The sequence below is a fragment of the Macrotis lagotis genome, chromosome 4, assembly GCF_037893015.1.
Source record: "Macrotis lagotis isolate mMagLag1 chromosome 4, bilby.v1.9.chrom.fasta, whole genome shotgun sequence".
Taxonomy (NCBI): Eukaryota; Metazoa; Chordata; class Mammalia; order Peramelemorphia; family Peramelidae; genus Macrotis; species Macrotis lagotis.
This window is the reverse complement of record NC_133661.1, coordinates 173,040,616-173,184,794: the sequence shown is the minus strand read 5'-3', so window position 1 is coordinate 173,184,794 and position 144,179 is coordinate 173,040,616. Positions and strand designations below refer to the sequence as shown.

The window sequence follows — 144,179 nt, the reverse complement described above, 5'->3', positions numbered from 1 at the left end:
TCTGATATTTTCATCAGGAATACTTGGAAGTACTTTATTTCATTAAATTCCCATACTCCCTTCTCCCCACCCCCCCCAAGGTTATATTAAACTTTGCTGGCTAGGTTATTCTTGCATGTAAGCCTTTTGGAATAGTTCATATTCCAATTGCTCCTCTCTTTTATATTTGAAGCTGCCCAGGTGTTTATGAATCTGAATGGCTTCTTGGTACTTGAATTCTTTCTGTTTGTTTTCATTATGTTTTTCCTTTAATCTGAAAATCTAGGAAATCTAGATTTTAGTTATAACATTTTGGAAGTTTTCCTTCTGTGGTTTCTTTCAGGAAGTGACCAAAGAATTATTTCTATTTTTATTCTGGCCTCTGATTGTAATGTGTCTGGGATAGATTTTTAATAATTTTTTGAAGTATGTTATTTATCACCCTTTGAATATTTTTTAAAATTGTAGTTTTTCAGGTACTTCGATGATTCTTAAATTTTCTTTCCTCGATCTCTTTTTCAGGACAGTTGTTTTTGATAGTTGATATCTTAATTTTCTTTCTTTTTTTTTAAATCTTGATTTTATCATACTAATTTTTCTCTCATGGAGTTACTGATCTTTTCTGAGTCATTCTAATTTTCAGATAGTAAGCTAATTGAGTAAGGTTTTATACCACTTTTTCTAAGAATATTCTCCTATCAATTCTTTAAAGTTCTCATTTCATTTTTATTTCTTTCTTCATGAATTATTATTTCATTTATAATATTGACTCACTTCATTTCTTCTAGTAACTCTAGGAGATGGTGGTAAATCTGTGTTTTTGTCTAAAACTTTGCTTGTGGAGATTATGGGATTATTTTCTTCTTCTGGCTTTCTCTGTTGGGTGTCACTGAATCCATAATATTTCTTCATCATTTTGTTTGCTTATTTTCCCAATTTTACTTTCTGAATTGGTGATTTGTGTTCTAGGTTCTATATGCTTCTGGAAAGGAATGGTGAGACCTTGTATATAAGTGCTGACCTGTATTATCTGCGGTATTTCACTTCTTCTTCCTAGTCCTAAATACTGTGTTCTTCAAGGACCTCTGAAGTAGGATAGGTCAGTGAGCTGTCAAACTTTCAGGGCATTTTCTGATTTAGTACACCATCTGATCGTTCCCCTACTAGATAGAACCTTGATGTCTGCCAGTCATACTGGATGAGGATGACTCAGCTACAAGTTCCATCTTGATTCAAAGTCTAGTCTGCCCTGCCCCATGTACACAATTTCAGGTTCTAAATTTCCCTCCTCCTAAACTTAAATTTCATTCTTTTTGTGACTACAGACTCTCCCTTTTATCTCATCTATCAGGAGTTGTTACCTCTACTTCCTTACCCCCTACTCAGTTTTCATCATTTTACAACCCTACCCACTATCTCCTCTCCTTATCACTCAAAAGAAACAACTTACACTAGTTATGATCTCTTACTGTCTTATCTTGGTTCTCACTCTGCTTGGCCTCAGTATAGCTTTTGCTGTTATTTTTCTCTTCCATGGTTTACCCACTTCCTGGAAAATCTCTCTTCCCTTCATTTTCTTACTCTCTTAGTTCTCCTATTTATCTCTTTAATATATATACTCTGATCTTGTTTTCTGGATGATCAACCATTTTCCACTCTTCCATTGTAGATATCCTTAAGACTTTATCCTGGGTCTCCTCTCCTCTCTCAGTGTCTCATAAGATTACATGGCTTCAAATGTCATTTCTCCACAGATGATTATCAGTTTTCTCTAAATCTCTAATTCCAAATCCAGACTGAATCAATTAAATTTCTCTTTTGAGCTACCATCGTATTAACCCTCACATTTAACAGTTCCATCTGGATATTTTATTAACATCTCAAACTCAACATGGTTTAAATAAAACTCATTATCTTCTACCTAACCTTTCTTTAAATTTCTCTATTTATATTGAGGGCATTACCATACCTTTAGTAATCCAGGTTTGTAACCTTGGTGTCATCCTTGATATGTCCTTTCCCTCACCTTTTCTACACAATCGACTAGTCATTTTGATTCTACTTATGAAATGGCAAACTACAGCTCTGACTTATCTAAATCATTTATCCCTATCAATTTCTATAAACAGAAGGAGATAATTATAGGGTGACTTTGGGCAAGTCATTTAGCTTCTATCTCAGTTTCCTCATCTGTAAAATGAGGATAATAATAATAGCATCTACCTCCCAGAGTAGTTGGGAGGATTAAATGAGGTATTTATGAAGTGAAGAAATTAAACTAAATGACTTCCAAGATTTCTTCCAACTCCAAATCTATAATTCTGTGATCCTAAGTATGTCTTCATTGTTCTACTTTCTATTGAATAGTCAGTAGGAAATATCACTTGAGCTGAACCTTGAAGGAAGCTAGGGGATTCTGAAAGGTGGAGGGAAGGCAACTGTGTAAAGGATGGAATAGATGGAAAAGAAGCTGAAAGAAGAGAGACCAATCAAGAAGCTATTAAAATAGGACAAGTGAAGGGGGAAAGAGATGGAGGCCTGAACCTCCAACCTTTCCCCAACAATCAAATAAATATTCTAAACACATATATTAAACATTTCCTATGTGCCAAGCATTGAGATAAACACTTTATAAATATCTCATTTGATCCTGCCAACTACCTGGGGTGTAGATGCTGCTACTAGTATCCTCATTTTACAGTTGAGGAAACTTAGCTAGACAGAAGCTAAATGACTTGCCCAAAGTCACCCAGTAAGATAGTGTTTAAGGTCATGCTTGAACTCATCTTCCAGTACTCTAGTCATCTTCCACCTAGTGTCATCAAGAAAATATAACATTTCTAGGAGAATATAAACTCTGAAGCCAAGAACTTGACTTAATGAATGGAGACTTAGTCCTAGAGTCAGGAAGACATGGGTTCTGGTCCTCCCTCTGACACTCTAACCTTGTGCTCCAAGGCTCAGTCAACTCTAAGACTTATCTACTAAATTATAAAATATTTGGGCTAATTCATTTATCTCCAGAACCTAATCCTGCTCCTGCTCATAACATACCTCAGTGAATGTTTATGAAGTTAAATTAAAAGCAGATTTGAAAGAAGTATCCTTTAATTCTAGTATGATAAAAGCTGACATAACATTAAAATTCATCAATTCAACAAAACCATAGATACTACAAATAGTGTTATCCCCATTTTAGAGATGAGGATATTAAAGCTCAAAAAATTTATTTGTCTTTAGTCACACTTTTAATAAGTATCAAAAGCAAGAATTAGAATTACTTTCTGAGTCCACATCTAATGGATTATTATTTCCCTTCCCTCTCCCCCAATTTGATAAATATGTTATAAGTATATTTGGAGAATTTAGAGATTATTTAATCAGGTGCCTTCATTTTATAGAAGAGGGAGTTGAGGTCTAAAGAGGTTGACATTTGCCTAAAGTTGGATGGTGGCAAATTTGAAGCTAATCCATTCTAACCCTGTCCACATCTTATTTGGAGGACTTATTTGGGGTACAATGGAAAAAGCACTCTTGAGTCAGAGATTCAAATCCCACCTTTGATGCCAACTACTTGTGTGATATGTTGGACAACCTGGATATGGCTTTCCTCATTTGTAATTGAAGTTTGGATTAGTTGTCCACCAAGTTCCCTTTTTGCTTTTTATCTATGATCCTATTTATAAAGACTTGGAACATATCCTTTCTGAGCAAACTAGAGACCTTAAGAAATAAAAAAGAATATCTTTATCCCTTTGACCATTTTAGTTGCTTTCTCTAGACCTCTTCTACCCCAGTATGCCATTCTTGAGATACAAAGATCAGATTAGCATTCAGAATTCCAAGTGCAGATGTGCTGTGGTTTTGTATTTCTGTTTTGTTTCTAATTCAAATTGATTATTTTTTTTTTTTTTTAGTTTTCACCCAGATGTTTAGCATCATATAAACACAGCTTGGAAAAATTCCTGAGCTGCTTACAGATGGACAATCATGAATCTCTTACCAAATTATACATAATGATGCCATATTCCTTTTTATATGTCTTAGGAGCAAGCTTGAATTTTTGATATGGACTTAATTGGATGAAAACTGTGGGGGGGAGAGCCCCCACTCATTTGGATGCCAAACATCCAGATATTTGGAAACACTCAGATGGTTGACTAAATTTTTCAGTTTTCTATTAGCATACTGGCATAATAGAGAGAATCAGCCTCAGAGGCAGGAAGACATCAGTATAAGTCCTGTTTCTGATACATACTGCCTTTGTGACTGACAAATCATTCACCTTTAATGTTCTAGGTGAATCTCTGAGACTATTAATGGAAAAGAAAGCCCTGATTATATTGGTAGAGGTGGTTTCTTCACCAGGGACTCCATACACCAATAAAATCACTGATCTGATCTCTATTTATATGACATTAGTTGTCATGTTGATACAGACATCACTGAGTCATAATTAACTTGAGGTTACTCTGACCCTTAAATCTCTTTATTTCTTTTTTTTAAAAAAATTATTTTTGCTTTTTAGAAACAAGTTGTTTTTTTAAAAAAATTAATGTCTCTCAGAGAGAACAAGTTAAAACAAACAAGCAAAACCCTTAAATCCTTTAATATATAGATGTACTTTGACCAAATAAATTCCTGTATTAGCCATGTCTAAAAACTGTTTTTCATTGCACATTTTAAATTTATCACCTCTGTCAGTGAATGGTATGTTCATTTTTATTTTTTGACATGAGTTTATCATTTCATTGACCAGAATTCTAAATTCTTTTGGAATTGCCTTTTCTCTAAAATATCATCATTGTATATATTGTTCCCTTGATTCTACTCATTTTGCTCTGCATAAATTTTTAAATGCCTTCTTAGTTTTTTTGAAGCTATTTCATTCTTTCTTATTGGATCCATGTACCACAATTTGCTTAGCCATTCTCCAACAGGAGAGCATTCCCTTAGTTTATCATTTTTAGCTACCGTGAAAAAACTGACATAATATTTTTGTACATAAAGATCCTTTCCCTCTTTAATTGATTTCTTTGGGAATATAAACCTAGTTATGGTAATGTTTCAACAAAGTGGTAACTTTCCATGAATAGTTTCAAATTACTTTCTAGAATGATCGAACTTTTTTCACAACTCTACCAACTTTAATATAGGTATTTTCCTACAGTCCCTCCAATATTGTAATTTTTTTTTCTTTGTTAGTCTGAAAGGTGAGGGGTTGGAACCTCAAACTTGTTTTAATGTGCATTTCTCTTATTATTAGCGATTTAGAGCATTTTTCATATTATGATAGCTTGGATTTCTTCCTTTGAAAATTGAGTAATCATGTCCTTTGATAATTTATTTATTGGATATTGATCTTATAAATTTGAATTAGTTTGTTATATGTTTTGGATATGAGACTTTCATTAGAGAAATTTTTTTTGGGGGGTTTTACAAGGCAAATGGGGTTAAGTGGCTTGCCCAAGGACACACAGCTAGGTAATTATTAAGTGTCTGAGGTCGGATTTGAACCCAGGTACTCCTGACTCCAAGGCCCATGCTCTATCCATTGCACCACCTAGCTGCCCCTGATTAGAGAAATTTATTGCAAAAAAAATTTTATAACAATTACCTTCAAATTCCTTCTAATTTTTATTACATTAGATTTATTTGTACAAAATTTTTTTAATTTCATATAATCAAAATCCATTTTATCTTGGGTGATCCTCTCTAACCTTTTATTTAGTCATGAATACTTCCTCTATTCATAGATTCCAAAGATAATTTCTTCCTTGCTTCTCTAATTTGTTTATGATGTGATCTTTTGTATTTATATTATGAATCCATCTGTAACTTATCTTGGTTTATGGTGTGAAGTGTTGGTCTAGACTTGATTTCTGCCAGTATACTATCTAGTTATTTCAAGTGTTTTTGTTGTTGTTCTTGCAAGGCAATGGGGTTAAGTGACTTGACCAAGGTCACACAGCAAGGTAATTGTTAAGTGTCTGAGGTCATATTTGAACTCAGGTCCTCTTAGCTCCAGGTTTGGGCTCTATCCACTGTGCCACCTAGCTGCTCCTATTTCAACTATTTTTTAAATCAAATAGTGACTAATTCATTTTTTGGAAATTTGGTACAGTCTTGAATAAAATAAGTTAATTCAGATTGTTTTGGCATATTTATTATATTGGTTAGACTTGTCCATAAACAATTAAGTTGCTCCAGTTATTTAGGTGTATCTTTATTTCTGAGAAGTTTTTTTTTTTAGGTTTTTTTTTGCAAGGCAGTGGGGTTAAGTGGCTTACCCAAGGCCACACAGCTAGGTAATTATTAAGTGTCTGAGGCCAGATTTAAACCTACTCCTGACTCCAGGGCTGGTGCTCTATACACTGCACCACCTAGCCGCCTCTTCAAAGAGTTTCTTATAGATTCATTTAGTTCCTAGGTGAATCTTGATAGATACATTCTTGAATATTTTATGGTTTCAGTAGTTATTTTGAATGGAATTTATCTTTCTAGTTCTTCTTCTGGGTTTTGTTATATATAATAATGCATAATATTTAGGTAAATTTATTCTATATCTTGACCTTTACTGTAGTTACTAATTATTTCAATTACTTTTTTTGTTGAGTCTACAGTTTAAGAATTACATCATATGATCTACAAAAGTGATCTTTGTTATTTTCTGTCTATGTTTATTTTCTCAAATTCCTTTTCTTGATTTATTGAAAAAGCTGGGATTTCTAGTACTATATTAAATACTAGTGGTGATAATGGGAATCTTTGTTTACTCCAAATCTGAACTAATCACTAAACATTTATTAAGAATTACAATGCTCCAGGGCAGCTAGGTGGTGCAGTGGATAGAGCACCAGCCCTGGAGTCAGGAGTACCTGAGTTCAAATTTGACCTCAAACACTTAATAATTACCTAGCTGTGTGGCTTTGGCCAAGCCCCTTAACCCCATTTGCCTTGCAACCCCCCCCCCCCACCAAAACAACTAAAAAAAAAACCCTAAAAAAATAAGAATTACAATGTTCCAGTCCTTGTAAGTGCTAGAGATACAAAAAGAAACAAAAGACAGTCCCTGCCTTCAAGGAGTTTACACTCTACTGGGGCATACAATATATTAAAAACAAGCTTTAGACAAAATAAATAGGAAATAATTAATAAGGGAAGGTACTAGAATTAAGAGAAATTGGGAAAGGCTTCCTATAAAAGATGCAATTTTAGTTGACACATTAAAGAAGAGAGGAAAGTCAATAGATGATGCTGAGGAAGGAGATCATTCCAGGCATTGCCTGGAGCTAAGAAATGATCTACTTCATCTGAAGAACAGTCAGGAAGCCAGTGTCACTAAACTGAAGAGTATTTTTAGTGATTTAAGGTATAATAAGCCTGAAAAGGTAAGAGGGGGTCTATTTTGTGAAGGGCTCTGAATGCCAAACAGAACATTTTATGGTTGTTCAGTTGTGTCCCGCTCTGTGAACTCATTTGGGATTTCCCTGGCTGAGATATTGGAGTGTTTTACCATTTCCTTCACCAGCTTAATTTACAGAGGAGGAAACTGAAGCAAACAGGGTTAAGTGATTTGCCCAGGGTCATACAGCTAGTTAGTGTCCGAGACCAGATTTAAACTCAGGAAGAGAAGTCTTTCTGCCTAACACTCTATACACTGTGCCATCTAGCTGTCCAGTGCCAAAAAGAGGATTTTATATTTGATCCTTAAGATGACTGGGAGAAGGGATGACATGATTGAACATGTGTTTGAAAAATCATTTTGGTGACTGAATGAAGGATGGATTGTAATGAGAAATCCTATTGGAAAGGCTTCTAACTTTTCACTTAACTATATAATATTTGCTCTTGGATTTAGATTTTCTGTTATCCTTATGAAAGATCCATTTATTTTTAGGTTTTGTAGAATTTTTAATTGAAATGAGTATTTAATTTTACCAAAAAGCCTTTTCAGCATCTATTGAAATAGTCATGGGGCTTTTACATTACTTATATTTTTAACATGGTTTATTATATTTTTAGTCTTCCTTACATTGAATCAACATTATTTTCCTGGTATAAAACCAACCTAGTCAAATTGTGTATAAACTTTCTTTTATGTTGTTCTAGCGTACTTGCTAATATTTAATTTAAAATTTTTGTATCAACATTCATTAGGGTTATTAGTCGCTATTTTTCCTCTCCTCTGTCTTTCCCTGGTTTAAATATCAAAGCCATATTTGTATTGGAGAAAGAGATTCTTAGAAGGGAATTTTCTTTTCTTATTATTGAAAACAGCTATTGGAATTGTCTTTGGAATTTATAGCTATTTCTTATGAGTTTGTATCAAATCAGTTTTTCCTTATCTTCTTTGCATTTGAAGACCCTGTCTTAAGCACTTTCAGGTGGAAATTCAAGCTCTGAGGGAGTCAACTATGATACTATGGCATGTACTACAGCATCAGGTAAATTACCACTCTTATGGGCTGAAAAAAACAAAGTTCTTTTTGCTTCAGATCAAATCCTTTTCAAATGAACTTCTTGGGAAATCAAAGCACTTTGTAGGAATGAAATTTTAATTAAAGGATCATTTGAGGAAGTAGCATTTGGTGCCCTATAATGAGAAATCCATTCTTTATCTCTTTCTGACATACTTTCCCTCCAAAAAATTTGGTCTAAAAGAAAAGGGATTACTAATTAAAATAATTAAAATCAAGAAACTTTCCTTATCCCAAAAGATAAGTTCTTATTTTATTAGCTCTTCATTAATTTTCTATGTCTAGGGGCAACTAGGTGGGGCAGTGGATAGAACAGCAGCCCTGGAGTCAGGAGGACCTAAGTTCAAATCCAGCCTCAGACACTTAATAATTATCTTGCTGTGTGACCTTGGGTAAGTCACTTAACCCATGGTCTTGCAAAAGAAAAAAGAAAAAAATTTCCTTTGTCTGAAATGCTTTCCCTCCTTATCTACAACTCTTGTAATTCTTAATTTTCTTCAAAGCACATTTCATTCAAAGCCACTATCAGGATGCCTTTTCTGATTCCCTGAATAGTTAGGTGGTATAGCACTTAGAATCCTTGACTTGGAATCAGGAAAACCTGAGGTCAACTCCTACCTCAGAGACTTACTGGATAAATCACTTAACCTTTGTTCCTCAGTTTCCTCATCTGTAAAATAGAGATAATAAAAACATCTATCTCCCAGGGTTGTTGTAAGGATCATATAAGATAACTTTGTAAATCTTTGAACTATCATTTAGCTATCATTATTTCCCCCTGCTCCCTCTTCAAGAATTGCACTGTATTTATTTTGCATTCATTTTATATTACTCATTGTGCATGTTGTATTCCCCTAGTAAAATACAAACCCCTTGAGGAAAGAGACCAATTGTTTTTAATTTTAGGGGAGAGGGAGAAACAGAGGGATGAGGTCTCTGTCACAATTTTCCAGAATGCTTAAAATCCTACTTGTTCTTGTTCTATGTCAGGCATTTTAGTTTTTGACATTTCCCCTATTCCAAAGACTATAATTTGAACAGACAGGAGAAAGTATTTTTTCTGCTAAACGATTCCTTTTTGGAAATTTAGTTTTAACCAGATCAACAAAACATCATTATGATGAGCTTTTGTCTGGAGCTTAGAAATTCTTCCATCAGACAGTAGTGAATTGTTCTCACTAATGATACACTACTCATTGCGACCTATACCACAAAGTAATTTTAAGCACAGGAGAGAAGAAACCCCAATATGTGGGTAGTAATTCCATCCAAGGCTTAACCACAATCTGTCATGTTTTGTTGGAATGACAATGAAGCAGATTTAAATTCTTATGTTTCCTCCAACTAAGTCTGCATTTATGACTTTAGGGAGGGTGAATTATGATTGATTAATACTGAGACATTGATTGGAGGACTCTGTTCTTCAGGGGGAGATGGACATATGTTCAATCTCCTCCTGACTATCTAGTGCAGGACCTGAAATTCCACCATTAGAGATTAATCCCTTTGTTCCTAGAAAAGTTTTCTGTTTTATATACTCTATTAAAATGCAAATAGCATTGGGGATAGATAACACTGAATGGAGGAGAAAGAAGACTAAAGAAAAGCTTCACTTACTTCAAAATTTTACTTAGTGGTGGTCCCACTTGACACTAAATTGTCATGTAAAAAATTTGCACTTGAAAAGTCACTTGTGAAAAAATAAATATGAATTGAGTATTGGAAAATTGCGTTATCGGAATTGTGAAAGCATTCTAGGATACGTTCTCAGATCTTAGAAATTGATCTATGGAATACTTAATTTTTTTTTCCTGTTAGAAAGATACTAAGATTATCTATTCTTCCCTTTCTCCCTGCTCTTCCTCACTCTCTATACTCTCCTTTCACCCTTTACTGTTCATCCTTTAGCTAGATTCTGTAAATATCTGAGACCAAAATGGTACTTCTAGTCTGAGCCAGAGTATTATTTGTGTTAGTTGTTTATTGAAATAAGTTCCTGGAAGAAAAATAAACGCACTCCATTGTCACAAGTTAAAGTTCCTTGAGATGTCTCTGTAATTAGCTGAATTTTTAGAAAGTACAGGATACTTCAGTCTTCTCTCATTCAATTAGGAGTCACATCTCCCTCCATGAATGTAGCATTCTGCACAGGGGTATTCTTCCCCCTCCTTGTATGGATGAGAGTGGCTATTACATAGGATAGTAATAATATGTATTCTTAAAAATCTTATCTTTAGACTCTCTAAATGTATAAATATTAGTTTTGTTGGTCCACCAGGAATTTGTAATGGATCCAAAGGCAGGAAGATCAATTGACCTCTTGAATTCTTCCAGAATTCTATTTGCTAAGGAGAAAATCTGCTGTGATTTTCTTTTGACTTGAGTCATGAATAAGTTCTCCTGCTAAGCACCTTTACATAGTTTTTCACTGGATAAAACAAAAGGATATTTTAACAATGTGCGACTGTAATGAGAAAAGATGGTGCATGAAGGGGATAAAGATCAATTTCAATAATAACAATCAGTGCAAAATTACTTTTCATGGAACACTCTGGCTCAGTTTTCTATAAAGGGATTTGTTTTTTAAAAAAGAAAGCAAAACCCTACCTAGCCTTGTCTAGACATCTTAATTTTCCAAGATGTTGGCAAGAGGAAGATGTCAAAGAGCTCCCATGGATTGTCTCCATCTGTTCTCTATCTGGCTTCCAGATGTAAAATACATAGGGAAAGCTAATACCCCTTTTTTTCTGGGGTGATGAAAAAAGTAGAGAAGTATCAAAACCAAATTTTCCATAGCCATTTAAAAAGTTATGAAATTTAAAATTTGTTTTCTGCTACTTCTGCCTTTTTTTGGGTCTTCTCACTTTATTTCCTCAGTGTCTACTACTGCTGTATGTGGTTTAGATCCTAAATGAAGGGTTGGAACCAACAAGTAACTTAATAGTTATATGCTGTAGGCTTGTATGCTGAGAGCCTGTTGCCTCAAATACCATTGACAGCCTGTAGACTTGCTTTCTTAATGTGGGGGAGGAACTGGAAGGAGGGGAAAAAATTTGAAACTAAGTAAATTAAGTATACACACACACACACACACACACACACACACATACACACACACACACATACACACACACAAACACACACACACACACACACACACACACACACACACACACACACACACACACAAATATGTTCTCCAGGTTAAGAAGATCAGATATCACAAAGAATCCCTAGAGTGCCAGACCAAGTATCCCAAACCAGTCAATCAGCATAATTTGTGAAGCATCTTTGGTCCTTATGTTTGCATATTAAATTGTCTAATATTCTGGAAGTTCACATTTCAGATGAGGAAATCATACTATGAATTACTAAATAAGGAAGAGCTGTCCAGCTGTCTAGGCACCTCATTTAACTTCCTACTTCTCTTTGTTAGAGAGAATTGCTTCCTCTCTCAGATTGCTTTTGAGGTTCCTTTTTAATAACAAACCAGGATCCAGGGGATTAGCTGTGGCAGAGAATAGAGGAACCCAATAATAGGAAAGAGAACTTCCCTGGTTTTCTTTCTTCCAGGGAAACCAAGCTGGGAGGAGAAGGGTTTTTTTGGTGACCTGGAAAAAAAATATTCCTATTCAAGGATGCCTATTGAAGGAAGTACTTTGGTTGTGAGAATCTTATTATGTGAAGTGGAGAGGACTCTTGGGTAGTGGCAGGAACTTGGTGGCATCAAATTCTACTAATGTTCTTCATTTTCGAAGTAGACCACATCAGGGAGGTGATGCCATGACAAACACAGGTGAATTGGATTTGAGTGAGGGGGTGCTGTGCTAAATTATCAGACTCACTTTCTTCTCCCGAGTCCTCTGGATCCAGTGGCCAGATATAAATCATGAGGACTGGAGATGGCCCTGAAGGTGAGACAATTGGGGTTAAATGACTTGCCCAAGGTCACACAGCTAGGAAGAGTCAAGTGTCTGAGGCCAGATTCAAACTCCTATCCTCCTGATTCCAGTTTCACTCCCTGTCTCTTCTGGAAATGGAGGAAAGCATTCCTGTCTTCCCACCAAGGTGGGATCACTGTCCTCCACCCATTCTCTACATCCAAGCAATCCTTTCCCTAGCATTTTATAAGGTTGAATGCATTGGAGTGATACTCCTCAAAATAGGCAAGGCTAAAAATTCTTGTGTCCCTGGATCTCATGGACTGGATCTTTTTTGGAACATTGAGGCAATTTTCTATTATTATCTAAGACTGTTGGGGAATCCTTTACCTGGCTACCAATGTTTAAAGGAGCCTGACAAAAGCAGGGGTTTAGATTCATTAATGTATTTTGTTGAGCAAACTGATATTTTTGAGGACTTTCAGAAACTCTTTCAAGTTCTCTTACAAAAGATTTATCTCTCACCAAAATTATGAGGAATAAAGTCTTTCCATTTCAAAAACTATTGGTGGAGGGGTCACTCTAGAGCAAAGGTTTTTAGCTTGGGGTCTGTGAACTTTAAAAAAAATCATTTTGGTCCCTTCACCACCTGGAGCCAACATGGATCATGTGAGAACCAAGACCGTGAAGAAAGCAGCACGAGTCATCATCGAAAAGTACTACAGTGGCCTGGGCAATGATTTCCACACCAACAGACGCCTGTGCGAGGAAATCGCCATCAAACCCAGCAAGAAACTCCACAACAAGATTGCGGGATATATTGCTCATCTGATGAAGCGGATCCAGAGAAACCCTATGAGAGGTATATCCATCAAATTGTAGGAAGAAGAAAGAGAAAGAAGAGATAAATATGTGCTTGAGGTCTCTGCTTTGGATCAGGAGATAATTGAAGTGGACCCTGATAGCAAAGAAATTTGGAAACTCCTGGACTTCGGCAGTTTGTTTAACCAGCCCACAGTTGGGATGAACTTCAAAACACCAAAAGGAGCTGTTTAATATTTACTTTGCCTTTCCAATAAACTTGGGAACCCCCTAGAAAAAATAATTTTGATAGCTATTTTTCAATAAAATTGGTTTCCTTTGTAATCTTAGGGTTTTATTTTATATATATTTAAAAGCATTATTTAAGTCCTCACAGATTGTCAAAGAAGTCTATGACATAATGAAGGTAAAAAATTCCTGCTCTAGAGAAAACATTGAATTCTAGATCGTGTAGGATTACCATTGGGCATTTTCCTCCTTAGAAATGCTCATCAAAGGGCCGCTAGGTGGCAGTGGATAAGAGCACCGACCCTGAAATCAGGAGTACTTGAGTTCAAATGTGACCTCAGACACTTAATAATTACCTAGCTGTGTGGCCTTGGGCAAGCCACTTTAACCCCATTGCCTTGCAAAAAAAAAAAAAAAAAAGAAATGCTCATCAAAGATCAAGATGTCATAGCTGGTGGATAAAAATGATAAAGATAGAAAGGTGTAAAGGATCTAAGGAAGAGTTCAGTGGTCCTGCTGATTTCACCTGGTCCTTTTGCTCTTTTTTCTAGCTATACTTGCAGACGATAAGCAGCATTAAAGAAGACTGGGAAGAGCCTAGTCCCTCTGACCCCACGGAATTCCTTGCTGGTTTTCTTGTTCTCTTGGAACTCTGTTTTATATAGACTCTTTGAATTCTGGAAATCCCTACTTTACAATCACCCCCTCAATTCCACCCCCCCACTACCAGGAGTTTTGTAAAGAAAATTTACTCCTTTTACAACTTTGATGAAAGATAAGCTCTTTCCAAGAGAATTTATTATTGGGTGTTGCCCCCAAATGAAAATATAGACTAACCACCAGGATTTTACAAATATGCAAATAAATTTTCTAACCGCGTCATATAGTTGCTTGGAGTCAGGGACTATGATCTACAACAGAAGAGCTAATTAACAGATTTAGACTTAATCCTGCTCAGAGTTTAAGACTATGTTTTTTTTTTTTTTTAGGTTTTTGCAAGGCAAATGGGGTTAAGTGGCTTGCCCAAGGCCACACAGCTAGGTAATTATTAAGTGTCTGAGACTGGATTTGAACCCAGGTACTCCTGACTCCAGGGCCGGTGCTTTATCCACTAAGCCACCTAGCCACCCCAAGACTATGTTTTTAAATAAGAGAAGCTTTAAATTTTCTTGTTAATAAAAAGACTTAATAATCACTGTACCAAAGTCATTCCCCAATCGATAAACAGTCAAAAGATATGAACAGGCATTTTTAGACAATTAAAGCTATATGTGAAAAAAATGCTCCAAAGTGATAAAAAAAATTATTGATTAGGGAAATGCAAATTAAAACAACTATGGGGTACCATCTCATACCTATCATATTTATTAAGATGATAAAAAAGGAAAATGATAAATATTGGAGAGGTTGTGGGAGGATTAGGACATTCATACCTTGTTGGTAGAGTTGTGAACTAATCCAACCTGCATGGAACTATGCCCAAAGAGCAATAAAACTGATCATACTCTTTGACCCAGAGATACAAATACTAGACTTATATCCAGAAGAAATCATAAAAAATGGAAAAGTCCCACATATTCCAAAATATTCTTAGCAGCACTTTTTGTAATGGCAAAGAATGGAAAATTGAGGGGATGCCAATCAATTGAGCAATGACTGAACAGGTTATGGGATATGATTATTATGGAGTACTATTGTTTTATAAGAAACCATGAATGGTTAGATTCTAGAGAAGCAGGGGAAGAATTACACAAGCTGTTGCTGAGTGAAGGGATCAGAACCAAGAGATATACACATTAATGTATGCATCAATAACAATATTCTGAGTTGATCATCTATGATGGATACAACTTCTCTCCAAAGTTCAGAGAGCTAGGACAATCCTGGAAGACCTGTTATGGACAACACCATCCATACCCAGTAAAAAAACCCCTCCAAACCCCAAAATTTCTCTTATGTTTTTCCTCCCTATCCCATGATTTTTTAAAATTTATTTTTATTAAAGATATTATTTGAGTTTTACAATCCCCCCCCCCAATCTTACTCCCCACCATGGAAAGCAATCTGTCAGTCTTTATTTTGTTTCCATGTTGTACATTGATCCAAATTGAGTGTGATGAGAGAGAAATCATATCCTTAAAGAAGAGACAAGAAGTCTAAGAGGTAACAAGATCAGACATTAAGATTTTTTTTTTTTCTGAATTAAAGGGAATAGTCCTTGAACTTTGTTCAAACTCCACATCTCCTTATCTGGATATAGATGGCACTCTCCTTTGCAGACAGCCCAAAATTGTTCCTGACTGTTGCACTGGTGGAATGAGCAAGTCCTTCAGGGTTGATCATCACTCCCATGTTGCTGTTAGGGTGTACAGTGTTTTTCTGGATCTGCTCATCTCACTCAGCATCAGTTCATGCAAATCCCTCCAGGCTTCCCTGAAATCCAGTCCCTCCTAGTTTCTAATAGAACATTAGTGTTCCATGACATACATATACCACAGTTTATTAAGCTATTCCCCCAATTGAAGGACATTCACTTAATTTCCAGTTCTTTGCCTCCACAAACAGGGCTGCTATGAATATTTTTGTACAAGTGATGTTTTTACCCTTTTTCATCATAGACCCAGTAGTTGTATTGCTGGGTCAAAGGGTATGCGCATTTTTGTTGCCCTTTGGGCATAGTTCCAAATAGCTCTCCAGGAAGGTTTATCCCATGATTTTCTTTCTTTTCCTTTAATCCTAATTCCTCATACACAAAATGACTAATATGTAAACATGCTAAACACAAATGTACATGTACAATGTTCACTAGACTGTTTGCCCCTGAGGGAAGGAAGAATGGAAGAAAAATTCTGTAACATAAATATACAAGTGGATAAATGTTGAAAAATTTTCATAACATGTAATTGGAAAAATAAAATAAAATATCATTAAAAAATAATCATTGTACTAAGTGTATGCCAGCAAATATTTAAAAATCAACTCTCTGGAAGAAAAAAATACACCATGTACCAATGACACACTTTTAAGTTTAATTGACATTATTCATGTTTTTTCTATCACTTTCTTGAGTCTAGACAATCAACAACAAAATCACATCAAACTAGGATCCAGTATGAGCCAGTTCGAGCATACCACTGTACTATACACTAGCAGATGATAGTATAGACTAGCAGATGTCCTGAAGAAGTTAAAGAACAGCAGATGCTAGCAGAGTGAACAATGCATCAAAAGACCAGCAGAAACATCCAGTGGAGTGACACAGTGTCCAGAAGATTGCAGCATGATAAAATGACCTATCATCTTGGGGACTCTATCATCTTGGAAGTATGAGTCACCCTGGCTGAATAGTTGTGCTACACAAGATCCTGTGTGTGTGTCCTTCCATACAATGTCAGACAGGTAGTGAGAGACAAAGGAAGTATTTGACCTCAGGTCTTCTGTCTTTAAAAAAAAACAACCCAAGGTTCTTTTCCAAGCTGCCTCATATATTCTCTTCTTAATGTACATTGTTTATGGCGGGGAAAGGAAATCTATGTCACATAATTTTCTGTTCCATTTAATTAAATACTTTTTCTTTGAACTAGTATGTTATTTCTGATTATTTTAATCAAAAGGCTCTTGAGCTAAGGATTTAGGGATTCTAGCCTTTGCTTACAATGTGCCTTGAACCAGAGTCAGCATTCAGGGGCTCATGTGAGAGGGGTCTGTCTATGTGTGCTACTCTCAAACATTTGCCTTGGAGGCAGAGAGGGTTCAAAGGATCAAGAAGTCAAATAGAAATATAGTTAGTTCTTGGTCTTAATAAATGGTTAGGAATATTTTTTGGTGGCCCTTCTTTCTTTCTGCCTCACATTTCTGCTGGGATCTACTACTTCCTATGTCCAATTCTCTGGTGGTTATAACAGCAGCATAGCATATATAAGGAACATTGGCCTTGAAGAATCTTAGTTCCAAAGGTGATTCTACTATTTACCACCTATGTGACCTTGAACAAGTCACTTTCTCTGAGTCTTCTTATGTTGAATGAGAGGACTGTGAGTCTCTTATGACTCTAAATTTACGGTCATATAATTTGGTTTAAAGGGTCTTGCCCCTTTGGTTTTTAATGGCTTGTATACTTTATGCTAGAGGAGGAAAAGAGAAGTGGTATCATTAGCAAAGAATTTAAGTAATAGGTAGAATTGATGATATATTCCAACAAGAAATTGAAAGCAAGATTTCCAAATGAAAATATTTGTTGTGGATAACACAGAGGTAGATAATTGAGAATTGTTGCTACATTGATTACAAAGTCATCCCTTTAAAAACCTTTTTCTTGCCATGATTTAAATAGTAAATGTGACAATTACCAAGAGATCCAAAGAAATTATGTTGCTAGGAAACCAAAAAGGGTTTATACTTTTTTGAGACAAGTTTCCCTTTGCCTTTACATATTTTTCCCCAGGCTTCTATCACCTGTCATCCATAACTTCTTAATTCCAGCTGTAAACATTTCACAAATTTGCAAAATTTTTCTTTCATAAAAAAACCCAAATTGGAATTATGACCACCAAATCCGTTTAGCAATATCACTGTTTTTGCTTCTTTGAAGCAATGAAGCATAAAAGAAGATTCTTGCAATAGTTTGGTTCTATTTTGAATGTTTTGGGGGTAAAACATCTGGACAAAGAGTAGCTTATGTCAGTTTTTGGGTATACCTGAGTAAGCCACTGGATGACTGAATTTTATCTTTTTTTATCCAGATATCTTGGCTTTGTATTGAGAGACTTTGTGACAATCTCAAGTGTTCCAGGCTGAAAAGGGAGATTGGATTATGAATTCCTTTTTTAAATAGCATAAGAATTTGAAAATGTTCCTAAATTACTTTAGTGCATTTAGATTCTGAAACTAGCTCTTCATCTTTTGATTAAAAACAGGTATAATATCTGTTTGATAAAATCTTATATCCTCTAAAATCTTAATATCCTACCCTGAAAACTCATGACAGCCTGGGGGGAGTGATGATTCTTGAAGGCATATTGATAGTTGCACCAAACCTGAAAGGAGAGAATTATAGAATCATCCATCTCAGTATTAGAAGGGGTCATCTGACCTGACATATACCTGAATCTCCTCCACAAGGAACCTAACAAGAAGACATCATCTGACTTTAACACAAAGACCTTTAATATGAACCTCTGACTCCTGAGCCAACCCAATTTCACTTTTGATAGTTCTAATTTTTACAAAGCTTTTCTTTTTTTGCAGATATAAATCCACCTCTCTACAAATTTCACCCAGCAAAATTCACCAAATTTCTCTTCTCTAGAATAAAGGAAGAAAAATTCTTGAAAATATAATTTCCTTTCCCCTAACCCTTTAAAATAGGTATTCTTTAAACTTTCTTTTCTCCAGGTTAAATGTCTACACTTCATGCAATTAATTCTCATATGTCACAATCTCAAGGCCCTCCACTGTTCTTGTCACCCTATTCTGGAAGTTTACTAGTTAACAATGCCCTACTTAAGATGTGGTATTCTAGGAGTGGTCTGACCAGGGTATACTATAATGAGGCTGTCATCTTCCTTAGTTGCGACATCCTGCCTGTCTTAATGGCACCTACGATCACATTAACTTTTTTGATTTCTATATAATGCTCTTTATCTTGAGTTTGCAATTCATTCTTCTTTCCCTCTCCATATTTTTCAGATGGCAGTTGTTTGGCCATATCTCCTCTGTCTTGTGCTTATGAAGTTCATTTTTTGAATGTAATTGTAAGATTTTTGCATAAATCACTGTGATAGGACAAATATATCCCTGATAGAACTTTCTTTATCCCACTCACAGCATAGAGAGATTTTACTTAAAAGAAGCTGTTGGACTCCCTTGGCCTTTGTGACTGATTCCAGCTTCCCTGTTGAAATTTCCTTTCCACTTTTAACGCCACCAAGGCAACTTACCCAATTTGGAGTAGACCTATGTTGAAACTGCTTCTGGAAATTGATAGACCCTACTTCTCTAACACAGCTTTTTGTCTTCTAAGGGCAAAAAAAGTCTTAGCTTTGCAGAGTCTAACCCTATTAGACTTGGTGGATTGATTTCTGAAGCCTACTTAAGTAAAATTGTCCTGCTCTACTGAGTAGATAGATGTTTTTCCATATGGGGATGAGGAAGGCAACTTCCAGAGAAGCTAAGTACCACTGTATCCTTGTTGCATATCCTTTCTGTATTAGGGCAAACCTCCTTGGGTTAAATATTCAATGACTTCTGAGTGCCTCATTGTGTCCCAGCATCTGAACTAAGAGATTGCTGGCATTTGAATTAAATTTTATCTTTCAGAAATATTGGTCCCAATGTTCAATCCTATAGAAATCCTTATGGTATTCAATAAGCTTCCTATTTATTTCAACTCAGTGAACATTTATTAGGCATTTGTTATATAACAGGTTCTACATTAGGTATGGACCTCACAAAGACAAAAACCGTCACCCCCGAATTCACAGATCAATAGATCCTACTGGATCTGATACCTCCTAGCTCTGTTATATGAAAATTTGATAACATATCATCTGAAAATGTCCTAGTTTTTGTTAAATAGCAGAATAGATCAGCTAATTGGTGCTTAGGTTCAAGTTATAAGGTGCTAAAAATGACTTAATGAGAGGAATTTATGGTACTAGAGATGCTAATTGAAGGATCTATCATGAAGATCCATTTACCACCAGCTCTGAAAATGGCAGACTCAATAGTCAGGATTGTTGTACCAAAGCTTAAGCTTCCCTCCATCTGAGAAATTGTAGATATTTAGCATGAAAATATAATCAGCTTCACTGATATCAGATATGCTCAGTAACAGGCAGGACATTGCCCTGATGCCAACCAGGCTGGCATCTCCTTTTTTGTCCATTAATGCCCTAGTAGGACATCAAGTCCCTAAAGGCAACAACTAGTCCAGGCTACTTGGTGCAACAGTATTTGATCAGTTCCCTAAGGGGCCCCAATTTTGACCTGTGTGTGCTGACTTCATACAAGTCTGGTCATTTAGCAGAGATCCCCAGAAATGGGGATTTCTTTTTTTCAGTTAGCTGTTTGGGTACATAAAGCGATTCATTTTACTATTGGTAATTAATAAGATGTGAATTCTATCTATAAAAGAAAAACAATATATATCACGTCCTTTCTTCTTCCAAATAGGAATTGACTAAACATAAATTCTAATAAATCTACCCCTAGACTGATGGTACTCTTTATTTCTCCTGAGATGCTCTTGGGCAGCACATCTTCAGGATTCAGTTAGGGACTGGAGCAAATGATATATAAAAAATCTAATTTTGGGGAAGTGGAGAGAGAAGGAAGGAGATCGAGTAAGATGGTTTCTGAGGAGGAACTAAAGTAAATAAGTAACTTGAAGCATGACTAATTGACCATATACAGATAGTCCATGGATTTAGAATTAACTACTATAATTATTATTATTAAACAACATGGGGGAGGTGCAGGCCCCTGGGTTACTCCACCAAAGATCCCATACCATATTGACATCAATATAATATTATCAACAACATAATTCTTTGGGTTCAATCTTTAAATCAATTAGAAATCCACTAATTTTTTTCATCAACCAAGCTACAGCTTTCCATTTTGTCTTCAAAAAGAATATAAGAGACTTTATTACTTTTCTAAAAATCTACAAATGTAGAAAATGGTGTCTACAATATAACTCTGATCTATCATTATGGTAATTTTATTAAAAATCAATTGAGGTCAGTTTGGCATGCTCTGTTCTTGATCAATTTATAATTCTCTTTGTAAACCCTGTTTTCTTTTCTAGATGTTTAATAATAGTCTCTTTGATAAGATGTTCTAAAAATTTGCCAGGAATTTAAGTCAGGATTATTGGCAGATGCACATTAACAATATTTGTAAAGTACTTATCACACTTAGTGTCTATCATTTAATAAATTTAATTATTTATTTAATAAATATTTTCCCCTTCTTCCCTGCTTAGTAAATATTTTTATTCAATTCATATATTGTTTAAATTCCATTCTTTTTTCTCTTTTGAAAATCAGGGCAACCGTTTTTTCTCTTGTCCCTCAGAATTTCACCTAACTCTATTATTATTCAAGGATCAATGAAAGTGACTCAGAAATCACATTGTCCAGTTCTTTTACAACCTAAGGATGTTGTTTATTTGGGCCAATATTTCACCAAGTGCCACTGACTTCTTTCTAATTATCTTTTTTTTTTAGGTTTTTGCAAGGCAAATGGGGTTAAGTGGGCTGCCCAAGGTCACACAGCTCGATAATTATTAAGTGTCTGAGCCTGGATTTGAACCCAGGTACTCCTGACTCCAGGGCTGGTGCTTTATCCATTACTCCACCTATCCGCCCTCTAATTATCTTCTTCCTTATTTTTAGTTTAAACTCTCAGTCATTTTTTGCTGTCCTTTCTAGTCCACAAATAATTCTTAGCAGAGACAAACAGAAAAATAATAATTGTGTAGTTTTACCTTTTACTCTTCATCATCTCACCTGCCCTTAGTTATTGCAATACTGTACTTTCTTGATCTTCCTTCCCCCCCATTATAACTTCCTTCCAATCTCATTTGATTTGTTTCTCTTTGTGTTTAGAATTTAATTTTTGAAGAGCTTCCCCTACCTCCTGTAAATTTTTAGTAAATGATATATTAATTATCCTTTTTCCCTAAACACTTTGAAATATACTCTTTCTAGATCTAGTGTGCATGTCATATTATACCTGACTTTCCTCCCTTCTAATAAGAATTCTAAGATGAAGTGGTCCTTCCTTCCAAGGGATCCCTTTTTCTCACTTTAACAACCAGTTTTTCCTTGTTGACCAGAATCAAATCCACAAAAGCAACTTTACTCATCTTACATACCACCATATAAAAGATAAAATTACTATTATAATTAAGGAAAGCTAAGAATTCATTAGTTGTCCTGTTTTTGGTTGATAGCTATTGGAGAGGTTTGGATAATTGAAGCCTTGTCTCTTATCACTATCATGTAATGCTTCTATTTCCTGAATTCCCATTCTATATACTTCTGTTCAGGTAGTCTGAGGTATACTGTCAAGATTAAATAATTTCTATTTCTTTCTTCTCTTAAATAGTTTTCTTGACCAGGGTGCTTCACTCTGGTTCCTGGATTTTTCTTATGTGAGATTATCTTTCTAATATATAATACTTCTCTGCTTCCCCCCCAACCCCCAATCTATTCTATTTATTTTGAATAAAGTATGTTTTCCCAAGGTCATGTTATAGCTGCCTGCCAAGTCTTGGTAACACCAATGAGGTCAAATTTACTTCCTTGCTTTAAGAACTCTTTTTTAGTTAGTCATATGTTCTGCATTTTTGTATGAATATCTCAAGTGGTGGGTTTTACTGTATTTCCCTTTTTTGTATTTTATCTTATCAGAATTACTAGAAATACCTATTGATATCTTTGAATTATTGGGGGATAACCTCTTCATGCTATATAACCAGGAAAATTTCAGTCAGTTTTAGGATGAGTAATGGATCCCCTACCTTGTAGATCTCAACTGGAATAGAATCAGCACCAGGTGCTTTGCCACTTGAAAGGAGTCTAATGGCATTCAAAACCTCTTCTTCAGTTGGAACTTCAGCTGAGTACTGATTGATTTCAACTTCAGGTAAATGGTCAATGACTTCTACATTGATTGATGATGATCTGTTAAAAACAGTATGGAAATGTTCAATCCATCTCTCTAGGATCATGTCCCTATCATTAAAAATGTGGGTCCATCAGCATTGAGTAGTTGAGATGCTCAGTATGTCTTTGGCCCATAAATAGCCTTTGGGTCATCATAAAAGCATCTCTCTCTCTCTCTAAGCTTCGCTTGTACTTTACTTTTGATAGAATTAAATACCTTCTTAGAAAGGAATCAACCATCCTGCTGGGAAACCCTGTGGAGTTCTTGTTTTTCATTTAGCAGCTTCTGTATTTCCCCATCATTTTCATCAAACAGTCTTGGTGTTTCCAAGAATTCTGACCCAGATGAGCAAATGCAGTATATCAGATCTTTGAAAGCTGTCTATTCCTTTTCTGCTCCATTGATGCTAATTGTGTTTTGGCTCAGTTTTCCCTCCAAATTAGCAACAAACTGTTCCCATTCAGAAAGACAATCTAATCTCTTGATCTTAATTCTTCTAGTATTCATTTTGCCTTGGGGCCACTGCTTTGGTTGAATATGAATATTTAGTTTAGAGAGGATGAGCCTGTGATCAATCTAGCACTCTGCATCACACATTGCCTTTGTCACTCTCACATCCTAACTGTCTCTTCTCCTTACAATCACATAGTCTAATAGATGCTAATGTTTGCTAGGAGAGTACAGCCAAGAAGTTTTATTGTATTTAGGTAAATGGAAGACAGTATTTGTGATGAGGTCATGAGATACTCTTTGCTGAGGCTTTTTCTAGCTTCATTCCTCCCAAGGACTAATAGTCTGAACCTACTCTAGCATTAAAGTCATACAGAATTATATATAAGCTTGTCCTCTTTTGGTACGTTGATGATGAAGGTCTCTAAGTCTTGATAAAATTTTTCTTCATCAATGTTTGTCATGGTGGGAGCATGGGCACTGATGATGGTGGCATGGCATTTTTTCTGGAAGTGGCACTCTAATTATTATGAGTCATTTACTCCTTTTGGTAGGCATTCAAGAATGTTGACTAGATTAGTTTTGATTGCAAAACCTACCCCAGCTTCACAGCATTCCCTTTCACTGGAGTCACTCCAGAAAAATGTGATTCCAGCTCCGACTTCAGGAAGCTGACCTTTATTTCCCAGACTTGTTTCACTCAGGGCTGCTATTTGGATACCATACCTGCTGAGTTCTCTTGCAACAAGAGCTGTTTGTCTTTCAGGTCTTTTAGATCTGGTGTTGTCAGTGAGTATGTCCATTTCTATAAAAATAAAGGAAATAGGTAGCCTTGTGGCAGTCACAGGGAGGTCTCTTTCTTAATGCTAGGCAAGATTCTTGCCAGAGTCTTTAATAGGCTAATCCTTCACCTATACCAAATGGGGCTTGGTCTGGTATCTATTGATGGGAAATCAATGAGAGTCAGAGTGATTTGGGGCCAGGAAACTCCAAGATATCTTCCCAGATTTCAACAATCAAAATTTACATTCCTTTGGGCAGGCCACCCTGCAGGGAAGTGTGTAATACCCTATGTGAACAGAAGGAAGGGAAAGTGAAAAAGTAGGAGAGAGAGAAATAAAGGAAGGAAGGAAGGAGGGAGGGAATAAAGGAAGAGAAAAAAGAAAAAAGATTAAAAAGAGACAGAAAGGAAGGAAGGAGGGAGAGAAGGAAAGAAGGTAGTAAGAAAGAAAGGAAGAAAGAAAGAAAAAGAAAGAGGTTGTGTTGCCCAACTGACTAGCAGTGGAGTGGGACAGTTCCTACTACTCATATAGGTTGTTGTTTGTCCTTCATTCTCAAAGAGGATCCTGATATAAGAGAGGGAATGCCATAATATGCAAGTGAATTGTTTTTAAGTGAGGGTGGACTGGTGCAAAGTTATCATCTTGTCCTCCAGAGCCATCTGGGTCCAGGGGACAGATATTTTCAGGACCATGCCTGATTTCAGAGGGAAAATAAATAGCAATTATTTCTATTGGTCAGAATTGGCCAGAAACTCTGAGGGTCTTCCCCCTCAGATTGATTTTTTTTGAATAGGTAAAAGAGGCCATTCTTTGCTTCATATTTTCTTACTTAGACTTGATCCCTGAATGGGCATTATCTCAGGCAAACTGAGACTTTTAAAGTTCATAACTTTTTAAAATTTATTTAATTTTTACTTATTTAAGGCAATGGGGTTAAGTGACTTGCCCAAGGTCACACAGCTAGGCAATTATTATGTGTCTGAAGTTAGATTTGAACTCAAGTCCTCCTGACTCCAGGGCTGGTGCTCTATCTACTGTGCCACCTAGCTGCCCTAAAGATCTTAACTTAAAAAGACCAAGGTCTCCCACTGCATCTAGAACCATTGCCAGTCATCCTGATCCATATCAAGCCACTGGACCCAGATGGCTTTGGAGAAGAAAATGAGGCTGGTGACTTTGCACAACCCTCTCTCATTTAAATCCAATTTACTTGAATGTCATGATATCATCTCTCTGATGTCATGGTCCTCTTCAAGAAGGAAGGACAAATGACTTCACTTGGAAGTTGGTCACCTACCTGAGAGCCAGTGAAGCTTCAGAAAGTGTCAAGGAATGGTCATTGTTGGGTTTGTTGCCCAACAAATCCAGGACATATGCCAGGAGAAGAACAACATTCATTGATCTGACCAAGGTTTTTGATACTGTCAGTTGTGAGGACTTACAGAAAATTAAGTAAAAAATGTGAGTGTTTAGATAAGTCCATCAGTCTTGTACATCAATTTCATGATGGCAAGTTTACCTAGGTTCTGGATAATGGATGAGGCATTCATGCTTCCCCAGTCACCAATGAAGTGAAGCAAGGTTGTATGCTTTCTCCCTTGCTTTTTAGCATGAAGTTTTCAATGATGTTGTCCATTACCTTCAAAGAAGACTGACGTAGCATCAAGGTCAGCTATTGCACTGATGGTGAATTATTTAACTTGAAAAGGCTACAAGACGAGACTAAAGTAGAGGGAGAGTTGGTACATTATTTTTTTGTTCACAGATGATTGTGCACTCAAATAGCCTCTGACATTGCAACAAAAAATGTATTAATTCTCTGCTGCTTGTGCTAATTTTGACCTAACAGTCATCACCAAGGTTCTCCAACACTCAGCATCATACCATATGTCCATATGTGGAACCATCAGTTATTGTAAATAGAGAAGCTTTGAATATTATGGATTTAATAAAATAGCATAGAAAGAAAAGAAAGAATAAAATGTAAACTTGAGGCACACTATCCCACAAATATATAACATCAGTAGGAAGAGTGAACATACATTGGGAGCATATCAATAGAGAGGTACATATATAGGTAATATGTGTGACTAGGATACACACAGGGAAGGTACAGTTCATGCTTTCCTCCTACAGGCTATTCTGCAAACACTAAACACTATGTCCTATGTTCCTTGTTGGGAATGCTATCTCTGTTTCTGCTTTTTAGCATCTCTGGGGTCCATCAAAACTCTGCTCAAGGGTCATCTTTTGCAGAAGGCCTTTTCTGTCCTCCCCCAGGTTACACTAAATCTACTTTGCATTTTTTACATATATATGTACACCTATGTGTACACATGTTTGTATGTTATACATGTAAAATCATACATTCATGTGAATCTCTCTCTCTCTCTCTCTCTCTCTCTCTCTCTGATATTTCCTCATTAGAATGAAAGCTCTTTGAGGGCAAAAAATGTTTTATTTTGGTCCTGTATCCCCAGTGCTTAGCACATAGTAGGTGCTTCTAAAGGAAGCCTCTAGCCTCTCTTAATTCCAGTTTCTCCCCTCTGTTAATCATTTCCTATTTATCATGTTCATAGCTTGCTTTGTATATATTTGGTTGTATGTTGTCTCCTCCAATTAAATTGTGAGCTCCTTGAAGGCAAACTTCTTTTTATATCCTTAGTGCTTAACACTAGTGCCTGAACATTTTATAAGTGCTAAATAAATGTTTATAGATTGATTGGTAACAGGACCACCAACAACTCAGGGTTATGTTATGTTTGTTCCCACCAGACCTGTTGGCCATTCATCTCTCTTGGCAAATGGTTTCTACTGTCATCATTGTTTCATACTCTGAGGTCATTGCTGGTAGAAGCTAGGCATGGTTCCAAAGGGCATAAGTTGGTAGAATACTTCTCCACTCCTGGCGGTTAGCTCTAGCATGCTGCTTCTTATCAAAAGGAGGCTGAATGGGTCCCACCAAAGCTCTTTTAATTTAGAGCCTGATGACCTTGCTTTGAAATAACTTTCTTAGAAAAAAAGACAGAACCATAAATAGACTCAAGACTTAAATTAGGAAACTCAACAAAATAAACAATAACCTTTTCTGGGGATGGGAACAGGGAATCTTTCCTGTTTTTTCATTTTCTTTCTGAACATGAGCACAGATCTGCTTTTTTTTCTGAGCTTTGTCTTGAAGGTTCTCTCTTCTTCACAAAGATTTTTTTTTGTCTCAGGTGACAAGCTCTTCAAAACATAGAGCACAGTCATTCCCACTTCCCTGGAATTCACTTTTTGTTCTGTCTGCAAGGTTCTCTCTCCAGCTTAGGGCTAGAACTCTGAGCTCTATTTTTTGGACTTTACTGGTGCAGGAATTTGTTTTACTTGACTATGAATATATGTGTTATAAGAGTTTTGCTTTTTTTCCAATATGGGTATCATATGAATTAATGAATTAAAATACAAAAAATGTTCAGCAAAACAAATTAAAAACTAAATTTAATATATATATATGCATTATTCCATATTCATAGTCTTCCACCTATGCAAAGAAGAGAAAGAAGTACATTTTCACACTCCTTCTTTCAGGTCAAGAGTGATTAATATACTGTTCAGTTTCCATTTCTTCACTGGTTATTTTTTTCCCTTTTCATTTAAATTAAATTAAATAACTGTAATGTAAATTAAATGTAAATATTCATAATCAATAAATTATGACAATGAATTTATGTCATATCCATGAATTGTAGGGGGGGCCCTCAGGTCTAAAGGATTTGGTCAATGGATGAGAGGTTTCCAGGAGAATATCCTGGTGAACCTACCAAAAACTTAGAAGGAAGTGATTTCTCTAAACAGCCATAGGTTCTCTGAACCCTGTCTAGTCTTAGAGCTCTTTGTTGGTCCCCCAAATTCTCAGAGTCAAGAGCAGGGAGACCTATAGCAGTCCTATGGCAGTGAAGGGCTCAGGAGCTGACCTTTCATTGTAATGCGAGAAAGGAATCTATGTATTTTATGCTTAATAGTCAATCTTCAGCCCACTGTAAGAAATTCCATTTGTTGCATGAGATTTTTAACATGTAATGCCTATGCAATAACCTTCATTTGGAAACTACCTACAAATAGCCATCTTAGTTTTATGCCGAACTATTTTTTTAAGTTTGTTTTTTATACCTATATACTTTTCCCATTCATACATTCTGCCCTCCTTTATAACAAAATATTTAAGAAAAAGCCACACAAGTATCTTACCTTCAGGTTAATTTATATAACATTCCATATCTGTAGTTCAAGAGGGAGAAATATCTTTCATTTTTTGTTCTCTAGAACTTAAATTAGTCTTGGTTTAGTTGCCTTTTGAAGTGTTTTTATATTTTATTGTCATTACAAATACTTTTCTCATGGTTCTACATCAAACTTTCTGATTATTAATTGGAGGCAAGGAATAGATTTAAGAAGATTAGAAATCTTGCAAATTTTTATAAGAGTAGGTTGACAGGGGTGTCAGAAGAAAGATCACATTGAACTTGAAGACATAGATCTTTGGGTTTCAGATCTCCGCTCTGATCCTCAATTTCTTCCTTTGTAAAGAACTTCATTCATATTCTGGCACTCAATCCACTATGCAACCTAGTTATTCTTTATTAACACCAAACTATTTTAAAAAATTGTTTTTTTTTATTTATTCATGACAATGGGGTTAAGGGACTTGCCCAAGGTCACACAGCTAGGCAATTATTAAGTGTCTGAGGTCAAATTTGAACTCAGGTCCACCTGACTCCAGGCTTTATCCACTGCACCATCTAGCTGCCCCCAATACCAAACTCTTTAAGACTAATGTATATGCCAGAAAAAAATCATCAAACCTATTAGAAAGTATTTGTATGACATTCAGACTTTGGAGACACAAGAACTAGTTCCCCCATGGGCAGAGGCTTGTATAGTGTACTTAGCTCAAGTCAGAGCTAATAGCCCTAATGCTTTTAAATGGTTCTAAGTAGTTTTGGTAAGACCTATTTGGATCCTTCCTCTCAAGAACAGAAGGGAAAACAGAGTTGATGTTCAAACAAGAAGTGCTCTGAACTCAATTAGGGAATATTAGAAGTGCTGTGCCTCTCTTTTCATCCTTTCAAACTTTTGGGTTTTCTTGAGAGCCATGTTTTTCCTCCATGAGGAAAGTTAGATGTAATTGACTGAGGAAAGGGAAGAAAGGAGAGGTAATTGATCTGTTTGGAAAGGAAGAGACAAGGTTAATTAAAACTTCATATAAAATAGGTAGAGTTTTGAAGGCCTTGAGCTCTGTCCAGGGTACAAACAATATACAAATAGGCATTTTATTTAGAAATAGATGCTGATACATTTGCAGGTTCCAGGAAAAGTCTTTGTTTTATAAGATAATGATATAGAGAATTATCATCTGATCAAGAGAATATTAGACCTGACCCTACAATTAAGTATGAGATACCTTCCATAAATCTTTCATTGTGATAAGATTTTCTTAAACATTCAGCAAGTATTTAGAGATCTAAAATGTACTCTAGTGAATGCAAAAAAGGGAGTAAAACCCATAGCGTGTTTCTATAGTAAACATTCTATGCATCAACAAATGAGAGGCATAGTTTGAGAAAATATATATTTTTCATTTTTGTGTTCCCTCAAAGCTAGCTTCTATATTTATGCATGCGATGTGGCCTCTTAGGTTATATGACTTGAAAAGCCCTTGACAATTTTTGCCTTTGCTGCATGTACCAGATGCATATGTAATCATTGTGTTGATGCTCCCTCTTCTCATGAAGGGTTTTGGACACTTTGAGGACTTCTCACTTTCTGGTCAGATGCCCCTCATTCAGGTAATCTGTGAATTCTGTTTCTGTTATTACCTTCTCTCCCCACTCTCCCCCCATGTAATTGTCTGCTCTCCTTACAAGCTCATAGACTCACAATCAAGTTCAGTTTTATCTATAAATTACTGGAAATAGTCAGTATTTACATACAAGACCACCAGTGATCAACCTAATCATCTTTTTTTTAGGTTTTTGCAAGGCAAATGGGGTTAAGTGGCTTGCCCAAGGCCACACAGCTAAGTAATTATTAAGTGTCTGAGACCGGATTTGAACCCAGGTACTCCTGACTCCAAGGCCAGTGCTTTATCCACTATGCCACCTGGCCACCCCAATCTAATCATCTTAACATTCTTTCCAACTTGTCATATATCCAGTTCTCATTTCCTGTGCTATGTTGGGTCCTAAGAGATCACAGATTATAGGTAAAGCAGTAAGGGATCTTAAAGGCTATTTAATCCAATCCTTTTTTTTCTGCATTAGATGAGGAATACATGGTTCTGTTATATTCAATTCAATAAATATTTATTTAAAAAATTATTAATATACTTTGTTTTTACATCACCTTTACTTAATATTTTCTTCCCTTATTCTACTTATCTTTTTTAACAAAAGAATAAAAAAAGAAAATAAGAGTAAAGCAAAACTAATCAATCTATCTTCAGAGCTGAGAGTCTATGCATTGATCTATACTCTTAGTTCTTCATCTATGCAAAGAATGGAGATAATTACTTTTTCTCATTTTTTTCTCCTTGGCTAAACTTTTTTTTTTTAGGTTTTTGCAAGGCAAAGAGGGTTAAGTGGCTTGCCCAAGGCCACACAGCTAGGTAATTATTAAGTGTCTGAGACCGGATTTGAACCCAGGTACTTCTGACTCCAGGGCTGGTGCTTTATCCACTACACCACCTAGCTGCCCCTTCTCCTTGGCTAAACTTTGACAAGCAATTATTAAATACCTACTATCTTTCAGTAACTGTGTTGAGGATACAAATGTATAAACAAAACCATTCCAGCCCTTAAAGAACTTACATTATGATGAGGGGAATCAAAATGTCCATAAATATTAACAGCAACATTTTTATTTAAGAAATACAAAGCAATTTCAGGGAAGCATTAAAAGGAAGAATCAAGAAAAGTCTCTTATAAGAGGTAGCACCTGAACTGAACTTCCTGGAGAGCTAGACATTTCAAAAAGTAAAGGGAAGGAAAGAGTTCATAGAGGCAAGAAGGAGAGTGTAAGGAAAGATATAGAGGTGGGAAATAGTATTTTGTATAATAGAAGAACAAATATATCACTTTGGCTGGATCATAGAAGAAGATGAATATGTTTAGCCTGGAGAGACAGGTTTGTGCTAGATCATGAAAGATTTTAGGTGCCACACAGCGGAATTTGTAATTTTATTGATTTGAATTTTATTCTAGAAATAATAAAGAGCTATTGAACCTACTTGAGCAAGACAGTAACAGATCAAACTTACATTTTGACAATGTTAGTTTGGCAGCTGTGTGATAAGGAGAGATTATAGTAATGGTTAGGAGACCAATGAAGATATTATTTTGTGGACCAGAGATGATGAGAATCAGAATTAATAGTGGTTATATCTCTAGAGAGGAAGGGACAGAGGAGAGATAGAGTTTGGAGGCAGACTTAACAAGACTTGCCAGTTGATTGGATATGAGGGATAAGTTGGAGTGAAAAAATCAAGTATGAAACCTAAGGTAGAAAGCTAGGTGACTGGAAAGATGGTAGCGCTCTTGACAAAAATAGAAAAGTTAGGGGAAAGAGCAAGTTTAGGAACAATGAAAATGAATGATGCTTTAGCTGTGTTTAGTTTGACATTCTTTTGGAACTGGAGTGCAGGAAAGAAGTGAGTATTAGATACTTACATTTATATGTTATCTGTATAGAAATTATAGTTTAGTAAACAGGAAGTGACAAGGTAAACAAAGGAGAGAGTAGAGAATAAAGGGTTCATGAGTAAAGAATTCTTGATAGATTCCTGAAGATACCCATACATAAAAGGGAAGACATGGATGATGATCCTGAAAAGAATGAAAAAGGTTGAATAGAGAGAATCAGGTGAGAGCAGTATCCAGAAAACTCAGGGAGGAAAGAGTATTCAGGAAGAATGGATAATCAAACACCACATAAAGATTATGAAGTGATGAAGATTGAGAAATAAGATGTTTTCAGTTATAAAGAAAGATTTTCTGCAGAAGGTCTAAACATAAGAAGAATTTCCTATTGTGTCAAGGTCTTCCTAATGATCCTATTTGCTGTGAACATGATATCATTTACATCAAATCCTGAACTCTAAAATATTTATCTCAGTGAAATCTATAGCAAAAGGCAGTTTTGTTTAAGTTTCCATCATGAAAAAATAAAATTAAAAACATCAATTGTCCAGACAGGTATCTTGGTGAATAGAATTACTGAGCCTGGAGTAAGGATAGACCAGAGCTCAGATATGATTTTAGGCACTTACTAGCTATGTGACCTTGGGCAAATCACTTAAAGTCTGTCTACTTCAGTTTCTTCTTCCATAAAATGGGGAAAATAATAGCATCTACTTCCCAGGGATGTTGTAAGGATCAATTAATAAGATAATCTTTTTTAAAGTACTTTGCAAATCTTAAAGTGCCATATAAATGTTAATTATTATTATGGCATATATATGAATGGGCAGCCCATTGTATTAGTCCCTATGAAAGTTTGTCCCAACTCCTATGCTTTGGGAACCGGCAGAGCTCTTAGGAGAATATATACAGACACATGATTTAGAAATACCATTTTAGGTTGGTCATCTAAAAGGAGTATTGGGGAAACCAGAAAGAAGAACAAAGTAGAGGAAGGAATCTGTGGGAAGATGCCTCTCTGACTCATCCCACCATGGTGGATAGATACTACGTACTGGGGTTTCCTCTTCCCCTTCTCCCAGACTTTAGATTCTGTGCAGTCACGTATCTCCAAACCAATGAAACCATAGAGCTACTGAAAATATTGAAGTATAAATCAGTTTGCTTGGTGGCATTTCTTCCAAAGTCCTTGACTTTGAACCATCAAATGGTTTAATATCAGGAGCAATAGACATGACAAGAAAGATATGTTACCTTGCATCCTTACACTAAGGACTTCTGAGCTGCACTCAGAGATCAACTGACTCTGAAAAAAAAAAAGTATTCACAGCACACTTTTAAGCCTAATCTGCCTTATTAAAATATTCTCTATTATTTTCTTAAGTCTAAACAATCAACAAAAACAATGAATCAACCCTATTTTCAGTGTTGTCAGTTTTCACATGGAAAATTTAATAATAAATAGGAATTTCCTTCTTCTAATAAAATATGAACCCTTTGAGATCAGGGACTATTGTGCTTTTCCCCTGGTGCTTAGCACAGTTCATTGCACAAAGTAAGCACTTAATTAAAGATGTTAAAATGATCGGTTCATTCATTCAACCAAGTTTCTATCCCTACTCTATAAACTTGGTGCCTCACTCCTCTATAACTCTTTATAAACTGACCCCCTCCCCCCTATTTTTCTAATTTTTATACCTTTTACTTCTCTCACATGAGTACTGTACTATCCAGTTACACGAGTCTTCTTCCTTGTATGAGGACATATAAGATTTCTTTTCCTGAACTCTGAGTGTTTTCATTGGTTCTCCCATATGTCTGGAATTCACTCTCTCTGTTTCTGTTTCCTGGATTCCCTGGCATCATTTAAGTCCCAGATAAAATCATACCTTCTACAATAAGCCTTTCCTGATCTGTCTGCCTAAATAAAGTTTTCCCTTGGATGGTAAAAAAAAAATGTGGAACACATAAACCTGCAAATGGATGAATGTTGAAGACTACTTTTGAATGTATTTGAAAAAAATTAAAATATAAAAATGTCTTCCCTTTGTTATCTCTAATTTATTTTGTACTTATTTTATTTGTACATAGTTACAATCATGTTGTCTCCTGCATTAAACTGAGAGTCAGGGACCCATGCCTTTTTTGTATCCTGAGCAGTCGGCACAGTGCCTGCAACTTAGTACTTCATACATTTTTATTAATTTTCATTCTTTCACTTGTAGTTCCCTTTTTTTTGTCTTCAAGCTACTGGAAGAGCTGATCTCTACTCTACTGATTGCTCTCTTGTGCATTTATACACTCTGGACTCTGACAACTAAGGTTCTTTGCCCACTTCTGAAATTCATTTCCTCATTTAGCTTCCCAAATCAAAGATGGGAACTAAATTTAGAGTTCTCTTTAGTGATGGGTAATAAAAGGCTCTTGCTTAGTCCAACTCTTTAAAAGTAAGCTGATGAAATCTAGCCAATAGATTAGATAGTAGGATTAAAGTGGTTAAAAATGACTTCAAATTTTCTAGCTTGGAGTTATAAGAAAAGTCAGATAATTGAATATCAACAGAAATGGGAGAGTTGAGAAGGGGTGGTGATTAATAGAGGAAGATAATTATTTCATTTTTGAATATGTTGAGTTTAAAGTAATGCTAGAATACTTAAGTGTCCCATAGTCAGTTGGATGCTGAGGAGGTCCTTGCTAGTGATATATGTATAACAGATACAAATATGTGTATGAATGTACATATATCTATATCTATATATATATTTATAAATGGGAGAGAGAAACACATATGAAAATCAAAGCCAGGGGAATGGGTAAGCTTACTAAAAAATTGAATAAAAAGAGAGATGGTTAGAAGGCTAGGGACAAGTACCCTCATGTAGATTGAGTGTCTTGATATAAATTTTTAAGATTCAGGATACCAGGAATATAGGACAAAGAGATGAGAAAAACATGATATAAAGCAATCCAGCATTGTTGAGAAGACATAGAATCTGAAATGTAGTTGGGGAATATAAAAGCAAATCTGGCTCCGGTCTTGGGTCCCAGAGGAACTGGGAATAGGACACTAGAACTCAAATGGAAGGGGGTACCCAGTCACTAAAGTCTTTTAGGTTTTTAAGCGTATTCTTATCTGAACTGAACAGGAGCAGGAACTGGGGTGAGGAAGTGAGGAACCTGGAAATGAGATCTAGGTCAAGGTTCTGAACTAGTCCTGATTCATGCTGGGAAGAACACCTGGGGAATTGGCTGCTAGTTGATATTTCAACTTTCTAGCAGGTGGGAAAGGGGCTTTGAGCCATTCCTGCTGAGGTTACTCTGACAGAGTGACTCATGCTTTGAGCTTCTCTGGGAATTCTTTCTCTTAGTAAGAAATGGAGATTACTGAGGTCATTACAATGGCAGAGAAGGAGAAATAATAATTAAAAAAAAGAAACAAAAGAATCTTTTTAAATCTGAAAGGCACTTTGGAATCCATCTAGTCCAAACTTCATTTCTCTGAAGAGGATCCTGAGATCTAGATTGCTATGACTTGTCCATGTTCTCAAAGGGAGCAAATTGCAGAGCCAAGATTTGAATTAAGTTCCAAATCCAATACTCTTTCCAATATAACATGGATTGATCAGAGAATCAGGAGAGAAGTCATTATCAAAGAAATCATATAAAGGAGGATATAATGGCTAAAAGTTGATAATTAAGAGCTCTGAATAGTAAAGAGAGCTTGAGAATGAAGATTGAGGAAAGACGGGATTTTATCTTCAATGAAGGCATCATAGGAATAATACCAATGAATATTATTTATATTTACATGGTACTTTAAGTTTTGCAAAGCATTTCAAAATATTATCTTGTTTGATTCTTGAAACAATTCTTTTTTTTTTTTTAAGGTTTTTGCAAGGCAAATGGGGTTAAGTGGCTTGCCCAAGACCACACAGCCAGGTAATTATTAAGTGTCTGAGACTGGATTTGAACCCAGGTACTACTGACTCCAAGGCCGGTGCTTTATCCACTACGCCACCTAGCTGCCCCGATTCTTGAAACAATTCAGAAAGATAAGGACTATTTTTATCCTCATTTAAAAAAATGGAGAAACTGAGACTGATATTATAAGACTTAGCCAGGGTCACAGTGTCTGAGGCCAGATTCAAACTTATCTCTAACCTGATTCCATAGTGCTCTAACCACTGTACCACCTAACTGTCTCTGGCAGACTGATCCCCAAGAGAAGACATCTATTTCTTTTTTTTCCTTCCAAAAAGCATATTGCTTGGCAGAAAACACCAAGGAAGACTCCCTGGAGCTTCTGAGTGCTCAATTTGAGAATACTTTCTGAATTTTGTGGTTCAGTTAAAAGAAATGTCAACAATCTTGGCTCCAAATACTAATTTACATGTTTGTTTTTTTTCCTCAAAAGACTGGAAATAGTATCAGGTTCAAACTATACAAATTCTAGTTTTATATAATGTAACCTAGTTAGTGAAATAGATTTGAACAATCTGAAATGCATGCATTTTAATTAAATTACAAGAGCAACTAGGTTATGTAATTGTTTGTGTGTGTGTGTGTGTGTGTGTTGTTAAGTTATATCTGACTCTCAGTAACCCTGAGGTCACATTTGAACTCAGGTCCTCCAGGGTTGGTACTCTATCCACTGTGTCACCTAGCTACCCACAATGTGCTTAGCACATTAGGTGCTATATAAATATTAGTTATTGTTATTGGCTACTCAGAGGCAGCTTGATATAGTGGCTAAAAGAGCTGGTTTTGAAGTTAAGAAAGACCTGAGTTCAAATCCCGTCTTTGACATAACTTCTCAGTGTCCCCTGGCAGGTATTTTTAGTTATAGTTTAGTTGTTGCTACAACATGACCAAAAGTATAATGACTAACCACCATAAGTGAAGAAATCATTTAAGAACCATTTAGCAGAGTTTATTAACCTGGGATCCACTTGGCTCTGTGTGTGTGTGTGTGTGTGTGTGTGTGTGTGTGTGTGTGTGTGTGTGTAAACTTGGATAAGGAAATAAATTACATCTTTATTTTCACTAACCTCTTACTGAAAATTAGCATTTCCTTCAATGGAGAGCATAAGCAACAATGACTCTGAGAAAGGGGGTCAGTAGGCTTCAGCAAAGAGAACCATGATACAACATGAAGACTGATCTAGGAATATGAAGATTATATATATATATATATATATATATATATATATATATATATATATATATATATATATATATATCACAGTCCCCGCTATGTAGGAGCCGCTATGTAGGAGCTTATATTTCTCTGAGGGTCTATCTGGCTTCAGATCTATGTTACCAAAGATTCTCCTGGGGTTGGGCATATGATGGGGTATACAGATAAGTATGATATAAGGTAGAATGTGGAGATCCAAGCAAAGTGCTCTAGAGAAATTGGAGGAGGGAGAGATCACTTTCATGGGGGAGGGGAGATTTCAGGGAAGGTTTCAAAGAGGACGTGCTGCCTCTGAGCTAAGTCTTGGAAAAAGACAAGAATTCTGAAAGGAAAGGTGTTGTGGGAGTTAGTTTTAGGAATGGGAAGTAACTTGTGCAAATATATGGAGGTAGGAGGTAGCTGGTCAGGTTGGAGACAAAGTAATCCAATTTGGCTGAGAAACAATGCATGAAGGGGAAATGATGTGAAATAAGTCTGGAAAGGGAAAGTAGGTCCTACCTTCATTGTAAGATTGAGAGGTTCTATTTTACCCTAAAACCCTAATGCCCAGCTCTCTCTCTCTTCAGGTCCAACATTTACTTTTTGTATTCCAACAGATGGAATCTGGGGCAGAATATTTTCCTCTTTATTGTCACACTTGCTGAGGTTAGCTTACTCTAGATTTTTCAAACTTAAATAAGCTCAAGAACTTTTCTTCACCATAGAAAACTTTATAGTTAAAGTATAGCTCTTTGGGAACCAGTTACAAAGTATATGTTTGAGCTGAGCCTCTCTTTACAACATGGAAACTTCTAGTCTTTAATTATCAACAATATAGCTATTAAAACAGCTAGAAATAAACACTCTATAAAACTAAATTTAAACACTAAGTATACAACTCAAAAGCCATATTTTTAGGGCAACTGTTAAAGGAATACATGGTTAAGGTATGAGTTGGTGATTTTGACTAATCCTTAAAATTTTCTTCATTAAATCACTCTTAATCACAGCTTGGAGTCTTATTCCTGTTTTTTTCCCCCCTGACCTTTAGCCTGTGTGGCCACAAAATAGGCTGGATTGCCTGTGAATGGGACTATAACTGAGTGAAGCCTCCCTCGTGGCTTAAGTGAGTCTTCCTTTTTCCCAAAGCCTTGTCAGCAAGAGATACAAAGTTTCCACTTCCTCAAGGTCAGGTGGTAACAAAGATTATACAGCACTATGCTAATTGACCCCATATATGGAAGGATACAGAATTATCTCTCTGATGGGGTAAAACTGGATCTGAATAATTATGCAAATAGGGTTTGAAATGCTTTGCTCCGATTAGCTGGATGCTCGCAGAAAGGTCATGAGCCCAGCTATCTAGCCAATAGGTGGTGGGCCAGGGGGATGGGAACTGCATTCCTCCTAGAGCTGTAACTCATATTATGGAGGTTGTGCCCTCTTCCTGAAGAGCAAATAAACTCCTTTTTGTTCTCTGGTCTGGGTCTTCTGATTATTTTGTTTAAGGAGAAACAATGCTGTAACATGTGGTTCTGATCCCATACATCTGTACTTCTGGTCTTTATTCCTTTAACCACCCAACTGAAAATCCTATGACTGTCTCGAATAAAAAGAATGACCTGAATTTTTAAATGTTGCCCTCAGTTCCAAGTCAGAAGGAAAAGTAAACTCCTTTAGACTCCTCTCTTTCATGAAGAAGAGGAAAGAGAAGAAAGAGGATGCAGAGTAGGAGAAAGAAGGAATGGAAGAGGACATGAGGAAAAGGAGGAGGAGGAAGAGGAAAAAGGACTTTGTTCCATCCAATTTGGGAAGGTTTCTTGATCTTTTTTATCCAATTTTTCCTCATTGAGAAATACTTTAATTTTCTGTTCTCTCTTCTGTCTGCAACTTTTTGGCAAATAATGACTTTTTACTACTTAACTGGGGTTGACTCTAACAATAATCTGAGTTTACACTTGCTTTTACATAGGAAAATTCCCAAAAACAATTTTCTAAAAAGTTTGTACACTATGACCCTTATAAAACGTATCAAAGTATAATAGAAGGTATGACTTATACAGTTCCCAGATGACAGAATTGTCATGTATGATAATTCAAATTTCTGGTGTGTGGGTTTTCCCAAGGGAAATTAATGGAAGGGAAAAAATATAGTATAAGAATACCCAACTGTTCAGTGGTTCTCCTTATGCTACCTGTGTTTGATTTAGGTCATTGACTCCAAACATTTCATCTTAACATTGACTAGCCTGAATCAGAGTGATAATAAGTGCCCTTAGCAAGGCTTTGAACATACTGAGGTCCTCTGACTTGAAATCTTGTTCTTTATATGGCATCTATCATCATACTCTAGGTAACAATGAGAGGAAAGAATATCGCCAGATGAGGGATTTCATATAGCTCAGGAGGGAGAATAGAATACCAAATCAAACCTGTTGCCTCACCATTCACCCTGGTCCATTTAGCTTTTGGGAGAAACACTAGGGACCCTGTAATTGCCTTGCATGAATCAATGTAACTCTGTTTTTAAAAGTTCTTAAATTTTATTTCCCAATTACATATAAAAATAATTTTTAGTATTCCTTAATTTTTTTAATATCACATTTTCTCCCACCCTTTCTCCTCATTGAGAAAGCAATCAATTTGATACATTTGCAGTTATGTAAAACATACTTCCGTATTAGTTGTATTGTAAAAAAATATAGCCCTCCCAAAAAACACCCACCAAGAAAAATGGAATGAAAATAGAAGTAGTCTTCGATCTGCATTCAGACTTCATCATTTCTTTCTTATCTGTTCATCATGAGTCCTTTGCAATTGTCTTAGAGAATTTTATTGCTTGAGGTGAGCTAAGTCATTCATAGTTGATCATCATACAATGTTGTTGTTACTGTGAACTATGTTCTCCAGGTTCTGTTTGTATCACTTTGCATCAGATTATGTAAACCTTTCCAGATTTTTCTGAAAGTTTTCTTATCATCACTTTTAATAGCACAATAGTGTTCCACCACAATCATATGCTGTAACTTGTTTAGTCATTTGCAGTGAAAGGCTGCCTTTCAATCACAATACCTTGCAATTACAAAAAAAAAGAGTTACTATGAAATGTTTTTGTAGTTTAGATCCTTTTACTTTAAAAAAAAGTCTCTGTGCCCTCAATTGGGGAATGGTTAAACAAGTTATGTTACATGAATACTATAGAATATTGTTGTTCTATAAGAAACCATAAATGGCTGGACTCTAGAGAAGCATCAAATGACTTACAGGATCTGATGCTGAGTGAAGGGAACACTACCAAGAGAACAATGTATATGTTAACAACATTTTGAGATGATCAACCTTTATGGAAGCAGTTCCTCTCAGTATTTCAGAGGGCTAGGACAACTGTATTAGACTGGCTATGGACAATGTTATCTCCATTCAGAGGAAGAAAGACAGAACAAAATAAAAAACAACCCTTCAGAAGCTGATGAATACTTTATAAGAATTATCTCTTATGTATCTCTCTTAATCCTAATTCAACATACTGAATATGACTAATTTGTAAACATGTTTATCAAAAATATGTATATACAATGCCAGCCTGACTATTCACCACCAAGGGGAGGGGGACTGGGAAGGGAGGGTGGAAGGAAATTTTTTAACTTAAAAATATACATGTGCATATGGATGCAAACTAAATAAATAAATAAATGATTTTCTAAAATAAATATCTCAAGGATATAGATGTAGAAGTGATATTTTGGGTCAAAGGGTATGCACAGTTTCATAGCTCTTTGGGCATAGTTACAAATTGCTCTCCAGAATGCTTGGTTCAGTTCACAACTACACCAATGGTACATTAGTATCCTAATTTTCCAACATCCCTCCCAATATTTGTCATTTTTCTTTCTGTCATATTAGCCTATCTGATAGATGATACCTCAGAGTTGTTTTAATTGGCATTTATCTATCTAATCAATAGTGATTTAGTACATTTTGTCATATATATGACTTTGGTCAGCTTTTTTCATCTGAAAACTGTTTGTTCTTATCCTTTGACCATTTATCAATTAAGGAATGACTCTGATTTCTATAAATTTGACTCAATTCTGTGGAGTTTAAAATTGTCCACCCTACAATAAAAGAAACTAAGGCAGAACTCTGAGCCAATGGTACTTTATTAAAGGGTCCATGGTCTCCTCTAATGAAGTGAATATCAGAACTCCCTCCTGGTTTCCAGGACTTTGTTTACATAGGGTCTGATACAAAAATATACAAAAGAGGCAAGGTAAAATACAGAATTTCATTGATTTATAGACATTTTTCTTGAGAGCCAAAAATTAAGATGGACACAGAAAGTAATCTTTGAGGACCTAGTGGTTATAAGATGGTCACCTGCTCATGTTGGGTAAGAGAGGGTGTTCTGGAGTACAAAAATAAATTGGAGGACTTTCCAAATAAATCAAGGCATTCCACCCATGCTGGATTTGGAGTTGGAATTTTAGTAAGACAAGATGAAGATATCTTTGTCAGCATCCTTGTGATTGTGCAAATAAGCTTCATAATTAGTAAGCAAGTAGTTAACATCATAAAATTTAAGGTCCATTTTAAAGGCCTTCATAAGAACTGATCTTATCTAATTATCCATTTATGATTCATGTAAATTATCTAAATGATTAATAATGATTGGAACAGGGTGGTGGTTCTAATGGATTTCTCACTATATATTTGAGTTCTCTTTATATTTGAGAAATGGGGCCTTTACCAGAGAAATTTGCTGTAAATTTCCCCTCCCTGTTTTCTGTTTTCCTTTTAATTTTTGTTGCATTGGTTGTTTGAATGCAATTCTTTTGGTGAGTGAATTGTTTTTGCTTACATACCAGAGTGCTTTGGGATAAAGGCATATAGTAAGGTGGTACTGAGCAAGGGGCTGAGGAGGAAAAGGAGAAAGATGAAATTAAGGTATGCTGGAGCCAGGTGTCAAATGTAGGTCAATGAGGTAATCAAGTTGAAGAGAAAGTTTCATCATTGTTAAACGTTTGAGAATGATTTTCAAAGGAGGATTGATGCCAACTGACAATATCTAAACAGAGACACTGAGGCCATCTTCCCTAAACTTCTCTCCCCTATTCCCCCAAGAAAAGACTTTGCCTAGAGTTCCACTGCTGCTATCATTAGTGTTTGTTTGGAGAGGATCCAGATTCGGACCACTCTAGGGGAGGGGGAGGGTTATAAAATTGTACTGTGATTTCTTTCTGTTTGATTATTCAGTTTGGTTATGAATAAATGTTTATGTTTCAGTGCTACCCGGAACCATCTTTTTCTAACACAGAGGGCAGTTAAATACTTCAGAAGTGAGCTAACTAAAGAAGTTTATCAGAACTTTAAACTCTGGAATGGAATCTTGGTAGAAATATATTTCTGTCCTCTGGGTAAGAAGTGAGAAATGAGGGAGATTTACAAAAACTGAATGTTGAATGCACTGTCAGATGTAGTTCCTGTATCAATTGGTTTTAGTTAGCTATTTCTCTTTGTTTTGAAGATGTGCTAAAGGACAAATATGATTAGGATGTAAAAATCAAAAAGGACATCAATAAACTTTTAAAAAATAATATTTTATTTTCCCTCAGTTATATGTAAAGGCAGTTTTTATCATTTAATCAAAAATTTTTTTGAATTCCAAATTTTCTTTCTCCCTTCCTCATCTTCATATTCTCTGTTAACAGTAAGCAATTTGATATAGATTATACATGTTCAATCATGAAAAACATATTATTCTACTAGTCCTGTTGGGAAAGGAGACACAGATCCAAAGGAGAAAAAAGAATCATGAAAAAAATAAATGAAAAATAGTGTACTTCAGTTTATATTTACTCCATCAGTTATTCCTCTGGAGGTAGAGAGCATTTTCCATTCTGATTTTCTTGAAATCATCAATATACTTTGAAACATGTTAGGGCAAGATGAGTCAGATATTAATTATTGATAAACTTTGATAAGAATATATTTTGGTTTATAGTAGCTAATATCTGTTTGGTTTAAACACTGGAAAACTTCCATTTTTTGCTTTTTGTTTTTGGGACCATATAGTATTTCAGGAGGTGACCATAGATTCTTTCTGTTTCTATCTTGTACTCTTGTTCTAAGGCATATTTTGAAATATGATGCCTAGATTCTATTTTTGTTCATGGTTTTCAAATTTCCAAAGATGCTTAAATTATTTTTCCTCAATCTATTTTCCAAATCAGTTGTTTTTGATATGATACCTTATACTTTTTTATTTAGTTTTTCTAAATTTTATTTTAATATTACTTGTTGTCTCATGGAATTGTTAATTCTATTTGTTCCATCCTAATCCTCAACGAGTCTTCAGTTTCTCTGTTATAATAATAGATCATTGTGGTGGAATTCTTTTTCTTTTTGTTTGCTTACTCATACTTCCAGTCTTACTTCCTAATCTCTTTCTTTATTTTCAGGTCAAACCTATGTGATGAAGATGTTTATCCTTCATTCTCAAAGAAGACCATGGCCTCTAAGAGGTGATGCCATGACAAGCACATGAATTGGATTTGAATGTGTATGTGTGTGTCTGTGGGGGGGGGGGGGGGCTGTACTAAGTCACCAGTCTCACTTTCTTCTCCAGACTCTTCTGAGTCAGTGGTCAGATATGAATCAGGATGACAGGAGATGACCCTGGATGCGAAACAGTCAAGGTTAAGTGACTTGCCCAAGGTCACACAGTAAATGTCAAGTGTCTGAGGCCAGTGCTTAACTACTGCACCACAGCTTATATAGAGAGATGAACATGTACATTTAGAAGGAATGACAACACCATCTTTTGTGTCCTCTTGAAACCTGTTATTGTTTTCAAGGGGTACTGAATGATTTCAGTGTACCTTTGCAGTGTTACAGCAACCTGCAAACTTTCAGTGAACTCACATCAGTCTGATCCAAGTTCTTCTGTCCTGGTCTCAGTCCTGGAAGTTCCTGGTCTAGGTTTGGGTCTGATCAAACCAGTTGTGGGTTTTGTTCAATAATATAGATAATACGGATGATTTTTGGCAGATTATTTTATATCCTGCTACTTTGTTGAAGTTATCTTTTTCTTTTTAAAATATTTATTGTAATTTTTTTACCTTTGAATTCCAAGTTGTTTCCCTATCTCCGTTCCTCTCAACCCCACAATAGAGAAGACCAACAGTGACAAAGATATATATGTGTGAAACTATACAATACATAGTTTCATATAGCAGTTCTTTCACCAGAGTTGGATGGTGTCTTACCTTCATAAGTCCTTTATAGCTGATTTGAATGCTCATATAATTTAGAATAGCTTAGTCATTCATGTTTACTTTTTGAACAATATTGTTGTTACTATAATGTTCTCTTGATTCTGCTCATTTCTCTCTACATTATTTACTCTGCTCGTTCTATTGTTTTTTAAAGAATTAAAAAAACCCAAAACTTCTTCACTTTGACCAAATAAGAGTATAGTTTGGAAACTGACTTTCTCTACTTATTCATCATTTAGCTTGATTGACTTTTTACCTGTGGCATCTCTCTTCAAGAAATAATAATTGTAATTCCTTCCTCTCTTTCCTCCCTTATCTGGTCATTTACCTTCTCTGGAATTTATTCTCTTTCTAAGGGATTTTCACCTTAAGTTCCTAATTTTTGTGCTCTCAATGACTTTCATACTAGGTGGGACTTTGGAATTTCATTATTTTCTGTAGGCATGCCATTTCCTTACTTCTTAAAAACATTGATAAATAACTTACTCCTTTCTTGCTTTTAATTTTAAATCTTGTTTACCTTTTAAAATTTCAAAGGCTTGGTCAATTTGCAATTCTGCCTAACTCTAGCTTCTTCAGAAAGGAGACTGTGTAGGAAAGGGAATTAGAGAGAGAGACAGTTACTAGATCAGTGATTTCATTGGCATAGAGAGCTTCTTGTCATTATTCTAATACCAAAGCAAGTCAATCCCTTACCTGCAATTTATAGGATTAGACAGTTAGTTGCCCAGGCCAGAAAGTGGTTAAGTGACTTGCTCAGGGTTATACAGTTAGTAAGTGTCTAGGTTCTTTAGTAGGTAAATTATTTCCCTTAGAACAGCAATTGAAATGAGGACTCCTTTTCCCAAAATATCCCTCTCCCAAACCTACCTGGAATAAACCTAAATCAGAGTAAAAAATAAAGAGAAAAGCCTTCATTCAACAGAAGCACAAAATAGTGGAATCTAATAGTATATGTGGTGTTTCCCCACCTCTGAAAAGAAGGGAGAGAGAAACATATCTTCTTCAAATTCACAAATTAATCATGTCTGAAAATGTATGTCTTATTTTATACCTGCGGTCCATCATCTCTCTGCCTAGAGACAAGAACTGTGCTTCAAGGTTTATTTTTTTCCAAAACAATAATATTCTTTCATTAATTTTGTATGACTGGAAGCCATGGAATATCGCAGTCTCTGAAGTATTATAGCTGCAGATCAATCAAAGGATGTGTAGGGGGCATGAATAAACTATTCCATATTATGAATGAAAAATTGTGCAGGAGAAGCTATGCAAAAGAGGGTTGCATGACCAGGAAAAAAAAGACCTCCTGATGAGAATTTTGGGGAAACTTAATGGTTGGTCTGTGAAGGTTGGATTACCTGGGTAATTCTCTCTGGTGGAATTACAGGCGGGGGGGGGGGGGACAAGACAAATGTCTCAGAAAGGTGGCAAGAGGGGTGGCTAGGTGGCTCAGTGGATAGAGCACTGGCCCTGGAGTCAGGAGTTCCAATCCGGCCTCAGACACTTAATAATTATCTAGCTGTGTGGCCTTGGGCAAGCCACTTAACTCCATTTGCCTTTCAAAAACCTTAAAAAAAAAAGAAAAGAAAAGAAAGGTGGCAAGAATGGAGCTCTGTATTCGTGGGTGATAGAGATCCACTGAAGTTAAAAGTGGGTAATAAAACATCAGCCTGAAGGTTTCTAGGCGGAGGGTGACAACAAAATTATGGGTATGGTGATAGTTGTGAAATTTAGAGTAGACTGTTAACAAATTTTCTAGTATGAATTTTGGAGTCTGGGACCTTGGTTTTGAATCTGTAGACTGAAAGAACTGGTAAGACTGAGAAATCTTGACAATTTGGGTCCCCAGTTTCCAAAAGTTCCTAGGAGAGGCCTGGTGAGGTTCTTATCACCCCTAGGGTGGAAGGGTGGGAAGGGTGAGGTTGAAGGACTGGCAGGCCCAGAAAACCCAGGAAATTAGTAGTGGGGAAAGAATACCTCTTGGGAGGTATTAAGTCACTGAGTAAATTCAACAAATAATAAAGAACTGAGTTATGGCAAGAGTAGATTTATGGAGGAGAGTCATTGCCTCTGCAGGCCTCAAGTAGGGGAGGAGTTTGGATAAAGGAAGTCTCAAGAAAAGAATTCTATCCAGAACCCTCCAGACCCTCTTAGGCTCTCAGATTTCCAAACCATGCTGAATCATCTGGAACTTCCCTTCTTCCCTTGACCCCTAGACCCTCCTGACCTGGAAATATCCTCCCACTCCATGACCTTTTCAATGGAAACATCTCTTTTTAAGGCTTGTCCCCTTCTCCCATTGGTGACCTCTTTGCCACTTTTCATTACCTTCTTGACCAGGATCTGGCTTCTTGACTTCAAATCCTCCGGCAGCCTGGAAATTTTTCCTCCTTTCCTTTTTTGCTCTACTTTGTTGTTTTTCACCCATTTGAATGGAAACTTAGCAAGGTGCCTGGCACATTATGACTTAATAAATCCTTTGGTCCTTCCTTCTTCCCTCTCTCACTCCCTTCTTCCTTTCTCCTTTCTTTTTCTTTCTTCCTTCCCTCCTTTCTTTCCTTCCTCTTTCCTTCCTTTCCTTGTCCCTCCTTCCTTTCTTCATTCCCTCCCTCCTTTTTTTTTTCCTTCCTTCCTTCTCCTGCTCCCTTATTGGTTTAAAAAAAATAGAGAAGTAGGCTCTAAATTAAAAGTGAAGGCCTCCTTATATGAACTGAGTTCAAATACTGACTCTGAAACTTGCTCCCTGTATAATCCTGGGAAAATGACTTAACTTATGTAAAACTACAGAATATCTATAAAATAACCTCTAAGGTCCCCTACAGTTGTTATAGTTCAATAATCATTCCTTTTTAGTAAACTCCTTCTCTGGTTTAGGATTTGGGGTAGCTGTTTGTTCAGACACTTGCAAGGGATCACTTAAACTTGATTGCCTCCAAAAAAAGAAGTAATGATATCAGAGTCTGCATTAATAATGCAATAATATTCCTAGAAAGACAGAGGGGAGAGAGATCTGGTTATACCACACTGGGAATGTTATCTTCTGGACTGGGTACCACATTTTTGAAAGGTGATTGACAATCTGGAGTGCATCCAGATTAATGGGGACCAGAATGGTGGTGGGGGAAATTCTAAATTATATCAAAGGAGGACTTGCTAAAAGAATTGGAGCTGTTTAACCTGAAGAAGAAGTGTAAAAGGATATATGGTAGTTGTCTTAATGATTATAGATCTAGAGCCATAAAGAATATCAGAGATCCTTTAACCCAACTCCCTCATTTTACAGTCTTGTGTGCAAGGAAATTACATGATTTTTGTCCAAGTCTGCAGAGGCAGAATAAAAGACAGGATTTGAAGCCATATTCTCTTACCCTAGACCCAGAGTTCTTTCCACTGTACCTTCACCTAGTTTTTATGCACAGATATTGTCAACAGTGACAGCTAAAAGGGAGTTGTGTTTCATGGAAGAGACTTCAGAAGACAGAACTATAAGCAACGATTGGAAATTTCATAAAAACAAATTTAGACTCAACCTTAGGAGATATATAACTAGGGTTTGTTAGAGTTAGCACTGCCTGGTTTATGAGTTGGTTGCTAAATTTTCAGTGTGAGCATTTACACCTAAGAAATAGGCAAATATTAAAGATCTGAACTTTGTTTTATTGTTTTGTTGATTTTTAGACAGTGTAGAAAATGTTAAGAATAACAGATTAAATTTCAAAATGAGTTTTGTGCACAATTTTTTCTAGAATCAGTTAATAAAAATTTACCAGCATATCACACCCCTTACTTTGCTTTTATTTTAAAATTTTATTTAATTTTAGCCTCACAATCCTGTGAAGTAGGTGCTATTATTATCCCCACTTCAAAGATGAGGAAACTGAGGAAGACAAATGGGCCTAGATCTGAAAAACTGATAAGCATCTGAGCCTGGATTTGAACTTGGGTGTTCTTGACTTCAGGTTCAATGTTCTATCTATTGAATCACCTAGTTGCTAGGTATTTAAATAAATGAGAGGTGTTTTTGTTAGCTGAAAACTGGAAAGAATTACTACCAAGTAGTTAATATTTGCTTGGAGTTTTTCTCCTCACTGTCAGAGAAATTACCCAAAGTAAAAAGCCTGGAAAGTGTTAATCACGTATTTCGACTTCAAGCCCACAAGCACAGATGTCCACTGGCAAAGTTGAAATAAAATTGGAAGAAATTAAAGCTTATTCTGTTTTTTTTTTCAGACCCTAGTAATAAAAAATTCTGGCTGCAGATGAGGACTCAGGCATATCCTCCTCCCCCTTATTATTAAACAATAGCAGAGCACAATAAAAATAGAAGTGAATATGAAATGAGCTGGTTGTTTTCTGTATGTACCAGTGTTTTTGTGGGTCAAATTACTCTGAGGATATGAAGAATCCATGGCCCTGGCTTATCTTTTTAGTTTCAGTTTTAACTGTTAGGTGAATGAAGGAATTGCCTGTTAGAAAGTGACATGGGATCTCTGCCATTTTACATCTTGACCACCCCTAAACTAGAGAAGAATTAGAGTGATTGGATTTAAAAATATTTTAAAAACATGACTAGAGTAGTCAGTTCTGAGAATTGGGGAAATATATAAAGAAAGTTTTGTTGGGATGGAGAACAGGATGAACTAGGAGGACTTTACTAAATGAGAGGGATTGGAGACCTAAAGCAGATATTCTTAATCTAGGTTGCATGAATATATATTTATATATATAAAACATATACACATGTATATGAATGCATAATTGTATGTTTATATATTACATATACAATAACACTCATGTTTAGAATGTATATATGTGTATATGTATATAAAATGTTTTATAATGCATAACAAAAACACAAATACAAAGAAAACCAATTACACTGAAATGCAGTGTCATAGTCCTGTGTATTTTATTCTATGCATTTTAAGTCATTATTTTGAGAAGAGGTCTAGAGGATTCACTAGAGTATCAAAGGGATCCATGACACATATGCACAAAGGGACTTAATATATAAGACACTAAGCAGAGTTTATGAGGTGGGGAACTCGGGATAGAAGAGGCTACCAATGATTTGTTTGGCCAGATGGGTTGGAAATGAAGACTTTGGCAGAAGTGAGAAAATTAGGAGAGAGGTGGAAGTCATTACTGCAATCAAAGATGGATTTTTTTCTGAATCTTTGAGAATCAAGAGTACTTTATTGGGATTGGATATCTGGTAGAATCAAGATTATTTTCTGGGATATTAAAAATCATGGAGGAATTAGAGGGCTGAGAATGTTTTGGGGGGTCAAAGTTGGAGAGTAAGACTGAAGATTTTGGACTAAGGGGAACTGGTAAAGGTTAACTCCATTTTGACCTACTGTCACCAGAATGGCCATGATATTTTGTCTTTTCCTTGCTCTCTTGCTCAGTCTGGGATGCCCAAACCAGATTGCTTGACTGTTCACATGGCCTGGATGAGATGGTAGCCACCAACTCTGTTCCTACAGGCAATATGGAGGATCACTAGACTTTATCATATACTTTGCTTCAGTCCTCCTGAACCGTGACATCTGACTTATCTGACTTATCAAGTTAACCTAAGGAGCCCAGGGTCTTGCCATCTGCCCATCCACAATATTTCAGGACTCATGGGTTTTCCATCTGCTCTTTAGCTAAATTTCCTTTCGTATATTGCCTCTTCTGATTAGGATTTGAGCTCATTAAGAACTAGGACTTTCCTTCTTTTAGGACAACCAGACTTTATCATATGCCTTGCCTCTGTCCTCCAGAATCCTGACACTGTCATCTGATTTAATTAGCCTAAGGAGCCCTGGGTCTTGCCATCCACCCAACCACAATATTTCAGGAGTCAGGGGTTTTTCTATTTGCCCTTAAGAGAAGGGACTTTTCTTCTTTTTCTATTTGTATCCCCACGATTTATTACAATGCTTATGCTTTTTTTCATTTATTAGAAGAGGTAAGTGAAGGTTGGGGAGTGAGTAGATCCACATGACTAAATTAGAGAACAGGGGGTGGGGGGATTGTTAAGAGACAGAATTAGACTTGATGGAAGGAAAACTTTTCCAGAATCTAAAATTCTCAAGAATGGAATAGGATACCACTGTAGGTACTAAGTCTGCAAGCAAAGTTTAGGTGTTGCAAATTGAAATGATAATTTTTTTTCAAGTATAGGCTGAGTTGAAATGTATATTTTTTTTCAGATATGGGCTGAAAAAGTTGGCCTCTGAGGTCCCTTCCAAGTCTGAAATTCTGTGATTTCCATGTTCCAAGATAAGTGATGAATATAGTCATGCTGAACTCATATTCAATGTGTTTCTGTCTGTGTCATGTGTGGGTGTTCATTTCTGTGGTTTTCCATTGTAAGTGTTTATGAGATCTATTCTGCTATGTTTTCTTTTTGTATCCTCCTTTTATTCACTTATTCACATTATTAAGAATAAGTGAATAGGATGCTCATTACTAGGATGCTCAATCTGAAGTGATATCCTTAGTTCAATCTTCAATTCCCCCCCCTCCTACTCCTCCATCCTCCCCTCTCCCCACTAACAGGAGAAGCTTTCACAAATCATCCTTCTAAAGGACTTTTGGCACAACTTTTTGATCAGGGAATTCTAACCCTAGAAGGGACTTTGAATACCATTTAATAATAGAACCATATATTTCAAGCTATAAAATATTTTATAGGGCATCCAGTCTAATTCTGTCATTTCAAAATTGAGGAAACTAAAAATTCAGAGAGGTAAGTGATTTGTGTAAGGTCAAGATTTGAAACCAGGCCCCCATGGCTCCAAATCCAGTATGGTTTCTCGAATTTCCCCAGTATCTTCTAGTCTAACTTCTTTATTTGATATGTAATACTGGTAGCTGTTCCAGATTCAGATTGGACTGTTTTCACATGTTATCACAGTTATTGTTGTTGTTATTTGGGGGGGCAGTTAGGGGTAAGTGATTTGTCCAGGGTCACAAAACTAGTAAGTATCTGAGGTTGGAGTTGAACTCAGGTCCTACCTACTACAGGTTACCACTCTATTCACTGTGCTATCTACCTGCCCCTCTGATGTACACAGAGTTTGTTTATTACCAACTGACCACGAACTATAAATATAAACAAAGATTTTTTTAAAAAATAAGGCAAAGTAACAAAGCAAAAAACAATGCAAATCCCACCATATGCATAAAGATCTCAGTTCAGGTCAGTTGGATCAGTCCCTTCAGAGGAAGAGAGGAGAAGCAACTAGAATGATGAACTTGCATACCCTGATTCCAAAGAAATTCCAGAATTTAACTTATTACCTGTGGAACTTGTGGGTCTCTATGGGCCTCAGGTAATGAAATGGCAGTGATAGACTAGAAGTCCTCTGAGGTCCCTTCTAGTTCAAAAACTGTGATCTTACATTTCTCTTATTTAGAATGATCTATCCAAACATGACTGTAGTATTAAAAAGCAGTTAAGATTTCTTTGTTTTAGACTGGCCCATTCAGCTCCTTTTGTCTACCTCAATAAGAAACCTTACAGTTTCCTAACATCTACAGGTTGTCTAGGATGAGTCAATTGCCTAGACAGAGCTGGTTGCCTAGGATTTAGCTATGTATAACTGTGACTTCATTTCTTTCAATCTCAACTTCTTTCAATCAGACCAAATCCTGGGAAAGAACACAGATGTCTTAGATCCTTTTTTCCTATGAAATAACACAGAGAAAGTATACTTCCAGTCATGAAGTACTAGTCAATGGTGAGTTGTCATTTTGTTTTCATGTTTATGATAGAGTTTAGACAGAAACAGTCCTGGGATAAGTTGCTGAATTAAAATTATTCATTTGTATTTCACATTTTTGTACAGGTGGGGGAAATATCCCTGTTTCTTGTGTTTGAATCAAAGTATTAGGATATGAACTCATCTCAGTAGGCTCACTGAAAGCATTCTCAGTATAACTCCAGTAATAAGCAGAATGACAGGAATGATATGTACTGAACTCTATTCTCACATGATATTTATTCCTTCTGTTGGGTCCGCATATTTTGAAAGCTTTTTTACCTGTGGAATTTGAGTATTATGAGTATTTGATATTTTGACTTGTATTAAAAATGTTGTCAAATGATTATGGGCCAATTTTTGTCTGAATGATTTTAGGCAACAGTTTGGTCTTTGATAATGCTCTGCGTCCAGTACAGTTTGTTGGATGAGTTTTCTAGACTATTTAGAAGTCTGTCTTTATAGCATAGGTATTTGTCATTTGTCAGATTATGAAAAATAATGAGTTTCCAATGTCGGTCAGTTTATAAATCACCTACTATATTCTAGGTACTTTGCTAAATTGTAGGTGATCCAAAGAAAGGTAAAGGGCAATACCTACTTTCAAGAAGCCCATGCTTTAATGAGGGAGATAAAAGGTAAACAGCTATGTTCAAGCAAGGTATATACAGGATATTAATAAGTTTTGTATACAGGGCATATTAATAAAGAATATGGAGGAGTTCATAAATGAGGGAAGACATTAATTGGATTCAGGAATGTTTTTCTCATAGAAGATGGAATTTTAGATGGCTCTTGAAGGAAGGTAGAGAAGTTAGGGGGTAGAGATGAGGAGGGAGAGTATTCCAGGCATGGGAGATAGTCAATGAAAATGCCTATAGATGAGAGATGGCAATTTGTTTTGCCAAAAGTAATAAGGAGGGGCAGCTAAGTGGCATAGTGGATAAAGCACTGGCCCTGGAGTCAGGAGTACCTGGGTTCAAATCCAGCCTCAAACACTTAATAATTACCTAGCTGTGTGGCCTTGGGCAAGCCACTTAACCCCATTTGCCTTGCAAAAACCTAAAAAACAAAACAAAACAAAACAAAAGTAATAAGGAGTCCAGTATCTCTGGTTTGTAGAACATGAGGATGTGCATAAAGTGTAAGAATACTGGAAAGATAGGAAGGTGTCAGATTATAAATAGTTTAAAAATCAAACAAATGGATTAAAAGCTAAACTGAGGATTATAGTTGATCTTGATGGTAATAGGGAACCACTGGAGTTCATTGAATAGGAATAATGACATGGTCAAGACCTACATTTTAGGAAACTTTTCCCCACTCCAGTCCATTTCCAGGGAAAAACTTGAGATAGGGAGATCAATAAGCAGACTATTGCAATAGTACAGGAGTAGAAGTCTGAATATAGGCAGTGACTGTGTCAGAGGAGAGAAGAGATGTTTATAAGGAGAGAGGGTATGTTTATAAGAGATGTTGTAAAGGTAGAATTGGATTTAATGGGTTAGATAGAATGAGAAACTGAGAATAATACACAGTTTACAAGCCTGGATGACTAAGAGGATGGTGATGCTCCTAAAAGAGATAGGAAAGATAGAGTGAAGGGAAGATCTTCAGAGAAAGATAATAAGTTCAGTTTTGGACATGTTTAGTGTAAGATATCCATGGGATATCAAATTCTCACTTTATTTTTCCAATAGACACTTGGAGGATATAAAACTGGAGATTGGGAAAGAAGCTAGTATTAAGATAAATAGATCTAAGAATCTTCTGCAAAGAAATGATAATTGAATCTATGGCAGCAGTTGAGATCACCAAGCAAAATAATATAGAGGGTGGAAGGAAGGGAGGCTGGAACAAACCAGTGATATACATCTATCATTAGTAGACCTGCCTTGTTGATTAAGAAAAGGGAGACTAAGAAGGAACTATTAAACAGATAGGAGAAGAATCACAAAAATCTAGAAAGAAAAGAATATCCAGAAGAGAATTATCAGCAGCAAAGGCTACAGAGAGCTCTGAAAGATGAGGATTGAGGGGGAAAAAGTCATTAAATTTAACAATTAAGAGTTAATTTATAATTTTGGACAGCTATGTAGTACAATGATTGAGTGCTGATCTGAAGTCAGGAAGATGAGTTTTTCTGAGTTCAAATCTGGACTTTAAACACTTAGCTCTGTGTGACCCTGGGCAAATTAATTAACTCTGTTAGCCTTAGTTTCCTTGTCTGTAAAATGAACTAGAGAAGGAAATAGTAAACCACTCCATTATCTTTGCCAGGAAAACTATAAATGGATAGTCAGACATGACTGAAAAAAATAACTGAACAACAACGCATAATTTTGGAAAGAGTAGTTTCAGTTGAATGGGTTCAGATGTCAGACTATAGAGAATTAAGAATAGAGTAAGAGGAAAGAAAATAGAGGCACTAATTACATTTAGCAACAAAAGGATGGAAAAAATATAGGTCAATATAGGATGGTGAGATCAAATGAGGATTTTTTGACAATATGAGAATTGTACCTCTATGTATAAGAAATTTTGCCGTAATTTTTGATTGATATAAATTTGCACAAGAGAAGATCTTTAAAGAGTTTAAACAAGATATTGGAAAGAGAGCTAGATTTGGAGACAAAGGATCAAGTTCATACATTTATCATATGACAATAAGAAAGTCACTTTACCTCTGGGATTCAGTTTTTTCATGTGTAAAACTAGACAACTTCTTAAGATCTCTCCTATAAGTCCATTTACAATGTAGTAGCAGTTGCACCTGGTGGTTCCACTAAACTCTTCATTTCTTTTCTCATTATTTTCTTTTCCCTTGCCTCCAATCCCTCATTTCTCAATGATGTCTTTCCTTCAGTATTCCATATACCCAGAATCTCAAAATACATATCATTGAACCCCTCCATTCTTTTTTTTCAAATATTTATTTATTTACACATTACTAAAATAGTCTTGTAGTAAGAGTAAACATAGCTCCCCGAAATAAAAAAAATCCTTGTGAAAAATAAAGTGAGAGAAAAAGAAAAAAAAATGTACTTCAGTCTGTGTTTCCATTAGCCCTGTCTCTAGAATGGATTTCGTTCTTTATCATAAGTCCATCAGAAAAGTTGCTTCCATATTTTTTCCCCACTATTGATATTGCTAATTGTACTTCCCTCCATCCATTCCTCCCCACTCCCAATTAATCTATTCTCTCTCTCCTTTCATTTTGTCCCTCCTCAAAAGTGTGTTATGGGGCAGCCAAGTGACAGAGAGGACAGAGCACTGGCCCTGGGGTCAGGAGAACTCAACCTCAAGTCCCATCCCAGACACCCAACAACCAATCAGCTGTGTTGTCTGGGGCAGGCCACCCAACCCCAACACCTTGCAAAACAAACAAACAAAAAAAGTGTGTTGTATCTGACTACCCTCTCCCAGGATCTTTCCTCTCCTTTATTACATATTCTCCCCCTCCCTCCCCCATCCCCTTTCTTCCATCCCCTTCCTTGCCTTTTTCCTCTAGGGTAAGATAGATTTCTACATCCTATTAAATGTGCGTGTTATTTCCTCTCTGAGTCATTTTTGATGAGGATGAAGGCTCACTCATTCTCCTCACCTTCTTCTCTTCCACTCCATTGCCAAAACTTTTTCTTGACTCTTACATAAAATATCTTAGCTCATTCTACCTCTCCTTTCCCTTTCACCCAGGACATCCTTTTTTTCACCCATTGGCTCCATCTTTATAATATATTACACCTTCATATTTAGATCTCTCTTATGCCTTGTCTAAATATGTTCCTTTTGACCACTCTATTAATTGAGATAGTTCATATGAGTTATCAGCATCATTTTCCCATGAAGGAATACAAGCAATTCAACATCATTAAATCTTTCATAATTTGCCCTTCCCATCCACCCTCTCTCTGCTTTGCCTGGGTCCTGTACTTGGAGATCAATCTTTCTGTTCAGCTCAGGTAGTTTCATCAGGAAAGTTTGAAAGTCCCCTATTTCATTGAATATACATCTTTTCCCCAGGAAGAGGATGTTCAGTTTTGTTGGGTAGTTGATTTTTGATTGTAAACCAAGCTCTTTTGCCTTTTTGAATATCATATTCCAATCCCTATGAGCCCTTAATGTAGTTGCTGCTAAGTCATGTGTAATCCTGACTGTAGGGCCATGATATTTGAATTGTTTCTTTCTGGCTGCTTGACTTATTTTCTTTTTGTTTTAGGAGTTCTGAAATTTGGCTATAATATTCCTAGGAGTTATTTTTTTGGGATCACTTTCAAGAGTAGATCAGTGGATTACCTCAATTTTTATTTTACCCTCTGCTTCTTAGATATTAGGGGAATTTCCTGTAGAAATTCTTTAAAAATGAAATCAAGATTTTTCCTGGTCATAACTTTCAGGTAGCCCAATTATTTTTAAATTGTCTTTTCTGCATCTCTTTTCCAGATCAGTTGCTTTTCCAATGAGACATTTCATGTTTTCTTCTAGTTTTTCATTCTTTTGGTTTTGTTTTATTTGTTTCTTGATTTCTCAGAAAGTCATCAGCTTCCCTTAGATCCATTCTACATTTGAAGAAGTTTTATTCAGAGAGCTTTCTTATCTCCTTTTTCCATCTGGCCAATTTCACTTTTTAAGGCATTCTTCTCCTCATTAACTTTTTGGACTGCTTTTTTCCATTTGTCTTAACACATGTTATTTTCTTCTGTATTTTTTGTATCTCCCTGACCAAGTTGCTGACTTGGTTATCATGTTTTTTCTTCATTGCTCTCATTTCTCTTCCCAATTTTTCCTCTACCTCCCTTATTTGATTTTCAAAATCTTTTTTGAGTTCTATAGCCTGAAACCAATTCCTATTTTTCTCAGAGGCTTTGGATACAGAAGCTTGGACTTTGTCATCTTCTGAGTGTATGTTTTGCCAAAGTAATTATCTATGGTCAGGTTCTTTTTTGTCTATTTACTCATTTCCCCAGTTTGTGCCCTGATTTTGAGGTGATTCCCAAGCTTTTGAGTGTTATTGGGACACCCTGACAAGGACCTCAGTACCTTCAATGTCTTATGAGAGGCTCTGGCTGCTCTCCTGGCCTGTGCTCTGGTCTGGATGACCACAAGCTGTCTCCTCTGCTCTGGAGCTGTGAGAAGGATCCTTGCTCTGTGGCAATGAGATAGGGCTAGGGCAGACTGCAACAAGGGTCTGAATGTGGACAAAACATCAGAGTCCTAACCCAGGGATAGCAGAGAGACCTTGACAGTCTCCCCCCACTCCCTCACCTTCCATGGATGAGCACTCTGGAAGTAGCTGCTGGGTAGCTACCTGCTGGGTGGCTCTGCAGGCCTCCTTCTGTTTCCCAGGGTGGGACTGTGCTGTGTTAGCCTGGGCTCCAAGCTCACTCTGGTAGAGTTTTCCCTGTTGATAATCCAAGTTGGTGATCCCTTGTTGGGAGGTCTGGATACTGCTTCTGCTGCCTTGAGCCCAAGTGCCCCCAGAGATCCAGGCAACCCTTGGGCTGTTCCTGGAAGATTGGAATTCTTTTCTCAAGTGCAGCATGATCCTGACTGTGCTGTGGTCCCCTCCAACCCTAGTGGAACAGAGCATTCCCATGGATCTTCCAAGTTACCTTGGGCTAGAGAATTGCCTCACTGCATCTTTCTGTGTTTCTGCCTCTCCAAAATTTAGTTACAGTCATAATTTTAAAATTTTTGGAGTTTCTTGGAAGTGAACCTCTGGGAAATCCTGTCTTCACCCTGCCATCTTGACTCCCAAACCCCTCCATTCTTTTGAGTCCCTGCTTAGCTCACTCTCCTACTCCTGGAGTTCATCACTCATCCCCATAGCCTGATTCAGTTCCTTACTGTGCTATTTCTCTCTCTCTTGGACTTTCTCCTATATCTGTCTTCTGCCCAAACGTATTAAATAAATTGTTCAAGATTATGTAGGAAACTTTTTATGAATTCAGTTCTTTTGATTCAAAGACTCTAACATTAATTATCACCAGAGAGAGAGAGAGACAGAGAGAGAGAGAGAGACAGAGAGACAGAGAGAGAGAGAGATCACAGAGGACTGTCATTTTTTAAAATGACCAAAAATAACATCCGTCACTATATTATATAATATACAATTAATTTCTTTTAAATATACAAACATACATTTTTTTGCTGTTGTTTTCTTCTGTCCTGCTTTTTCTATTGAAGGCTTTCAACTAACATTTGTCTAGGTTTTAAAAATTGCAAAACAATTTACATAGTTTTTTTTATTTGATCCCATAACAACTCTGTAAGAGAAGTTCTTTTATTATCCCCATTTCACCAATGAAGAAACTGAAGCTGAAGGTCTTGCCTAGATATAGATGAGATTGCACAGTAGAAAGAATCCTGGATTTAGACTAAGGAAAATAAAAATTCAAATACTACTTCAGATGCTTACTAACTATGTAATCCTGGAAAAGTCACTTAACCTCTCTTAGGCTCAATTTCTTAATATGGAAAGTAGGGAAAATAATAGCAATTATCTTTAGAATTATTGTGAGGATCATAAGATATAATATTTATAAAAAGCTTTGCAAACCTTAAAAGTTATGTAAATGCTGGCTGTTTTGTTATTACTTTTTTTCTACACAACTACCAAAAAGTCTGAGGTAGGATTTGAATTTGTGTGCCTTGTCCCAATATAGCCAGCTAGGCAGCACAGTGGATAGAGCATGGGGCCTAAAATCAAGAAGATCTGAGTTCAAATGTGACCTCAGATAGTGACCTGGGCAAATCTCTTAAACCTATTTGCTTCAGTTACCTCCCCTATAAACTGAGCTAGAGAAGGCAATGGCAAACTTCTCTAGTATCTTTGCTGAGAAATTACCAAATGGGGCTCTGAAGAGTCGAACACAACTGAAATGACTAAACAGTGATTTCTTGTTCCAAAGTCCATTCCACCACCCCACTATTTCAATTTTTTCACATCTGTATAGTTAAACTCTCTATTCCTATTATCCAATACTATCCCAATAAAAAATAAATAAAATTTAAAAATCTCAATAAAAAGTTTTACTTGACAAATTTAGAAAATAATCCCTATTTATTAAATACTGGGTCTTTATATTTCATTGCAGCCACTTAGCATAGCAAAGTGAATTGAAATTTTTTAAATGGCTCCAACCCCTTTGCAATTGCAAAATTATTTCATAATTTTTGTTTGCAGGTGGTGGCTTAGTTCATAAAACAGTGGGGAGTCTCTCACTGCTCTCCTCTGAACACTGAATTGAAATTTGAACTCAGGTACTCTTGACTCTAGGGCCGGTGCTCTATCTACTGTGCCACCTAGCTGCCCCTCCTTCAGCCTTTATTGAGCATCTTATACATGCAATGCATACTGCTAGCTCTCCTGGGGTATACAGAGATAAGATATGACTTCTATCCCCAAAGAACTCTTTAACAAAAAAACAGAAACCAAGGAAAATATTTACAAATGAAAAACCAGTAAGCATGGAGGAGGCATGGAGTCTCTAGAGAAAAAAGGAATAAGTTTTTGAGAGATAAGGGTGGGAAAAAAGTTTCCCCAGGGAACACTAAGGTGTCTCTGGGGTCCAAAGTTCACACAATGTTTTCAGTGTCATTTTTTGTAGGAAGTGCTCAAGAGATACACAAAAACTGCTCTGAGGACAGCTGAGGGAAGCATCACTTCTTACTGGAAGATCAGACAAGTTTCATGGAGGGTTGTCATTTGATCTAAGTTTTGAAAAATGGATTGAATTTTTAATAGGTAGAGCTAGTATAGGAACTGGACCTGTGAGTTCATAAACAAAACTCTCAGATGAGAATTCCTTCTACCATTACAGGTCAGTCCCTTCTCTGAAACAGTTCTAGAAAATTGTCTGGCATACTCAGAATTTAAGTAATTTGTTCTAAGTCACACATAGCAGGACATGAATCTGGGTCTTCTAGGCATTAGGGATAATTTTCTAAAATGATGCTTACCTGGTAAAATGAAGGGATATGGATGGAGATGAGATCCAAATGAGGAGGATAGCCTACTGTTGTCTATCAAAAATATAGGAATGGGACCTAGAGGGGTGACATTGAAGGCAAAAGACCCGGTGTTAATAGGTTCATAGTGTTGGATACACTTTTTAAAATGACTTTTAAAAAGACTTTCTATCCAATATCTTCATTTTCACAAATGAGGGAACTGAGGTCCAGAAAGGTAAAGTAATTTTTTCACCATCCTAGGATAAATTTTTGTGCTGAGATTTGAACTGAGGTCTTGCACACTTCCCACTGCAATTAATGAACTAATGGTTCATTAGACCAATTTTAATAAATGTTTTCCTCTTCCCTCTCTTCCCATAAGTCTAACTGAGAGTATCCCACTCTTGTAAGACAGTGGTTCTTAAAGTATAGTCTGAAGAACTTTGGGTGTTCCCAGGATACTTTCAAGGAGTACATGAAGACAAAACTATTTCCCATAATAATATAAAGATGGTTTAATTTCTGATATATAAATACTGATATAGTCTACATAAAAGTTCTTTGGGGAAATTCTCAATAATTTAAATTTTTTAAAATTTATTTAAGGCAATGGGGTTAAGTGAATTGCCCAAGGTCACACAGTCAGGCAATTATTAAGTGTCTGAGGCTGAATTTGAACTCAGGTACTCCTGACTCCAGGGCTGGTGCTCTATCCACTGCACCACCTAGCTTCCCTTCAATAATTTTTAAGAGTATAAAAGAGCCCCAGAATAAAAAAAAATCTGAGAACTACTATTGTAGGATATTTAAGAAAGGGAACTGCTGTGAAGTTTGGAGTTGAGAGGATTAATTGACTAGCTTGGGTTTGTGAGAAGAAGGTAATTAACTGGCTGGTTGGAACTTGGGTTTAGTCTAAGAAGCCCAACGGACTTTCGACACCCAGAGATTCCCCAGTATTAAGGGAGGAATATGGAGGACCCTGAACTGGACTACCAGTGGATATGGTTAATGGTGTTCACCATTACAGGTTCACCTATACAGGATACCAGCAGCCAGAGGGCTGAGACCACAGCTGTACCTGGGAAGTCACATGGTGTAGGAGCAGAAGAGAAGAAAGTCCAGAATTAGTGCAAAATAGATTCTCCATGCCAGCGTTGAAAGTTGTTCTCTAACTAACTGAATAGCTTCTATTTTTATGTGAGCTCTAAGGGTGTGAGATTACTTTTTTGCTCTCCCCTCCTCCAAAAAAATCCCAATGCTTTTAACCTTAGGTTAGAGATATGGTTAGCTCTTGGGGACTTAGTATTCTGTTTATTCAGGCTATTGAGACATTTGTGAAAATGCAAGTAAAATTTTGCTAAAAATGATGTAATTTGAATCATCCCTGGACTCAGCTTTCAGTGAATATGATGCTATTTTTGTCACTTTGGAAACATGAGTCTATGGGTAATTGGGGTTTTGCCTATCATTACTCAGCATGAACTCTCAAACACCCAAATCACTTGATTGCTCCTTTTCCAAGCCTCTGGAGAAGGCAGATCACAATTTAACACATCAGGACTCTGGAACCTGGGTGATATGAGCAGTGGAATAGAGGTTTTCACTTCTAGTTTATATAACTTTCACTGACTGCAGAAATGCTCTTTACATTCAATGTAACCTCCAAGAGGTAATGTGATATAGGGGAAACTGGACAGAAGTTGGAAACAGAAGGTCTAGGTTCACTATTTACTAGCTGATGACTTTGGTATCTCTGGTCACAACTTCTGTGATTCCAAATTTCATCTGGAACATGGTGCTTATTATATATGCCCTACTTTCTGCATAGGGCTATTTGAAAGGATGAATGAATGAATGAAAATGTCCTTTCCAACTGTTAGACCCAGTGACAAGGGCTAGAGATACAAGAACAGGAAGTAAGACAGTCTGCCCTCAAAAAGCTTATATTCTAATGAGGGAAGACCCACACATGAAGAAGGGCAGGAAGAAGTTGGACTGGCACTTATCCAAACTTAAAGTCAGGAAATGGTGTGAGTGATGAGGAGGTCTGGTCAGGGGCAAGATAAGTCAAAAAGCTGATCTTTCAGAACCCAGTATCCCAGGGGAGGAGTGCAGGGTCTAGAGGCAGGGAGCTAGAGAGGAGCCAGGTTTAGAAATGACCAGGAAATAACCAAAGGAGAGACTTTGAATTCAGAGCTAACTAGTTAATATCCCATACTATAGTTTTGCACACTATAAAGATTATTCAAATGTGATACTATAATGAGGTTATTTTAGTCCCAAGGTAAAGATAATAAAATCCAGGATGACTTCTAGGTAGTGAGCCTGAGGAACTAGGAAGATAGTATTGCCCTCTATAGTAATGGGGCTGAGCTGGATGGGCTTAAGGGAAGATAGTGAATTCGGTTTTGGACATGTTTAGCCAAAATAGATGTCTATTTTTTTTGTCTATTTTTGAGATGTCTAAAAGGCATTGGGAGATTGGAAGTTAGGAGAAAGGCTGGAGCAGGGTAGGTAGATTTGAGAGGTGTCAGCAGAGATGGTAGTTAAATCCATGGGAGCTTCACCAAGTGAAGTAGGTTAGAAGGAGAAAAGAAGTCCCAAGTCAAAACCCTGTGGAACAGCATTAGAGTGCATGATCGGTAAGGAAGGCCGGCTGAGAAGGACTGGTCAGATAGATAAGAGGAGAACTAGGAGAGAGACAGGAGTATCAGGGAGGATACAGTAATCAATATTTTCAAAGGGAAGCTGGGAAGAATGAGGACTGAGAAAGCAATTGAGAGATCACTGGAGATGGTTTTTGGGGGAATGATGAAATCTTAAGAGATTAAGAAGAGGATGAGAGAAAAGTGAAAGCTTATCCCTTACATACCCCCCCATTCATCCCATTTAGAGTTTAATTCCTCTTTCCTTCCTTCCTTCCTTCCTTCCTTCCTTCCTTCCTTCCTTCCTTCCTTCCTTCCTTCCTTCCTTCCTTCCTTCCTTTCTGCAGAAAGAATGAGAAAGTTCTAAGTTCTGCCTCTGACATTAGTAGTGTGATACCTGGTAAGTCACTTAATCTTTCTGAGCCTCTGGCAATTCTCAAAGGTTATAAATTATGGTTGGTAATATAATACATGCAAGGCCCTCTTTTGATCCCTGTTAAAATGCAAGTGCCCCATGGAGGATTACACTTTAAGCTCATATATCTAGAGTTAGAAGGGAAAGTATGGGTCTTCTAATCCAACTTCTTCCTTCTAGATGAGGAAATAGTGACCCTAAGGGCCTAAATGACTTGTCCCAATTCATTTATGTGATAATAAGTGGGAGAACTGAGATTTGAACTGGGGTCCTCTGACTCCAAACATCAGCTATTTTAAGTCATTTAAATCTTGGTGTAATGGAGTTCCAGATCTTTCCTAAAGAATACTTTTTTTTAAATAAAGAAAGGAAAATATTTTCCTAGACAACTGAATAGATAGAGAGAAAATTCTTCTCTAGGAGTGTGTTGACAGAAGGGACCTCAAAGAGAGAAGCTGGGTCACTAGAAAACTGGGAGTCATGATTAAAAGTGGGTTGTAGGAAGTGGGGAAAAATCTCTATTCTATGAACTTTCTATCTAGTTCATAGAATGGAAAATCTCTGTAACCTGGCATCCCTTTTAGTATGGCTTAGACTGGTGGATCACTTAAACTCAAGAACTCTGAGCTTTAGTGGGTCATGCCAAACAATATCTACACTGTTTGGCATAAATATGGCAAGTTACTTGGGGGGGCACCAAGTTGCTTGATGTGGACTGAAACAACTCAGGTTAGAAAAAATGGAGCAGGTCAAATTTTCCATGCCAGTTAGAATGATATTGAGCCATGAATAACTCCCATACTTTTAGCCTAGGCAAGATAGGGAGATTGATATGAAAGAGAGAGGGAGAAGAGAGAGGAGAGAGGAGAGAAGAAAGAAGAGAGAGAGAGAGAGAGAGAGAGAGAGGTGTGAAAGGAGTGAGGGATGAAGGAAGGAATAAAGTTAGAAATAAAGAAAAAATGAAAGAGAAAGAAAGAAAACTTTGAAGCAGGATTGCCCAAGCAGTGTTCTGTAAAAACTTAGTATTGTTTCCAATATGAAATAGAGCTTCCATGAGAAAATATTAATGCTAGTGATGTTTTCTCCTCTAAATTATTAGAAAATGAGGCCTTGGCAGAGGCCCAGATTGCCTAAAATGAAGGAGGTTGCTCCTAATGATGTGATAGGCACATCTCTTTCCAGAAGTAGAACCTTGTCATCTCCCACATGGGTACCTCCATCTTAGATGATTCAGGCATGCACCAAACCCCCATTACACTTAAATATAAAAATAAAAATGTTAAATCCCCAAATTCTACATATGGCAATGTTGGCATCAAATAGGGTCTATTTCCAGCAATTTTTTCCAGAATTCTCTTGACCTCTTTCCTTAAACTCCAGTGAATTATGGATTCCACCAATTTATTTCAAGTGCAGTAAATATTTTGTGGCCAAATTAATTTGGGAAATCCACGTTTGGTATATACTTGGCGTGTGTGTGTTTGTGTGTGTGTGTGTGTGTGTGTGTGTGTGTGTGTGCGCGCCCACACAAAGATATGTACAAGAACAAACCCAAATTCAGAGAGGATTTCCATTAGCTTCTCAAGGACAGAAAGAAAAAAATTGTTAATTTTAGTTCTGCACCATTCAATATGAAGGAAACAGTAGGCCAATATTGACAAGTGTGGGCTACAAGATGAGCTTAATATAGCAAAGTTTGCTTTAAGTCATCATGTGCAGGATGTATGATTAAGTCATGCTTGAACTTCTAGATGATGAGGCCATACTATTTTGGGTCCACCTTGTGCTGGGTTTAATATTTCTTGTCTGGCTAGATCTTCTCTAAGGGAATGCCCAGGATTTAGATTCTTATCATCTTGTCGTTTTCCCTTGGGAGAAGATCATGTAAGTGGACTTTCCTTCTCTTGTTCCCTTGACTTCTTTAGTAAGTGTGCTCATGTATGCTGTCTTTACCTTGGGCCACATAATTAAGTGCTCAATTAATAAAAAAATTATTGATTCCCTACTATTCACAAAGTAATGTGCTATAGACCAGGGGCAGGAAACATCAGGCCTTAGGACAAAAATGGTCTGCAAAATCATTTGGACTGATGCTACCTTAATAACCACAGATGGGACTTGAAATTCAATAATCTAGGAACTTTTTAGGGGTGAGTTAATTAAATGTTTGATCAAATATAATAGGTTAAATTTGAAGTTGATGATTTTGTATATCCAAATGGCTCTTGGAAGAAAAAAGATTTCCCACCCCTGCTATAGACTCTATAGATAGATGAATAGAGTTCTTTCCTTCAAGGAATCTATATTGTAGAAATGGAGATGACCCATACACAAATATCCTCTATTTGGAGAGATGACAAGAACATAAATAACTCCAACATGAATTAGAATATGATCAGAGCATAGTATAGAGAGTCCCAAAGGAAATTCTCCTGACAGTTCTTAGGAGATGGGAGAAATCCTGTCTAGCTGGAGACAGTCAAGGAAGACTAGATGAAGTACATGGAAACTCATCTGGGATTTGAAGATTTGGTGATGACTTGAGGAAAGGTGCGAAAGGGGAGAGGAACTTGTCAAAGTAAAAAGTCCTCCAGGCTTATAAAGCTGATGTCAGAGGCCAGTTTTATATCATGATTGTTTTTACTGTGTGATTCTGTGATTTTATTGTCATTTCATGAATAATTGAGAATTTTCTTTGGGGGGGGGGTCAGCTAGTGGAAGAGAGTGCTGGCCTGGAATCACAATGATATTGTCATGAGATCAAATCTAACCTTAGATAATTTACTATAGGTATGACCCTGAGCAAGTAACTTAACCCTGTTTCCCTCAGTTTTCTGTAAAAAGAACTGGAGAAGGAAATGACAAACAACTCTAGTAACTATGCCAAGAAAACCTGCACCCGAATGGGTTCATCAAGAGTTGAATACAACCCAGCAAAACTGAACATCATCTTTCAGGGGAAAAGATGGACTTTCAATGAAACAGGGGACTTTCAAACTTTCCTATAGAAACAATCAGAGCTGAACAGAAAGTTTGATCTCCAAGTACAGGACTCTGGTGAACCATAGAGGGAGTGGAAGAGAGGGACTAACTATGAGGAACTTGATGATGTTGAACTGTTTGTATTCCTGCATGGGAAAAAGATATTGATAACTCATATGAACTTTCTCATTTATAAGAGCTGTTGGAAGGAGCATATATATAGAAAGGGCACAGGAAGGAGTGAAATATAATGGTATGATATAGTAAAAAAGATGGAGTCAAATGGGTGATAAAGGAAAGTACTGGGAGGAAGAGAAGGGAGAGGAAGAAGGAGCTAAGATATTTCACATAAGAGTCAAGAGGAAAGCTTTTTCAATGGAGTGGAAAGGGGAAAGGCAAGGAGGAATGAGTGAGCCTTCATTCTCATCAGAAATGGCTCATAGAGGAAATAACAAACACACACTTAATAGGGTATAGAAATCTATCTTACCCTAGAGAAAATGGGAAGAAAGGGATGGGATAAGGGAGAATGGGGGGGAGGGAAGGGGGAAATAGGTGATAGAAGAGAGAAAAGATTGTGGGACAGGCAGGGTACTCAGATACAACATATTTTGGACAGGTACAGGATAAAAAGAGAGAGAACAGAATAAATGAGAGTGGGAGGAATAGATGGAGAGAAATATAGCTAGTAATAGCAACTGTGGGAAAAATATTGAAGCAGCTTCTCTAGTGGACTTACAATAAAGAAGGCAACTTACCCCAGAGACAGAGCCATTGGAATCTGAACACAGACTGAAGTACATTTTTTTCATTTCTTTCACTATTCTTGAGGTTTCTCATCTTCTTGGGGTGAGGGGGTTTATGTTTACTCTTATAATAAAATTATTGTAAGAATACAAAATAAATAAACCAAAAAAAGAGTTGAATACAACTGAAAACAAGTTCTCTGTAGAAAAGATTCAAGGGGACTGGATGTTATTAGATAGCTTAATTTTTGAAGAATCCCTAAGTTAAAAGGTATTTGAAGCAGGTGAGAAAAGGGTAGGATTTGTGTCTCAGGGCAAGAAATCTACATGGAGGGTTTCATGGGGTCAATAGAGTAGAGGTTTTGGGTTGCAATCTGGATATTTATTCAGTATTTAATTGTGCAAATCACTGCACTAGGGGTCAGGGAAATAAAAACGAAATTAAGATACTTCTTGCTCTTAAAGAGCTTATATTTTTATTAATTTTTCCATCCTTATAATTTATTTTTATGTAACACTTTATAATTTACAAAACAGTTTTCTTATAATCGTTTGAAAGAGGAGATACATTTTATACATCAGGAAACAAGGGACAGAATGGTCTGTGGTCAAGTACAGCAACTAAGTGTAGGAGGTATGACAAACTCATATCCTCTGCTTCCAAGACCAAGATTCTTTTCCCTGTAGCATTCTATTCCTCATAAATGCAGTTAGCTGCAAAGTACATTATAGTAATCATCTCTTACTAGTCATTCACCTGTTACCTACTCCTATTATACAACTGATACCAAAGGGACAATACTAAAAGTAACTCAATCTAATGCAATAAATCTTATATTAAGTACCTCCTGTTTGGCAGCTGAGGCAACTAGGTGGTTCAGTGGATTGAACTTTGGGCATGAAATTAGGAATACTTGAGTTCCAATCTAGTCTCAGACGCGTATTAGCTCTGTGACCTTGGACAAGTCATTTAATCTCTGTTTCTCTTAATTCAGTGGAGAAGGAAATACTCTTCAGCATCTTTGCCAAGAAAATCTCATGGAGAATATGGTCCATGGAGTCATGAAGAGTTGGAGGCTACCAAATGACTGAACAACATCATGAACCAGATACTGTGCTCTGGGAATACAATTAATAAAAAAGAAAGATAACTCCTGCCTTCAAGGAACTTAGAATCTAATGGGACTTCCAACATACCAAAGGAGTGGAGAAGGGACATCAGGGACCATCTTGATTAATGGAGTTGGAAAAAAACAGTCAAGGAGGCACATGGAGGGTGGGTTGAGCCCCAAAGTCTTGTTTCTGCCTTCTATGAAGGAAGGCATTGGGGAGAGTTTCTATTCCCATCCTCTAGCCCTCCAATCAGAGGGGAGAGAAAGAATTGGGTAAAGTGATGGGCGCGGGAGGTGATGCAGAGTAGAGTCCAAAAGTTAAGGCATGTCAGAAACAGCTCTTTCTTTCTTTGGATTCCACAGCTCATAAATGTCCTTTTGTGTACATATCCTTAATGTTTTCCTTTGGCAGACTTGGACAATTATGGGTTTTAAACTTATGCTTTTGGTTAGGCCTTTTTTGTTGGCTAGGTTCTTCACCCAAGGTTTCTGCTTCCAAGTCATCTTTGTTACTTATTCTTTACCTGCCTCAAAATTTAGGTTGAAAGGTAGAATTTCTTCAAGTCTAAAAATGATGGTTAGTGTTTAGCATTTAGACAAGGTGACAGTTTATTTTCTTCTTTAATTCTACGTATGATTTATTTTCCCCTCATACCTCTGTATCTAAGATTGGTTGGTCTTTTGTACTGGGATCTCAGTGTCTTGTTTGTTTTTCTCTTGCCAACTGTAGGCATTGGCAGACACACACATAACATTCCCCTAAGACAAGATTTTTATGAAACTTCATCACTTACTAAAACTTTGAGTGGTGACATACATTTTGAAAACCAGCAGTTTTCTTACCTATTTGTATCAATATCTACCTTTTGCTTTGGTGAGTAGTAAATATATTTTATAATCTTAAAATTCCAAACAGGAAGAAATAATGTTGTTGTTGTCAGTTTAAAGAAAACCCTCACACACCAAATAAAACTGCCTCTTGAATAGATTTATGTGATTAGAACCCTTTTTAAAGTAAGCTGGGAAGAAGGTAGATAGAGAGGGACTTCTTGCTTAAGTTATAGTAATGATAAACCCCTGTTTTTAATTAATCCAGTTGGAAATTGTCCTTCATCTAGGAGCAGATGGCACAGTAGCCTGGAATTAGGAAGAGCTGAATTAAAATTCAGACTTAAAACAGTTACTAGCTATGTGATTTAGTCTCAGTTTCCTCAACTGTAAAATAGAGATAATAATAGTCCTTACCTCCTGAAGTTGTAAAAATCAACTGAGATAATATTTGTAAAATTCTTAGCATAATGCCTGCCATACAATAGGCACTTGCTAAATTCCAGCTATTTACTGCCAAAAAAAAAATAGAATTAGGAAAAAAACTGTCTTATAGTAAATATATCTTATAGCTATATATAGTATAGTATAGTATATATATTATATATAGTAAATATATCTATAGATATAGTAAATATATCTGATAGATATTTGCTATATATAACCAATGTCCATTCTGTGCCTCTCTTTTGCCTTTTAATATTGTGAAATTCCAATATGCACAACCATATAGTTAGTATCACTGTGTGCAAATTTGTGTAAAAAAATATTTGGGGCAACTAGGTGGCACAATGGATAGAGCACTAGTCCTGGAGTCAGGAAAACCTGAGTTCAAATCCAGCCTCAGACACTTAATAATTACCTGTGTGACCTTGGACAAGTCACTTTAGCCCCATTACCTTGTAAAAAAAACCTTATTTTTTGGTGCCAAGAAGCAGTTTGAAACTGAGGGGAACTTGTCCAGGGTTCTACAGCTCATTAGTGTCTAAGGTCAAATTTGAACTCATGAAGATGAGTTTTCTTGATTCTAAGACAAGCACTGTATCCATTGTGCCACCTGGCTGTTCAATACATACCTTTTAGATGCTTATTCTCTTCCCTTTCCCTCAAACCTGTCATCTCAACTATCAGGAAGTCTGAGCTCAGGAGTTCTGAACTGCAGAAGGCTAGACAGATGACTGCTCCATTAACCATCAGATAGCCTAAGGGTAACCAGCCCAGGTTAGAAATAGAGAAAAAAATCAAAGCACTTATGCTGATCAGTAGTGAGATAGAGACCATAACTAACCTCTGGGAAAGCCTACCAATTTGTACTTCATATTTTCATAAGGGATACCCTGGATATGTATATAGATTATTGTAAAAATTTTATAAAGTAGAGAAGGTAGACATACAGAATGGTAGTTTTTGCTGTTCTTTCCCCCACCTTTTGGGAATAATAATATTATCCATTGTTTTTTTCTATTATTTTTCTATTCTTCCTCTCTTTGAAATATCTTGTAAAATGATACCTCAGTGCTTTCAAGGGCCATAATGGGCAGAGAGCTGTGTCTGGAGTCAGGAAGACTCATTTTCCTGAGTTCAAATTCAGCATCAGATACTTAGCTGTATGACCCTGGTCAAGTTATTTAACCATGTTTGCCTCAGTTTCCTCATTTGTAAAATAATCTGGAGAAGTAAATAGCAAACCATTCTAATTTCTTTGCCAAGAAAGTCCCAAATGGCTTTTCAAAGAGTCGGACATAGGTGAAACAACTGAACAATTATAGTGCTTAAAAGATTGTATTGCCTTCAGCATAAATTCTCAGAATATGTTTGGATTGGTGCAGTTGCTATTCCATTCTTTATCTTAATTATCATTTCAATGTTGGGGGCTAAGGTGTTAGGATACAAATGTGGTGACTCTATTATCCCTGATAATGTAATTAGATCAATATAAAGGACCCCTGTGAATGTTTTCAAAATGATGTGGCACATCCCAGGCTTTCTGTAGACTTGTTTTCACTTTCATTACATTTCATTGTTTTTTGAAGTAATGCTACTTGTAAATTTGCATACATCCTCCTCTTTGATGTCTTCCAGATCAGTTTATATGAGTTTTGAACACAGAAGGAATTTTGCAAATGTCTGTTGAATGAATGCATTGTGTATGTTTGTAAAATACAGTACATAAGCTCTCCATTATTCAGGTTGATGACGTGGAGAAGCATTAGTGCTCAAATAGGCTGTGAGATTTCTCAAATATAAAGCACTATTTAAGTTAAAGATCTTCTTAGCACAAAGTAGGAATGATTTGAAGGGATCCCTTAATTGGGAAAGTTGCTTGTAATTGATTTGAGTGAAACTTTTCTCTCTCTTTAATGTACTCGGAAGCTATGTTTTAGGGTTTGAGATGGATAGCTGCTTTTTCTTAAACATTGTCCTTGTTTATTTTATTTTATTTTATGGACTACTTTGGGAGAAGGCAAATGACTTTGTGGCTTGTTATTGACCCTGCTCAGCTCATAAGAACTTAGTCTTACTTTTAAGGAGCTGGGAATGAAGTAAATGATGTTCATTTTTATTTTTATTATTTATTTATTTATTTAAGGATTTTGCAAGGCAAAATGGGGTTAAGTGGCTTGCCCAAGGCCACACAGCTAGGTAATTATTAAGTGTCTGAGACCGGATTTGAACCCAGGTAGTCCTGACTCCAGGGCTGGTGCTTTGTCCACTGTGCCACCTATCCGCCCCATGTTCATTTTTATAAACAAATTTTTATTTAATTTTTTATTCTACTTGGTCATTTCTTTTTGTTTGTTTTTTAGGTTTTTGCAAGGCAATGGGGTTAAGTGGCTTGCCCAAGGTCACACAGCTAGGTAATTATTAAGTGTCTGAGGTCGGATTTGAACTCAGGTACTCCTGACTCCAGGGCCGGTGCTCTATCCACTGCACCACCTAGCCGCCCCTACTTGATCATTTCTCAAAAAAAATTTATATATAGTAGGTAGAACAGAAAAAGGTGAAATGACTTCTACAGTTTACATTTAGCATGACTGAAATTTTTTACAATATTCATATGCTCCTTCCAAATTTGTCCTGTTTATCTCTTTCCTTTTGAACTTCTTTGTCTCCCTTCTTTGCATTTCTTTTTTTTTTTTTTATTTTTGCAAGGCAATGGGGTTAAGTGGCTTGCCCAAGACCACGCAGCCAGATAATTATTAAGTGTCTGAGGCTGCATTTGAACTCAGGTCCTCCTGACTCCAGGGCCAGTGCTCTATCCACTGCGCCACCTAGCCGCCCCTGCATTTTCTTTTAAAAGCTTCAGTCTTTTCTTCTCTTTTTGATAACTATTGTTAGTTCCCTTTCTATATACTATATCCCTACCTTAACTGAAAAAAGAAACTCCAGCAATTCGTCACTTTAATGCCATTTTCTTCCTAACTGACAAAGAAACATTGTAGTTCTGAAGAATCACAATTCCAGATGACTAAAGGATAATGGAGTAAATATATTGTAGGGATAAGTTAGCTTCAGCATATGAATTACATATAGAAATAGCATAAAATGTATCTTTTATGCATGTTGAATTTAAGGTTATATATAAATTCAAACATATAATAGTATAAAATGTTTAAGGAAGATTTTGACTTTTGTCTGACCACTGAATTTCCACAACTCTGGAGGACAGAGCAAGGCTAATAATGATTTTGTACAGCTCTGCCTTACTCAAATCCAAGTTAAAACATCAACCCCATGATGTCACTGGTCCTCTTTCAGAACAAAGGATGAACAACAACACAATCAGACCTTTGCTTTGGGAATATCACTTTAGTAGCTGTGTAGAAGGTAGATTGGAGAGAGAAGAGGCAGATAAACAATAAGGAGGCTATGGGAGAGGTGATGAGGGACTGGGCTAGGATGTCTATAATGTGAGAAGAGGGAAACTGAGGGATATGAAAAATGTTGTGGAGATAAAACTAATGAAACTTGGCAAGTGATTGATTCCAAAGAGTAAGACAGAGGGAAGAATTGAAGTGAATTATTAAGAACTTACCATTTGGCAGGCACTCAAATGAACTAAAAACAGGGAGTACAAATACAAACAGAAAGAGAGATAGACCCTGCCTTCAAGAAGCTTGCATTTTTTTTTTTAGGTTTTGCAAGGCAAATGGAGTTAAGTGGCTTGCCCAAGGCCACACAACTAGGTAATTATTAAGTGTCTGAGACCCAGATTTGAACCCAGGTACTCCTGACTCCAGGACCGGTGCTTTATCCACTATGCCACCTAGCTGCCCCAAGCTTGAGTTCTAATTAGCCTAAGCAGATCAGTGGAGCTGTGGAGAAGAGGAAGCTAGCTGTAGAGAAATAGGAATTGTAACTTGGTGAGAAATGAGATGCAGGTTGGCCTAGATGTCCTTAAATGGAGGTTCTGGGAGAAATTGCCTGGAATGAGGGATGGAAGGATTGAGACACTCTCTACAGAAACAGAGTAGCCAGAAAGTAGGGAATTTTTAGAGGAAGAGATAAGGAGTTAACAACAATAGAAGAGGCTTCCAGAGGGTGTGAACAGAGAAGAATAGGGACTAGAAAGGTTGGGGCCTTGGGAAGTATGTATTAAGGGAAGGAAGAAGGAGGGTTGTTGGCTAGTGTGTGCAATTTTCACTGGTCATCTCTGCTTCCCATCCCAAACTCACTGACATGGCCTTTAGCCCAGATACCCAGGCCAGGTAGTGCTTTCCCATCAAAGGTAAGATAGGCCTTATGGGTGAGGCAGGATGATAACAGGGACATGGGGAGTGGTAACCTCAGGATTGGGAGAGGCAGAGAACTGGTCTGGTAGCTGATGCTCTGTCAAAAGAAAGAAATCATAAGGTATGTTCCCCACGGGTAAAGCTGTGCCCATCCCAGGCTAGCTCTGGCTCTGCTGACAACCTCTTTATGGTCATCTTAGGTTTCGTTATATGAGTTTTAAAACTTAGTTTTCAAGGGCAGCTAGGTGGAGCAGTGGATAGAGCATCAGCCCTGGAGTCAGGAGTACCTGAGTTCAAATTTGACCTCAGACACTAAATAATTACCTAGCTGTGTGGCCTTGAGCAAGCCACTTAACCCTTGCAAAAAACGTTGCAAAAAACCTTTAAAAAGCCCAACAACTTCATTTTCAGCATAATTGCTAGTAATGAAAAATGTCACAAGTTCCAAAGTGACTGAAATTTGCCTTTTCAACATGTCAAGGAAAGATAGAAGTATAGGAAAGAAAGAAGAGTCAAAGAGGAAGAAGGAAAGGTGAGTAGGAGGCAAAGAGGTAGAAGGGAGAAAGGAGTAAAAATGAACAGAAATGGAGAGAAGAAAGGAATGAGGATAGGTAGAAGCATCAATGGTCTTTCTTAATAAATACTATTTTTGATCCCAAATTACAAGATGAGTAAACCACAGCTTAGTGCTAGGAAGAGGAAGCTGCTATTATTCCTTTTATCTGCATTATACCCGTTTTACTGTTGAGGATGCTTTGGCAAACAGAAGTTAAGTGCCTTGCCCAGGGTCACACAGTGCCTGAGGCCAGATTTGAATTTATGAAGAGGTCTTCCTGACTCCAGACTCAGAACTCTATCTACTGTTCCACCTAGCTGCCCCAATTCCACTACTGCCTCATAAGAGGGTGTATTAATAAGTGTGACTGTATTGCCATTCCAGGATAATTCGCATTTTAAAAGATGGTCTTAGAAGACCAATTCCTTAAAGAGAAGGAATGACTCAGTAGTGGGAATTTCAAGGGCCCATCTAGACACCATCTAATGAATTAGCCTGGCACCAGTCTTTCACTAATCTGAGTTTTTCCTTTGTAATAGTCTCTAGAGCTTAAGGAGAAATGGGGAGTCCCTTGGCTCCAGGAATCAGCTCAGCTGTCTTCCTTTTCCTGACCTCCCTCCTCCCCATTTAATCAAGGTGCAGATGGAATTTTTTTTTTTTTAGGTTTTTGCAAGGCAATGGGATTAAGTGGCTTGCCCAAGGCCACACAGCTAGGTAATTATCAAGTGTCTGAGTCTGGATTTGAACTCAGGTACTTCTGACTCTAAGGTCGGTGTTCTATCCACTGCACCACCTAGCTATCCCCAGATGGAATTCTTAAAGAACATTCACCTACATTGTACCCTGAATGCTTTCTTCATGTCCAGGGAAGTAGAGAATAGATTATTTTATGAGAACATGCAGTGAGTAGGGGAGAGGGTGAGATGTTGGAGATAGAAGTCTAAGTTAGAAGAAAAAGAGATAAGGCACAGAAAAGTAGGACAAGAGTTCAGACTGTTAGTTATACTATTACGCAGCAGGGAGGCAGAAGGTAATCATAGCTCTCCATCTTGGTAAAAAGCTAGACCTATTTTCTCAGAGGGTAGAGACATGCTAATCCACAAAGGTCCAGGACTCTGTGAATTTTGCTGATTTCAAAGTCTTCCTATTCCCTTGCCAAGGGTCAAGGCTATTCCCTGCCATAATTTCTGATAGAGAAACTCATCCCAATTTTCTAAGGGACAAAGGCATTAATATAACACTCACAAAAAAAAAAATGATCTGGTTTCTTGCAGGTTTTGCCAGTGGAGAATAAGCTCTGGTTGATCCTCCCAAGTAGAATTAGGTTTGGCTGTGCTGGTGGGCTGTATGTTTTTTTCCTCTGAGGACTGGACTAACTAATTCTAAAGGGGCTAATTTAAAGAAAGTGTTCATAGAATCATAGATAGGGGCAGCTGGGTGGTGTAGTGAGCTTAGAATCAGGAAGATTCTGGCTGTGCTGCCAATGGGCAAGTCAATCAACCCTGTTTACAATTTACTCAATTGTACAGTGAGGTAGAAAAGGAAATGGCAACCCACTACAGTGTCTTTGACAAGAAAACCTCAAATGGGGCCTTGGAGAATTGAATACAACTGAACAACAATAAGAATCATAGATAACACTAGTAAACATAGCTAGCATTTGTATAGTGCTTTACAATTTACCAAGTGTTCATTTGATTTTCACAACAACCCGAGCAGGTGGGTTCTATTATTATTCCCATTTTATAGATGAAAATTATCCAGAGTCACATAGTTAAGTGTCTGAGAAAGGGTTCAAACCTAGATCTTCCTCACTCTAAAATAGGGATGTTGATCTGGATCAACCTCTTGTCCAATCTCCATATTATACAGATAGGAAAACTGAGGCTCAGAGAGATTTAGGAAATTGTCCAAAGTCACACAGATAGCATATGAAGAGTCAAATTTTGAACCTGTGTCCTCTGTCTTTCCCCTGTATCACAGAGAGATTTTATTATTTTTATTATTTATTTTGGTCACAGATACTCATAACAAATATCCACTATGGATGGAGATTGTGGGGAATTTGTCATCTCCATTGGTTGAGAAAGACTCAATGAAATAAAATCTTTTGAAGGTTAAGGTTGAAGAAGTAATATTAATAATTATGCTGCTGATAATAATATTATAATAAAACAAAAGTCATTTGATGATAATCTCCAGTTCAAAGAGTAGAGACTTGGGCATTTCAGACCTATATGTGATGATAGGATAGGGTAGGCATTCTGGGAAAAATAAAAAAGTTCTGGGATTCAGCCAGTACCAGATGCTATTTCTAGTTTTCCTGGCAAACTTCAAGAGGGGGAAAATGTGCAGTTAGAAGCCAAGTACTGAACTGTGCAGCTTTTCTTTTGAAAGGGACTATGCCCAGGGCAGAAGCAGGAACTTTAAGTAGGAAGTGAGAAAGACAGGGACTGGTAAGACTTTGGCTGAGGCATTATTAGCACATGGTCTGTCCTCATCTCTGTCCTAGTCAACATTTCATCAGTACCTGAGATCAAGGCAGAGATGACGTCCATGTGGAATCTGGAGATGACACAAAGCTGTGAAGGATAGTAAATCCACTGGGCAGCAGAATCAAGATTCTAAAAGTTCTGAATAAACTAACGGGAAAGTGGATAGAGAGAAATGTAAAGTTCTGCTTTTTGATTAAAAAAAGCAAACATTGCATAAGATGGGATTGGGGGGGAGAGAGGAAGAGAAAGAAAAACAGAGAGACAGGAAGAAATAGAGAGGGAGGGGGAGAGAGAGAAAGAAACATGGGCATATTAAGCACCTACTCTGAGTCTGCCACTGAGCTAAGAATTTTACAAATTATTTCATATGATTTTCACAATAACCTTAGGAGGTAGGAGTTACTCTGATCTCCATTTTACAGTTGAGAAAACTGAGGCAGATAAAATTTAAGTGTCACACTCTTGAATTGCTAGCAGTGAAAAACATAGGGGTTTTAGTGAATTAGAGCAGCTAGGTGGCACAGTGATAGAGTGCTGGATCTAGAGTTAGAAAGAGATTCATCTTCCTGAGTTCAAATCTTGCCTTAGACATTTACTAATTGTATGATCCGGTACAAGTCACTTCACCCTGTTTGCCTCAGTTTCCTCATTTGTAAAATGAACTGGAGAAGGAAATGGCAAATCACTCCAGTATCCATGCCAAGAAAACCTTAAATGGGGTTAAGAACAGTCCAACAGAACTGAAAAAACAATGATGGAACAACTTAGTGGATTATAAATTCAATGTGAGTCAAGTATAGCTACTAGAATTCAGCAATCTTAGACTGACTAAATATAAGATTTGAAGTGTATAAAAGTATAAATAAACAGTTCTTGGTTGGCTAATAGCTAATAGTGTTGGGAAGAAATGCATCAAAATTCTTTTATGAACCAGGGCAAGACTGATATCTGTCTTAACCTCTCTCTTTCTCTCTCTTGTCTCTCTCTCTCTCTCTCTCTCTCTCTCTCTCTCTCTCTCTCTCTCTCTCTCTCGTCTCTATCTCTCTCCTCTCTCCTCCTCTCCTCTGCTCCCCTCCCCTCTTCTCCTCTCTTTTTTTTCTCTCATAGATTCATAGACAGATATCTGTGAATATCTTTAAGTATCAAGGGATAAAGACATACACATGCATGTATATAGATGGATAAATAGAACTATATATATATATATATATATATGTCCTCAGTGCCAGTACAATCAGCCTGACTGTATATAGTTGACATTTAAGAAATTCTTGTTAATTGATTCTAGGTGCCCCATTTCAAAAGGCATATTTACTAGAGAAAGGTAACGTTTAAGAGGATGGTGACCAGGATGCATAGCTAGCTGAAAATCAGGACCTAAACAGAACAACTGAAAGAATTGGAAAAGACTATTTTCAAGTTTTGAAGACCTGTTTAGGTAGAAGAATTCATATTCTGTATGTACCTGAATGAACGAGTGAATGAATGAATGAAAAAAATAAAAATAAATTGCTACTATGTATCAAACAGTGAAGTGCTGGGAATATAAATACAAAAGGGAAGACTAACCCTGCTCTAAATGAGCTTATGTTCCAATGGAGGACACAGGTAGGAGCAATGAAAAGGTAGCAACTACTATTCATCAGAAACAGACAACACAAGCACCTACTAAGTGCCAGACCTGAGCAAAACACTTTACAAATGTTTTCTTAGCATGTTGACATTATGCCAATACTAATTTGGCATAATTAAATAACGTGCTAAAAATGAGAGCTGCCAACAGTGGAATAACCTTGAAAATGGAAAGAGTTCAAATAGAAACTGAATGACTGCTTGCCAGGAATATTTTAGGTAGGAATCTTGCATGAGGTGGGAGGTTAGACTAGAGATCTTCTAAAGTAGGGCTAGACAAATTTAAGATCTAGGATTCAACTTTGAAATTTTGGAGCCAAAGGAATTTTTGCAACTTTCAAGGAATAATAGCTGATATTTCCATAGCATTTTTATAGTTTACAAAATGCTTTATATTTGATCTTTCCAACCACCTATCCTAAGAATGAATGAATGAATTATTAAAAAAAATATTTATTTGAATGAATAAGAAAGCATTTAAGTACTGGCTCTGTGTTGAGCACTAGGGATTCAAATGCACAATTTATTCATTCATTCATTCAGTTATTTATTTATCTATTTATTTTTGCAAGGCAAATGGGGTTAAGCGGCTTGTCCAAGGCTACACAGCTAGGTAATTATTATGTGTTTGAGGTCGGATTTGAACTCAGGGACTCCTGACTCCAGGGCCGGTGCTCTATCCACTGCACCACCTAGCCGCCCCACCACATGGAAAATTTAATAATCTAAATGGGGGAGAAAACACATATATGGAAGTGGTAGCCTGTGAGGGGTATTTTAGCTTAGATAGTTAGAGGGATAGTGAGGGGAACTTCAGAGGAGTAGTTTGACCCACCCTTTCTAATAATAGATGAGGCATTAATTTGATTATGGTTCCAGAAATGACACACCTCCCCCAACCCCTAAGGCACACAAAATTTCCTGGTTTTTGTTGTTGTTGAGTCCTGTCCAACTCTTCCTCACTCCATTTGGAATTTTCTTGGCAAAGATACTAAAGTGTTTGTCATTTCCTTCTTTAGCTCATTTTATAGATGAGAAAACTGAGATAAAATAGATTAAATGATTTGCCTAGGGTAAGTGTCTGAAATTAGATTTGAATTCAGGTCTTCTTGATTCCAGGACCACCCTCTCTTTAAATCAATGAAATCACAGATCAAGTTCTTATTCCCATCCAGAACTGGAAGGGAATGGTAGAGCCCTATATAGCCTGCATGAGATGTGGTGACTCTTATGAGGCCCTCAGCAATCAGTCTAGAGGGGCCTCAGGACAGGAAAACTATTATCTCTATTTTGTAGATGAGAAAATTGAGAAGTGAGAGTTCCCAAGGTTACTCAACTAACAAGTGTTGGATTGCAGACTTAAACTCAGGACTTCTATCACCAATCCAGACCTCTATCTATTTTACCATAGTTGAGGAGCAAGAGGAGGGGGACAACATATTGCTATAGAGTAGTTCAGATCCCCCAGGCTCAAAAAGTAAACCCAAGTTGTGGTGAAGGAAAGTCTGAGATCTGAAGAATGGCTTAGAGAGGATGTTTAGCCCATGTGGTATGAGCTCATTTTGTGCTGTATGAGGGATAAAATCTATGGCTAAAGCACAGGTTCCTCTTTGATACCAACTCCCAGGCCACACAAGGTAAAACAGAAGAAGGAAAAGAAGCTTTGTTTTTGGGAATTGATCTTCCTTGGGATTGTGAACACAAAAAAAGGAAAGAATAAGAGTCTATGTAGAAATGACAATGACCATAACAACATTTGTAAATCACTTTCAGTTTTGCAAAATGCTTTTCATACATCATCTCAAATATATTCGATGTTACTTGTCTTCCTCACCATGTTCTATGACTCCTATTCTTTCACAATAACTTTTTGCTTCTCCATCCCTGTGTGGTCTCCTGAGGCATACTTCTGATGGTCTCTGCCTGCTTTTGGTTGCTTCAGCTAATTAGTGCTCCTGCCATTTCCCTGAGAACATTGAGTGCCGGGAGATGTGAGGCACATCTTGCCGACAGGAAACACTTGTATAGTATTGGCTCTGTTTGTCTATTATTGCCTATGAGTGAGATTCTCAAACTGAGCACTGGGAGGGGGCACGTGTGTGCCATATGCTTCATGGGAAGGACTCTAGGGAAGAGTCCCAGATGGTGATGGGAGACTCACAGAGTGCAGCCGGGCAATCTAGGAAGGGGGTGGGGGGGCATTGAATTAAAACTGGCCAGAAAAATCATAAAGTATTAAGGATTTCTGCTTGAAAGTTTCTGGTCTTGTTTGTCTTTTAATTAACAAGTGTTTATTGTCTAAGGAGATCTATAAGACTTATTTTTTGAAAGGAACTGTAGAACTAATCCCATTTCTTGTCACCAACTTTTTATTTCTCCTTGGGCAAATGACAACTTTTATAGACTTCAGTTTCTTCATCAGTCAAATGAGGTGGTCGGACTAGGTGATCTGTGAGATTCCTTCTAGTGCTAAAAGTCTGTTATTCTATTAAAAAAAGGATAAATTTAAAGCATTTTATTTTTTTGGTGAGGGAGTGGTTTAGATCTGTGAGTTCATTGGTATGAGGAATCATCTTCACAGAGATTGTAGTTGAAAGTTATGGGAGGAGTAAATGGATGGTCAAGGAGGAGAGACTAGAGAAAGAAAGAGAAGAAATGAAAAGAAGATTAAAGATAGAGCCCTTGGATCTTGGATTCATAGAGTGCTAGTTTGCTTATATCCACTATATATCTTTCCATTGTCCTTTGGATTGCTTATAATTTTAATTGTCAAGATTGTGTAGTCCCATTATTTATAGCTCAATGTGAGATTGTTTTGTATTAAAGATTTAGATTTTTGTTAAAAAAAAAAAGGAAAGAACTCTTGACTACCATCCATCTTTGAGGGTCAAGAAAGAAGAGGGGTCGGGGTGGCTAGCTGGCACAGTGGATAGAACACTGGCCCTGGAGTCAGGAGTACCTGAGTTCAAATCCAGCCTCAGACACTTAATAATTACCTAGCTGTGTGGCCCTGGGCAAGCCACTTAACTCCATTGCCTTGCAAAAACCTAAAAAAAAAAATTCCATCTGCACCTTGATTAAATGGGGAGGAGAGAGGTCAGGAAAAGGAAGACAGCTGAGCTGATTCCTGTAAAAAACCTAAAAAAGAAAAAGAAAGAAGAGGGGTCAAAAAAAAAAAAAGAGCAAATAGAAGAATAAGTAATTTTTTGTCTTTCATTCCTAATGAAGACCATGCATGACAAACATATTAATTGGATTTGAGTGAGGGAGTGTTGTTCTAAATCACAAACCTCACTTTCTCTTCCAGAGACATCTGGGTCCAGTTGCCAGAAATGAATCAGGATGAATGGAGATGGCCCTTGGATGTGTGTGTGTGTGTGTGTGTGTGTGTGTGTGTGTGTGTGTGTGTGTGGTAATCATGGTTAAGTGACTTGCCCAAAGTCACACAGGCTGGATTTGAACTCCTGTGGTCCTCCTGACTCCAAAGCCATCACTAGGTGCCATCTAGGTGCCCAAAAGAGAAAGAATGAGCAACTAGGTGGCACAATGGATAGAGTGCCAGGAGAAGATTCATTTTTGAGTTCAAATCTGGCCTCAGCCATTTCCTAGTTGTGTAACCTAGAATAAGTAACTCTGTTGGCTTTAGTTTCCTCATCTATAAAATCAGCTGGAGAAGAAAATGGTAAGACTCTACATTATCTTTGTCAAGGGACCCCTAAATGGGGCCATGAAAAACTGGACATGACTGAATCAGCTGAACAACAACAAAAGGAAAAGTAAGGGTCAGTTAGGTGGTGCAGTGGATAGAATATCAACCCTGGAATCCAGAGAACCTGAATCCAAATCGGACACTTGATACTCACTAGCTGTGTGAACTTCAGCAAGTCAATTAATCCTGCTATCTTGCCAAATGACAACTACAACTGCAAGGGCTGAGGAGAATGAGGAGATTGTGTTGCCTTTGAAGCCGTTGGAGAAGCGTTTACAGAAGACCGAGGTAGTCTATAGCATCAAAACTAGCAGATAAATAAAGGAAGAAGAGGAGAGAAAAATAAAGCTATTGATCTTGGAAACTGGGAAATTATTGTTGTCCATTGAAACAGTTTTGAAGTTTTAGAATTGTAAGGATTTAATAAATCCGTGGCTAGTGAGAAAGTGAAACTATCAGTGGAGACAACTTTTTCCAAAATATAGCAGGGAAAGGGAAGAAAAATATGAGGGTGGATGCTGGATGGGATAGAACAATCAATGTGAGACCCCCCCCCCCTTCTTTTAGTGTTGGGTCAATCTCTACATACTTGCAGGTTTATGAGAAGGATGCAGTGACTGAAGCATGACTGAAAATGAATGAGAGATGGGGAATGACTTGGGACAAAATCCTAAAGGAAAGGGAAAGAAGGAACAGGATAAATGGTGTAGGTAGAGGGACTAGTAGAGTTGTATATATCTTCTGAGATGAAAAGGGAGGAGGACAGAATAGATGAGAATGGTAAGAAGTTAGGAGGCATGGAGGAAGAAGCCAAGAACTCAGATCATAACCTCAAACTCCTCAATAAAGTGGGAGGCTAGACCATCTGCTGGAAGAATGGTAGGTGGGGACATGTTTGAAGAAGAGAAGAGGAAATATTTAGAACAGTTTGCTCTGGGGAGCAAGACAAGGACTCAATAAGGGTAAAATGGAAGAACTGTGGCATTGTAATGAGATTACAAATAATATTATGTCCTATGAATTTGTTAATTTACTGACTTCTTCTGACGCAACACTTTGAGGCTCTCCTCATAGGAATAGAAGAACTGGATAATGGAGTCAGCCTAGAGATTTAGATTAGCAAATTGGAATGACAAAAGGTCAAAGGAGCATGCTCAAGTCTGTAGCTGTGAAATGGTGAAAGACAAGCCTTTACCAAAAGGAATGAATCCCAGATGAAATTTCAGATTGTTGCCATCTTTTTGGTCTTGAATTAGGAGCCATTCAAATGCCTTTCTTAAGCAAGGATTTATTCAGACCAGATCAATTATGGAGAAAGCAACCAAGCCTATGAAGTAGAGTATTGCTGGTGCACCAATACATATGAATGTCAACAACAGCTCTTTAAGTGTGAGATAAATCGGTGCCCTCTCCTCCCAGGGTCAGGGAGTTATTGAGTTTGTGGGCCAAGATTTTCTTACATAATGTGATGTTCCTAGTCTCATAAGTTTAGAGTTAGAAGGGACACCAGAGATTGTCTATTTCAATCCTTCATCTTACATATAAGGAATTGAAGTAACTTTGCCCAAGGTCACATAGGTAGGAAGTATCAGAGGCAAGATCTGAACCCATGCTCTCTGACTCCCAAGTTAGTGCCCTGTGTGTGTGACCTTGCAAAAATGCACATTCCAGAAGTTACCAGCCCCTTCCCTCACATATACACATTTTGTTTAGTGTTTGAGTCCTGAATCCCTCCTTAAATCCCACTTTACCTTCAGGTCACTAATGTAAGGAATTGGCAAAGGGTTACTCCATTAAAAAGATAGAACCATATAAGCAGTAGAAATTTTCTCCAAGTTTTTGCAATGTTCTGGAAAATCTTGGTATTTTTTGAATTCCAATTCTAAATTGGCTTATACTAGGAATCACAGGATTTGAGTTAGAGCAAGAAGGGTCATTGAATCCAACTCTATTTTTACAGAGGGATTTGAGATTTGCTTCTCAATCGTTTCTATGGGAACTATAGCTTCAGTTATGATTTCATATTTATTTCCAATATTTATTACTTATCTCACTTGAGGTTCTGGAGCTAACTAAAAAAGCTGTTAGGAATAAGATCATCTTCTTTATTCCCTGGAGTTCATCCATGGTAAAATCTTTTAAAGTTTACTGGCAGCTCTTTCTCTACTAAAGTACCTGGCTAAATTCATCTTCCTCTTGCTGTTGTTTACTTTGCTTTACTCCCAAGCCATTTGAAAGCCAGCATAGCCAACCCTCTCCCCTCCTCCCCTCCTCCTGGAAAGGAAGGGAAAAAAGTAATTCTTACTTTAGTGGGAAAGAGGTCTATTTCCCAGTAGTCGCTGAGAAAAGGGGTGTGACAGGGACTTACCATTGAGATCTTTGTGGCCTTATTAATGTTTTTAAAATGAATTCCCAGAATAACAGATATTTGAATATATATATATGAACAAGTACATTCCAAATTCAAAATCAAATAATATTTGGGTATACACATCTTTGCTGCTGCTCTCCATTAGCCAAATGATATTTCCTCATCTGTAGAAGGAAGTTGGGCTGGTTGCATGTCTAAATTCTAAGATCCAATGATTCTGGGATTTTAGAATCACTTAGTATTGGAGTGGGAAGGAAATCCTACTATTGAGTTAGTAGATAGAAGTCTTAGAGTCTCAGATACACATAGTAAAAACATGTATTTTATTTTATGCAATTAAAAACATTATTCTGAAGAGTTTATGATATGGAAAAGCTTAACCCCTGATCTAATGATACTTCCTCATTTTATAGAGGAGGAAATTGAGAGCCAGAAATAATTAGAATTTGCCCAGGGTCATACAGTTGATTAATGATAGACTCCAGGTCTTTTAAACTATGACACACCAGATAGAATACTGAGCCTAGAATCAGGAAGATCTGAATTCAAATGTGAATTCACTTATTTGCTGGGTGACCCTAGGTGAGTCATGTAACTTCTGATTGTCTATGTTTCTTTAACTGTAAAATGTAGATAATAATAGTGCCTAACTCTGGGATTTTTGTAAGGATCAAACAAGATAATACTTGTAAAGTATACTAATGACAGATAGTAAGAACTTAACAAATGCTTTCCCTGACCCTTGATTTAATAAAATGCTTGCTCTATGATAATGACTCAAATTGTTATCTAAACTTTCAAACCAAGAGAAAGATAACATTGACTCTAGACTAGTGGTATCTTTTAAAAAACTCATATTTATAATGAAAAAGTAGTAATCAATTAGATTAAGATATTGGCTTGCTATTAGAATTCTCTAGTAGGGATTATGAGCATTCCTTGTCACTGGTTGATCCAACAAAGAAAGGAAATTCTCCCTTTCAACCCTCTGTTCCTTCTATTGCCTGGATAATTTTCACACAGAGACCTAGCTCATTATCTCTTCAAAATCTGTAGATCCCAATTGCCTAGTGAACAAAGCTCAAACTCTTTTTCCTTGGCATTCAAAGCCCTTACAGTTGGTATCATCTTACCTTTGCCAACTTTTCTCCAGCCTACCTTTGATGTATTTTGTGCTCCAACCAAATTGAAATAGTCTTATTCTCCTTTCAATTGGAGTAGTTAGGATAGAGCACTAGATTGGAATCATCTTCATGAATTCGAACCTAACTTCAAACACTTGATAACTGTGTGACCCTGGTCAAGTTACTTAATCCTGTTTGCCTCAGTTTCCTCATTTGTTAAATGAATTGGAAAAGGAAAGAGCAAATCACTCCAGTATCTCTTCCAAGAAATCCCAAATGGGAGGTGGACATGACTAAAATGACTCAACCATCACAACCACAACCACAACAACTACAGCCACAACAACCATTCCTTGGGATATGGTAGGCTGTTTCTCACCTCATTGCTGTTGTTGCTCACACTGTTATATGTGTTTAGAATAATCTTTCCTCCTTTTCTTTGCAGTACAATTGTTGTATATTATTCAAAGCCTAACTCATTTTTGTTTCTTTTGTGCATGTATAAAATCTCTGAATATGATTGTCTTATCTATATTTTGTATCTCTGTGAAGTCTAGCATATAGTAGATAGTTAATAAACTGACAGAAAAAATAGATAAAGGGATCAACTAGTAAGTATAGATGAAGGGATAGACTAGAAAGTCACTCAATTGAATTACATCAACAATGAGTATCTTTATAAAATAACAATAAAAGATGATAGAGCTAGAGCTAAAAAGGACATTCAAGGTTGCTCTTCCATTTTGCAGATGAAGAAAATGAGACCCAGAGAAATGAAATGATTCATTCATTTATACTGGTAATAACAGTCACCCAGGAATTTGAATTTACAATCCCAACTCCAATTTAAGCTTTATTTCCATCACACCATCCTCTCACATCAGTAACAATATGGAGCTTACTCCTTTCTCTAATTGCTTTCTATTTACTTTTTTTCCCCTGTGTGGTAAATCTCTTACAGGAATGCAATTGCATTAGAGCAGGGACTATTTTATTTTCGTTCTTGATAGAGCAGTATCTGGATCTTTGGAATCCAGGTTCTAAGAAAAAAAAATGCTTGTTGAACTGAACTGGATGGATAAGAAGAGTATCAATTATAGGACCAAGTTTTTAGAACAGAAAAGACCACATTCCATTTGTGATGCACTGAATGAAAGCAGGAGTAAAATGTGGGTGGTAATTATTCAAAATCCTTTCAATGTGCATGATTGTGAGCTGGAGGTTCATAATCAGAATGATGTAGAATTGTTAAATCATTTTGCCAAGACTGTCTTTCGAAGTGGCCTGGCTGTCAGCTTCTATCACATGTCTGTCACCAGATGTGATGCTGTTGGGGGGGAGTGGAGTGTGTGTGTGTGTGTGGGGGGGATGTTAAAGACATGGATAGTCTTATTCTTCCCCATAATTGCAATACTTTATTGTGGCCACCAGGTGGCGATTGAGAGACACTTGAAAGTCTGCAAGGAACCTGTTTATTTTGAGTCAAAAATTTCCTTGACTCCAGTTCCATAATGTAATGTAACCCTCTTTTTATTAAAAATGAATCAAAACTTGGTGATGGATCAAACAATGATTTTTATAACAAAAGATCAGAAGAAATGTACAGATGAATTGTGTGCCCTTGGTCAAGTAAAAGACTCTTTGGGTTTGTTTCCTCAAATGAGGGGGACTGGATTAGAATGACCTCTAAGGTATCTTCCATCTTCATGTCTATGATTTTAGGATTCTATGAATGACTATCTTGCTGTCTTCCTATTGACCTCTTACTCCTATCCTTTGATAATAAGCTTTTTTCCTCCCTCTTATCTCACCTACAAATACAGTGGTTATATCATAAAAAAAGCTAACATTTACATATGTAATCACATTTGTTAGTCTTGGTTCAGCATTAGCAGTAATCAATTAGATTAGACTCAATAAAAGAGACTGTCTCACTACTAGAATTCTCTAACAGGGATTATGAGCACTCTTGTCACTGGTTGATCCAACAAAGAAAGGATATTCTCTCCCTTTCAACCCTTTCTTCATTCTACTGCTTGGATAATCTTCACACAGAAGATTATCCTCAAAAGAACCCTTTGAAAGTAGGTACTATTCTTAGTCCTATTTTTCAGATAAGGAAACTGAGAGACTGATTAAACAATTTTTTTTTTGGACAGGTATTATTTGAGGCAACACTCAGATATCTCAGAGTCCACTACCCTATTCATTGTGCCACATTTTCAGCTCTTAGGTTTCCTAGACTAGAAAAGACTCTGTCTTCTGTCTTTTTTGTGACTTTTCTGATTTATTTCTGGTGGTTTTGTGTTTTTTTTCTCTGAAAGAAATGACTACCTCCTCCCATATTCCTCCCACTTAAGATTTTCCGTACAATAGGGTCCAGCTTCATGATTTAAAAGTTGAACTGTTTGTCTTATATACAAAATAAAAAGACTTGGAAGATAAGCAACCTAAGTAAATTATTCTAATGTGCATAGAAATGTATTTCAAATGATTTCAGCTTTGTTCCTGAAGGGGGATGTTTTCCCTAAAGCTGTTCACATACTGATATTCTGGTAATTGACTCATCAATAGAATATAAGCTTTTTGAAGGGAGAGTCTACTTCCTATTCTCTTTGTACCCCTAGCCCTTTATAATACCTTGTACACAGGAGGCAGTTAAAAAATATTTGTTGAATGATGTGAATTGAACCTAAAAATACTTAACCTGAAAATAACTTTTATTTCTACTAGTGAAAAAGGTTCTGGAATTGGAGAAAGGCCAGAGTTTTAGATTCCACCTTATTAGCTGCTTGATCCTTAACATTTCTTGAGACTCAGTTCCTCATCTCTAAAATGGGGATTGGGAGCTCATTTTCAACCAGTGTTCTCCATTCCTCCTGCTAGTTTTTTCCTCAAAGGAAACAAAGCATTTCAGATGGTGAAGGCTCAAGTTCGGCATCCCTTAATACAACTTTAGCATGCCTTCTGGTCATATTGATATAGCTTCCCAGATGAGAAAGGGCATAAAAAGACTCACCCACATGGAGTCCAGGTCCTTTAGACTTGTTGGATGTCCTAAGACCACTAGAAACACCACAACCTACCAGGAAAGGTTCTATATGGAAGCAAGGGGGAACACGCCTACCCAAACTGTTGCAATATTTCTTGCATACTATCCTTTCTATGCAATGTCCAAACAAATCTGCCTTTTTAAAAATCTGTTGAATGATCTTTGAGGGTCTCATTTCATTCTAATGCTGAACCAAAACCAACAGTAATCAATTTGGGTCAGACCCTTTTAGATTGATGATACCATCTCAAAGGATGGTATTGTAAGAACTTAATGAAATAATGTAGGGAAAGTACTCTGCAAACCATAAAGGATTCTATAAATGGGAACTATTATTATCCTGGAAGCAAAAATCTAAGCAGAGAAAACCATGCTTGTTGAATGGTGGATAAAGTGTCTGCAGAAGAATGGTGGAGTTAATGTTAGGATTGAAATAAATATCGAGACCAGCATGGAGGTGTGGTTGGTTACTGTGAGCTGTGACCCCTTGGGTGGTTGGCATGTAGGAAGCAGGGTAAGTTTTGCATGAGCTGGCTGCTGTTAGGCAAAAAAAAAAAAAAATGGAAAAAACTAACTCATACAAAATGGCAGATCTCCAAATTTGGCAGGACTCCAAAATTGTAGCATCAGTGGACACTAAGTCCTATCTATAACTGGAGAATATTAGAATTTGGAAAGGAATTTTCTACCACCAGTTCAATGGTACAAAGCAGGCTATTTATTAGCCATCCCATTAAATCAGAGGTGGAGTGAGGGTGAAATTGCTCTGCTCACAGATTTGTTGCTAGAGCCCAGAAAACACATTTCACTTTGGTGACCTGCTCTGGTTGGCCTCTTCAGAGCAGAGTGCCTTTGGTTAATGATTAAAGCTTCAGAAAAGCTATGAGCAATGATTAATTAACCTTTCAATAGGCAATAGCTAAATTCCTCTTCTCAAATGAAAGCAAGCTGCGAACTGAGTGGAATTCATTCGAACATTTCCAGAGCTTTTCTCTTTCTGCTTTTTTCTCCCTCTGATCCCATTGGTGACACCACTTTGGGTTCCTAGCTCCCTCTAGATGTCATAAGTAACCTGCAAAAAGGGTGGTCTCTTCGGATCTGTTTGAAACTTAAAATGCTATGACCTAGCTGGGAGAAAGAGTTCAAAGTTTCAAAGAGGGAGAGAGAGAAATTTGGGGCTAATGTACAGGTTCAAACAATTAGAAGTATCCAAGAGGGGGATGCATTGCCTTGTGAAGTAGTGAACTTTGTACAAGCCCCTGCACTGCCCCTCCCCCCAGCCCTTCCTGGAGAACTGGGAGAGGCTAAATAACCATCTGTTGGGGTAGGGAATCAAATGATCTCTTCCAACTCAAAGATTCTGAGATTCTTCCTCTCTCTCCCTTTCTTCTTCCCACTTCTTTCTTTGATTTTTTTCCTTCCTTTCTTTTGACTTCTTTGACGTTTTCTTTCTTTCTTTTATTTTCCTTTCCCCATTCACCTCCAACCTATTCAAAGGTTTAATTGGAAAGTTCTCTCGCTCTTGCTCAAATCGTCCTGTCCACTGATCTGGCCTGATATTTTATAGATGACCTATGGAGCTTAACCAAGGGTTTTTAGCCAATCCAAATATACTTCCCTTACAACTTCATACTAATTGATCAGGGAATTTTCCTTACTTGTTCTAAAGCCCATGATTGATTCTAGAGAGTTCAGACCTAGTTATGGTAAAAGGGCTCATCTTGAGGCTTACTTTAAATAGAGTGAGGTTATTTAACTGATTTATTTATTCAATCCTCACCCTTAATGTTTCTGAATTCTATTCTGTTCTAGTTCCTTTCTTTCTTTCTTTCTTTCTTTCTTTCTTTCTTTCTTTCTTTCTTTCTTTCTTTCTTTCTTTCTTTCTTTCTTCTTTATCACTGCATTCTCTTTTCTAATTTTTCTTTTTTCCTTCCTTCTTTTTCTTTCTTTCTTTCTTTCTTTCTTCTTTTTCTTTCTTTCTTTCTTTCTTTTTTCAAACTTAACATCAACAAAAATGAATATTCTAATATATAAAATGTGAATTTCTGTTAGGTATGGTTTTTGTGTGTCTGTGTGTGTTTTGTTTTTAATATTTAACATGCAACAAAACTGCTTAAATGTCTGTATCCCCTTTTGAATTTCCTTCTGACTTCTGTGCATTTTTATGTTTCAATGGGACTCTTCATTCTTTCTTTTTATCTTTTTATGTCACAGCTACTACTCACTATTGCAATAGTATGGTACTACTTACGTATTCCTCTGTCGCCAAATAGTTCTCACAACAAAAATGTATAGTCAAATAAAATAAATCAATATAATTACAATGTATGCAAATATATCTCATTCTGAATCTTTTACTTCCTGAGAGTAAACTAGAACTAAAGTAAAGGTACAAACATTCCCCAGCTCTAGAACCTTCCCATCTATTTGAAAAATATTAGCTGAAATCTATTCTCTCTCTCTCTCTCTCTCTCTCTCTCTCTCTCTCTCTCTCTCTTTCTCTCTCTCTCTCTCTTTCTCACTCTCCCTACCAAAAAACAAATTTCTCATACCAAATATGCATGGTCAAGCAAAGCAATTTCCCTAATGGCTTGCTCCCATATTCCCCCCTCCCCCCATCTCTCTGTCTTTCTCTTATGTCTCTATATCTGACTCTCTCTTTTAAACTCTTTTAGGACATCTAATTCCATAGCATAACAGTGTTCTGACTAGTGGCATCAGACAAACAGTAGAAACCCCGAGGCCAGGATTTGTTCATTTGTCTTTCTTCAGCTGCTGTTGAGAGTCCTGGCTCAGTCACAATCAACTACCTTTCTTGGAGTTAGGAAATTCCTTTTAATTCCTTTGGAATTCTTCATTGTTAGTCTGACTCCTCATAAGACATTTTGAGAATTCTAACTAAAAATCCTGAAAATTAGCTGTTTTGGGCTGGAATGATATGGTTTTCCTCATTCACTATAATGTTATCAGTTGCCATGAACATCCACCTGGAGTAAGGAAAAGCCAGCTTGTCTATTCACTTCTTCTCTAGAGCCTTTCCCCCAAATATCAGCCAGCAAAAAATTCATTTTGTTTAGAATTCCTGCTATGCAATAAATCTCACTGGTCTGATTATAAGGGCATTGTGTGTCTCTAGTTAGTCACTATTTTTTTTTTCACTCAACTAAAGATAGAATCCAAGGAGATAAACATCACATGACATTATTTTTTTTAAAGACTGAAAATCCCTACCTCAACAAAGCTGGAAGTGTAGAGACTATTCATAGGTCTAGTTCCACTTCCATGGGATTGTTCCATTTCAACTTCAGCGGTTAACCCCTCTCTAGGTGACTCAGTCCTGGAGACTCCCCACATCAAGGCCAAACAGTTTAGATACCTCATTGAAGTTAGAAATTTTGAGTTCAAAAGATTCTGCATCTGAAATAGGGAAACACATTCCACCACAACTGGCACAAACTTAGATACTTAAACATTGAACTCCAGTCAATAATTTAATAAGACTCTTTTACAAGTGGTGCCAGTCAAGTGCTTCATGAGTTCCTAGTAGATTCCGGTCCCTCAGGACAGGTTATTTAGTTTGATCAATGCTCTTCAGTTTTCCTGGTGTTATTTATTTACTCAGGGGCTTTTGCTGATTGACCCTGTCTGCACTCAGGGTTTTCTCTTCTGAGGTGTATTAATGGTTCATTTTACATTTCTTTTTTATCCTGGTTGTTTCCTTGCCTTTTCCCTATCTAAAAATTAAAAGTCAGAATGAGGAGATTATTATTGGGAGGAGGAAACATTCATTCCCCTCCCCACCTCAATTATTGACCCTTAAAGGGAGGGAAATAAGTCAGTCTGTGTGGGAGAGAAGTAGGATATTAGGACAAAACTAACTGTGTTTTCTTCTTCAACCCCTACCTTGGGACCACTGAGCAATTCCATTCTCTCTTTCTTAAAAAAAGTCATGATTTGGGGCAGCTAGGATTGGCCCTGGAGTCAAAGGACCTAAGTTCAAATTCAGTCTCAGATATTAATTACCTGTGACCTTGAGCAAGTCATGTAACCCCATTGCCTTTCAAAAAAAAAAAGTCATAATTCTCTTTTTGTTTTTTTACATAACATTCATCTCCATATAGGCAAAACAGTTGATAGCATAATCAGCATCCTATAACATCCCATAACTGTAGTCTGCCAAATTTCTACCAAGATGAGGAGAATATATTTCACTAGCTGTCCTTGTAGGAATAAAATTGATCACTGTATGCAATTTGAGAGGAGTTGCCACATGTAGTTAATACATTCTCGTTCTTTCTCTAGAACAGGGGTAGGGAATCTTTCTTCTGCCAGGGGCTATTTGGATATTTATAAGATCATTCATGTCCCTACAAAATTATCAGCTTAAAAATTCACCTACTAGATTTGATCAAATATTTAATTAATTCAGCCCTAAAAAGCTCCTAGATTTTCTGAATTTCAAGTCCAGCCTCTGGTTGCTGTGGAAACATCAGTCAAAATGATTTTGCAGGTCTTATATGGCCAACAGGCCAAACTTCCCTGCCCCTGTTCTAGAGCCCTGTCAACTAGAGATAGCTCCTTAAGCTATTTAGGGTACCCTAAGGGGTTGGAGGTATCTTTTCTCTAACACTATCAAATTGAGCCCCTAGTGACTATATCTTCATCATTCCCAATTTTAGAAGTCAATGAGTAGTATCCCCATTCTACCTAAGCACTTTACATCAATTAACTTGTACAGAGCCATATTTACTTTGAAGGTAAGCAGTATCAAAAGTACAAGCACTGGGGCAGCTAGGTGGCTCAGTGGATAGAACACTGGCCTTGGAGTCAGGAGGAGATGAATTCAAATCCATCCTCAGATCTTAATAATTACCTAGCTGAGTGACCTTGGGCAAGTCACTTAACCCCATGGCCTTGCAAAAACCAAAAAAAAAAAAAGTATAAACATTTCTTCTCAAGACCTCAAGGGCAACTCTTCCCTATGTAACCTCTATCTCTAGGAAGAGTGGGTTCAAACTTAGCTTATTTTCTACATGCATTTGGTCCCATCAAATTCATGTTCAGATATCATATGACTTCTGGAGGAGCCATTTTCTGAACTGAATAGGTTCCACAAATTACTACACTGCTTGTTCCTTAGTCCATCAATGCAGGGTTGCCTGTACAACTCAGCATAGACCCACACTTCCAGATTCCCAGACTTCTGGCCTTTTTTTCAAGGAATATTTCATGTTTTTAGGTAATCACTATAGAAGTTCTGTTGAGATACAACCCTTAGATTATAAACTCTTTGAGTGTAAGGTCCATCTTTTATCTCTTTTGTACAGCTTAGCAAGGTGCTTGCTGCATGTAGGTACTCAGTATTTATTGATTGTCTTAATTCTGTCATCTTGCCCAAGAGGTACTTTATACTTTTTTTTAACCTCTCCTCCTTCTCTTTGAATTCCTTGTTTCTTCCAACCTACTACTTAGGTGATAATTTCTACATTTCTACATTAAATATGTCTTGGTTCTCCCCCCACCAAAAATTGCAATTATATCTTATTTATATGCATGGTATTTCTCCCTTTTCCCTACCTCTACCCCATGAAAGATCTTTGGAGTTCAAGACTTTCATTTTTGTATCTTTACCCCCACAGCATCAAGCATATTATTAGCTGAGTGTTTGGAGTTTCTTATTTTTATCCATGATGACATGGAGGTCCCAGAAAGGTAAGGAACCTGTCCAATATTATTCAGACACAGCTATTTAATTCTCTTTGGATTACCCTCCACTACCTACTCCTCCTCTCTCTCAGGTATACATACACAGAAATGTGCTAGTGGTAGAATGAACTGTCTCCCTAGAGTTAATAGGTTAGAAAATAGGTGAAAGTTACAAATAGGCAAAGCTATAAAGCAGAGTTTGATTTATTGTTTATTGGTTTCTTAGATTTAAGTGATAGAGAAAATGTTAATAATGAATATTAAGTATATTATGGTTAATTTTTTCCTTTTCATTTGGAGAGCCAGTTGTTAAAATTTATCAGCACATATGTCATTCATGATGTCTGGCTATTAGAACAAATCTAGTAGCTAGAGACATAAGGAAGTAAAATAAGGGGAGTTAAAATAATCTACAAGCTTCCAGATTTTCATATCAGAGGAGGTCCTGGGAGCTAATAGTGGTGAAGAAAATCTACAACTGCTGCCACACAAGTAAATAAAATACTAATATGGCTTAGTAATGGGGTAGCTAAATGGCACAGTAGATAGAGAACAAGACCTGGAATCAGGAAAATTCTTCCTCCTGAGATAAAATCCAGTCTCAGATATTTACTAGCTATGTGACCCCTGGGCAAGTCACAACCCAATTTCTCTCCTTCATTTTCCTCATCTATCACATAATTGTAAGAAGGAATTGGCAAATCACTGCAATTGGTAAGAAAAATCCAAATGAAATCACAAAGAATTGGACACAACTGAAAAATGACTAAAAAGTGATCTAAGTCTTTCTTCACTGACAGGGGTTCTTTGTTGTTTCTTTTTTGTTGTTGATGTTTCATGGACCCCTTTGGTAGTCTGGTAAAGCCTATGGTCCTCTTCTTAGAAGAATGCTTTTAATTGCATAAAATGAAATTCATAAACTTAGCAAAGAAAACCAATTTATTTGTTAGGGGGAGGCCTAGAGAAAGCCCCTGTTAGTTCAGGTTCTGGTCCTTAGGAAAGGTTATGGTGACTCATGTGGTCTTTAAACGTTTGGTCTTCAAACCAAATCAGAGTAACTCTTTCAAGATATGGTGAGAGGCTAATTAATTACTAGGGACTTCTTTATTGCCTATTAGGGAAAAATTAATCCTTGCTATGGGAAAATGAGGGGAATACAGTTATCTAAAATATTTTTAAAAATAAATTCATGGGTTCCAGGTTTAGTGTTTCTGCTTATTGGTGAGATCACCACTAGCAGAGGGGGTTAGAAAAACAACCATCTAGGAGAGAGTGCTTGATGACCTAAACTAATTAAGGATTCCAACTGTCAAAGATGTGTTCTGTTTTATGTCAAGACACCTAGAGATTGTCAAAATGAATTGCTTTATCTGGGAAATGTTTACAGTTATGTTAGAACATATTTTTTTTAGGTTTTTGCAAGGCAAATGGGGCTAAGTGGCTTGCCCAAGGCCACACAGCTAGGTAATTAGTAAGTATCTGAGACTGGATTTGAACCCAGGTACTCCTGACTCCAGGGCTGGTGCTTTATCCACTGCGCCACCTACCCACCCCATGTTAGAACATATTAACTATAATATCAAAGTATATCCTGAAGTATGGCATTATTAGACCCACCCTGCCCAATATTATAAAATAAGAATATAGAATGTAACCTCAATTAAAATGAAAAATTTAATTTTTATGTAAGATTTTGTGTGTGTGTGTGTGTGTGTGTGTGTGTGTGTGTGTGTGTTTGAGAGATTGAGAGAAATAGAATGGGGGTTGGGGGCAAGGATGGAGGGAGGAAGATGAGACAACAAGCACACCTATGTACATATGCATTGCCTGAAATCAGAGCCTTCCCTGCTGTATATAGCATATGATGAAGTAACAGGGACTTAATAAAAAAGAATTCTGGGCCTGAAGTCAGAATTCTACCTATATCACTTATCACATGGCTTTGGTTTAAGTCACTGAACCTTTGTGGGTCTCAGTTTCCTCATTTGTAAAGAAAGAGAGTTGGACAAGATCTCCTCTAGCTCCTTCCAGTGTCTAACCTTTGATCTCCTGATGCAAGTGTGTTTTGCATCTAGTTTTGGTGGCTGATTTACCTCCTTGATACTTTATTCTGTGTTTCCAACTTGGTAATAAGTGATCTTGGGCAAGTCACTTTATCCTGATGGTCTCCCATTCAGGGCCATCTTCAGTCATCCTGATCCATATCTTGTCCATTGGACCTGGATGGCTCCAGAGTGAGACTGGTAATTTAGCACACCATCCCCTCATTCAAATCCAATTCAAATGCATGTCATGGTACCAACTCCCTAATGTCATACTCTTCTTGGAGAAAAAAGCACAAACAGCAATAATAATAGAAGAAAGGTCTCTGAACTTGAAATCATGAAGTCTTGGACTCAAAGTCCAGTCCAATCATTTCCTAGCTATATGACCTGTACTTGTTTCCCTTATCTGTAAAATGAGTGTAAAAGTTATACTTAATGAGTCCTCCAAGGTCTTTTCCAACTATAATTCTCTTATCTTGTAGTTTTTCAGATTTTATCCTTTTACTCTTTTGACATTTGACCCTCTTGACCAAATCTTCCTGAACTTTTCACCTTATTTTGAATGCTATCAATCTCTCTTAGCCTCAATTTCCTCATCTATAAAATGAGAGGGTGGGATGAAATAGACTTTGAGATTTCTTCTGGCTCTGTGATCTATGTAAACATCACTATGACCAAAGATTGTGGTTCTAGAGCAAGAACTTCAGAGGCATCTTTCTGAATTCTCTTATTTTTCTAAATGAAGAAATTCAGGTCTCGATAAACTGACAAAAGTCAATGGAGGCAATGTGTACAGTGGAAAGTGTATGGTCTTGAAGGCAAAGAACCTGGGTTCCAATCCTGCTTCTGAAAATCAATACCCATTGTGATCCCTGGCAAAGGATTTTAGCTCTCTAGGTCTCCACTTATTTATCTAGAAAATGAGAGGGTTGAAGTACATGATCTCTGAGGTTGCTTTCAATTCTAGATTTATGATTCTGAATTGAGTTCTAGAGAGGTTGACAGGATTCAAGTGAGATGAGTTTTGAAAAGCACCTAAGTGGTTCAATGGATAGAACATTGGTCTTGGAATCAGAAAGATCTGAGTTTGAATCTGGTCTTAGACACTTCCTGAGCAAGTCACTTAACCCTCCCATTGCCTCAGTTCCATAATTGGAAAATAGAGACATTATTAGAGAAGCAAACCACTCAGATATACTTGCCAAGAAGACCTAAAGAAAAGTTGGATAAACTGAACAACAGCAACAAAAACATAGGCAAATAGGGTCAAATGCCAAAAAAGAGTCAATCCAGAAAAGTTAGGTGACTTTCCCAAGGCTATACAAAAGCGAACATCAGAGATAGTCTCTGATTCCAGGGTCTTACCATTGTTATTTGTCAGTTTACTTCTTCTAAAATCTATTACTTCATTATAGTCCTTCTTGAATCATCCTCTTTTGCTAATTTCTTAAATTTAATAGGAATTCCCCGAGATTCAATCCTTGGTCCCTGTTTCTTTCTTTATACTATTTTTAGAACAAATTCTTGAGTTTTTTTTTCATGGACCCCTTTGACAATCTGGTTGAGTCAATGGATATCTTTTCAGAATGATGACTTAAATTGCATAAAACAAAATATGCAAGATTGCAAAGGAAACAATTATCTCAAAAGATAATTATAAAGTACTAATAACTCAAAACAAATTTATGGACCTAAGTGTAAGAACCCCTGCTTCAGAAATTAACTTTTAATTCACTTAGATTTGGGAGGAAGTTTTTCATTAGTATTTCCTTAGTATTTTTACAGTTTATTTTGAGGAAGTTGATAAAAATGTTCAGAGAGGGAATTTGTATTTCTAATGCCAGTCCACATAAGCTTTTGTTAATTAGACAGAAATTTGATAATTAATCATATGCATATCATTTACTTGGGTTTATTCTGTTTAGTAAAGCTGTTTTCAATTATAGATATTTATAAAGAAAATGAGTCTCTGGCATTGTTGACATTCTAAGATTAAAAGAGGTTTTTATGGAAATTATACAAGTAGAAAAATGAATTTTCAGAAAATATTCTTGGCAGTGCTTTTAGAAAATAGTAAATGCATACTGATCATGTCTAGCATCAACATATTTGCAAACCAATGATTCTATTTTGTATTTCTATTATAACACCTTTCTTTCAGACTTAATATAACTTGTCCTCATACAATCCAGTAGATTATAGGTTTATAGATTTAAAGGACTCTTAAATCTAGAAATAATTTAGTAATAATCCTTTCCTTTTAAAGGAGAAGAAATAAGGACCAAAGAGATTAAATTATTTTCTAGAAGTCAGACAAATACTAAGTGACAGAGCTATGGTGATAATAACTAATTTTTAGTTATGAGGAAATTGGAACAGAGAAATAAGTGACAAGTAGTTTGGTGTATGGAAAAAGACCTGGATTAAGAGGCGGAGAGAGAATCTGAGTTCAAATTTTGAGTAGGCTCCTTGGTACCTGGACAACATTAGATAAATCACTGAGTCCCTCTTTTACCTTTAGTTTTCTCATTTATAAAATGAAGTTGAGCCATATAATCCCTAAGAGAATTCAGGTTCTGGAGTACTTCGTGGAGAGATCCCTGTTGAGGGTAAGGAAGTGATTCCTCTCTTCTATAAGTCCCCATTTTTCATGATGCCAAGGATACACCCCAGCCACCAGATCATGAGTCTATTGGTTTGAGAAAGTCTGGGAGAAAATCCAAAGGCAGTAAAGAAACATTCTCCAAACAGATACTATTATGGAAAGGCAGTTGCTGTTGTTGTTATTTGTCCTTCCTTTTTGAAAAAGACCAGTGACTTCATGAGTTAATGTCTTGTCTTGTGTGAATTGGATTTAAGTGTGGCAAAGTTGCACAAAATCCTCTGTTTCAATCTTCTTGAATTATCAAAGCTCAATGATTAGACAAAAGTCAGGGTGACTGGCTATGGCTCAGGATGTTGTGGATGATCTTGGCATCTTTCTTATCTGGCCAAGCTCTACAAATGCCCTCTTTAACTTCCTTCAGGACTATTGGAACAAACTGTTTTCATCCACCTAATCTTTTGGGAAAAGTCTTCACATACTTGGATAGTCATCCCCCGAACTCATCAGTGGGTTTGAGACCTATCAATTAGTCTTAATCTGGTTTAGCCCATCTGATGAGATTCTTCACCAAGGTGTGGTTTCTGCTCAAGCTACAGCCTTTTGGAGCTACAAGTGAGAGTTGGGTGAATCAGGTGGACAACCAAAGTTTGGGAGACTAGCTTACTCTTGAACATGATTCCCAAAATAAATGCTTTCACTTGAATTGGACAAAACCAGAGTCTGAATTGTTTCCAAGAGATGACCTGCATTCAGAACCTCAACGTTTTTCTTAAATTTCAACAAAATGATTCAGATTTTTCATCAGTCAACAAGAAGAGACTTACTTAGGCTAAAAGATTTTTTTTAAATAAGGCTAGGCACTGAGGACAGTTTGCATTGATTTAGATAATTGAAGCTCCTAAGCCTATCATGGTCTGCCAGCCAGGAATCATGTCCCACCCAGAACACTTTTGGCTGTTTTGCACTTAGGTGACCAGGAAGTGATGCTTTTAATGTCTTTTAATGACTATTTTTTTTTAGGTTTTTGCAAGGCAATGGGGTTAAGTGGCTTGCCCAAGGCCACACAGCTAGGTAATTATTAAGTGTCTGAGGTCATATTTGAACTCAGGGACTCCTGACTCCAGGGCCAGTGCTCTATCCACTGTGCCACCTAGTCGCCCCCAGTTTTAATGCCCTTTAAGGAAAAAAAAACTAGCTTTACTTGAATGGTATGGGGTGCAGGAGGGGTTAGAATATTGTTTCTATCATATCCCACCCATTATTAAGGTCCTTAAGGTCTTCTAGAACATTTTCTAATACTTGGTGACTTTAGGGCTATTACTTGTCAATTTTGACTTTAGAGGTTTAAAAAGTCAGATATAGTCAACACTAAAGGAGGAAAACAAAAAACATGTCATTGGAATGAACATGTGTGCAGGCATCTCTAACAGCATCTTTACACATGGAGAATCTGGGAGCCCCCTTCTGGGAGAAATGTGATGATGTGCAATTGAAGTCTCTTGAAGTGACAGAGAAGACAGGTAGACATTCTGTAATTGCTTCCATCACTCTTGCTTTAACTCTTTTGCTGAAAACATCTAGTGAGAGACAGTTTTTAGTTGGGAGAGTGGTGACAAGTGGACCCTCCTCCTCTCTGAGGTTGACATATAACCTGTCAAACTAGCTTTGGTTCTTTGTTTTTATCTTTTTTTCTTTACCATTTTAGGTGAAGAGTTTAGAGAATCCAACAATGTGATTTTTGAAAGGTGAGGTGAGAAAGCCTTTGGGTAGACCACCATTCTTGTGCCTAGATTTTGTTACTCTCACTGATGTGTTACCTCAGTGAATGTCAGTTGGTCTTAACTAGTCAGTTATCAGTCACTTAATTATTCTTTTTCTTTTTAGGTTTTTTGCAAGGCAATGGGATTAAGCTAATTATTCTTTAGAAACAAGTATTTACTACAGTAGTACAGTAAGACCAGTTATAAATATCCCCCCAAACCTGGGGCACAGTATTCCATAACTACCTATAGTGTCCCCAAGAAAGTAGTTTTAGGCTTAGATCATGAGTGGTTAAAGGCAGAAAATCTTACTTCTGAAAGTTCTTTTTTTTCAGCAATTGATATTTAATTTTATTTTTCTAACTACAAAGTTATAAAAATTTTTAAACATTCATTCACAAGTATATCAATATTTATAAGTTACATAATTTCCTTCCACGCTCCCTTCCCACCCCACTCCTTGAAACAGTGAAGTATTAATAAGGTAATGAGGGGCAGTAGCTTAAAGACTTAATCCTTACAGCCTAGGGTAGGAATTCATTGTTTTGTTGATAGGGACTTGTCCTTGCCAGAGAGGAGAAAGGTACTTTTACTAATTAAAGTTCCTTGATCTTATTTTAATAACTTGGACAATGGGATGGGGTAGGAATGTATAGTGCCTTGAGCAATGTTAATTGTAGGATAAGGCCATTATTAAATAAGAGATACATGTTCAGTGCAGAGGGAATAGATTAATTATAAAACATATTTTTCTGTTCAATGTTTCCCCTTCTTTAGTTTTAGTTTGCCCTTAGTTCCCTGTTTAGATACTGACACTGTTATTAGCTGTTCTAGAGACAATGTTAGGCAACTGATGAGAAATCCAAATTCTATGACCCTAGGAAGTTCACAAAATCATTCTCTTGTAGAAGAGGAAATATTATGCTCTATGGACTGACCATGTATTTTAACATTTAACACTTACCTCTATATCTCTGCTGAAGGTTATTGACCCACCAATAGTCCCTATTCCCATTCCATTGTCCAACCTATCCAGATAACTGAAATTTAAAGTACCTCCTTGGCCTTAGCAGGCAAGGACCTGGTAAATCCTTGCCCCCAGACAGAGGACAAGTCCCTATCAACAAAATGATGAAACCCTGCCCTAGCCTGAAAGGGTTGAGCTACTGCCCCCATCTACTTGTCCTTAATTACCTCATTTCTGCTCTTCTCTTTGTCTATATCCTCTTTTATATGTCTCCCTAAAATTTCATTTTCCTACCCCTTTAAAAGCTCTCCCTCTCCTCAGTTGAGGTTCAGCCTCCCTTTGGAAAACCAACCTGCTCTTGGAGTGCATGATCCCCCAAATAAACTCTCATGCCCCTTACACCTTTATTTGCTATTTATCTCCTCATGGTGCTGCTGTTGCACCAGCTGTTAATCCCCTATTTTCTCTCTCCCTTAGCTTCTTCTAACCACAGTAATTTTTTAAAAAGATTTTATTTATTTTGAGTTTTACAATTTTTCCCCTAATCTTACTTCCTTCCCCCCACCCCCAACAGAAGGTAATTTGTCAGTCTTTACATTGTTTCCTTGTTATACATTGATCCAAATTGAGTGTGATGAGAGAGAAATCATATCCTTGAGGAAGAAACATAAAGTATAAGAGCTAACAAGATCAGACAATAAGATATCAGTTTTTTTCCTTACATTAAAGGAAATAGTCCATGGACTTTGTTCAAACTCCACAGTTCTTTCCCTGGATACGGATGGTATTCTCCATTGCAGACAGCCCCAAATTGTCCCTGATTGTTGAACTGATGGAATGAGCAAGTCCATCAAGGTTGATCATCACCGCCATGTTGCTGTTAGGGTGTACAGTGTTTTTCTGGTTCTGCTCATCTCACTCAGCATCCATTCATGCAAATTCCTCCAGGCTTCCCTGAATTCCCATCCCTCCTGGTTTCTAATAGAACAATAGTGTTCCATGACATACATATACCAGTTTGCTAAGCCATTCCGCAATTGAAGGATATTTACTTGATTTCCAATTCTTTGCCACCACAAACAGGGCTGCTATGAATATTTTTGTACAAGTGATATTTTTATCCTCTTTCATCATCTCTTCAGGGTATAGACCCGGTAGTGGTATTGCTGGATCAAAGGGTATGCATGTTTTTGTTGCCCTTTGGACGTAGTTCCAAATTTCTCTCCAGAAAGGTTTTATGAGTTCACAGCTCCACCAACAATGTAATAGTGTCCCAGATTTCTCACAACCCTTCCAACAATGATCATTATCCTTTTTGGTCATATTGGCCAGTCTGAGATAACCACAGTAATTTTTAATAAATCTTTTTAATATTTCTGGGTTGGAGACATGAATTTGCTATGCATTCAAACCTGAAATTAGACCACACCTGAAAACATTTTAAAACATTTCTATATTTCACTTTCATACAAAAGGGAAGGGGAACCCAGGTGCTTTTCCTTTCCATTGCTTCCTTTCCCACCACTCTGCAACTTTTCAAGGGCTTAACTGAAATAGGTCTCTCTTTGAGACTGCTGGTCACTTGAATGTTATTTTATGCAAACCCCAGAGACCATAGTTGATTATTCTCAGCCTATCCTAATACCAATGTTTGTCCTTTATTTTCAAAAGAAGACCAAGACATTAGGGAGGTGACAAGCTTGAATTGGATTTGAGTGAGAGGTTGCTGTGCTAAGTCACCAGTCTCACTTTCTCTTCCAGAACCATCTGGATCCAGTGACCAAATATGAATCAGGATGACTGGAGGTGGCCCTGGATATGAGGCCATTAGGGTTAAGTGACTTGCCCAAGGTCACACAGCTAGTAAGAGTCAAGTGTCTAAGGCTGGATTTGAGCTCCTGTCCTCCTGAATCCAAGACCCATGCTCTGTCCACTGCACCATCTAGCTGCCCTTACCTATCCCAAGATATATCCTATATAGTGTTATTTCATTTCCTTTAGTGGATTCCACCCCTAAATTGATTAAGGTTATTTGCAATAGGTTATAGCAATTTTCAGAAAGCAAATATTTCTGTTTTGAAGATAGAGTTCTAATTTGCAGAATAACCAATATTAGAATAATATGCAATGTACATTAAAGGACATATAACCAATCAGCATGAATCTCTGGTGATTTTGGCAGCACATAGAGGTAGGTACTCTATTATTCATGAGAGAATCTAATGAGTATACTCATTAATGACTGACCTCATATTAGCATTAGTCCAACATCTCTGGAAAAGATGAAAGCTCTTGTCTCTGGAGAGAGATTTGGATCGAGAGGGTGGACCAAAAGAAACCTTTTACACTATTATCCGTTTCTATATGAAATAATCTCTCTAGCTGAGGTCATAACAGAAAGCAGGAATTCTTAAAGTGAGTCAGTCCCCTGTCTTTTTTTTTCTAAAACATTATGAGCCTTTTCAGATAAACTGAAGTTCACACAAACTCAAACTTAACCCTCTGTGGGTTAAAATGAGGGGAGACTATATCTCTAGATGCTATAAAAGTGGACATGTTATTTCACAGTCTTTGGTATCTTCTCAGTCACTGTTTCCATCTCTCTTTGATTTCTGAGAAGTAGTGTAGAACTATGGAAAGAGCAATGGGCTAAAATCAAAACTCAGGTTAGAATGTTTGACTCTGACTGACACTAGTTGTATGAACCTGAGATCTCTGAGCTTCAGTTTTTCTCACCAGTAAAGGATAGAAAATGATGCTTAACATTTTTTTCCTCACAGAGGTTATTGTCAGGAAAGCAATATGCAATTGTAAAAGCATCAGTTCAAAGTTAACTTTAGATATTTACTATCTCTGCGACCAAGTCACTACATCTGTTTGCCTTGGTTTCTTCAACTGTAAAATGGGAATAATAACAGTGTTTCCTTATAGAATTCTTGTGAAGATCAAATGAAATATAGTAAGCACTATATAGATGTTAGTTATTATTGTTATTATTTTTATTATTCCTCCTCCCTCCCTCCTACATATAAAAGTAGATTATTATTGTCATCATCTTTGTATAGAGGAAAAAATGCTGAGGGCATCATCACCTAGTTTTTCAGTGACTTCCCCAAATCCCATAAAATATTCATGAATCCAGACCTGGTTCAGGGGCTGGGGGCAGGGACAAGGTCCATAGGCTTTCAGAAATTCTAGGAAAAGAGCCATTCCAAATCCTATTTACAATACACATGTGGTACTCAGAGCTTGGCACAAGCATATTTTCATTCTCTAATTATAGCCCATAACAAATAGCCTGAATTAAGGAATCAGAAACTATAAGCAGCATTTAAATTTTATTCAGACAACTATCATGTTGGCTTGAATATTCCCCCTCTCCCCTTCCCTCCCACCCTGCCTTTATTTCCCCCTCACATACCCTTTATAGAAGAAAATAGAGAAAAATAGACCACTCACTTTCTTTTTCTGCTTTGAAGCAACCACCACTCTGGTGCTAGAACAGAGATTGACAGCTCAGTTTATGAGGGGGAGGTATTTCTCTAAAGGATTGAAATCACTGTGGTAGGTAATGGTTGGGTGGACAGACATAAGGATGGATGGACATAAGGATGGATGCATAGGTAAAAAGGATATCTGGGGCGGCTAGGTGGCGCAGTGGATAAAGCACCGGCCCTGGAGTCAGGAGTACCTGGGTTCAAATCCGGTCTCACACACTTAATAATTACCTAGCTGTGTGGCCTTGGGCAAGCCACTTAACCCCATTTTCCTTGCAAAATCCTAAAAAAAAAAAAAAAAAAAAGGATATCTGGACAGAAAGATGGATGGTGGATGGATGCATAAATGAATTGAAGTAAAGGACAGATGTGTGGAGGCAGGGATGACAAGTGAAATTTGTGAGCAACAAGGGACAGAACCATGATATGGAGGGACAAACCAGGATCTTGCCCTTAACTGGGAACGGGGAGGTAAGAACTAATAAAATCCCCATTTCAAATCTCAGAAAACTGAGTCAGTGATTTAAGTAACTTAACTTTTTAAGTGACAGCTAGTAAGTGTTTGATGCCAGATTTGATCTCACATTTTCCTGACTTCCGATTTAGTGCTCTTTCCACTGTACCTTCTAAATGCCTCCAATAGGGACCTTCAAAACCTTTATTCAAAGGGTAAGAAATATGGAAACTTTGAGCAAGTAAACCTTGCTGAGATCTGTTGAACTTTTAAGAATGTAGCTAATTTAAAAGGTTCATATAAAGTTAGGACTTTGGTTTGAGGCCCATGTTGAAGTTGAGTTAAAGAGTTAGATATAACCTTTGCTTTCCAAGTTCATTCTAAAGTGCCTAGAATAATGGACCTTGCAAAGAACATTATGACATTGGATTTTAAAAATCAGTCACATGCTTAAAAACTCAACCACTCTCTAAGGATGAGAGGTATAGAATTGTCAATAGGCATCTGTGAAAAGGAGTTCCTTCCAGTGATGAATTTCCCAAATGGTTCAACAAGATAACTTCTTAAGGAGTCATTTGACTCTACTCATTCACATCAACATGTATCTCTTAGAGGGTCACCTGGAGCACTGAGAGCTTAAATAACTAGCTCAGAGTTATTCACCAGTATGGCTCAGAGATGGAACTTTGACCCAGGTCATCCAATTCCAAGGCTAGTCCTCCAATCACCTGCCTGTCACCAGAAAAATAGATCATTAGAAAAAGTGATAGAATATCAACAAGAGAATGAAGGATACCAGTGGACAGTTTATATATTTTATTGGTGATCTCCAAGCAATGTTAAAAGCTTAGAAGTAAGCACATAGGGTAGTACATTTAATGAAGGATTTATAAGAGAACAGAGATTCAAATCACACAAGATAGACAGTCAAGGATGGGTTACCATTTGAATTGCTGGAAGAGTACTCAGATTGATGAGATCATAAAACTCCTAGAATATTCTTCAAGAAAAGAGGACTATTTGTGCTTGTTATTTTACTACATATGGAACTCTTGGTAACCATTATCTTCCTCCTGCCTTTACCACAGATCCTCCTGCCTTTACCACAGATTAAGAAGAGATTTTTTTGTAAAACTAGGGAGCTAGGAGTAGTAGAATACAGAATTAGGAATCGAGAGACTTGGATTCAAATTTGTTGCTAATCAATTCCTAACTGTGTAATCCTGGGCAAAGTACTTAACCTCTTAGGTTTAGTTTCATCTCCTAATAAAATGAATGGCTTCTATCTTATAATGTTGTGAGAATCAAATAAGATAATACTGCTAGGACCTTCTTTGTACCATTAATGAAACTTGTGAAGTGGTCACATTGGTAGTATTCCCCCATATTTCCATCATATTATCATCATATTTTTGGATAATTATAATTTTAAATTGTATGGATTCAAATACATAAGACCATTTCAGAGCATTTGTTCTCAATCATTAGGATTTGTGGTAGATATAAAACACTTTGCAAACTTTCAAGTCCTATATAAATATTAGCTCAGAATATTATTATTAAAACCTCACATGTACATTGCAACATGAGCTTTTGATGACCAGAGATTGACTATTCCTTAAAATTTTGGACTGCGAAAAGCAGTTCAACACATTTTCCCCACACAGCTGCATTATCTGGAATAGCATGAACAATGGTGGCTGATACCCTGCTTGGACTGTTTGGGGATGCTAGTGTGTGTGTTTCTCTGTGTGCTCACGTGCGTATATGTGTTTTGTTCTATTTTCCATCTGGTGACTTTTGTTTTCTTCTAAATAATGCCGTTGAAATACTTTCTGTAAGTGCAATCTTGACAATAAACACAATGGAAGGAAGAAAAAAGGAGGCATTCTGGATGCAGATCACTTCTTAGTGTTTCCCTAAATTGCTGGGAGAGGGTATGCTGAACAAATGAGGAAAAGGCTCATTTGATTGAATGCCAATTGAAAGCCTTAACACAACTAGAATACAATCTGATCCAAATAAATTAGATACTAACTAGCTATATGTTCCTGAATGAGTCCCATAACTCCTTTAATCCTTGGTCTTTGCATCTATAAAATGGAAATAAAAATAGCACCTACCTTATAGGGCAGATTATGCTTGAAAGGCAACTTAGCACAGTGGTGAGAACACTAGTTCTGAAGTCAAAGAACTTGGGTTCAAATTCTATCATATTCCAAGATATTGCCAACAAACCAAGGAGAAATAATCTGTTGACCTTAGAATTAACCACCATTGCCTTTTCCTTAACTCTCCATGTCTGGCTTTCAGACTTCTGATAGGGAGAGCAGTGTGACTGGACATGACTCTGAGAAAGCAATAGTTCAGGAGGGTAGAAAATGTGATTCCCAAAGGAGAAATTTCATGAATGAGATTCTCACATGTTGGATAAGTTAGCTAAGCCTATAAAGATGACCCCCAGAAACCCAAAGATAAAAAATTTCTCCTTGGACTTGCTTTAGTTTTCTTACAAGTTAATGTGTTGTCTCATTATAAAAAAATGTGTGAACTTTTCTATTGTTTGTATAATTTTATTCTTGTCCCAAAATTATTTTAGAATTATTTAATTAAGGGGGTGGAAAGAACACCAGGACCTGAGTTTAAATGGCCTCAGACCCTTAATACTTACTTAACTATATGACCTTGGGCAAATCACTTAACCCTATTACCTTGCCAAAAAAAAATTATAAAGAAGAAAGAAAGAATTATTTCATCTAATTTCTTATTATTTTTCAATTCATCCTTAAATAACTTTTATTGAAAATAATTTTGTTACATTATAATCAGTAAGCAATGTTAGCATTTCTGTTTTTTTTTTAAATTTTTATATGTGGTCTTTATGTACCAACAAATAGTTAAGTTTTTATAAAGGTGCCATGAACAGCAGAAAGTTATCCAAATCCTTTTCTATTTCAAAGTTAGTATTGTCAGAGGAAAAGATTTTTTCAAAGTTCTATTCAGATCTTTTTATCTTTTTTATTAGATTTGTCTAGGTTTAAAAATGATACATTAAATCTCCCAGCTATTATGGTTTTGCTCTCTGTTTCTTCATATTAACCTTTTCCTTTAAATATTTAGATGTCATATTATTGTGTGAATTTAAGTATTGCTATTGTTTCACTATTTGTGGTGCTTTTATGAAATATATATTTTCCCCAAACCATGTCTTTTTTATCTTGTCTATGTTTATTACAATTTTATCCAAAATCGTGATTGCTACCCCTGCTTTTCTTTGTTTATCTAAAAGCATAATAGATTTTATTATGGCTCTTTTCTATATAAATCGTTGTGGTTTTGTAAATAGCATGTTGTAAGATTCTGCTTTCTCTGTTATCCTCCTTTATTTTATAGGTGGGTTCATTCCATTCACATTCTCAGTTGTTGATTGTACATTTCCCTTTATTTTGTTCTGATGTACTTTTTTCTCTCTTAGCTTCTACCTTCCTCTTTACAAATAAGTAGAATGCAGGAGAGAGGGAGTTTGTCTGGCTCTTGTGATCTTAGAAATGAAATAGTCTCTTTCCTCTCTGCTTGAGCTCCTATTTTGCCTTACCCTACTTACCCTTTCTACTCCTAGGCTATTATTCTTTCTTGCTTTCTTTCTAATCCTCCACGTTCTTTCCTCCAGCAAAAAAGTTTATTTTGCTTTTCATTATTTCCCGACTTATTTTGCGCCCCCCTTACTCTTCTCTTCCATTCCCTTGTCTCTGAACTCTACTATTTCCCTTTTGAGTTTAATAAATTTCTCTATTGGGAGCCAAGATGGCGGCATGAAGGCAGCATTCTCTGACAACTCTGACCCCCCAAACCCCCAAAAAACAGACAAATGAGGGCTCTAGCCAAAATTTAGAGGGGCAGAACCCACAGAAAGACTGATACATTTTCCCAGTCCAAGATAACTTAGAACCTCCACAGGAAAGGTGTGCTTCATCAGGACCTGGGGTGGGGAAAAAAAGCCACTGCCCCGCCCAGCCCAGCTCAGCAAAGCCCAGTCCAGCACAGCCCAGAGATCACCAGCAACAGCTTGAAGGGGAGAGGAGAGAACTCTGCTGCACCTGGGTGAGTGTGGAGTGAGGAGCACCGACCACAGAATCTGCAGCGAGAATCAGGAGAAAGCATCCTGCACCCCCAGAGAAGGTAAGGGATGTCTGCAGAATCTCCCTGCTCTTACTGGAGCAGGACTCTGCTGTTTGCCTGCACTCAGACTCTGGGTGCAGTTTAGGCTTCCTTACTAAGACAGCAATATCCCACCTTATAGCCCAAGGGCAGAGGGCAGTGCTGTGGTCTTCTACATATCAAAGTGTGGGCTAGAGAGCTTAAGACCTTGGAAGAATAAAGGTCCCAGTGGGGTGTCCCCCCCCACCAAAAAAAAAACCCAAAGTCTTGGAAGTGCTGTAAATTAGCTTTGGGTTGAGGAAATGAGTAAACAACAGAAAAAGAAGGATCTGACCATAGAGAATTACTTCAGTCCTATGGAAGGTCAAAACACATACTCAGATGATGACAAAATCAAAGCTTCTGTATCCAAAACCTCCAAGAGAAATAGAAAATAGGCACAGACTGTGGATGAGCTCAAAAAAGACATTGAAAAGCAATTCAGGAAGGTGGAGGAAAAATTGGGAGGAGAAATAAGAGCAATGCGAAAAAATCATGAAAACCAAATCAAAAGCTTGGTGAAATAAGTACAAAAAATATTGAAGAAAATAATATGTTAAAAACCAGTTTAGGCCTAATGGAAAAAGCAAAACAAAAGGCAAATGAGAAGAATGCTTTATAAAGCAGAATTGGCCAGATGGAAAAGGATATAAAAAAGTTCTCTGAAGAAAGTAACTTCTTCAAATGCAAAATGAAACTAAAGGAAGCTGATGCCTTTGCAAGAAATCAGGAAGAAATAAAACTCTTCCAAAAAAAGCCAAAAATTAGAAGAAAATGTGAAATATCTCACTGGAAAAACAACTGACCCTGAAAACAGATCCAGAAGAAATAATTTGAAAATTATTGGACTATCTGAAAGCCACAACCAGCAAAAGAGTCTAAACTTCATTTTTCAAGAAATAATAATACAGCAAAATTGCTCTGAGATCCTAGAAGCTGAGGGTAAAATAGAAATTGAGAGAATTCACTGGTCACCCCCTGAAAGGGATCCCAAAAAGAAAACTTCCAGGAATATTACAACCAAATTCCAAAACTCCCAAATCAAAGAGAAAATTCTAAAAGCTGCCAGAAATAGACAATTCAACTACCAAGGCTCCATAGTCAGGATCACACAGGATCTGGCAGCATCTACATCAAGGGCTCGCAGGGATTGGAATATGGTATTCCAGAAGGCAAAAGATCTTGGTTTACAACTGAGAATCAATTACCCAGCAAAACTGAACATCCTCTTTCAGGGGAAAAGATGGATTTTCAATGAAACAGGACTTTCAAACTTTCCTAAGGAGAAGACTAGAGCTGAACAGAAAGTTTGATCTCCAAGTACAGGACTCTGGTGAACCATAGAGGGAGTGGAAGAGAGGGACTAACTATGAGGAACTTGATGATGTTGAACTGTTTGGATTCCTGCATGGAAAGAAGATATTGATAACTCAAATGAACTTTCTCATTTATAAGAGCAGTTAGAAGGAGTGTATATAGATAGGACATAGGAAGGAGCGGAATATAATGGTATGAACACACTTAATAGGGTGAGGAAATCTCTCTTGCCCTGGAGAAGGATGAGAGGAAAGGGATGGGATAAGGGGGGAATGGAGGGAGGGAAGGGGGGGACTAGGTGATAGAAGAGAGGGAAGATCGAGGGAGAGGGTACTCAGATGCAACACGCTTTTGGAGGGGCAGAATGAAAGGAGAGAGAGAACAGAATAAATGAGAGTGGGGAGGAATAGAGTGGAGGTATAGCTAGTGATAACAACTGTGGGGAAAATATAGAAGCAACTACTCTGGTGGACTTATGATAAAGAAAACAACTCACCCCAGAGACAGAGACATTGGAATCTGAACACAGACTGAAGTACAATTTTTTTTTCTCTCTCTCTATTTTTGAGGTTTCCCATCTTCTTGGGGGGGGAGGGATTTATGTTTATTCTTATGTTTACACTTATAACATTCAATTTACATCAATGTATGGCATGGAAACAATGTAGAGACTGTCAAACAGCCTTGGGGGGAGAGGGAAGGGAGGAGGGGGGGGAAAAATTGTAGAATTCAGAGCCTTGAAAAAAATGATGGGTATAATTTACCATTGTATATAATTGGAAAACAAATAAAACAAATAAAATGTCTAAAAAAGAAAAAGAAAAAAATTTCTATATTGAAATATCTATATATATTTATATGTACACACACACACAAACACACACACATATATATATGCATGTGTGTATATGAGGGGAGTGTAGGTAGGAGGGTAATTATATGTAATCTTCCTTTATCAGATTCAGATGAAAGTGCTTCATAAGATATCTTTCTCCTCAACCCTTCCACTAGAATTATGTGTTTTTCATCCTATGCAACACTGATTTCTCTCCCCTTATTTCTTCTTTTTTCTGATAGTATGTCCCTCATTTCTCCCATTTTTTTTATCTAAGATCATTCAAATATAATAAAACACCCATAGACCCTCTGTCATTTTAATTTTTCCTCTATATCCCTTAAGTTAATTCATGTTTTAAGAAGATATTTTTCTAATCTTCCTAATAATATCTAAACAATTCATCCACATAAATTCCCTTTCAATTAAACACATATGTATACCTTTCTATCTTTCTCTTGACATGTGTTTCTATTTCATAATGTCTACTTAATTACCTTTCCATCAGAAATGCTTAGAAATTCTGGGGTAGCTAGGTGGTGCAGTGGATAGAGCACCAGGTCACCAGGACCTCAGTTCAAATCCAGCTTCAGATGCTTAATAATTACCTAGCTGTGTGACCTTGGGCAAATCACTTTACTCCATTGCCTTGCAAAAACTAAAAAAAAATGCTTGGAAGTTCTTTAGTCCACCCAAGATCCATTTCTCCCGATGTATAATTGGGCTTAGTTTTGATGCTAGGTGATCCTTACTGGCATGTCTTTATCTCTTTCCTTTTCAAATATTATATTTCATGTTCTCTGCTTCTTTACAGTAACAATTCTTGTGTTATTAAGACTCCTTGGAACTCAAACTTCTTATTTTTGGTTATTTGTAGTATCTTTTCTTTGACCTGGAAGCTCTGGGTGTTGCCTATGATATATTAATTTTTTCCCCCATTTTGCAGCTTATTTAAGGAAATGACCAATGGATTCTTTTGTTTTTTACTTTATTGGTTCTAAAAATTCTGAGTAATTTTGATTTATAATTTTTTGAAATATGAGATCCAGTTTTTTTCCCTTCTAGATTGTATATTTTAGAGAGTTCAATGATTTTTAAATAGTCCAGGTCAATTGTTCATCTCATTCACCTAAATGTCTTGGTTGGTGAGTTTACACTAGAATGAAATTTCTCAGCTAAATGATGTGGATAGGAACAACTGGTCATGTGTGATTTAGTATAGTGGTTCAGATTAGAGGGACTGGGGCTGCTTTTTTTGGCTATGCATGGGAGCTCTTTTTTGTCACCGAGTTCTAGAATCTCTCTCTCTAGGCTTTATCTGAGGTCCTTCCCTTTTGATGTCCTACTGAAAACCCTTACTGAGTTCTTAACCTGAATACTATGAACTGCTTGGATTAGATTTTGCTTAATGTTTTCCCTTGCATCTAGCTCACCAATGTCTCATTGAATCTGCTGGGTTGAGATCTTTGCAGGATTCTGGTGATCCCTCTGTGAATCCCTGGGTTGGGTAGAGGAGTCTAGAGGTGATTATTCCTATGTCTTTCAAAAATATTGTCATTCTAAGATACTACTATCTACTTATAATCCCCTTTAAAATCTATTTTTCTTTTAATACTATCTAGTTGAGATTCTGATGGCATTATCCAGTGAGCTCCTAATGGGCCTTGAAAATTCTTGTGCCAGGCAGTACCCACATCCATAGCAGATCTCCAAGGTGAATAGCCTTTGGCATATTGGAACAATGTAGCAAGGGAAGTTGACCAGTTGGATCTGTAACTTTGGGATAAGATTGTCTCTAAGGACTGGGTTGGTTGGACTGGGTGTTGGATACCTTTCTGTGGCATGATTTCCCCCCCCCCCCCACTCCCACCCCCCAGAAAGCATTGAGGTCCTGGTAATCTTCCATGAGCTTGAGCTCTGAGGAGTGTAGTTACAAAGCAGAGCAGCACAGATCCAAGGGTGACAAGTGGACTTTGTCCTAGTGTTGAAGTAGTAGCCAGTCATGTCATACTGATATATAACTCAAGGGTGAAAGGTCTGAGAGGAAAGGCCATACTGATGAAAAATTCATCAAGAGACAGGTTAGGATTTATCAGGTTATCATACTTGGTCACCAAATATCACATGCTGGTACTTTCTCAGAGTTGATGTTACGCTGTGGTGCCTGGATATAGAAGGAAGTGAAAATAATTTAAGGCCAAGAGACTTCTGTAGCAGTCAGATCATCTCCAATAGCCCTATTTCCTTTCAGTTAGACCATGGGATGGAACAGTTCTGGTAAAGGCCAAATGAGAAGGGTTGCCTTGTATGGCATATCTCTCTTTATAATACACAAAACAGTGCAACTCATGCCATCAATCAGTTGCTGTGGTTGTCTTCAATACCCGAGGACTAGTGTTCTTTCTTTGTTTTTTTTGTTTTTGTTTTTTAGGTTTGTTTTTATTTTTTTGCAAGGCAAATGGGGTTAAGTGGCTTGCCCAAGGCCACACAGCTAGGTGATTATTAAGTGTCTGAGACCAGATTTGAACCCAGGTACTCCTGACTCCAAGGCTGGTGCTTTATCCACTACGCCACCTAGCTGCCCCTAGCATTCTTTCTTTGACATGAAACTAACTTGGTAGTTGGTAGCAAGTCTTTGATAATGCTAATGATAATGCTATAGATTTGATTCAATTCAAATTTAAGAAAGATCTATGAGTTATCTTGAACCACAGGATGAAGATATATTAATATAAATGCCAGATACATCCATGTCAGTTGCTCATGTTATGATACTCAGGATTAAATTATTTTGATAGTGAATCAGGGAGGCTAGGTGTCCGGTCTCAGACACTTAATAATTACCTAGCTGTGTGGCCTTGGGCAAGCCACTTAACCTGATTTGCCTTGCAAAAAAAAAAAAGATAGTGAATCAATACTTGTGTTTATCTTATACTCTGAGATTCTGAACAAAAGATAGAGATTAAAGATTGTGCTTGACTTAGCCTTGATGTTTGTCCTTCATTCTTGAAGAAAACCATGACTTGCATGTAAATTGGATTTAAGTGAGGGGTTGTTGAACAAGGAGACCAGCCTTCCTTTCTCCTCCAGAGCCATTTGGGTGTAGTGGCTAGATCTGGATCAGAATGACTAGAGAAGGTCATGGATGTGAGGCAATCAAGGTTAAGTGTCTGAGGCTGAATTTGAACTCAAGTCCTCCTGCCTCCAGGGCTGATGCTCTGTTCACTTCATCACCTAGCTGCCTAAACTCTAATGGGTCTATGATTTTATCAATATGTGTTCTGCAAAGGTACTGATCACAGTCCACCCAAGCTTTCCCATCCTATATGATTTTTGTCTATAGATGCCTATGAATTTATTTTAGGGATTTTGTTTATCATCTTGTTATTCTTCCTACATGTAGACATTGATGGGACATCTTGGCTATCTATCAGTTAGACCTCACTCTGACTACTTGACCAGTCCATCTTTTTTTCTAGGTATAAAATTCCTTGTTAGCATCCTTCCTATCATTTCCCATGCATAATTCCTTACTTGTGAAACACTGTAGTCTTTCATTCCCCTGTGAATGATCTTTAATTTCAAGAGACCTTAGAATTCTATGACTACTGGCCATAGAACACCACCAGAAGAATATTGATATTAAAAAGATGGGCTTTTTTTTGAGAGAAAAGTTAGAATCATTAAAAGATCTGCACAAAAAAATCAGTCCAGGGGAGTTGTCATTATTAATAAAAGAATTTGCAGTTGTCTTTGCTAAGTCACTGTTATTGATTTCCAAAAAATAGAAGTGTGTGTGGGGGGAGACAGACAAAGCAGTAAGAGAGAGCAAAAATTGTCCCACTTTTAGAAAGGGAAAGAATATAGATGCTGTAAATTATAGAACAGTGAATTTGATTTGAGATCTATGTTTCTAAAGGCACTCAGAGAGTGAACATTACAAGCCAATATAATTTCATCAAGAGCAAGCCAGACTAACCCTGTATGTGAAGGCATTGAAGACTCCCATTGTGTTGCAAATATTATCTGAAAGTGAAAACCATTCAGAGTTGACTGAAAGTGATCCCTCAGTACTGGGCCTGAATAATCCACATAACTAACATTACAAACAAAGATTATGATAGTCCAAGGGTACAAATTATGGTACCCTTTCCATCTAATTTCCTTTTATTTTTTATTTTTTGGCAAGGCTGTTTAGAATAATAGATACTTTAGGATAAAGATAGATCTGAATTTCTACAAGAAATTTAACAAAGTCTCATATTATTTGGGTGGACAAAGCAATGTAGGGCAAGATGCATTTATTAAGTGCTATTTTATTATTTATTAAGGGAATGTGCCCTAGGAAATACATGTATAAGCAAAAAGAAGGATAGTCATTGCCTTCAAGAAGATTGCATTCTAACAGGGAGATATCAGATAAAAGGGAGTTGAAAAGTAGGAGCAAGAAAGAGTGGTGGGAGGGATAGTACCCACATTTGGATATGGTAGTAAAGGCCAGAAAATAAGAAGCAGAGCAAGGAGAGAAATGCGGGATGACTGATCTGGGTCCCTCCTCAGAATGGAAGCTTTAGGATAAATGCACCAATGGGAAAAGGGGGGTTGGCATGGTAGAGGGATATTCCAGGGTCAAAAGGTTGCAGAGTTGAATTAACATTTCAGGGTGAGGTAACCCCTCAATAGTTGAGAGAAATTCCAAATTCGGTGAGCAGCTGAAGTCGAGGAAGTCAGAAGCAGAACTGGGAGGGAATTAAAGGTCGATTGACCTGGACCCCTACCAAAATAGAGGCCTCAAGAGGAACACACAAATGGTTAGCATGTGTAGGGATATTCTAAGATGAAAAGGCCAAAGGGATAGATGAATGTTCTAAGGTAAAGTGGCCTTAGAACTGAGAGAAGTTCCAGGGTGAAATAGCAAGGTGGGGGAGGGAGGGCAGCATGATAAAGGATTACTCTAGGGTGAGAAGACTTCAGGGAAGGATGGATGTTCCATGACCCTGGGCACAGGAATAAGATGGATAAGAATAGGACAGATAATCTGATTCAGAAATTATTGAAAGATTGGACCTTTCCAGATAGTTATTAATGGATTAGTATCAATTTGAGAAAGAATTCTCCAAAGGAGAACCCAGGGATTTGTTCCTGACCTTGTTCTGTGCAACATTTTTTTTTGATCAGTGACTTAGATTAAGTGATAGATGGAATATCCATCAAATTTGTGAATGACCAAATCTTATAGGAATGGCTAACATCTTAGATGACAGAATTCAAGAAATAATTAAAGTCTTGAACAATGGGTCAAAGTTAATAAGATTTCAGAGTCACATTAAAGTCAAAAACTCTATTACACAAGTACAGAATACAGGCATTATGGCTAGTCAAAAAATATCTTAGAATTTTAGAGGCCTTTCATCTCAGTGTGGGTTAACAGTAGGATACAGAAGCAAAGAAGTAAGACAAACTTGGGCCATATCAGTAGAAGCATAGGATGTAGAACAATGGCAGAGATAGTCCTGTTATACTTTTCTATGGCCAGACCAGGTATATTGTGTTTAATTCACATTTTAGGGAAGAAATTGGTAAGCCAGAACAAATACAGCAATGGTGACCAGGATTATGAGGAGACTATAGACAAGGCTATAAAGGGAATGGCTAAAGAAAGACTCAGAGCCAATGAACATGCATTAAGTGCCTATGACATCCTAGGAAGAGGGCAGTTAGGAGGTGCAGTGGATAATGCTGGTCCTGGAGTCTGGGAGGAGGATCTGCATTCAAACTTTGCTTCAGACACTTCCTAGCTGTGTGACATTGGCTAAGCCACCTAACTCTCTTTGCCTCAATTTCCTCACCTATAAATTGAGCGTGGAGAAGGAAATGGAAAACCATTCCAGTATCTTTGCCAAGAAAACCCCAGATTGAGTTATAAAGACTCAGATACGACTGAAATTGATTGAACACATATCCCAGGTATTAAGTGCTTATTTTTACAAAGAAAGTTATAACACAGTCCCTGCCTTCAAGGAACTCTAATAAGAGGGGACAATATATGCCTGACAAATGGTCTTCTAGCCTTTGCCTGAACACCTCTAATTGAAGCAAGGGGAGACACACAGTGCCCCTGAATTAGTTCATTCTACTTTTGGACAGCTATCATTGCTAAAAAAATTGTCCTGATATCAAGCCTAAATTTGTCTAATGACATCTTTCATCCACTGTTCCTAACTGTCATCTGGGGTCAAATGGAAAAGGTTCAATTTGTTTTGCATATGACAGCCTTTCACAAACTTGCCATCTTGTCACCCTAATTTCTTTTCCAAAGCTCTCCAGGCTAAACATTCCTATTTCCTTCCAAAGATCTTTATATGAAATCCAGTCCCTTCAATATCCTGTTTGCCTTCTTCCAAAATCCCTCTAGTTGATCAATATCCTTCCTAAACTATCCAGAAATAAGCACAATTCTCCAGAGTTGAGGTCTAACTATAGTGTTCCCATATAAGACAATGGGCCCAAAGGGTGTCTTCAAATTGGGAAATAAGTCTGTAGGGGGAAGAAGAGTTGAAGAGCATGCTGAAGTTTAGAGTTAGAAAGAACCAAGTTCAAATTCAGCTCAAGAAACTTAGTAGCTATGTGACTTGGCCATGTCACTTGACTTCTATTTGCTTGCTTCCTTATCCATAAAATAGGATAGTAATGGCATGGGGTTGTTGTGAGGATCAAATGAGATGATATGCATGAAGTACTTTGCAAACCTTAGAGCACCATACAAATATTAGCTGTTATACTATGCTAATAATGATAATGGTGAAGATAGCAAACATTTATATCAAGCTGATTTTGTGCCAGATGCTGTGCTAATTACTCAACAAATATTTGATCCTCACAGCCACTCTGGGAGATAGGTGCTATTATGACCCATATTGCATAGATGAAGAGACATATCTTTTGACTCTGAGTCTGGCTCTCTATTCACTCTGCTATGATGCCTTTCATGAAGTTTCCTTTTCCAGGAACAAATGAGTGATCCAGGAACCATGTGTGAATTGCATCTGGTTGGCCCAATTCTTATAATCTTGCCAGGTGAAACTACGCTCTGTAGTCAGAGCCCTATGGTGTAATGGAAAGAGAATTGTATTTGGAGTTAGGAGGCCAGGGCTTGAGTTCTCACTCTGTTGTTTGCTTGGTTGGTGAGTTCAGGCAAGCTGTGCCTCACTCCTCTGAGTCTTATTTTCTTTGTCTATAAAAATTGAGAGTTGAATTACATGGTTTCCAAAGTCTCTTCCAGTTTTATTATTATATATTTCTTGGATCCTTAAGTTGAATGTGTCAGAAAATGTTATCATTCTTTAGTATCACTAGATATAATTTCACATATATTTCATTTATTTATATCTAGCATCTTGTTTTAATAATGCATTGCCAAGGAAAAATGATTTGGAAGGAAAATCATGGAACTTTAAAAATGTATCAGTTGTAAACTCATACAAACACACAGGGGATGAAAAACTCTCTGATGATCATGACAGAGCATTCCTTTTAGTTGTTTTGAGATAGATTAGTCATCTTTATCTAGGACAGAGATATTTTACCTGAAAGTCAGTGGGTTTTCATCCCCTTCAATGGATCAATGGATATATGTTTATTAAAGACCTACTATGCACCACTCATTGAGATAGGAACTAAAATGAAACAGTCCCTGCCATCAGGGAACTTACATTTTATAAAGGGACACAGCAAGTAATTTGGAGGGAGAAGTATCAGAGCCTGAGGCACATTAGCAAAGACCACATGAGTGGGTGTTGGAAGATGTTTGGAATTCTAAGAGGAAGGAATGAGGAGGGGAATACATTCCAAGCACAGGTAATAGACAGCCCAAATATGCAAAGGTAAGGAGGTTGTAGATGGATTCCTAGGAGTGAAGAGCAGAGGAAATCCAATCTGATTGGAGTGAGTGAAGGGGAGTAATGTATAGTAAACTGGGAAGGTGGGAAAAGACTTTACATACCCAAATAGAACTTTTTTTAGAGTTTACAGAAAAGGAAAGTTAAATGGTCGGATATGTGTGTTAGGAATATCACTTTTGGTCACTATGTGGAATCCTACAATATCCTTCTTTATGAAGTCCTAAATGGATTTCAGTGCATGGCCAACTCCTGAACTATCTGGAACCACACTCTGAGGAACAGTACCAACTGGCACCATGCATTCAGATGATGCTATATGGGACATGCTTGGAAATAAGCATTTCTTACAAACTGAAAACTTTTGTCAAAATGAATACAACCTGACTGGATTATGCAACTGTTCTTCCAGCATATTAGCAAATAGCCAGTATGTTATCATCAAAGACAAGAAAGATCAGTGCTTCTATATGAAGGCGATAGAATCAGCAGCTTTCCTAGATACTCATGGGAGTGGTTTCAACTCAGTAAGAATTATGAGAAAGTTCTGGAGCAAATAGATGAAAATCTTATTTATTGACCTTGATTCATTTGGCACAAATGTAAAAACAGCAGTTTACTAAGATCACCCAATACCTTATTTGAATCTGTAAAATATTTTAAAGCAACTGAGGAAACTTGCTCCCTTGAGCAAAAAAGTGGTGAGGCATGAAAAAAGGCAGAAGAAAAAGCATTAATAGCTGCTCAGCTAGATAATGCAACAGAAAAGGAATTATTGAAGGGGCTAAAACCAAACAGATATCCCCCTTCAAGTCTTTGACAAAACTTTGGAACATTAGGAGGTTGAAAGTGACATCTCAGATACTGAAGAGAAAGAGAAGAAGAAGAAGAAGAAGATGAAGAAGAAGAAGAAGAAGAAGAAGAAGAAGAAGAAGAAGAAGAAGAAGAAGAAAATGATGACTCGAGCAAAAGGGAATTTGTGGAAGATGATGAGGTAGAAGAGAGTAACATCAGTGATTTTGAGGATATGAATAGATTAGAAGCTACCAGTGAAGAAGATCAGGAGGAGAAACAATCCAGTGAAGAAGAAAAAGCTGCTACTGCCAAACACAGAAAGGCCCTGTGAAGAGAAAGTGCACCTATTTGGAAATAGAATATGAGTTGGAAACAGAAATATCAACCAGACTCCAGGCTACCTGAAGGGTCTATAGCTGTTTTGCAAATAGGCTGAAATAGAAATGAGGATTCTCATTTTTCTATCTTTTTAAGATGTTCCATTTTGTATTTAAAGGTTTTGTTTTTAAACACACTATTTATCATCCAAATACTCATACTTTTCTCCTATGTGAAGGAATGGAGAAGACCTAAAATTTTGATCAGGATTTTTTATGAGAGAGGCAGATGTACTAAATTAATAGTTGGGCTGAAGAAGAACCTCAGTATGGGATAAAGCTTGAGGTTCCTGCAACCTTAGAATACATATTATCATTTCCCACTTGACTACACTCTTTGTTAAGTTATGTTCAATTCTTTGTAATTCATTTAATTTTTTTGACAAAGAGACTGGAGTGGTTTATCATTTTCTTTTCCCTGCTCATTTTGTAGATGAGTCTACTGAGGCAAACAGGGTTAGATGACTAGCCCAGGGTCGCATAAGCCAGTAAATGCTTAAAGTCATATTTGAACTCAGGTCTTCCTAACTCCAGATCTGGCATTCTATCCACTGTGCCACCTAGCTGTCCTTGATTTCACTCTCCTTTTTGCTTAAGTAAGACTATTTTTATTCTTCTTAGTCCCTACTCCTATGGAGTTAAGGGGGGGGAAAAAGAAACAGTCCACCTTTATTCCAGTAGCTATTATACTGCATGGAAAGTCTTCCTGCTCCTGAAACTACCATTGTCATTCAAACTTTGATGATGATGATACTTGTTCTTCGTTCCAAAGAAGACCACAACATAAGGGAGGTGATGTCATGACAAGCACATGAATTGGATTAGAGAGTGGGCTGTGCTAAGTCACCAGCCTCACTTTCTCCTCCAAAGTTGTCTGGGTCCAGTGGCCAGATATGAAATCAGGACAACTGGAGATGGCCCTGAAAGTGAGGCAATCAGGGTTAAGTGACTTGCCCAAGGTCCCACAGCTAGTGAGTATCAAGTGATTGAGGCTGAATTTGAACTCCCATCCTGCTGACTCCAAGGCCAGTACTCAATCCACTGTGCCATCTTTCTGTCCTCAAACTTTAGGAAGGCACAGGAATCCTTTTCTTCAGGTTAAAGGATGTTGAAGGAAAGGCAACATTTTATCTTCAAATATATATATATATATATATATATATATATAAATATATATATATATATGAAATTTATTTTTTAAAGGCAATGGATCTGTCCACATTCTAGCTTCAATTATCCTTCCTGAAAGTTACTGTACTTTTCTAATGCAATCCAGTACACTATCATCTTCACATCTTTGGACAGCTTTGGCTAGCAGACTCCAAAAAATAAAGTCATTCTTTGATGTTTTTATTTATTGATTTATTGATTTTTATTGGTTTATTCTGCAACATCTCACCCATAGTAGGTCTCAACAATTAAAGGACATTCTACTCCAGTTGTTCTTGGAGTGGTCAGAACAGGTTCTAATTTCCTTTGTAAGCAATACCTTGGGAATTTGCTGCTGCCTTGTGAATAGAAGAAGCAGCCATGTAAATCACTTTGAAATTAAACAGTTAATATATAAAGATTTTAAATACATAAATGATGACAAACACTACCAGCAGCCCTCTGAGATTTGTGTAGGTTAATAAAATTTAAAACAAAACAAAACAAAAAGAAGTGGTCTTAAGATTGGCAGGTTGTGCTCATGGGCTTAGCTAAGTCATTTGACTTTATTAATTTAGTTTATTGGAAATATTTTTGTACAATAAATCTGTTTCAAAAAGTTTGTAATACTTAGTCTATGAGGAAATGGTTTCAAAAGTGACAGATGCTGAAGAAATACCAAATATAATTCCTATAGTAGCATCACCAAGTAAAGTTGTGTTCTTTGGCATCTTTGAAAAAAATATTATCATAGGGGTGGCTAGGTGGCACAGTGTATAAAGCACCGGCCCTGGAGTCAGGAGTACCTGGGTTCAAATCCGGTCTCAGACACTTAATAATTACCTAGCTGTGTGGCCTTGGGCAAGCCACTTAACCCCATTGCCTAACAAAAACCTAAAAAAAAAAATATTATTGTGAGAATTTGGAGTTTGAGGATTTGTGTTCAAATTCTTCTGCTGCTTAATACCTGTATGGTTTTGGGAAAATCACTTTATCCATCTAGGGCCTTATATTCCTTCTCTATGAAATAAGGGGATTGGGTTAAATTACTTCTTCAGTGTTTACTGAATGTAAATTTATGACCCTAATTATGCCAATATACTCATGGATGTATCTAGGAATTCCAGAGATTAAAGAGGCCACTGGTAACTAAATGGCTTGGTGGATGGAAAGACTAGGTGGGATGGGGGAAGGGTACAAAAAGTTTAGAGTATGAGCATATATCCCAAGGAAGTCATGACAAACGTCATATTTACCAAGGCATTGATAGCAGTAAAGAACTGCTTCATGTAAGCAAAGAACTTAAAACAAAATAGATGCTCTTTTCAGGGAATGTCTAAACAAATTGTAGAATGCAGATGTAATGGGATATTGCTGCCCTATAAGAAATGATGACTGTGATCAATATGTTGCTGTTTGTCTTTAATTCTGTTTTCTCCTTTTTTTTTTTAGGTTTTTGCAAGGCAATGGGGTTAAGTGACTTGCCCAAGGCCACACAGATAGGTAATTAATAAGTGTCTGAGGCCGGATTTGAACTCAGGTACGCCTGACTCCAGGGCTGGTGCTCTATCCACTGTGTCACCTAGCCAGCCCTGTCTTTTTTTAAAATTAATTTTTATTAAAGATATTATTTGAGTTTTGCAATTTTCCCCCAAATCTTATTTCCCTCCCCCCATGGAAAGCAATCTGTTAGTCTTTACTTTGTTTCCATGTTGTACCTTGATCCAAATTGGGTGTGATGTGAGAGAAATCATATCCTTAGAGAAGAGACAAGAATTCTAAGAGGTAACAAGATCAGACAATAAGATACCTGTTTTTTTTTTTCTAAATTAAAGGGAATAGTCCTTGAACTTTGTTCAAACTCCACATCTCCTTATCTGGATACAGATGGCACTCTCCTTTGCAGACAGCCCAAAATTGCTCCCGATTGTTGCACTGATGGAATGAGCAAGTCCTTCAAGGTTGATCATCACCCCCATGTTGCTGTTAGGGTATACAGTGTTTTTCTGGTTCTGCTCATCTCACTCAGCATCAGTTCATGCAAATCCCTCCAGGCTTCCCTAAAATCCTGTCCCTCCTGGTTTCTAATAGAACAATAGTATTCCATGACATACATATACCACAGTTTTGCTAAGCCATTCCCCAATTGAAGGACATTTACTTGATTTCCAATTCTTTGCCACCACAAACAGGGCTGCTATAAATATTTTTGTACAGGTAATGTTTTTACCCTTTCTCTTCATCTCTTCAGGATATAGACCCAGTAGTGGTATTGCTGGGTCAAAGGGTATGCACATTTTTGTTGCCCTTTGGGTGTAGTTCCAAATAGCTCTCCAGAAAGGCTGGATGAGTTCACAGCTCCACCATCAGTATAATAGTGTCGAAGATTTCCCACATCCCTTCCAAAAATGATCATTATCCCTTCTGGTCATATTGGCCAATCTGAGAGGTGTGAGGTGATACCTCAGAGAAGCTTTAATTTGCATTTCTCTAATAATTAATGATTTAGAGCATTTTTTCATATGGCTATGAATTGCTTTGATCTCCTTAGCTGTAAATTGCTTTTGCATATCCTTTGACCATTTGTCAATTGGGGAATGGCTTTTTGTTTTAAAAAATATGACTCAGTTCTCTGTATATTTTAGATATGAGTCCTTTGTCAGAATCATTAGTTGTAAAGATTGTTTCCCAATTTACTACATTTCTTTTGATCTTGGTTACAGTGGTTTTATCTGTGCAAAAGCTTTTTAATTTAATGTAATTGAAAACATCTAATTGGTTTTTGGTGATGTTCTCCAACTCTTCCTTAGTCATAAACTGCTCCCCTTTCCATAGATCTGACAGGTAAACTAGTCCTTGATCTTCTAATTTGCTTATAGTATTGTTTTTTATGTCTAAGTCCTGTAACCATCTGGATCTTATCTTAGTAAAGGGTGTGAGGTGTTGGTCTAATCTAAGTTTCTTCCATACTAACTTCCAATTATCCCAGCAGTTTTTTATCAAAGAGAGGGCTTTTATCCCAATGGCTGGACTCTTTGGGTTTATTGAACAGCAGATTACTATAATCATCTCCTGCTTTTACACCTAGTCTATTCCAATGGTCCACCACTCTATTTCTTAGCCAATACCGAACAGTTTTGATGCCTGTCTTTCATTCTTGAAGAGGATCAATGACATCATGGGGCAATGTTTTGCTTTGTATGTGAATTAGATTTAAGTGAGGCAGACTTGTACAAAGTTGTCATTCATTCTTTCTTCCAGAGTCATTCAAGTCTAGTTACAAGGCCAAAGTTAGAACAATTGTAGATGATCAGGATGAAGTGGATATACTTAATATCTTTGCTGTCTGAGCAAGCTCTAAGTGCTCCACAGCACCTGCTTAAGTCACTGTCATGGCCATTGGAACAATTTGTTCTCATTCACACATTCTGCTAGGAAAAATCTTCACAACTTTGGGGTAGTCATCCCCCTATTCACTATTTGGTTTGAGGCCTATCTGCAGGGACAATTTCACTGGGCTATGGCTGCTATGTACACTACAGCTTATTGGAGCTACAGGTGAAGATGGACACCAAAAGTGGATTAGCAGCCCTGAAAGAAGTTGGCAAGCTTTCATACTGGAGGTACATAGGAAGATTTCTATGATCTGAAACAAATGGAATAGGACAGAAATACATACAATGAATTACAATGATGTAAATAGAAATACCAACATTAACAAAACAATTAAAACTCAATGTTGGGAATCATTATGGCCAAGAAAAGATATGAGAATGTATTTCCCTGATGATTCTTTGCAGAGGTGGAGGAGCATGGTTGTGGATCATTATACATGTAAAACTTTTTCAAAATCTTTAGTTTTGCTAATTTTTTCCTGCATTTTTCTTTTTCATATTAAGGGATGACTCTGGAAGAGGAAAGGATCACATTATATATTTACAGAATGGAAAAACAAAAGAGCAGTACAAATTTTATTTTTTTAAATGTGTGATAATATTATTTAATATGAATATTTCTGATATGAATTTGATAATGATAATTTGTTATGAATATTATAGTGTGAGTTAGGAGGTGAGATCAGTAGAGGTTGGGATGAATGAGGTACCTGCAATATTTGTCCTAATCTTTCCTTCTCTGGAGTTCTCATTGTAATATGACCTGTGAAGGAGGTGGGAGTGCATCCATCCATATATCTATCTTTCTGTCTTTCTATCTGTCTGTCTGTCTGTCAGTCTGTCTGTCTGTCTATCTTTCTATCTATAAAAGGGAGGATCTTTAAAAAAACTGAACCAGAAGTAAAAGAACTCCAAAAGAAAAAACAAAAATGACCCAGGACCAGATGCATTTATAAGTGAATCTAATCAAATATTCAAAGAACAAATGTTTCCAATATTTCCAAATAACAAATAATTCTAATACTATACAAATTGTTTACAGAATAAGCAAAGAAGGGGTAGCTAGGTGGCACAGTGGATAGAGCACTGGCCTTGGAGTCAGGAGTACCTGAGTTCAAATCCAGCCTCAGACACTTAATAATTACCTAGCTGTGTGGCCTTGGGCAAGTCACTTAACCCCATTTGCCTTGCAAAAACCTAAACCCCCACCCCCCAAAACCAAAAACAAAAAACAAATCCTTACTCTGACACTCACTGACATTGTGCCCTGAAAAATTATTTAACAACTCAGTGTTCCAGGCAACTCTCTACCATTATGGAGGACAGAAGAAATTTTAATCTTTATTCTTTTATAATAAGCAGCTCTTGCTTACTAACATAAATTTGGGTTCTTTGGAAACTTGACAAGTGAAATATTATAGAGCTCCATTAGTTGCATAGGAAAAATTTTGTTGCTGGGGTGATCTTCCAATTATGATCCCATGATCGTCACATTAGAATTTTTATAACGTTAGGTGGGGTTTGGTTCTAACAAATTAAAGATGTTTTGGGGGACCATGTTGCTTGTGCTATATGCATCATGTTCATATTCAAATATGAGTTCAAAGCTATTACTTCAAATCAAATAGTTTGGATTACCTAAATCTCTGTATAGATAAATAAAAGTTGGCAATTCACCAAAACATAATACTCAACTGCTATTAATACTAGACTCTTGAAGTATTTATTCGGTAGTATTTATTATGAAATGAATTATCTGAGCAAATAGGAAAGCCTAATGAATAGTTGCCAGCGCAACAGAGAAGACTTTGAATAATCTATCTGAAATACTGATTTTTTTTTTTTTTGCTGAAATATATTTTCACTGTGTGCCGCCTGCTGGTCAGTGTTAAGATAACAGGGTTTCCATTAAAATTGACCAGAATAAGAACCAAATGAAATCAAATAGAATAGACCTAAACTAGAGACTAAACTAGAGAAAACTAGATTAGAATTTTAGTACTTAAGGGAAGCTTGGAGACCCTAGTTTAGTCTCCCTTCTCTGGTTTTAGAGATAAGAAAATTGGGGGTTCAGACAAAAAAATGAAAAAAAAAAACTCTTCTTTTACTTGGCCTTTACATCAAACTAGACACAGACTATGTGTCTGATGATTAGGAAGTGGCTGAAGAAATTGTTGCATAGAAATATTATAGAAAATTCTTGTTGCACCATGAAAATGACAACTCTGAAGTGTATAAAAGGATATGGAAAGACATAGAAAGTAATGCTAAGAAAGTAAAACCAGAAAAAAACAACATATAAGTTGACTGCAACCTATAAAACAATATCAAAAAAAAATCTAAGATTTTTCAGGGGAAGGGAAGCAAATAAAACATACTTTTTATTTATCTTATAATTTATACAGATTTAGACAAAAGTAAAATTGTAAATAGTTGAAACTTTATGATGTTTTGTAACTTGCAGTTTAGAAATTTTGTTTTTTCTCTTGATTGTTAATCAGTTTATAAAACAAATTGTCCCTAAATCCATTGGAATCCATGCAATATCAAAAATTCTAGAAGAGTGTTTTTTAGCCTGGGATTATGATTTATTCTGCACCATTTGGGAGAGTACTAGGACAATGAGATCAAATAATTAACGTTTATTAAGCCTCCACTGAAATCACAGAGACATTGAAATACTAAATGAATAATAATAATTTTTTTCACAAACTCAATATATTTTAAATAGAATGTTTTCTCCTTGAGAGCAATGCTTGTTTAGTTTTTTGTCTTTGTGTCCCTTCCAACTAAAAGTCCCAGGACACAGTAGGTGCTGATTGCTTAATATTAATTCCAGGTGCATTTAAAATCTTTAAATAATAAAATTTTCAGGGAGAATTTATGGCAGTTATATTAAGAATTAAAAAAAAAGTTCCAGAATTACAGAGAAGAATATTTTTTAGTGCCTTTAATTCTTCCTGTTGGTAGAAATCTAGAAATCTCCTATAGTCTTTAGAATATTGTCAGAATTTGGGCTAAGGACCCTAAGACTCACTTCCTTTGTCTTCTCATTTTCTGTCTGTCTCAGAGATGTCAAGGCACTAATAACCTAGTTGGTACACTTGGCAATTGTCCCTCATGGAACTTGGTGCAATTAGTCTCCCTTTTCCTTCCCTCTCATTCTAGTAATTTATCTACTTATATGGCTATGTCTCGAAATGTGAATGTATAGCTCCTATCAGATGATAAGAAAGTAAACAACAATCTTTGACCTTTGATCAGTGATTCAAACACTGAATGATGTTCCTTTGTAACATTGTAAGATTATAGATTTAGACCTGGAAGGAAACTTCAGAGCCTCCTCATTTTACAAAGAAAGAAATTGTGGCATGGGGAGATTAAGTGACCTAATCAAAGTAGAGGCAGAAATGGTACTTAAAGCCAGGTCCTTTGGTTCCTCTTTCTCATCATTCATGACACAGATGAAGAGTGGATTCTGGGGAAAATTTTAAAAGCAATGCGGGGATTGAACATTGACCATGGATGAGAAGTGGATATTTGTTTGTTTGTTTCCAGAAATGAAAGTTTAAGGTGGGAGTGGAGAAATAAGTATTTCATATTCATTTAATATTTCAACATTCTCATTCCAAAATTTTTAGAATTAAATTCAACACAAACATTTATGCTGTACCTACTCTGAACCAGGTGTCAAGATGAAAAAACAACATAATTCTCAGGGAGTTTAAAAATTAATCTGTTGTATGATGAAGATGATGATGATGATAATAATAATAATGACAACTAACTAGTATATATATAGTATTCACTACATGCCAAACACCATGTTAAGTGTTTTACAAGTATATCCTCTGATACAAACGGCAATGCACAAATTAGTATAGTCAAAGGAGTAATCAAGAAAGAGTGTACTAGAAAAGACTGAGTAGAGAGATCATTGAAGCATCAAGGAAAGCTTCAGAGAGGAGTTGGCACCAGAATTTGAGTCCAGAAAAAAAGACAAGGATTTCAACAGGCTGAGATAAGAAAGGAATAAACTTCAGATATCACCACCAGGTGGTGATGTCTAGCAAGGTTTGGAGATTTAGGGGGCAAACAAAAGCAAAAGAAAAGTCACTCTCCTCCCTCCCCTTTGGAATTCTGAGTACAGGATCAAAATCTTTTCTTAACTTCTACCTTAGTAGTCCAAAATGTGCCAGCTTCTTTAATCCACATCTTCAATTTGTCCTTGAGGGAAGTCTTTGAATTGTTAAAGAAGAACTATGGGGAGGGAGGAGTGCACTCCAAATGAGTTACTTATCTTGAGTAAAACAAGAAATCTTTTACTATTCTGAGTCCAAAGGCTTTTCTTGGCTATTTAGAAGCTATTAAGTGGTACTGATAAAATTTAAAACCATTCAGCCCCCACCTAAGGGAAAAAAGAAAAACTTATAGCATTTTATTTCTATATATCAAAAACTATTCTCTGGCTTTCTCCATTGCAATTCCCTCTGCACACAATTAATAAGAGACAAAAATCACATAGAAATTAAGACAAATTCTCATTTTATATGAAAACATCAAGAAACTTAAGAAAGAGATCAATCCATTAGGAAATGGTTGCTAAATTGCAGGCTAGGGAAGAAGTCTATCAACAAGCATTTCTTAAGGGTTCACTATGAGCCAGCTATTGTATTAAATTTAGGGATACTGAGGAACGTTCAAAAGTCCACATGGTCTCACAAACGCTCAAAAGTCTCACAGTCCAATCAATGGTAGAGACAACATTCTAACAACAATGAACAAACAAGATACCTAGAAGATAAATTGGAGGTAATTTTGGAGGAAAGGCACTAAGATTAAGGAGTTGGCTTCTTACAGAAGGTGGGATTTTAGCTGAGATTTGAAGAAAGCCAGGGAGACCAAAGAGGGAGAAGGGAGAAAGAAGAAGGAAAAAGGGAGAGAATTTCAGATGCTGGGTCAACTGAAAGACTGTACAAGGAATAGCAAGGAGAGTACATGGAGGAGATTAGAGGGTCAAACACTGCAAAGGAGGAATGGTGATACAGTGGATGAAGTGTTAGTCTGGAGTTCACAAGACCTGAGATACTTAATAATTGTGACCTTGGACAAGTCACTTCACCCTGTTTTCCTTATCTGTAAAATGAATTGGAGAAGGAAATGGCAAACCATCCTAGAATCTCTCCAAGAATCCCTCCTTCCCCAAAAGGGGTAAGAGTCAGAAAAACTGAAATGACTGAGCAGCAATAGTATAGGAAGGAGCCAAGTTACCAGGTTATTAAAGATTTTAACTGTCAAATAGAGAATAGGAAGCCCTGGAGTTTGCTGAGTCTGTGGGGGGAGGGGGAGAATGAGGGGGGTTGTCACAAGGTCACCACTATGGAAGCTAAATGGAAGGTCAAAGAGAGTAGGTATTAAGTAACCAGCATGATACTGAGCAATTTACAATAACATCTCATTAGATCTTTACAATGATCCTTTGAGGTAGGTGCTATTATTAAGCCCATTTTACAGAAGAGGAAACTGAGGCAGGTAGAGAATAAGTGATTTGCATGGGGGTTACATAGCTATTACATGTTTGAGCTTGAAGAATCAAAGCTTCCTGACTCTGGGCTCAGAATTCTAGTCACTGTGATATCTACTGGGGAGAGACTTGAAACAGGGAATACAATCACAATTGTACTGAGGCATTTGCAATAACGCTTGTGTTAGTTGGGGGTTGAGTTGTAGGGGATGGAACTACTGTAGCCAAGAGCATTAGACCCATTTCTTCTCAGGAGTTTGGATAAAGTTGAGCAGTAGCGTTCTAGCTTCATCAAAATCCTCTTTTTAAATCTTTATTCAAAGCACAGACTGTGGCATTTCTATCTTCCAAAATGTCAGACCATAGATTATAATTGCTCTCCTGCTTCCATATAGGTTTTTCTGAAAACTGAAACTGAATATCTTCAGTACTGACTTTCAGCCACCTCACTTCCGCATACTTCCCCTCAAATCTTGTGATCTTTCCTCTACAAGGTAGTAATAAGGAAACAGTCTACCTGTTCTATGCTTCTCAGAAGTACATGCTACCAAGTTCCTTAACCATTTTCTGTCCTTGGGAAAGTCATCCTGAAGACCCAGTTAAAGAAATTTTGGGAGGAAAATGACCTGAGTTAAATGGTGATTAATAGTGAATATCAGAATCCCTCACTGCCCAAAGGTTAGCTGTGTTATAGTTTATCCAGGCCTGCAGGCCTTCCTATGCCTTTAAGGGAGTGGAAGGCATCTATCTTCTGACATTGGATTAAAGCTCCTCAGATTGTATTCCCCCAATTTTAGGGATCCAAGCACAACAAAGTCATTTAGCCAATTTACAATCAGTATAACTTTTAAAAAGCAATATTTACTTCAAATTTATAGAAAGAACAAATGCTTCCTTTCTCCCAATACTTGGGGTACATAATGTCCCGTTTCACCAACTGGCATAATCACTTTTATGTTCCTATGACTAGGAAAAGAAGGGGATTAAATTGAGAACCAGGTTTGGATGTGCCATGCTGTCACCAACAACATGAGACAGGTTAGCATTACCTTACTGGCAAAAGACTATTGCCATAAAACCACCGTATTGACTATTAGACCACAGAGAGACAGTTTAGGATATCCTATGTTGTTGCCAATGTGTCGCCCAGAAAATCATACACTAGTGCCCTGCCTTGCTGGAGCACCGTGGTGCCTTGCTGATATGGGAGGGACCCACACCTATAAAGCCAAGAACTTCCACAGCATCCAGGCCATTACCAGAAATCCTGCCATTAATCAGGTCATGGGGTGATAATGATTCTGGAAAAGGCAGTAAGAAGGATGACTTTGTACAACATTCCCCTCACTATAATCAACAGAATGTGCATTGTCATGCCATCATTCATTTAATGTCATTAATCCCATCAAGTTTCAAGTTCTTGTCTTGGCTACTCAAGGTTTCCTTGCTGGGTTGGCAATATCATTTATTCTGTAATCCTGGCTTCTAGGGCACCACGACTCAAGTTCCCAAGACCAAGTACTCCACCACCTAAATTTAGAACTAGAAACGTCATTTGAAACAACCCAAAATTTTATTTCTTGATCTCACAGGGCTTAAGAATGGAGGAAATGAACCTTCCCCACACCAAGTTTAGTGTAACTCAGCTAGCCTATGAGTGAACAACCTCTAAACCCCCTGGACACTAGACACTGGGAATTGAATGGTGAAAAGAGAGATTGAGACTGTCTCAGTTTAGTAGTTTTAAAGATAAAGCCTAATCTGGCCAAACTGCCAATGAAATCATCTACTCCCACTCATGTAGGGGGAATATAGGACTTGTTCCAAAAGCCCATCCCATCTCCCTGATAAACCACTTCCATCTTAGGACCTCTAGGCATTTATTAAAGTTGGTAACATGGATAATGAGGAGGGTATAGGAATGAAACTGAATGCTTTTAGATGAATATTGTTGTTCAGTGATTTCCAGGTAGTGTGAAACATGGAGTGCTTTTGGCTGAATGTTGTTCAGTCATTTCAGTTATTTCCTCTCTTTGTGACTTCATTTGGGATTTTCTTGGCAAAGATACTAGAGTGGTTTCTCATTTCTTTCTCCAGCTCATTTGACAGATGAGGAAACTGAGGTAAACAGGATTAAATGACTTGCCCAGGGTCACAGTAATAGGTATTTGAGATAATATTTAAATTCATGAAAATGAGTCTTTTTGATTCCAAGCAGAGCTCTATCCACTGTAATACTTAACTGCCCATGTAGGTGAGTAGAGTAAGGGACAATTGGAAAGGTAGATTAGGACTGGTTGTAAACAGTGTTAAATGCCAGGCTATGGAAAGACCACTGAAAGAGTCTTAGTCTGGTAGTCAGTCAATCAGTAAGCATTTATAAAATGTTAGATACTGTGCTAAGTGTTGGAAATACAGATAGAAATGAGAAAAGAAAGACAGGGGAGAGGGGAAGACAATAAATCTATATTCAATATCCACTGTAATCTAGCCACTATGCTAAGTGCTTTACAAATATCTCATTCAATTCTCATACTAACTTTGGGAGATAGGTATTATTATTATTATTATTATTATCACCCCCATTTGATGTTTGTGTGGAAACTGAGGAAGAGAAAGATTAAGTGACTTGACCAAGATCATATAGCTAGTAAGTATGAGAGGTCAAATTTGAACTCAGGTCTTTCTGACTCCTGAGCTCTATTCAGCTGAGGGCAGGGATTGTGCTTTTGTAGCTTTGTTTTACTTTTCACATTGTAAAGGAGCAATCAAAAGCTTAGTCTCAAAGTGAAGTTCAGACCAGAATCACATATCATCAGGTAGTTTGGAAGAAGTCAAATAATAAAGTAGTACTTGGGTGAAAAATCATTACCAAGAGAGTATTACCGAATTTCCCCTTTGAAAGAAGGAAATAAGGGAAGAAATGAAAGGAAGGAAGACAGGAAAGGGAGAGGAAGGAGAAAGGGAAGATGGGAGAAAGGCTATTATTATTATTATTATTATTATTATTATTATTATTATTATTATTATTATTTCTATGCCCCAAATTTACATTTCAGAAAAGAGGCAGAGAGCGATTAAGTGACTCAACCAAGATCACATAGTTAGTAAGTATTTGAGAGAGAATGAGGTGGGAAAGAAGGAAGGAAAGAAGAAGGAATGGAGGGAAGGAGGGAAAGAGAAAAGGAAGAAGGAAAGAAAGAGAGGAAGGGGAAAGAAGAAAAAAGGAAAAGAAAAAGGAAGAAGAAGGGAAGGAAGGAAACAAGAAAAGAAGGAAGGAGGGAGAAAAGGAAGGAATGAGAGGAGGAAGGAAAGGAGAAAACAAGGGAAGGAAGAAATAGAAGAAGGAGGGAAGGAAGGAAGCAAAGAGGGAAGGAAGGAGGGGAGGAAGAAACAAAGGAAGGATGAAAAGGATGAAGGAGGGAAAGAAAGGAAAAAGGGAGCAAAAAAAAGAAAGTCTATTCACATTCCATTGGAGGGAAATAACTTCTACACATAGAAATAGAGACAGAAGTGTATATGAGAGAATTTAAATGTACAGAAGTAAGGGGGAGATGCTGACAGTAGGAAAAATCAGGAAAGCCCCAGACAAAAAAGTTACACTTAAGCTGAAGTTTGAGGGAACTTCAGGATTCTAAGAAGCACAGGAAAGGAAAGCCTGCATTCCAGGTATGGAAAAGAGGATATTCAAAAGTATGGAACTAGGAGATGGAGTGACATGCATGAAGAAGGAAGAGAACCAGGCAAGAGGACTGGGATTTCATCATCCATTATCTATTCCATTAGAAGGAAATCACTTATACTCACATATATCACTTACATATGCATCAAGGTCACATTTTCTGTAACTCTGAGAATGTGACCTCTTCATCTCTCAGGTCTTCAGTTTCCTCATCTGCAAAGATAAAAAGGGGGCAGAACAATCTCTAAGGTCCCTGCCATCTCTAACATCTTCTCATTCTATGATTCTCTTTATTACTTTCTGATTATGATTTTTCACCCAAGCACTACTTAGTTGCTTGGTTCTCTTCCTGTTACCTCCTGAGCAACACTATTGAGCCCCAGCCCTCTTATACTTCAGTAAGGGAAATAGTAAAAGGTAGGATGAGATAAATGCCATAAAAGTCATTCTGAGAGTTCAAAGAAGAGCAATCTAATTAGAGAATCAGGGAAAGCTTTATGGAGGAGGAGGCATTTAAAGAGAACTTCAAGGAATGGATGGAATATTGATAGGCAAAGATGCAAGGAGCAGGCATTATAGGTGGAGAGAACAGCATAATGAAACCTGTGGCTAGAAAATATTAGACATTCAGGGCCTAGGAAACTCTCTAGTTCAGAATAGCTGTAAGGGCTAACCAGTTTAGTAAAGGTCATATAGCTTATAAAAATAGGTTAAAGGAACTGGGCATATGTAGTCTAGAGATGAGAAGATTTGGTTGGGCTTGAGTGTGGGAGAAATAGGGCCTCTATATTTTTCTTTAAGCATTAATGGGCTGTCCAGAGCAATAAGGAAAAGATTTACTTGGATTAGTGCCAGAGGACAGAATTAGGAAAAATGAGTAGAAGGTATAAAGAACTAAGTTTAGGTTTGATTTAAGGACTTTTTTCCCCCAAATAATTTAAACCATCACAAGGTGCATCAGGTTGCCTTTGGAGAGAGCTCGTTCCCTCTCATAGCAGGTCTTTAAGCACAAGCTGAACTTCCACTTGTCAGATATGCTGTGAATGGGACTCTTGTTCAGGTGTGGTTTGAATTAGTTGACCTCTGAGGTACCTTAACGACTCGGAGATTTTTCTTTGAATCTGTAACTACAGAGGGATTTGTAGGGGATTAGTGAAAGACAAGTCTAGAAAAGAGAAAAAAAAAAACCCAAAGCAACTTTAATGGGAATAAAAGAGACAAAGCCATAACCTTTTATTTGTCCAAAGTTCATTGGTCAAAATACATTCACAGAAAAGATAATGGTCATGTACACTGATAGTCACTGAACTCCAAAGAATGGCACTGGGATTTTTAACATATTAAAACTTCCATTTTTTTTCACTCTAAATTCAAACATTTTCAGCAGTACCTGATCATAAAAACACACTATCAACAGTAGAACACCATATCATTAGATAATTGAACTCATACCTATCCTAAAACTTCAAAACAAAGTTTACTCATTTGTAAACTGCTTAGAAGACCAAGAGAACATTTTTTTAAAAAAGGAAACAATCTGAGATTGACATTTAATGTACAGATTAATGGTGAACCTTTTGGTATATCTATACCTCAACCCACCCCAAGGACATAGGATTATGTTGAAGTGAAAAAGAAATGTCACTAGTCCATGACAGTGTGAACCTCTTTGGTCTTGCTGCCTGTGTAGACATAACCTTGGATTCCAAACTCTTTTTTTTCACAAGTTTTTATTTTGCACAAATTTTCTTCACAAAATGACAGAATGACCCTATCAAAACACCAACAAACAAAACAAAAAAACAACCAAATATGTCTGATCTAGCAACTTACCATAGCTAGGTCAGTTTCTCACCCAATTAACCAGGTAGTAATTCATTCTCAGGAAGAAATGAATGATCTTGGTTATGTAAGAATAAAAGAAACTTTGGTGATATTAAATGCATTTTCAACAGGTCTTTTCATGATTTGCTTATTTATGGCAAGAACCCAAACTTCAACTTCTTGAGACAAATAAAATGAAAGAAACTATGGTTTGAGGACCAGTCCCTCAGACTTACTCATTCAAACAAGAGTGAAAGAAACACTAGATAACTGTTTAGAGCAGTAGTTCTGAAAGTGTGGTCTAGGGACCCCTAAGAGTCCTCATGACTCTTCAAGGGACCCAAAAAGTCAAAACTATTTTTATAATAGTACTAAGATATTTTAATTTCTAACATGGTAGAAAACAGTTACATATAATATACATAAACAAAAGGTCTGGTACAATAGTGGGAATCATCAAAAATTACTGAGGATGTAACAGAGTCCTGAGACCAAAATGTTTGAGAATCATTGGTCTACAGAATTTAAATATTTTATCAGGATAAACCCCACATTTTTTTGTGTGTGTTTCAATGTTCACTTGTTGGGGTTTGACATTGATCTGCATGTCTGATCATTGTTTACATGTGATTGCACAAACAAAATTATGACATATCCCAGAATGACAGTACCAGTACAGGTATTGAGACAGGAACCAGATCCTTGAATAACTAGGTAGCTAAGACAGAGATAATAGGGCAGAAGAACTTCAGTATACTGCTTCAAAGACCATAGTAACAACCTCTTTACTCTTACTCTCATTTTACTCTCACCCTCTTGCAATCTGTACCATTAATCATTCTCTTTATTTTCCCCAGAATTAAATGAGTCTGAGGGGGCAGTTGGCTGTAGTGGACAAAGTGCCAGGAAGACTACCAGGAAGACTAATTTTCTTGAGTTCAAATATAGCCTCAAACACTTACAAGCTGTGTGACTGGCTATATTACTTAACACTGTTTGCCTCAGTTTCCTTATCTGTCAAATGAGCTGGAGAAGGAAATGGCAAACTACTCCAGTATTTCTTCCAAGAAAACTCCAAATAGTGTCATGAAGAGTCAGAACTGACTGAACAAGAGCAATAAACTTGTTCCAGTCTCTTGCCTTTGCCTCTTCTAATCATTTATTTCCTTCCTTTCCTGTCTAGTCTCGAGGGAGTTGTGCTGTCAGTTGAGAGAAGAGGCTCTAAGTTAGGCTGTTTCTGTTGTTGTCCTTCACTCTTGAAGAGAATCAAAATGGCAATACTATGTAGAGGCAAGTTACATTGAGTCCAACTATAGCTGATCAGATAATATAAGCTCAGAATTCTCTACGACAGGCTGGGCACAAATAACCCATGTGGAGTTAAATGAAGAGGGGGAGGGCAGGGCACTGAGAGAGAAGGGAGAAGGCTGAATGAGTAGAACACCAAGGAAATGAAAGACTCCACACACACACACACACACACACACACACACACACACACACACACACAAACACACACACACACACACACACATCAGAGAAGTGGGTTATTTTATGCCAGATTTCAAAAGTAGAATTACCTCTCTTATTTGTGGCCAATGAGTTCTCCTGGTTATAATGCTTAAGTCTGAACCAGATTTGTGTGTCTGGAGGCCCACTTGCCTTGGGATGCTGATATTTTTAAGCCATTTACCCAGATTTAATTAGTATTTGTTAAGAGAGGACTGGAATCCATGTCTTTCCATTATACCACACTGCCTCTCAACATCAGGATATTTTATTAGAATATTTTCTATGACTATCCCATCTTTCAAATTGATTTTGCCTGGGAAAACATAAGTTGAAACGGATTCTTTTAGGCCATCTGTGATAAAATAAATGATTTCTTTTAAAGTTAGATGAGATAATATCTTAGATGAATAATCTTTCTGGTCTGTTTTCTCATCTGCAAGGTGAGGGAGCTGGACTAGATATCAGTTCCCTTTTCTTGTTAGCTCCATAATTCCTATTTTCTTTCTTTCTTTCTTTCTTTCTTTCTTTCTTTCTTTCTTTCTTTCTTTCTTTCTTCCTTCCTTCCTTCCTTCCTTCCTTCCTTCCTTCCTTCCTTCCTTCCTTCCTTCCTTCCTTCCTTTCTTTCTTTCTTTCTTTCTTTCTTTCTTTCTTTCTTTCTTTCTTTCTTTCTTTCTTTCTTGGCAATCAGGGTTAAGTGACTTGCTCAGGTTAATATAGCTACTAAATGTCAAGGGTCTGAGACTAGATTTGAGCTCAGGTCCTTCTGACCATCTGACACGGATGGTACTCTCCAATGAAATGGGGAACTGAAACAATTAGTTGGGTAATTTAGGGAAACAATGAAGTAATTTTTTCTTCATTACTTCATTGTGACTGAGTAGACAGGGTAAAATGTTGTTTCTCCTATCTGGGCTCTGGAAGTTGTTAAGTCTGTCATTCTGGATCTAGAGGCATGAGAATTTATCTTTTTTTCCATCTTTGATTCCATTGCTCTAAGAAACTTTTAGGCGTGGAAATTCCCTCCACCATGTAGGCTTGACACCTTCTCTGCAAATCTCTAGCTTCAGAGAATGGCCTAGAAAACTGAGCGTTTAAATACTTTTTCCAAGGTCACATAGCCATAGTGCTCTATCCATTGTACCACCTAGCTTAGGGACATCTTAGGTATATCTGAGAAAAAAATATCTATTCCTGATGTTGGTTCAAATCTCTGTCCATTTTTATACCAGTTTGGGGTAGCAATGGCTGTGGGAAAAGGCTGTTTTAAAAAGCAAACAAATGTGTTTGAAGTTTTAAGATGTCTTGATTAAAAGTGCTGTGGAAGACTGTCCATGCCATAAATCTGAGGAGGTCTGCAGAGGAAGACTGTGTTTTATTAGTAGAGAAAATGAAATCAGTAATATATCACAATGCTTTTTTTTTTTTGGTAGAAAAACTTGCCTTGCCTATTGGCATTTCTCTCTGTGGGGTTCTGTAGAAAGGAAGGGGGAAAGTTAAGAGTGGAGATGTCATCAACAAAAGCATTGTACCTATGATAAAAGAGACCACCACTGAATAATAATGGGAATAAGACTTTAGTTCCCAGATCCTTCTAGATTCAATGCCTCCATTATTCCCTTCTTCCTTTCTTTTCCTTCTCTTCCCTTCCCCTCTCTCATCTCTTATTCCTCTTCTTGTCTTCCCTTCCTTCCTCATTTTAGACTTCTCTCACTTTCTTTTTTTCTTCCAGAAACTCCTTTGGCTCAATGATAATTCAAAGAGAAATTATCAGTTTTTCACTAGAGATGAAATCACTTAGATCTCCTCCCCAAAAGCCTGAATAATACCAGGTAAATTCTTCTCTTGTAGATGTGACTCAAATATATTATAAATAATGCAAGTGAAAGGTAGAGATGAAGCAATAATACAAAGAACTCTGCAAAATCAGCTGCTACTGAGGAAAAGGATGATATATAGAGAGGGCTTGAATTATCTAGACCAGATATCAGTAGCAATAGAATCCATTAGAGGAAAACTCAGCTCTCCATTTCTCTTTTCCTCTTAAAGATTATGATCATGTCTCAAAGTTGGAAATTGTTTCCCAACCCAGTTGGGGAATATTGATTGAAATAGCATCTCTAATTCATTACTATTTAGCTACATGATTTAGTTTTGAAGATTACTATATCAATATAAACCATATCATTCATTACTATTTAGCTACATGATTTAGTTTTGAAGATTACTATATCAATATAAACCATATAAATTCCAGAACAATCAATAGCAATTATTCAGAAACTCAAGGAGAAATTCTTATTGTTTAAATCCCATTTTTCCATCGTGAAAAGAAATAGTTATATATACATATGTACTATATATGCACACATAAAAATGAAAATAAGCCAAAAGACTAAAGTGGTTTTAACTAGAGACTTCATAGGCTAAGTCTAGACATGGATGGTACTCTCTGATGAAATGGGGAACTGAAGCAATTAGTTGGGTAATTTAGGGGAACAATGAAGTAATTTTTTCCTCATTACTTCATTTTGACTGAGTAGACAGGGTAAAATGTTGATTCTCCTATCTGGGCTCTGGAAGTTGTTAAGTCTGTCATTCTGGATCCAGAGGCATGAGAATTTATCTTTTTTCCTATCTTTGATTTCGTTGATCTAAGAAACTTTCAGGTGTGGAAATTTGACACCTTCTCTGCAAATCTCTAGCTTCAGAGAATGACCTAGAAAATTGAGGGGTTAAATACTTTTCCCAAGGTCACATAGACATTGGCTATGTAAAGCAGTTGAAGATACAGTAGTATCATGTGTCTTCCCTACCAGTGTTGTACACACTGCCACTGCCACTGTCACTGGGGTCCACAATTATAGATGATGGCAGTCACTGGTGGAAGCTTTTGCTCAGATGGAAATATGCCAGAGAATTCCCTAGCTGGTAATCAGTCATAGGGTTTATTAAGAGCAGCAGAGTCAAGAAAATTGGGTTCTTGCTCAGATGTATGATCTTGAACACATCACAACCTACTTTGATAGATTATTAAAGCTGAAAGAGATCTAGTCCAACCATCTCATTTCAGGGGTTAAGAAATCAAGGACCAGAGAAATTAGGACAATGAGTTAATGGCAAAGAAGGGACTAAAACCCAGTTGACCTTTTTACCCAGTGTTCCTTCTATAATAACTCACATTAATGGTTCATAAATAATTTTCCCCTTAACAACCTAGTGAGGTAGGTAATACAAATATTATTATCTCTGTTTTATTGATAAAGAAACTGAGATTTAGCAAGATTATTTAACTGGTAAATGACAAAATCAAGACTTGAACCCAGTTTGGTCTCATGATTCTAGGTCTAATATCCCATCAATTATACCACTTGTCATTGACATAATATATGATATCTAAGGTTCTTTCCCAACACTAAAATGCTATGATTTTATGTAAATATTAACCATATCATACTTCAAAAACTTCTGAGAAAATATTGATTATAATAAGAAAAGAAATATTTGTTATATTCTAATTAAGTCTCATTTCATGACATAAATGAAATTATCTTGGACATGGAAGTTCAGAGTTATGTATATTTAAATAATTTGTCCTCAGTGATGTCACTTTTCAAAAATTACTAAATTCATTTTACTATTTTTGCTGGTATTTTATTGAATTGTAAATAAATATCATAACACACTATAACTTTTTGGAAAAATAAGCATTGATGAGTCATCTTTATGACACAGAATAAAAAGCAAACTGCTTCATAAGTGATTCATTTCAGTCTGGCATTATTTAATGTAAAATCAGACTACTCCCTGGTCTGATTCTACTACTGACTGGCATGGGAGTTTTGACATGCTCTATTTCCAACCTAATGCTAATGCTTCCTCCTTAGCTAAGCAATGCCTCTTCCTCCTCCTCTCCCCATTCCAGGAGGTTCATCATAGTGATGCCAAACTTCATGCAGATACCCCCCCACTGTAGTTCAGAGCTCCCAAACTCAAAAGATCCTCCCTGGTAACTGGGACTACAGATATGACCCATCAGCTAGCAAGCATTTGTAATCTTCGGTAACAGCAACTCTTATTTGTAAAATTAATCTTTTCAAGCCACATTTTGAGGTAGGTAATGACAGTATTATTATTCCCATTGTATAGATGAGAAGACTTAGGCTCTTAGAAGACCTTTACAACTTCAGTTAAAGGCTTAAGTGACTTCCATTTGACTTGGTTGAATTAAGTCAAAGATTTATTTGGTGGGTCTAATTTTCCCAGTCTCATGCTGACCATTCTACATGATTTCAGAAAATTCTGACCCTGTGCTTTGTAGTACCTCATTAACAACTTTAAAGTTGGTTTGAGGGATTTAGTCTGCATAATAAAAAGAGCAAGAAGAAACCAAAGAAGTTATACTTCAGTTTAAGAGATCCACCTTTGAAGATTTTTTTTTTGTTTTTTGTTTTAGTTTTTGCTAGGCGATTGGGTTAAGTGGCTTGCCCAAGGCCACACAGCTAGGGAATTATTAAGTGTCTGACACCGGATTTGAATCCAGGTACTCCTGACTCCAGGGCCGGTGCTTTATCCACTGAGCCACCTAGCCACCCCTACCTTTGAAGATTAATTGTTAGAAAAGAATTCTCAGCTCTAACCATTGTGGAATGAACATTTGAGTGCGATGTTCAGGAAATTTGTAAAAACTCTGTCTTTGAACAGTTTAAAGGTGACATGGCTATTTACAGTTATGGGACAAGAAAAGAAGCAAAGGAATTAACAGAATCTTTTAGTCCTCTAATTGCAGCCAATGAATCACGGTGAGATGAAAAGAGTAATTTTGTCATATTGGATTCTGCTTGTTATGGTGAGATCAACTCTCCTTAGCACTACAAGGGGATAGCATAAGGGCAGTTTGAAATTCACTCCTCTGACTTCCAAGCCAACACTCTTCATTATATGTACCACACTGTCCCTCATAGAAAGGATAGATTTCATGAAAGTAAAGGGGGAAAGATGGCAGAACATGGCTTAAGTTGAATAACAAGTATAACAAGAAAGCATCATGGTGCTGATAACTCTTGCTAAGGAAAGGATACAGAATAGGACTGCTTCAGAAGAAAAAGCCTTGAATGAGATGATATAGTTCATTCATTTAGCAAACATTTGTATGCCAGTATAGAGGGAGATTGAAATTGAGGAGAAAAGAATAAAAATCAGTCTTATAGAACAATCTTACTGAAAATGTTAAGTAGAAATGCAGTAGGGGGGGGGAGTCAAATCAACCAAATCAATACTGACTTTACCAGGCACTGTGTGGTGTTAAAGTAAGTTAAGTGTAGAGACAAAAGGAAGGAGCAGAAGTCTCAAAGAACTAATGTTAGAAAGCACAAATACAAATAATAATATGTATGATGAATAGTACAAGAATGCACAAGGAAGTCAATAAAATAGTAAACAAAGAATTGAAAAATAGGAGAAGGGAATGAAAATTTAAAGAAATTTGTACATTGATAAGGTATTGGAATGTAATTAAATATGGGATTCTTAAAAAATATTTATTTATTTTTTAGGGAAGAACAGTAAATATGTTGAGTAGTGGACAGAGGGGACAGAAAGTTGGTCTTGGAGCCAGGAATATCTGGGTTCAAGACTTGTATCTGACATATATAGTTGTGTGACATGGGCAAGTCACCTAACTTCTTAGTGCCTCTCAATCTATTTTAGAAGCCTTCAAATGACCTGAAAATCATTGAGCCACATTTTGGTAGAGGGGTTTCCATACTGGAGGATAAAATTAGAGATCTAGAATCCCTCCAAATACACACACAGACACACACACACAGACACACACACACACACACAGACACACACTTTTCCTATCCAATTTAAAAAAAAAGCCTGTGGAGGTCATGTGCATATGAAAGTACTTTGTAAAATGCAATACACCATATAAATGTCAGTCAATTAGTTAAAAACCATTTATTAAGTGCTTACTATGTGCCAGACACTGTAAGGGATAATTACTGTGCTATCATTTCTTCTAAAAGATGGCACTAAGTTCAGAAATCTAGCAGGAGGTGTGTGTTTAGCAAGAGACTGAAAAAATGGTTGAATAATTTGAT

General features: G+C 37.0%; 1 long non-coding RNA gene and 2 pseudogenes across 1 annotated transcript; 2 read left to right on the top strand and 1 right to left on the bottom strand.

Moving 5' to 3' along the window:
• The first annotated feature begins 13,000 nt into the window (after positions 1-13,000).
• LOC141520087 (small ribosomal subunit protein eS17-like) lies at positions 13,001-13,396 on the top strand (annotated as a pseudogene).
• Positions 13,397-24,241: 10,845 nt separating this feature from the next.
• LOC141520086 (uncharacterized) lies at positions 24,242-91,977 on the bottom strand. The gene is made up of 3 exons (XR_012477540.1): positions 91,768-91,977; positions 60,146-60,232; positions 24,242-24,320 (listed from the first exon to the last, which is right to left on the bottom strand). It is a non-coding gene; the product is annotated as an uncharacterized LOC141520086 (long non-coding RNA).
• A 28,139-nt stretch (positions 91,978-120,116) lies between these two features.
• Positions 120,117-121,017, top strand: LOC141522766 (protein MAK16 homolog pseudogene; annotated as a pseudogene).
• The last annotated feature ends 23,162 nt before the right edge of the window (positions 121,018-144,179 follow it).